We start from the raw sequence: 141970 nt of genomic DNA, 5'->3' as shown, positions 1-141970 counted from the left end.
CTTTAAACAGCTTGGAAAATCCAGAAAATTATGTCATGGCTTTAGAAGCTTCTGATAGGCTAATTGACATCATTTGAGTCAATTGGAGGTGTACCTGTGGATGTATTTCAAGGCCTACCTTCAAACTCAGTGCCTCTTTGCTTGACATCATGGGAAAAATCTAAAGAAATCAGCCAAGACCTCAGAAAAAAATTTGTAGACCACAAGTCTGGTTGATCCTTGAGAGCAATTTCCAAATGCCTGAAGGTACCACGTTCATCTGTACAAACAATTGTACGCAAGTATAAACACCATGGGACCACGCAGCCGTCATACTGCTCAGGAAGGAGATGCGTTCTGTCTCCTAGAGATGAATGCAGTTTGGTGCGAAAAGTGCAAATCAATCCCAGAACAAGGACCTTGTGAAGATGCTGGAGGAAACAGGTACAAAAGTATCTATATCCTCAGTAAAACGAGTCCTATATCAGCGAGGAAGAAGCCAACGCTCCAAAACCGCCATAAAAAAGTCAGACTACGGTTTGCAACTGCACATGGGGACAAAGATCGTACTTTTTGGAGAAATGTCCTCTGGTCTGATGAAACAAAAATAGAAGTGTTTGGCCCTAATGACCATCGTTATGTTTGGAGGAAAGAGGGGGAGGCTTGCAAGCTGAAAAACACCATCCCATCCATGAAGCACGGGGGTGGCAGCATCATGTTGTGGGGGTGCTTTGCTGCAGGAGGGACTGGTGCACTTCACAAAATAGATGGCATCATGTGGAAGGAAAATTATGTGGCTATATTGAAGCAACATCTCAAGACATCAGTCAGGAAGTTAAAGCTTGGTCGAAATGGGTCTTCCAAATGGACAATGACCCCAAGCATACTTCCAAAGTTGTGGCAAAATGGCTTAAGGACAACAAAGTCAAGGTATTGGAGTGGCCATCACAAAGCACGGACCTCAATCCTATAGAAAATTTGTGGGCAGAACTGAAAAAGCGTGTGTGAGCAAGGAGGAATAGAAACGTGACTCAGTTACACCAGCTCTGTCAGGAGGAATGGGCCAAAATTCACCCAACTTATTGTGGGAAGCTTGTGGAAGGCTACCCGAAACGTTTGACCCAAGTTAAACAATTTAAAGGCAATGCTACCAAATACTAATTGAGTGTATGTAAACTTCTGACCCACTGGGAATGTGATGAAGGAAATAAAAGCTGAAATAAATCATTCTCTACTATTATTCTGACATTTCACATTCTTAAAATAAAGTGGTGATCCTAACTGACCTAAGACAGGGAATTTATACTGGGATTACATTTCAGGAATTGAAAAACTGAGTTTAAATATATTTGGCTGAGGTGTACGTAAACTTCCGACTTCAACTGTACTGTATATGACTATGGTCAGTGACCGTGTCTTGTGAAAGACTCACGTATGGCCTTGTGCCAATTTAGAAAGGTTGACTAAATCAGTCAGTGGTTCTCAATTCCCTCCTCAGGGGACCCCCACCTGTTCCAGAGGTTGCACACTTGATTTAACTTGTCAATTAGCACAATAACAACACCTATGGAATTGTAACAATATAATATGGCTGATCAGAATAAAAATAAACATGTATGTTTCTTTAAAAGGATCTACAAAGAACCTTACAGATTGAGAACGTTTCTTTATAGAACCATTCTCCATAAACGTTCTATAAATAACCATAAAAAATGTTCTATACAGCCCCAAAAAGGCTTGTAACCATAGTGGAACCCTGTTTTGGTGCTATATGCGACCTTTTTTATTGGTTCTTTATGGAACCTTAGGAAAGGGTTCTTTATAGCACCATGCAGGTTCCATTTAAAACCTTATGAGCATGGTTCTTTATTGAACTTTCAAAAAATGGTTCTATATAGCACCAAAAAGGGTTCCACTTTGGTTACAAGCCAAATAACCCCTATCTGGTACTATTTTGAAGAAAAACAATGTGGGTACAATCGTCAGGTCCTGTTTTGAAGTAGTATTGTAGTGCCCTCAATCTGAACACTCAACAACAGTTGAGCCCAGTTTGATCTGATCAGATTTTGGCATGTTATCCGATTGCCAAAAAACTTAAAAATGTGATTATGATCCTCAGGATAGGAATTCGGTAATTCAATCTGACTTTTAAATCAGAATGAACATTTTGTTACCTTACAGCCATATTCTGAAATGGATTCAATTGTTTTTTTCCCTCATCAATCTACACACAATACCCCATAATGACAAAGAAAAAACAGGTTTTTAGAAATGTTATACAATTGTATTACAAATAATAAAATACCACATTTACACAAGTATTCAGACCCTTTACTCTGTACTTTCTTCTTGGGTATGACGCTACAAGCTAGGCACACCTGTATTTGGGGAGTTTCTCCCATTCTTCTCTGCAGATCGTCTCAAGCTCTATCAGGGTGGATGGGGAGCGTCGCAGCACAGCTATTTTCAGGTCTTTCCAGAGATGTTCAATCGGGTTCTAGTCCGGGCTCTGGCTGGGCCACTCAAGGACATTCAGAGACTTGTCCTGAAACCACTCCTGCATTGTCTTGGCTGTGTGCTAAGGGTCATTGTCCTGTTGGAAGGTGAACCTTTGCCCCAGTCTGAGGTCCTGAGTGCTCTGGAGCAGGTTTTCATCAAGGATCTCTCTGTATTTTGCTCCCTTTATCTTTCCCATCAAACCTGACTAGTCTCCTGTTCCCTACCACTGGAAAACATCCCCACAGCATGATGCTGCCACCACCATGGTTCACCGTAGGGATGGTGCCAGGTTTCTTCCAGACGTGATGCTTGGCATTCAGGCCAAGGAGTTCAATCTTGGTTTCATCAGCCCAGAGAATATTGTTTCTCATGGTCTGAGAGTCCTTTAGGTGTCTTTTGTCAAATTCCAAGTGGGCTGTCATGTGCCTTTTACTGAGGAGTGGCTTCCGTCTGGCCACTCTACCATAAAGGCCTGATTGGTGGAGTGCTACAGAGATGGTTGTCCTTATGGAAGGTTCTCCCATCTCTACAGAGGAGCTCTGTCAGAGTGACCATTGGGTTTTTGGTTACCTCCCTGTCCAAGGGCCTTCTCCCCGGATTGCTCAGTTTGGCCGGGCGACCAGTTGTAGGAAGATTCTTGGTTGTTCCAAACGTCTTCCATTTAGGACTGATGGAGGCCACTGTGTTCTTGGGGACCTTCAATGCTGCAGAAATCTTTTGGTACCCTTCCCCAGATCTGTGCCTCGACACAATCCTGTCGCAGAGCTCTACGGACAATTCCCTCGACCTCATGGCTTGTTTTTTGCTCTGACATGCACTGTCAACTGTGGGACCTTATATAGACAGGTGTGTGCCTTTCCAAATCATGTCCAATCAATTGAATTTACCACAGGTAGACTCCAATCAAGTTGTAGAAACAGCTCAATGATGATCAATGGAAACAGGATGCACCTGAGCTCAATTTCGAGTCTCATAGCAAAGGGTCTGAATACTTATGTAAATAAGGTATTTCAGTTTTTTATTTTTAATAAATTTGCAAACATTTAAAAATGTTCACTTTGTCATTATGAGGTATTGTGTGTAGAATGATGATTTAATTTTATTCTATCCATTTTATAATAAGGCTTTAACGTAACAAAATGTGGGGGTCTGAAAAGTCAAAGGGGTCTGAATTCTTTCTGAATGCACTGTAGGTAGGTGGTCAGCTGTTATATTGAGAAGTGCCAAATAAATGCATCTTATGATATGTGATATGAAAGATATAATATTTTTTTTTATCTTACTTTAATTCATGTAGTTCACTCATCTTTTTCTCTATGACGGTGTAGAAGTAGTACCACAACCTGTTCAACAGATGGAAAGGTGTAAGCCTTGGGTCTAATCACTACTCCAAACAGTTGCAAAACATTCTGTTTTGCTACGAAAATGAGTTTCTATTGGACAGATTCAGATAAGTCCCTCCCCGTTTGATCCCGTTTAAGAAACGTTTTGCAACAGAATCGGCGTAATGACTGTTCAAATCACTGAAAGTCCGGATTCTCTGATCTTGATCAGAATGATCCTATCTGATTATTTTCTGAAAAAACGGCTCAAAAACAGCCAGATCGATCTGATCCTGGGAAGTAAAAAACAGGGCCCAGATGACACATGGCCTAGTGGAGGGGTGTTTACATGCTTGTCCCACAGACCTGTTTCTCTGTCCTGGTGGTGAGTTAAGGAGACAGTTTACATGAACAGCCTCCACAGAAACCTGACATCTTAGGTGTCAGACATCTAAGATTCCCTGAATGGTGTAAAGTACTCAAGTAAAAATACTTTAAAGGACCACTTAAGTAGTTTTTTGTGGGGTATCTGTACTTTACTATATTTTTGACAACTTTTACATTTACTACATTCCTAAAGAAAACATAAAACGTTTTATTTATTTACTTTGAATGCTTAGCAGGACAGGAAAATGGCCCAATTCACGCACTTATCAAGAGAACATCCCTGGTCATCCCTACCGCCTCTGACCTGGCGGACTCACTAAACACACTCACTAAAAACGTTTTTAAATTATGTTTGAGTATTGGAGTGTGCCCGTGGCTATCCGTCAATTAAAAAAAATTCAAAATTGTTCCATCTGGTGTGCTAAATTTGAATTTGAAATGATTTATACTTTTAATTTTGATACTTCAAGGAAAATTCCACCCAAAACTATCTTTTAGTATTTGTTTCAGTAGTCTATTTGTTGACATAGTCTCAAAGTGTTTTGCTTGTCGGCAATCAAGTTTTCAAGATAAGTAATTTTCTAAATAAAGAAATCATCCACTGACGCATTTTACATGATGCAAAACGCAGCATCATATGATGCTTAATGCATCATACTTTTGAAAGTTACATATCTTAAACTTGATTGCTGACAAGCAAAACATTTTGGGACTATGTCAACTATTTCCTTTAAGTATATTTTAGCAATTACATTTACTTTTGAAACTTGAGTATATTTAAAACCAAATACTTTTACTCAAGTAGTATTTTACTGGGTGACTTTTACTTGAGTAATTTTCTATCAACAATTGAGTACTTTTTCCACCACTGGATTCCCCTATCTGGTCACTGTGTACATGGCAGCTGCTGCTAGTCCAGCTATGACTGATAAACACACATGTAACATGGGTGAACTGGATAGACTCCAGGGGGGTCACCATGCATCTGGACCCCAATCTGGACCCTCTCTTTCTAAAATTATCTGCCGAAATTGTTGCAACCCCTATTACTAGCCTGTTCAACCTCTCTTTCGTATCGTCTGAGATTCCTAAAGATTGCAAAGCTGCCGCGGTCATCCCCCTCTTCAAAGGGGGTGACACTCTAGACCCAAACTGCTACAGACCTATATCTATCTTACCCTGTCTTTCTAAGGTCTTCGAAAGCCAAGTTAACAAACAGATTACCGACCATTTCGAATCCCACCGTACCTTCTCCGCTATGCAATCTGGTTTCAGAGCTGGTCATGGGTGCACGTCAGCCACGCTCAAGGTCCTAAACGACATCATAACCGCCATCGATAAGAGACATTACTGTGCAGCCGTATTCATCGACCTAGCCAAGGCTTTCGACTCTGTCAATCACCACCTTCTTATTGGCAGACTCGACAGCCTTGGTTTCTCAAAAGATTGCCTCGCCTGGTTTACCAACTACTTCTCTGATAGAGTTCAGTGTGTCAAATTGGAGGGCCTGTTGTCCGGACCTCTGGCAGTCTCTATGGGGGTGCCACAGGGGTCAATTATCGGGCCGACTCTCTTCTTTTTATACATCAATGATGTCGCTCTTGCTGCTGGTGATTCTCTGATCCACCTCTATGCAGACGACTCCATTCTGTATACTTCTGGCCCCTTTGGACACTGTGTTAACTAACCTCCAGACGAGCTTCAATGCCATACAACTCTCCTTCTGTGGCCTCCAACTGCTCTTAAATGCAAGTAAAACTAAATGCATGCTATTCAATCGATCACTGCCAGCACCTACCCGCCCGTCCAGCATCACTACTCTGGACGGCTCTGACTTAGAATATGTGGACAACTACAAATACCTAGGTGTCTGGTTAGACTGTAAACTCTCCTTCCAGACTCACATCAAACATCTCCAATCCAAAATGAAATCTAGAATCAGCTTCCTATGTCACAAAAAGCATCCTTCACTCATGCTGCCAAACATACCCTGGTAAAACTGATCATCCTTCCGATCCTCGACTTCGGTGATGTCATCTATTTATTTCTGCCACCCACATACAGGAAAACGTTTCCAAATAAATGACATCATTACGTGTTCCACCACCCATGTTATTTACATTATTAAATGTCCATGTGGGCTCTGCTATGTCGGTAAGACCTCCCGCTCTCTCAAACAGAGAATTAGTGAACATAAAAGTTCAATCAGGTGAAACGACAGGGATTATCCAGTCGCAGTACATTTTAATGACCGAAAACATGACATTTCTACTTTTAGATTTTGTGGCATAGAGAAAGTTAAGATATCAGACAGGGGAGGTGATATTAATAATACTCTGAGCAAAAGAGAATGTTTTGGGATTTTCATCCTCCAGACATTATTTCCTAATGGACTTAATGATGAAATGCCTATGTATGTTATGTTGTGAATTTGAACATGAATTATGTCCCTATTTAAGATTACTCTGATGTTTTTCGTACGATGTACCCAATGATTAATGAGGGCTTGCTATGTCCTCATTGTGGTTTTATGGACGTGTTTAATGCGTCTTATTTATACACTTTTGTAGTGTTTGTGAAATGCATATTATTATGTTTGGTAGCACTTATTTATTTTTCCTTTGCCTCCAACCCCTTTCCATGCGTGGAACGGATGTGGGTGGGGCTTGGTCTACATAGGGGTGCTGATTTTTTCTTTTAAATCACGAAGGCCGTGAGGCCGATACGTAAGTTTATTAAAGATCAGTGATACTATCAAGAGCAGTGTGCGGTTTCCTTTTTCCTTCATCTTGTTCAACTGTTGCCATGCACCTGCAAAAAGATTGCTCAGGTGTGCGAGTGCCTTTTGAATTTTGGCGATGTCATCTATAAAATAGCCTCCAACACTCTACTCAACAAATTGGATGCAGTCTATCACAGTGCCATCCAGTATGTCACCAAAGCACCATACACTACCCACCACTGCGACCTGTACTCTCTCGTTGGTTGGCCCTCGCTTCATACTCGTCGCCAAACCCACTGGCTACAGGTTATCTACAAGTCTCTGCTAGGTAAAGTCCCGCCTTATCTCAGCTCACTGGTCACCATAGCAGCACCCACCCGTAGCACGCGCTCCAGCAGGTATATCTCACTGGTCACCCCCAAAGCCAATTCCTCGTTTGGTCGCCTTTCCTTCCAGCTCTCTGTTGCCAATGACTGGAACGAACTGCAAAAATCACTGAAGCTGGAGACTCATATCTCCCCCACTAGCTTTAAGCACCAGCTGTCAGAGCAGCTCACAGATCACTGCACCTGTACCTAGCCCATCTGTAAACAGCCCATCTATCTACCTCATCGCCATACTGTATTTATTTATTTATTTATCTTGCTCCTTTGCACCCCAGTATTTCTACTTGCACATTCATCTTCTGCACATCTACCATTCCAGTGTTTAATTGCTATATTATAATTACTTTGCCACCATGGCCTATTTATTGCCTTAACGCCCTTATCTTACCTCATTTGCACTCACTGTATATAGACTTTTTATTTTATTTTTTTCTACTGTATTATTGACTGTATGTTTTGTTTATTCCATGTGTAACTCTGTGTTGTTGTATGTGTCAAATTGCTATGCTTTATCTTGGCCAGGTCGCAGTTGCAAATGAGAACTTGTTCTCAACTAGCCTACCTGGTTAAATAAAGGTTAAATAAAAAATTTAAATAAAAAATGCATGCTGCATTATTCCCAGATTGTTAACATCACTTTTCCTCCAGTTTGATTGGACTCCCCTGCCAAATGAGCAAAATATGTGTTACTGAGCTGAATGTGTTTTTAATAACAATATAATAATTAGATATTGTATCTCTGGGTTTTTTTGTCCATAGGAGCAGTAAGACTAGGCCCGTTCGAGGAGTTAAGACAAGATGATGCGTCAAGCTTTAAGACGATGATTCCCTGAGACCACTTACAAGGAAGATCAAACAAAAAACCATGTAGCCTGGCCAATAACCAAACCATGAGAAGTAAGTCTACCATACCCTTACAACACCCATATGTCAATATTGAATAAATAGAAGGTATATTCTCTTTCTACACATGTGCTGTACAGCTATTGGATTAATGCTTTACATTACAATGTAAGCCTATGGAATGTATGAACAGCTAAGATTCTAAATATATTGACAAGAAACACAGTAACACCGCATTTAGGTATACCGTTCCCCTCCCAAGCTAACGAGCTGTTTGTGTGTGCGTGCGTCCTTGGTGAAACCCAGGTGTTCTCCTGATGCTGATGCTGTCAATCACACGCACCCAGAGCCTCTCTTCATGTCCAGCCTCCTGTGTGGTGTGCTCTGACTACGCTGTCATCTGCCACAAGCTCTCCAACGTCATAGGTAAGAACCAGCATTGACTGAGTTGAGATGAACAAATATTGTCGTCTACTGATGGAAAGATGGCATTCATTTGAGAATGATTTGTTGGAATGTCTGGCTCCACGCTAGCCTATGGCTATCGTAAAGATCCTGACTCGTCAAATCAAATTTTATTGGTCACATACACCTGGTTAGCAGATGTTAATGCGAGTGTAGCGAAATTCTTGTGCTTCTAGTTCTGACCATGCAGTAATGTCTAACAAGTAATATAGCCTAACAATTTCACAACAACTACTACACACAAGTGTAAAGGAATGAATAAGAATATGTGCATATAAATATATGGATGAGCGATGGCCGAACGGCATAGGCAAGATGCAGTAGATGGTATAGAGTACAGTGTATACATATGAGATGAGTAATGTAGGGTATGTAAACATTATATAAAGTGGCATTGTTTAATTAAAGTGACTAGTGATACATTAATTACATCCAATTTTTTATTATTAAAGTGGGTAGAGATTTGAGTCAGTATGTTGGCAGCAGCCACTCAATGTTAGTGATGGCTGTTTAACAGTCTGATGGTCTTGAGATAGAAGCTGTTTTTCAGTCTCTCAGTCCCAGCTTTGATGCACCTGTACTGACCTCACATTCTGGATGATAGTGGGGTGAACAGGCAGTGGCTCGGGTGGTTGTTGTCCTTGATGATCTTTTTGGCCTTCCTGTGACATCGGGTGGTGTAGGTGTCCTGGAGGGCAGGTAGTTTGAGTCGGCTGTCTGTGTAGCCAGCCCTATTAAAGCAGTAACGATTGACTGACAGGTGTATGTTTTCTTCCCCATCTAGAGGCACCTGAGACCACCAAGGCCCTGATGCTGACCGATGGCGCCATCGTCTCTGTGGACCGCCACTTCCTTTCTGACATGTCCAACATGACCGTGCTGTCCCTGAGCCACAACGCTATCACCACCCTTACCCACGACGCCTTCCAAAACCTCACTATCCTCCACACCCTCCTCCTGGACCACAACCACCTCTCCAGCCAGACCCTGGACAGGGCCACCTTCTCCTGGCTGCCCAGGTTGGAGATCCTCCAGCTGGGGAATAATGCCCTGAGGGAAGTCAAAGGCTCCTGGTTCCACGCCGCCAGGGCCCTGCGGACATTGCAGTTGGGGGGGAACCGCCTCACCAGGCTGGACGCCACCACCTTTGCCTCGGCCGACCTCCGGGGGCTGGAGACCCTGGATCTGTCCGATAATCTGATAACATATCTGGGGAGGGATAGCTTCCGGGGCCTGCCGGGGCTCCGTAGTCTGGATCTGTCCAGGAATCAGCTCCGGAACGCCCTGCCTGAAGCATTTTCCTACCTGTCTTGGCTAACTAGTCTCAACCTGGAACTGAACAGGTGGAACTGTACGTGTGAGCTGAGGGAGCTGGCGTCTTTCCTCACCAGCTATATGGAGGCTCCGGATAAGGTTGTTTGTTTTAACCTCTTATTGTTGTCTTTTCATATAATGATTTTATTTGGACTGCACATTGTATGAAAAGGTGCTAAACAATGTTTGTTGTTCTTGTTCAGGTGCTGTTCAACGGGCGTAGGATGGTGTGTGTGAGTGCTGACAACCCGGCAGTGAAGATGGTGCTGGAGCTGACGGAGGCCAACTGTGTTCCACCCAATCTGAACATCACAGTGCAGGTGGAGGCCAAGAACTCCGTCACTCCTCAGCGCTACACCAGAGACCTGGCTCTGGCCGCTGCCTTCTGCTTCGCTGGTCAGTACCTCAGGAACTATCTCATCAATGGCCACATGTAACTTTTCTTCTTAAATAGTGGTAAAAACAGTATGTGAAATTGATTGGCTTCTGTATAATTCAACACTGTAAAGTACAGTGTGTTTTCTCTTTTATCCCCTTACATAAATCCTTAGTCGGTCGGCTGTAACTCATAACTATGCTAATAATTTAAAGGTGGTGTTGGACTCACTCTAGCTGTGGTGTACATCATTTACCACAAACTGGAGACGAACAAGAGAGACCGGACTGGAACTAAAGAGGAGGAGAATAGGAGGACACCACCCACCCAAACAGTCCCCCAGTGGGATCTGAGCAGGGAGAACCAAACCCTTCACCTGGCTCAAATGGGACTGGAAACCAAGCTGATGCTCCCCAATTGCAACCAGCAAGGCAGCCACCTTCAGCCCTGGGAAAGGGAGAGCGCCATGTATGATCTGAGGATGGGTAAAGACGGCTGCCATTTTACACGCCCCCACTGTGGCCCTGCAGTCACTGGATCTGCAGTGGAACAGGGGGGAGGAGTCGAACACATAGACACCCTTGACATGCTCAGGCAGGGAGGAGCCCAGCCCAATAAGATGGGGAGTCTGGCCATGACAGATGAGAGGAGGAGACGCGTGCCAACACAAGCACTGATCTCAAAGATGGAAGGTAAGCATGTTTTGGTGAATATTTTCCCTGACTGCATAGCCAGCACATGGGGATGTGTGAAACGTACTCCTCAGCATGAAGTGTCGCCACTTGTGCCACTGAATTGTTAACTTTTTGGTGGCGCCGACTGGTAAAGTGCTTCGGGAGGGCGGTCACGTGTGCTAGCAAAGCAGAGATCCTAGGTTCAAGCGTCGGTGTGAGCCAAATCAGGAGGAAGTGGTACTCTCTAAGTAGGGTTGGGTAGATTACTTTCTAAATGTAATCCGTTAGTTACTAGTTACCTCTCCAAAATTCAAATCAAATTTTATTAGTCACATGCGCCGAATACAACAGGTGTAGACCTTACAGTGAAATGCTTACTTATGATCCCCTAACCAACAATGCAGTTTAAAAAAAATACAGATAAGTATAAGAGATAAAAGTAACAAGTAATTAAAGAGCAGCAGTAAAATAACAATATCGAGACTATATACGGGGGGGTACCGATACAAAGTCAATGTTCGGGGGCACCGGTTAGTTGAGTGGGTACTGTATGTTCATGTAGGTAGAGTTATTAAAGTGACTATGCATAGATGACAACAGAGAGTAGCAGTGATGTAAAGAGGGGGAGGGGGGGGGGCAATCCATTTAGTCTAGGTAGCCATTTGCCTAGATGTTCAGGAGTCTTGTGGCTTGGGGGTAGAAGCTATTTAGAAGCCTCTTGGACCTAGACTTGGCGCTCCGGTACCGCTTGCCGTGCGGTAGCAGAGAGGACAGTCTATGACTAGGGTGGCTGGAGTCTTTGAAAAATTTTAGGGCCTTCCTCTGACACCGCCTGGTATAGAGGTCCTGGATGGCAGGAAGCTTGGCCCCAGTGATGTACTGGGCTGTTCGCACTACCCTCTGTAGTGTCTTGCGGTCAGAGACCGAGCAGTTGCCATACCAGACAGTGATGCAACCCGTCAGGATGCTCTCGATGGTGCATTGTAATCAGTAATGTAACTTTTGGATTACCCAAACTCAGTAACGTAATCTGATTACTTTCAGTTACTTTTGGTTACTTTCCCCTTAAGATGCATTAGAAGAAGACAAAAAGGCATCAAACGCATTTACTGTAGTGTGACATCATAGTGGTCTCTGACTTGTGGTCAGACTCGCTCAGGTGGTAAAATGTAAACTTTTTTCAATGCTGAATTGAATGTCATTGAGAAAACAGAAAGTCAATGTCATAATGTTTTTTTTTTCGCAAACATCCTTTATGAATTTAAAAATAATCCAAGAAGTAATCATCTAGTTTTTCAAAAGTATCTGATTACAATATTTTAGCTGGTAACGTAACTGATTACAGTTGCAGTTTCTTTGTAATCAGATTACAAGTAACTGATTACATGTTATCATTTACTCCCAAATCCTGTCGCTATGCAAGGAGCGTGATATCCATTAAAACGGCATGAACTGTTAGAATGGGAGAATGAAGGGAAAAGTATTAGTATTAAAGAAAACTACACTACAGACAATACAATAAGTAATTGACAGACACACAAACTTCAGATTATCAAAGATTTATCTAACACTGTCTTTCCTGGTGTTCATACTTAGATCTAAGAGGTCAAAGGTCATTCAACAGGCCACCAGAAGGTCAGAGCAACCAAACTCTCAGTCATCAGGAGTTACTCTATCACCAACAGGGTTATAAAAAACATGGTCCTAATGGCAACAACCAGCCATTGGGTGGCAGCAACAGCTACTTTTCACCTGCTCAAAGAAACCTGTCCACACATAATGGTCTAAAAGATGAGATGGCAAGGCCTGGAAATTACATTGACAACAAACAGTCACATTTGAATTTCCAACCAGAGGGTGGCAGACCTGTGACTGACTATCAACCCCAAACTGCCAGCTGTGTGAACTGTCACAGAACCTATGAGTACAGACAGACAGGGGATAAAGCCAGAGATGTTTCATATGGACTCCATGCAATAGAATCTGCTGGATATGAGGGATTCCCCAACCACAACCAAATGACAAGGCAAAATATGGGAAAGAACATGTACTACAACCAGTCTAATGTGGACATCTATGCAAAGCATGCAAGTGAGCAGAGGAGTGTGACTTTTGACTTGGAAAGATCTCGAGTGCATGTCGTTGATGTACAAAAGTTGAACCGTGATAGGGAAGGCAAACATGACAGGATTCAAAGTTCTAGGAAGGCAGAATATGGTGACAAGCAGACACTGCGCTATGAAGGCAGTGGACGATCTGCGAGGAGTAATGCCCTTGAAAGAGAAGACAACTCTAAAAGGCATAAACATAAAGTCCAGTCAAATGGTTTACTAAAAGTAAAGCTCAACCTTAACCCACTTAAGAAAAGCAAGGTCCATCCAAGGAAAAACAGCCACAAGAAACTAGAACAGGGCGACAGAGAACCAACCAACTCCAAGAACCGAAAACAACTGAAAACGAGGGGTAAAGATGTCAAAGGCAAAAGACACCACCAGGAGTCTAAAGGAAAAACAGACAAATCCAGTAAAGGAAACTCGACTGCCAAAAACAAAGCCAATCAGACATCCAAAAAGAAATCTACCATTAGCAAGCCTAAAGAAATTGATGATAATTATGAAGATAATGAGTCCGAAGAGGAGGAAGAGAAAGAATATCCAGTGCCACAGCAAAACAAGGCATCCTCCAAGCAAAAACAGACAACCTCAAAATCAAAACAGGAACACCAGGATGGCTCAAATGACCATCCCAAGAAGAGTAGAGCTGCTCAAGATCAGAAGAAGGCCGACGTCTCACAAAATAGAACTGGAGGAGTAACTGAGGAATCTGGTGAAGCACCTATACCAAGCAATTTGAGTCCTTACCAGTCAGACCCCAACAGAGCTGGTGGTAGTTCAGCCAATGGGCAGCAATACAAAAAAGGACAGGGCCAAGCACTAATCCCTGAGGTACCCCAACACCCCCGTTACCTAGGCGATGGAATGACTCTTCAGAGGGCATTGAGTAACCCACAACTGTCAGCAGCACACCCCCTCACAGGAATGGAAATTACTTCCAGTTACAGTAACCTTCCTGTTCAGGGAGGAAACTCTATACTATTACAAAACACTGTTGCTCCAAACCCTGCTTACGGTAGCAAATTACAGCCTCAAAGCTTGAGCAGACAAAGCAGTTTAGACAATGTACAGGCTCAAAGCCTGAGCAAACAAGGTCGTTTAAGTCCTCCACCTTTACTGACTAACATCCCACACACATCCCCACTATACACAGGCAATGCAGGAAGCTTGCCTGTAAATCCACTTATCCCGCTGTTGTCACAGCCAGTTTCAGGCAACTTTAACCAGGAGGCCATGATCGGCTCTCAGCCAGCCCAGTTTCCAGCACTCCAAAGCGTGGAAGATCTCACTCTGCTTGCCCAGGGTCCTGGATCACTAATTGGGCAGAATATCTCTCCAATTGCCCAGGGTTCTGGTTCAGGTCCAGGCTCACTAAATGGGGAGAATCTCTCCAACAACAACAGTATGAACGCAGCGCCCGCGGCCGCCCATTCCACAGAGGTACCTATCCTCAGCAGAAGGCTCACCCAGAAGGATTAGACTGGTGCTGCCTGAGAAAACCACTAACAGACCGCCAACTGCTCTGGAGAGGAAAATCAGATAAGTGGATTTGAATTGTCCTATTGTGTTTCCTTGTGGGCACAAAAAAAGGAATAGCTCAAAAAAAGGGGTAGCTCAAAATGACCGCTTCATCTTAATGCTCAAGTGAACATAGAATGATGCCCTCTATTACAGTGATAGAACTTCTCAACATACTGTATGTCATGTTATAGTGAATATCATGTGAAAATGTTAATTGTCCAATGCTTATTATTCTGCCTCAAATTTAAATAATTGATTAAAAAAAACATACTGTACATGAAATATTTACCATATTTATTTGTCAGCCACTTACTCAACCCGTCATCCTATTTTTAACACCTGACTCAAGGTGTTATGAATGATTTAATGCAGAATTTTTGTCAAGTGTGTGCATTGGCAGATAAGTTGTATTTTTATAAATTCTATTTTACACAAATAAAAAATTATAATAAACGTGGAAATAAAATGTGCCCTGTCCTCAAGTCTCCTGAATCCTTATTTTAAGTTACACATGTTGGTTTGGGTTACATTTGGCACAGGGTAGACACATGGCAGTGTATACAGTTTAGTTTGACAGCCCTACTGAACTCCAAATCCTCTCCATTGGGTTTAGGCTTACACAAGGTGACTGTTGTGAAGGGTCATGGCACCCCACAGGACTCCATTTGCTTCCAATTACCCTTAATCACCTTTCCTCTACCTTTCACCATATAAGTAGCTTTTCTTCCCTTCCTTTTGTGCGTGATATGAGAAAGTGCCTAGTTATTATGTTGTTGGAGATACCATTACATAAAGCACATCCTTGTTATCCACATCCAAGCCTATCTCCAAGGCCTTACAAGCCCCAACTCCTAACACATCCTTCCTACCTACCTACAGGCCTTACAAGCCCCAACTCCTAACACATCCTTCCTACCTACCTACAGGCCTTACAAGCCCCAACTCCTAACCTCCATCCAAACCATCCCCCATATGCTCTGTTTGTTCCTATGTTCAACTGTAATATATACCCCTAAACCTGGATTCCTGCTCCATCTCATTTGCATTCTGACTGATGCACCATGGTGACAGGAACAGTCCTGAACCTAGTTTCTTGTCCTTTTCTTCAGTGACACTTCATTGTAAGGGTTTGTAACACAGCAAGGGGCTCTATTTCCAGGTAAACTAAGAGGGGTGGTTTCCCAGACAGAGTTTATTTTAAATCGGACTAGGCTAATTCTACTAAAATTAATCCAGATTTTACAAAAGTATTTCTGAGACGTTGCTTAACTTTAGATTAATTAGTTCTAGACTAGGGAGTCCCAGACTAAGGTAAGTAAGGACTAACCAGTTAATCTTTGTGAAGCCTAATTAGATTGACTATGTGCATTTGGTGCTGACCTAAGGATGCTTAAAAAAACTGTGATGGGACACTAATACAGTAAGCATTGTGTGGAATTGGAGCAAGTCACCTAAACCAAACAATGGACGGAGGTGAAAGAAAACATACAAAGAATTTCAGTGACTTTGAAAACAACGTTAAAGGGAATTGTGTCAAACCCCCCAATTATCGAGAACAAACAGCATGATTCATCAACAGAAAACAAGAAAAATGACCTATGGACTACCATTTGTAATGAATTCAACTCAAATGACAAAGTAAACAAAAGGACAGTGTGACAGAAATATAACACACAATATCATACATAATTACTAATATAATTTCTATATTGTCTTAAGTTACTGTGAAAAAACTCAAATCAACTTAAAGAAGATAAATGCTGTTGTTCGTAGGGAGCATTTCAAGACTGATGGCGGACCCCCAGTAAGACCAGAGACAGATGAGCTGGTGGACTTGACCGGGATCATTGATGGCCAGCAACCGTATACTAATGATGACCATATGGACAACTCAGACGAGGAACCATTTCAAACCTCATTTGGTGGGACACATTAATTAAACATGTGCCATCAGGGAATATGTAATGTTGCCAGTCATCTCTTGCACTCCCATAATAAAAATGATGTAATAAGCTCAACTCTTGAAGAAATAATATTGTCGAATGCAGCAATGTCATCATTTTCTAGAGGCAGATGATCACCATAGCTTGGAGAGGATAAGACAGGATGAAGGTCAGCCAGGAGGGAAGATTTTGTCACTAACCCCGGGCCGGAGGACAAAGATAAAGAGGCTGATCACGCATGAGAAACTGTCCGTGGAATTTTATGAGCGTAAGCTAATGTATTTAAAAGAAGTGCATGATATGAAGACACAAATGCTTAATGTTGATTTGGCTATGAAGGAGGAGAAGAGAAACACGAAGCAGCAGTAGCACTGTTCTTCTCAAACCAGCACCAGTTCGGGGTCCCGATATTTCCATTTGTGAATTAAAACCCTTTTTGTTACGAATCCATGGCTATTGTTTGCTTCAACTACTTCAGCCATCTTTGTTGTGAGAAGTACTGCATAGCAAAAGCATCTCTGCAGGCTAGCCCCTTTCTGTCATTGTCTGCCTCAACCATGGTAACATCTGGGTCATCTTCAATGTGAGGATCTGGGCAGCCATGCTGTTTGAGGTAATTGTGAAGCACTGAGGGTAGAGGAAAGACACGACAAAAAAACGAACAAAATAGAACTATTGTAAATGTGGATTGTGTCTGTAAAACGTATATCGTGTGTATAAGCTGGAAGTAGAATCCTAAGCGTTGTTGTTCATTAGTTTACTCCAATTAGGGGAGGGGTGGTAGGGTTAGTGGAAAATAATATAGGAAAATATATTTTTAAGATATCTGTATATATATATACAGTACCATTCAAAAGTTTGGACCCACCTAGTCATTACAGGGTTTTTCTTTGTTTTTATTCTTTTCTACATTGTAGAATAATAGTGAAGACATCTAAACTATGAAATAACCACATATGGAATCATGTAGTAACTTAAAAAATGTTAAACAAATCGAAATATGTTTTAGATTTGAGATTCTTCAAAGCAACTACCCTTGATGACAGCTTTGCACACTCCAGGCATTCTCTCAACCAGCTTCATTGGGTAGTCACCTGGAATACATTTCAATTAGCAGGTTTGCCTTGTTAATTTGTGGAACGTATTTCCTTCTTAATGTGTTTGAGCCAATCAGTTGTGTTGTGACAAGGTAGAGGTGGGATACAGAAGATAGCACTATCAGGTAAAAGACCAAGACGATATTATGGCAAGAACAGCTCAAATAAGCAAAGAGAAACAACAGTCCATTATTCCATTAAGACATGAAGGTCTGTCAATGCGGAAAATGTCAAGAACTTTGAAAGATTCTTCAAGTGCAGTCACAAAAACCATCAAGCACTATGATGAAACTGGCTCTCATGAGGACTGCCACAGGAAAGGAAGACCCAGAGTTACCTCTGCTGCAGAGGATAAGTTCATTGAAGTTACCAGCCTCAGAAATTGTAGCCAAAATAAATGCTTCATAGAGTTCAAGTAACAGACACATCACATCAACTGTTTAGAGGAGACTGCGTGAATCAGGCCTTCATGGTCGAATTGCTGCAAAGAAATCTCTACTAAAGGACACCAATAAGAAGAAGAGATTTGCTTGGGCCAAGAAACATGAGCAATGAACAATAGACCAGTGGAAATCTGTCCTTTGGTCTGATGAGTCCAAATTTGAGATATTTGGTTCCATCCACCGTGTCCTTGTGAGACGCAGAGTAGGTGAACGGATGACCTCCATATGTGTGGTTCCCATCGTGAAGCACGGAGGAGGAGGTGTGATGGTGTGGGGGTCCTTTGCAGGTGACATTGTCTGTGATTTATTTAGAATTCCAGGCACACTTAACCAGCATGGCTACCACAGAATTCTGCAGTGATACGCCATCCCATCTGGTTTGCGCTTAGTGGGACTATCATTTGTTTTTCAACCGGACAATGACCCAACACACCTCCAGGCTGTGTAAGGGCTATTTGACCAAGGATAGTGATGGAGTGCTGCATCAGATGACCTGGCCTCCACAATCACCCGACCTCAACCCAATTGAAATGGTTTGGGATGAGTTGGACCGCAGACTCAAGGAAAAGCAGCCAACAAGTGCTCAGCATATGTGGTAACTCCTTCAAGACTGTTGGGAAGGAATTCCAGGTGAAGCTGGTTGAGAGAATGCCAAGAGTGTGCAAAGCTGTCATCAAGGCAAAGGGTGGCTACTTCAAAGAATCTGAAATATTAAATATATTGGTTACTACATGATTCCATATGTGGTTATTTTATAGTTTATAGATATATATATTTATATGCATGTGTCTATGTATGTATATTTATATGAATGTGTGTGTGTATATGTATATATACTGCTCAAAAAAATAAAGGGAACACTTAAACAACACATCCTAGATCTGAATGAAAGAAATCATCTTATTAAATACTTTTTTCTTTACATAGTTGAATGTGCTGACAACAAAATCACACAAAAATAATCAATGGAAATCCAATTTATCAACCCATGGAGGTCTGGATTTGGAGTCACACTCAAAATTAAAGTGGAAAACCACACTACAGGCTGATCCAACTTTGATGTAATGTCCTTAAAACAAGTCGAAATGAGGCTCAGTAGTGTGTGTGGCCTCCACGTGCCTGTATGACCTCCCTACAACACCTGGGCATGCTCCTGATGAGGTGGCGGATGGTCTCCTGAGGGATCTCCTCACAGACCTGGACTAAAGCATCCGCCAACTCCTGGACAGTATGTGGTGCATCGTGGTGTTGGTGGATGGAGCGAGACACGATGTGCTCAATTGGATTCAGGTCTGGGGAACGGGCGGGCCAGTCCATAGCATCAATGCCTTCCTCTTGCAGGAACTGCTGACACACTCCAGCCACATGAGGTCTAGCATTGTCTTGCATTAGGAGGAACCCAGGGCCAATCGCACCAGCATATGGTCTCACAAGGGGTCTGAGGATCTCATCTCGGTACCTAATGGCAGTCAGGCTACCTCTGGCGAGCACATGGAGGGCTGTGCGGCCCCCCAAAGAAATGCCACCTCACACCATGACTGACCCACCGCCAAACTGGTCATGCTGGAGGATGTTGCAGGCAGCAGAACGTTCTCCACGGCGCCTCCAGACTCTGTCACGTCTGTCACATGTGCTCAGTGTGAACCTGCTTTCATCTGTGAAGAGCACAGGGCGTCAGTGGCGAATTTGCCAATCTTGGTGTTCTCTGGCAAATGCCAAACGTCCTGCATGGTGTTGGGTTGTAAGCACAACCCCCAACTGTGGACGTCGGGCCCTCATACCACCCTCATGGAGTCTGTTTCTGACCGTTTGAGAAGACACATGCACATTTGTGGCCTGCTGGAGGTCATTTTGCAGGGCTCTGGCAGTGCTCCTCCTGCTCCTCCTTGCACAAAGGCGGAGGTAGCGGTCCTGCTGCTGGGTTGTTGCCCTCCTTCGGCCTCCTCCACGTCTCCTGATGTACTGGCCTGTCTCCTGGTAGCGCCTCCATGCTCTGGACACTACGCTGACAGACACAGCAAACCTTCTTGCCACAGCTCGCATTGATGTGTCATCCTGGATGAGCTGCACTACCTGAGCCACTTGTGTGGGTTGTAGACTCCGTCTCATGCTACCACTAGAGTGAAAGCACCGCCAGCATTCAAAAGTGACCAAAATATCAGCCAGGAAGCATAAGAACAGAGAAGTGGTCTGTGGTCACCACCTGCCGAACCACTCCTTTATTGGGGGTGTCTTGCTAATTGCCTATAATTTCCACCTGTTGTCTATTCCATTTGCACAACAGCATGTGAAATTTATTGTTAATCAGTGTTGCTTCCTAAGTGGACAGTTTGATTTCACAGAAGTGTGATTGACTTGGAGTTACATTGTGTTGTTTAAGTGTTCCCTTTATTTTTTTGAGCAGTGTGTATATATATATATATATATATATATATATATATATATATATATATATATATATATATATATATATATATTTATAAAAAAATATATATGGGGGATTGGAAATGATGCAGACAATTACATTGATGGAAGCTACAGTCTGTCTGCTGTATTAAAGCAGATCTACCCCCTAAAAACAAATTTCAAAAAAATTCTGAAGCACTGCTGTTACAATTATGAAAGTGCAGCATCTTTTTGGTTGAATGCACTCTGTGTTTGAGACACTGGAAGCGACGCTTCCATACACCAAACATGCGCTCCACTACACCTCTGCTGCGGATATGAGCTTGGTTGTACCGTTGTTGCTCAGGTCCTATTGCATGAAGATGGGAGTGAACAAGAAGTTGGTCTGTGCATATACCCACTGTCACCAAGTATGATTCCACTATGGTGTCCTCTTTCGAGCTGAGCATACGAAGAGGAGTTTTGAAAAATCCTTGAGTCAGGAGTTGCACCTTTCCAACGTGCAACATTGTCGGAGAACTGCAAATTGGGAGTGCACAATTTGTACATTTATTGAGAACCAAGTTTTACGATTCCAGCACTCGTCAGCATCTGCCTCAGAGGGACACTTGATGGGAATATGACATCCCTCTATACAGCCAATGACTAAAGGGAAGTTCCCATATTCATAAAACTCGACCTTGTAGTTGGCGTGGGCAGCAGCATCAGGGAACTTGATGTAATTGTCTTTTAGTTCACATATAGCATTGCAGACTTTGTGGACTATTCTGCATACAGTCTGTTCACTTACACCACAGAAATCTCCTGTTTCATGATGGAAGGTTCCAGATGCCAAAAACCTCAAGGTGATCAGTACTTGTAGGGCAGGAGGAATGGGCCTTCCCCTAAGAGAGTCAGATGAAAGCCTTGGCTCAAGCAAACAAATGTCAGCTGCATTTCCTTTGTACATACGGAAATGGTCACAGAAATAGATTTCATCAAAATCATTCAGTGGATTGCTGTCTGTCTATAACCACCCTTCTGTCTGGCCTTGGTGGTGCTCTTTGATCATCATTAGGTCAACCTGGGGGCCAACATCCTGGGGGCCAACATCCGTTAATCTGAAGTTAAACCTTCCCTTAGATCTAGATTAACTCTAATCGTCCTTCTGGAAATCAGACTTTTAAAATCTAGAATTAGGGCATGTCTGAGACTATTTTAAACCATGTCTGAGAAATGCCATTTTAGTTAGTCCCCCCCAAAAAAAAGAAACAAGCTTAATCTGTGTCTGCGAAACCACCCCTGCATGAGTGAAACAGTGGGATGAAGTTCATTGAAGACTTTGTCTGAATGGTAACCGTGTAATCTCTTAGCCTTGGTTGTGTGTGAATATATATATATTTTTGTATTTAACTAGGTAAATCAGTTATGAACAAATTCTTATTTTACAATAACGGCCTACCCTGCCCTAACCCGGACCACGCTGGGCCAATTGTGCGCCGCCCTATGGGACTCCCGATCACGGCCGGTTGTGATACAGCACGGGATCGAACCAGGGTCTGTAGTGACGCCTCTAGCACTGAGATGCAGTGGCTTAGACCGCTGCACCACTATATAATCCACTATATAATGAATAAGGCAGTCTGCCATTGTTACCAGCTTGCACCTGAGCCTAAAACTATTGAAAAGAGTCACTTATTCCATTGTTTACTTGGCCCACTAACTTTTTTATTCACATTTACTCATCTCATGTGATCCCCTCATAGGGCTCTGAGGTTTCCAAATATCATGTTAGGCTTTAACAAGGGCCCAAAGTTTGTATGTTTACCATGCTCAATATCCAGTCATGAGAGTAAATTGCAATCATCAAATTATTCTGCGGTATTGGGACTGTCTGTCCTTCACAGGGTTCAGTAGTGAATCACTGGGTCATGTTCATCAGGCACTAAATGGAAGAAAACATACTGAAACAGTCCACTAAGAAACACACATTTTTGTTTTCCGTTGCAAAATATTTTTAACATTTTCTGTTGTCTGGAGAAAAACTGTTCAGATGAGCTGATAATGTGACATTAAAATACAAGGTTCTGGAAAATAAACTCCTCATCACACCTGCAGTTGTTATTGCTATATCTTTAGATAAAAGGGTATAAATAATTAACCCATCGACTATTGGATAAATTAATTTGTTTTAAATCATCACTTTCACCTTCTAAGTTTATCCTTGACCCGTGAAAAAACAATAGTTCTCCCTGAAGGGTCGAGTCATTAGAGTGAGATGAGTGGTGATAGGTAGAATACAAAGCACTATCTGCTCTGTGAAATCAATGTGATCTCTGGTCCACAGATAACACTGTTTGGCCTGCACTTTTACACAGTATAAAACACTAAACTCTCTCTCACTCCACAACAGTCCAACAGTCCTTGTCTGCACCCAATCTTACTGCACTTGCTTTGAGATCTCATAGAACAGAGAAAGAATTTATGGAGTGAACGATGCATGGAGGAAGAAACCATTTGAAGAAGGAAAGAAGATGAAGAGGATGAGAACCAGAGGAGATATATCTGATACTTTACTAAAGAATAGTTGATCATGCTGTGTCAGTGTAGGTCTCCTTGTAGTGCTTCTGACCACCACCTCTGCCGTTGTGACTCAAAATGCAGGTAACTCATTCTTCTTTTGTTTCCCTTTTTCAAGACAGAACAAAAAAGACAAATTCACCAGCATACATTCATCATATATACTTGGAACGTATCATCTACAGTATTGATCTTAATGTCATACAATGTTAAAATGACCTTTGTATTTACTGTAGCCAACTGTATATGACTTCCTTATTTAACTTTATAACTACAGTTTACATGGTAATGATAGATAACCAGCTGTGACTAGAAGATAACTGTGCCAGTGGATACTGCGAGGGACCTCTGAGACGATCCTACCGTTTGCTACTGATGGACACATGCTAGACTTCATGTCCAAACTGGAGACATCAGGGAGAGAGACACACTGCATGCCACCTGGTATCACCGTACCAACAAGTTAGAGATGAACAAAGCACTCCAAAGTAATGTATTTTAATAAAATATGAATTGTTCTCTGAATTGTATGAATTCTATGTAACTTTAGCAGTATAGTACAGAAAGTGACAACATCAAGTATACATTTGACAGTATACCGAGGGGATTTACAGTAGTAAAAGCCTGGGTAGTATTCATTAGGACACACCTTCGCAAAACGTTTACCAAAGGGAGGGACTACCTGAATGTGTTTCTTATTGGACACATTTAGGTAGTCCCTCCATGTTTCAGTCTGTTGTCATCTGTTGGTGCCTAATGAATACAACCCTGTTCTGTCCACCCCTCTAGGTTCTATCATGGTTCTGGAAGCGGTCAACGTGACCACCAGCCCCATCAACACTCTGGGCCAGTGGCTGGATGCAGTGCTCCAGTCAAAGAAAGGTATCAAATCTATCAATACAACTTTAGATATCAATTCAACTTTAAATATCAGTTAGGGCCTTAGCTTCTTCTGGTCCTTTAATACCAATCAATAATGTCGATCAATTACCTAAAAGGATCAGCTGCACAACATAATATAGCACATCTAATCAAATGTTATATGTTACAAAAACCAGCTAGCTAGAATGATGATACACTCGCTAAGGCTAGGGGTTCTAGGCCTAGCTACAATTGGCCCAGCGCCGTCCGGGTTGCCGGCCCGGGATGTCCTTGTCCCATCCCACTCTAGCGTCTCCTTGTGGCTGGCCCGGGCGCATGCATGCTGACTTCGCCTCTCCCGAGTCCGTACGGGAGGTGCAGCAATGGGACAAGACTGTAACTACCAATTGGATGTCACGAAATTGGGGAGAAAAAGGGGTGCAAAAAAAATGATGCACTATGCAGAAATCGCTCTGCCATTTCGTGGCTGCTAAAGTTCTAATAGTTCGACTTATTTCAGTTTGTGACAAAACAAGCAGACATTGGGTAGAGAATCATTGTACCATCTAAACCGCTGTGAAATATATTTTCCGCTTTTTATTGCTGGGGTACAAAACCGAAAGTAAAGGACGCCAAAAATGAAACTTAAGCGCACATAGAATAGATCTACTGCTTCTTAGACTTGCTTTCAATGAGAATGAAAGCTCTATACCCTAAATTTCTCTGTGAATTTGGTCATTACATATTGTAGCTTTAAATTACATGTAGCTTTAACAAGACTCCCTGGCAAAGCACAGCACCTGACAGGGTGATGCTGCCACCTGGGGATGGAGTGTGGAAGTGGTAGTGTAGTGTCTAAATATGCTCCTAAGAACTAGCCTACCTAACGTAACGCATACAACAGGTGTATGATACTATTGTATTCGGACTCCTTCAGGCATAAAGCTGGACTTCAAAAGCATTCAGGCGGTGACTCCCTCCCTGGGCATCCTGAGCATGACAAACCAGACTAAAGGGATGAAGCCCTCTCTCCACTTCCTCAGCTCAGCCTACCACTGGGACCTCCTGTATGACCCCGTCTCGGTCAACATGGCCCTGTCCCATGGTGCCTCCCAGACCCAGGGCTACATCTCCGGGAGGGGAGTTCCTCCACACAGTCAACCAGATCTTCTATATCACTCTGGCCCCTTGAAGCCCTGGGGGAGGGGTATTCCAGGGCCATGGTGGAAGACATGGAGGAGGTACTGAGGGGGCCCTGGCAAGGAGTGTCACTGCAGGTGAGGGCCGAGCCACTAGGTAGGTCTGTGAAGGGGCAGAGGCTTCAGGAGGGGCAGCCACGATACTCACTGACAGTGGAGCACGGCAGGATGGGATCAGTGAGGAGGCTAGACTACAGGCGATCATGGCCAACCTCTGAGAGCAAAGACAGAAGCTTGTTTTGAATATCTGAGAACTACCCCACTGGGTAAAAACTGGTTGAATCAACATTTTTTCCACATGATTTCAACCCCCAAAAAATCTATGTGATGACTGAAAACGGATAGGATTTGCAAAAAGTAATCAACGTTAAGTGCATTCTTTTTTTCACCCAACTTTTTACCAAAATCCAATGACATGGTGACCTTTTTTGTTGATTTCACAGTGAATTCATGTTAGTTGACAACTCAACCAAATGTAAATCAAAACTAGACGTTGAGTTGACTTCTGTGCCCAGTGGGACAGGTCTAAGATGTGAAGACATGATCGCCTTAAAATGGAAGTTTGTTTTGTTGGATTTAAAGTTATAAAAAAGAAAAGCAAATCATGTCTTCAATTTCATCGTAAAATATTGATTGTACAATTATTAGCAATAATTGTCTACTTGTCGTCAGGAAAGGAGGACCAAAACGCAGCAGGAATGTGGATGCTCATCTTGATATTTATTGAAACCAAGAAAACACCAAAATAACAAACTACGACGAACCAAACAGTCTTGTAAGGCTCACACACGCAAAACAAGAGACAATCTCCCACAAACACTAAACCAAACACATACCCATATATAGGACTCTCAATCAGAGGCAACGAGAAAGCACCTGCCTCCAATTGAGAGTCCAACCCCCCATTAACCTAAACATAGAAATACAACCAACTAGACTAAACATAGAAATACATAAACAAGGAACAGTGCCCAAAAACCCCGGAATACATAAATCAAATACCCTTCTACAAAAACACCACCCCGAACCACATAAAACAAATACCCTCTGCCACGTCCTGACCAAACTACAATAACAAATAACCCTTATACTGGTCAGGACGTGACACAACTCTTTTGTATTTTCTATTAACTTTTCAATATATCCCCCCTTTTTTTAAATCGCCTTAGTTTAAGATACAATATTGTATCTTAGATAACAATATCTTGTGTAAAGTGAAACATTTAATAGCCTTGTCATAAAAAACGAATTAATAAAACATATCCGACATATGAAATGCAATTCTGACCCTTTATTGTCAAATAAAAGAGCCCTTCTTGGTATTCTTTCTCTGGAAAAATTGAAATACTTTAATAATGATTTCAAACATTGTCTCATATTTTTCACAAGTTATGATTGGAACATTGTTCAAAAAGAAAAACCTAGTTTTCCACACTAATAATCCTTGTTGTCAACATGGATCAGCTTAGTGTGTGAAGAGGCCAGTGTTCTGGGCAGGGTTGAGCCAGGTCACAGGCGGTTGGGTGTCAATCTAATGAACACAGGTGGGGAGTGGATGGAGACTAAGTGCTTTAAGGGGCAATCATAATTACTCACAGCCACAAAAACTTTCCAGGTGCTGGATTGAGTCCTGTTCAAACCACATTTCACTGTAGGATGCTCCAAAAATCCTCTTTTCATTATAGCCTGGTCCCAGATCTGTTTTGCTAACTCCTACATTCATGATCATTGTCAATGACCATAGGAGTTGGCAAGACTGCACAAACAAATCTGGGAATTAGGCTCCTTACATAAACCATTCTAATAAAATAAACAGTTGAAGATAATCAGATCGTCTAACGACAGTGTGATCAATCGATCAGTACAATAGTCATCAAGGGCGAGGGGGGTCAGGGTGGTGAAGGATAAGGGGTTACAGTTGTGTACTTTTTAGTGTAGAGGAGGGTGGTTGGGACTGGGGGGTGGAGGCATGGTCACCCCTGTTCTCCTGGAGGAAGGTGTTACAGGCGCAGAAGATGCCGTAGAAGCTGGAAGAGAGCCCGGCGATGTCTGTGGAGATGTAGGGCAGGACCTCGGGAGACGCCTGGTTGAAGTAGGAGATCTAGGAGAGCCAGCACAAGGATAAGAGTTGTCATCATCAATAACGGTGCAATCTGTCATGTTCTTTTTCCCAGTGGAAATTCAAGGTACTTCAAAGCAAAAGGCAAACAATTACATTTGGCAAGACCCACCGCTTTGGTTTAAAAGCAAGTGCAGGGGAAGAACTTATGAGCAGACCTACAAAATGACAGTTTCCACACTTTCTTACCTTGGAGATATTTTTGGAGACCTCCAGGATGCTGAAGCCGGCACACAGCACCTCTCCCCTGTTGTAGCCCTCTGTAGGAGGGTGTGTGGGTAGAGTGACTGAACGCAGAGCAATAACATAAGGGTCCCTTGGAAGGCGCAGAAAAAAAACATTGTCACTCAATTGCTTTCACTCGCATGGTCTCCTTTCTTTTTCCTGCCTGCCTGTGTCTGTCAGTCTGCCAGTCAGTCTGCCACTCACCCGCTGTCACACGGTGGTCTCCTGGAGGCCAGGAGGATGAAGTCCTGGACCTTCCCTCCCTGATTGGCTGAAGGGCTGTTACTGGCCCCATCCTGGCCTATGGAGGGAGTCACCACGCGGTACAGAAAGTCATCATCGTCCACCCTAAGAATCAGCTCACACCTCCTACAACAGGGAAAGTCATGAAATCAGGAGAAGCCAGTGTGACACATTGCACTGGAAATGTGGGGGAGGCCGCTGTGTACACTCTTGAGGCCTTATTATACGCCACCCGAGTCCGGAGTGTGCGTGCATACAGATACCCACTCGTAGTTTGGGTCCCACTCCACTCTCTTGCTTAAGTCAGAGAGCAGCATAAAGGCCCTCTCAGCTGGGATGTCTACCTCCGTCTCAACCTTAAAACTCAACACCTGCTTCTCCTCCAGGGTGTACAGGCTCACCTGGTGGCCAGAGGAGGATTACATAAACCAGGATTAGTTTAACATGGGCCCGAGTTTTTCCTAGTTCGGTCATGTGATCAGGAAAAATGCAAGGCCCCCTTGGCCCTAGACATGACCTTTAAATATGTGATCGAGAAAAATTCAGGGCCCCCTTGTGGTTAACCTAAAAGAGAGTCTCAAGAAAGCTCACCTTGTTTTTCTCAGAGTTTAACAACCAGTTGTTTCTAGCGGCCAGCATCTTCAGAGCAGACACGTTGTTGTAGCTGAGGTACACCTGCAGCCGTTCACAATACATTCAAAGTCAGTAGTAACAACTATCACATACTACTATCATAATACTACTGTATGTGAATAGGAATTGTTCCACTATTCATATTTTACACAAATTTAGCTTCAAACACAGTAAGTGCAATGTTTTCATTGGGACAGTTAGACATGACATTGCACTTTTGCAATCACGTTATCACCCCGGCGATATGGTTTATATCTGATTTCACGGCTAACGGGATTGGACAGTCCATAAAACCGGCCCACGTATGAACTTTGGTTTTTACTCGTGACTGAGACATGCTTATCATTCTTCATCCTTCCTGTTTAACTCTCACGTCTATGTTGTATCAACTGTTATGTTAAGAGAGAACCCGAGTGGAACCAAAGCTTGTAGTCAGTGATTACAGTGAGACATTTGGGGCCCCCCTTCTCCTCCTTTACCTGGTTGCTGAGGTCCCACGGGACAGATAAGGGCACCTCTGTCTGCTTGCAGGATATTATGTACTTCCTAAATAAACACAACAAAAATCTATTGGCATCTCCGTTTTGTGCCCTAATTCCAATTATGATCTAGATTTTGCAGTAATGTTAACAAATGGGCTCATCTGTTCACCTGTCGAGTCGGATCTTGTTTCTAGCGATGGCCTCCTGGTAACGTCTCCTTCCCTCCTGTCAGTGAGATTCAGATCAGACAACAGGACAATATTGTGAAAATTGAAGAAAATAGGGCCCTTAGTTACTGTTTCTAAGATTTTTGGTTAAAATGTGAATATTTATCTCATCTTGATCAGTTGTGAATGAGCATCAGGTGACTGACCAGCGGTTCGGGTCGTATCCTTGGCAACATGCACGGCTTGCCTTCCCGGTCGCGGACTTCGAAGGTCATGAAGGCGCTGTTGATGTGTCTCAGAGGCTCCTCCCCCTGATAAGCCTCCGCACACACGCCCACCTCCATGCTGCGACACCACGGGGACACTCACGTTACCATCTCAGATCAGCAGGTCAGAGCCAATGAAAGTTAATGAGTGAAATTTGAACTTATTAGAGATTGATCAATTCATTACCGGTAACACTTTAGACTAAGGTTACATTTGTAAAGGGTTTATAATTACACTTATTTTTTTGTCCAGGATTTAAGGCCTCATCTGAAGATCTCAAGTCATATTATTGGTGTGGTTCGGAGAAATCCCCGACTTTGTGAGATCTGCCCATCTGTGAAACGCGCTTGAAATAAAGGCGACCTGGAACGTGACCAGAATTTTATTGTTGACACTCATCATGTGACAGTGGGTCTATTTCTATTCTGACTTGTAATGTTAAAGGGGATCCCTCGGGAGAATGGCCAGAAGGTTTCCACTTTCTTTTAAGCTATATTTTTACAAGTTAAAAATATTGGTAGGCCTAACTCATTAATGCATGATCAGTAGGTTTTCACTTTCCTTAAAAAGGTATCTTTTCAGCAGTTATAAATGTTGGTAACTCATTTGTTAATGGTCAGTGGATTGTCACTTTAAAATAAGGTATACATTTTGTAGTTCTACATGTGAGTAAATCATTTATAGATGATTTGAGAGTTCACTCAGAGCTTAGACATACACTACATGACCATCTGTTCGCCAAACATCTCATTCCAAAATCATGGGCATTAACATGGAGTTGGAACCCCCTTTACTGCTATAACAGCCTCCACTCTTCTGGGAAGGATTTCCACTAGATGTTGGAACATTGCGGCGGGGACTTGCATTAGTGAGGCGGGCACTGATGTTGAGCAATTAGGCCTGGCTCACAGTTGGCGTTACAATTAATCCCAAAGGTGTTTGATGGGGTTGAGGTCAGGGCTCTGTGCAGGCCAGTCAAGTTCTTCCACACCAATCTCGACAAACCATTTCGGTATGTACCTCGTTCGTGCACGGGGGCATTGTCATATCGAAACAGGAAAGGGCCTTCCCCAAACAGGTTGACACAAAGTTGGAAGCACAGAATCATCTAGAATGTCATTGTATGCTGTAGCATTAAGATTTCCCTTCACTGGAACTAAGGGGCCTAGCCCGAACCATGAAAAATAGCCCCAGACCATTATTTCTCCTCCACCAAACTTTACAGTTGGCACTATGCATTCGGGTAGGTAGCGTTCTCCTGGCATCACCATACCCAGATTCGTCTGTCGGACTGCCAGATGGTGAAGCGTGATTCATCACTCCAGAGAACGCATTTCCACTGCTCCAGAGTCCAATGGCGGCGAACGTGATTCACAACTCCAGCCGACGCTTGGCATTGCGCATGGTGATCTTAGGCTTGTGTGCGGCTGCTCGGCCATGAAGCTCCCGACGAACAGTTCTTGTGCTGACACTGCTTCCAGAGGCAGTTTGGAACTCGGTAGTGAGTTCCAAGGACAGAGGACAGACAATTTTTACACGCTACGCGCTTCAGCACTCGGCAGTCCCGTTCTGTGAGCTTGTGTGGCCTACCACTTCGCGGCTGAGCCGTTGTTTCTCCGAGACGTTTCCACTTTACAATAACAACACTTACAGTTGACCGGGGCAGCTCTAGCAAGGCAGAAATTTGACTAACTGACTTGTTGGAAAGGTGGCATCCTATGACGGTACCACTGAGCTCTTCAGTAAGGCCATTCTCCTGGCAATGTTTGTCTATGGAGATTGCATGGCTGTGTGCTCTATTTTATACACCCGCCAGCAACAAGTGTGGCTGAAATAGCCAAATACACTCATTTGAAGGGGTGTCCACATACTTTTGTATATATTGTGCACTTATAGGCAGTATTGGGTACTCATCACTACATACATGAGAAGACTCAACACTTTGTTAAACATGTTCAGTCAATGAATGGTGGGTATGAAGACCAAAACATTCCACGTTGTGAGAGGATACCTCCACTGTTTCCCCAACCGAAGGTAATAAGGTTACCATTTCACACCAGAGCGTTCACCATACTGTAAACAGAGAAGTGGGAAGTGTGTTGACATCCTCTGGAAAGGGGTAATATGTTAGGAATTATGATTGAATAATGTACTGGAAGTAAATTTGGCCAGGGCATCAAGGTTTCAAAGGTGGGTCCAGACATCATGAAAACCAACCTCTTCTGTTCCCGGGACAAAGCACCAATGCATCAAACCCAAAAGTAAGAAAATAAACTCTTGTTCAACTGTGCAACTATTGAAAATAAGGTTTCATGATGATACATACGGGTTCATCTTATAAGCATTTGTAAGTCTATTTATAAATGGTTAATAGCTGGAGGTAAATATTGGCTCAGTATTTGGAAAACACTGACCTGTTATTGCACTATTTTAACCAATGCAATACAACAGTTTATTAAATGGCTTATAATGCATTTACAAATGATTAAATATATCATTAATAACTTTATTATAACCCCTTTACAAATGGAGCCTTATCGTAAAATGTTACCCAGATTACTCAACCAATAACGTGAGCACAAGTACTCCCCCATTGATTTGAAAGACTCAAATGCAACAACAACAAAAAATCACTGTCAAACCAATTTATCATTTTGCTTTATACAGTATATGATCTAAAGCTCACCTGTTCTTGAATGCATTGTTGACGATGGCTTTGAGGACCAGCCGGTCGCCCACGTGTGAGGGACCCCTGAAATGGAACATGTCTATGCTCTGCAGGGTGGGGTGGGCGTTACACAGACGACTGGAGAGGAGGAGGAGGAGGAGGAGAGGGGGCATGACACAGAGGAGTCCAAAAAGTAATTTAAATGTCATACGTTTTGTTTTATCTGGAAACAACGTGTAATAACATTATTACACTCGGCTAGTGTCAAAATACAACCATCGCACTCTCCCAAAAGTTTGGTTGGAGCGTAAGAAAACAATTAATCTAGCTATGCAAAAATGTGATAGGTGTGCAGTCCAAAAAAAGCTTTATGAGTGCAGTCCTATCACATCTTTGGATATTTAAGAGGATTACAGGTGGTGTGCATCTGGTGTGGGTGTTATACCTTGCAGCGATGGTGGCCACGTTCTCCATCCAGGCCATGATCTGTCCTCCAAACGTGTTGACCTGGTGGTTGGCATGAGTAGGAAGAACCAACTCAACACTCTCCACCCGTGTCCTCTCTGCTGGCACCGCCTTCTCAGCCTCCTGGACCTCCACTAACACACACACACACACACAGGTTATTACAGAACTCAGCATACACAAATTCAATATTACTCAGCATGAAGCGTCATACACCATTACGGTTCCTATAGTTGTGTTAGGTCGATGCCACAGCGACTGACCTTGTTGGAAGGCCTTGTTGGTGAGCAGGTCCTTCATGATATCAGAGTGGACGAGCCTCATCCTCCTCCTCTCGGCTGCTAGACTGTGCTCCACCTGCTCCGCCTGTGTACAGGGGACCAACGGACGCAGCTGCACCTGTAAAGTGGACACCCGCGAAGTCAAGTTAATGCAGATAACAGCAGAGAGCATACACACACTCAACAATACCCAGCATCAACTCTTGAACGTTATCACAGCATCTTTATAAAGGCATTCTCTCATTGAAGGTCGCCCACACACTACGGCCCCCCCAATCCAGTACCACCTTCCCTCCAGTGGTGCGCTGGCTGACAAACGTGGCAACCGCCTGACACACCCTCCAGTGGCTATCGCTGAACAGGTCTTCACAGCTCACCACGATGCCAACCTTTAGACACACACAAAGCATCACAGTAGATAAAAAAAATAAAAAATAAATCACCGGAATTTAACTATTGCGCAGTCGGAAATCAATCCGTTTGGATTTGGACTGGGTACATGTCATAGGGTTTGAATGTGGCCTGACCTCCATGCTGGTGTTGAAAGCTCGATTGACTTTGGCCTTGATGTTGATCACCTGTCCAACCCTGAAAAAACACACACACACTTTATCAGCAGAAGTTGTCATTAAGAGAGAATTAGTGCGCACAACGAAAGAAGGCGACCTAACAACCCAGACACCTACCCAATAGTGTGTTCAAAGTGGATGTCGTCGACCGAGGCAGTGACACAGGGACACCCAGCATGCCTTTCAGCTGTGGTGAGTAAATAAATAATGAGGTTATACTTCCTGTCTAGAGAGTGCTGATTACAGTTAGGAATGGACTACTGTTCAACATACTATACATAGCCATGCGTGCCAAGGTTAGGGCTCTAGTGAGTGCAAGAGTCACTTTCTTTATATGTCACAGCAGCACATCAGTAGGAAAAGTGTGACCTTTCAGTCCCTGGATACTGTCCGTTAGCCTAACCTGACTGTAATATGCCAGAGTCAAATGGTCCGCAAAGTATATTTCATCTGTTGTCTTAAGCATAGCCTATTACTCCAGATGGTCAGTAACAGTGGAGTTTTCAGAGTTCCTAGAAACATCAACGCTGGTCAGTGTCACCAAATATTAGTGTTACAATGTGTTGACATTTCACAGTGAGAAACTATGGCATCATTATAAACGCAAAAGGCCTTACTGAGCATGATGTGGACATGTATGCGATATTATGACTCAATCATGTCTTGGTAAAAGTTTCATCGCTATCCAACCTAATCATGTCTTACTAAGAAACTTCAGTCCCATTGTCCTTTCGTGTTCTTAGTTTAAACTTGCATTGCTGTTCTTGTCCATTAGTGTTCTGTCTTTTGTCAAGTTCTGTGTTTTGTCTGGACGCCAGGAAGAATAGCAGCTGCTTCTTCAACAGCTAATGGGGATCCGAATAAAAATCATGATCATCCCATGTATAATCCAAAACTGGACCAGTAGGCCTATTCCCACAAGCACACTGTGAGCAAGAACACACACACACACACACACCTGACAGACAGGCTGTAGAGTCCATCCATTTGAGCAGCTCTCCCACGCTGAGCTCCTGGCGGTGGTTGGCATGGCAGGGCATCACTATCTGGCTCTTCTTCACCTCTGTTGGGTTCCTGTACTCCTCCCCATTTTGGTGTCTACTCATTTTAGGGGTCCCGGAGATGCTTTCTCGAGGAAAAGTAATATGTTAGTTTAATGCATTTCATTTGGGTGACCTACAATGACCAACATGTTACCAATAAAAATAGGCTATGGCCAGCAAATACAGAAATACCTGTCAATTAAAATGAAATATAGAATACGCTTTATACTTCCTGGGTTTTATCATCCCTGGGTCTTCAAAGGGTTAAATAGAAAGAGCAGTAGCAAAGTTAACTGTGGCAGTAGAGCTCGCCTGCTCCATGACTCACCTAAACTCAAATATACACAGTAGGTGTGACGGATTCTTGCGCAGTGCCAGTGATTGCAAAATCTTGTTCTGCTATAGGCGCTTCCCCTAACCTAGACAGCTAAATGGCAGCAATGCTAGTTCTTTCCATTCGACAGGTGCAAGTACCGTCGTAAAAAACGTAGCAGCAGCATATTAGCAAAATTTAATCTGAGCTACCAGCATGAATGGGCACTGCACTACTGAGCGCAAGGGTAGCTAACTGCAGAGAAAAGTTCACTCCAAAGTACAAACATGAAATCAAAATGCCCACGCAGCAGTGGAATCAGGATACAACGAAGATACTTTTATTTTGTCGATTAATTTACCTCAAAGGTTATAACACGCACGGAATATTTCGAGATTGAGTTTTTCCAGATCGTGTACTCTGCCCATGTAGTGTCGACAACCTCGGCGCGATTCAGGTGGTTTTGACATTGTGGTAGGAGCGTTTTAGTGACTGTGGGTAGGACTTGACGTTAACACCTCCCTCCACATTTTAAGGTGGAATGGATCATTTCACCGCCATATTTCACTGTATCTTGAGTACGACATACAGTCCATTTTAATTGTGTGACATCTGTATCCATTCAATAAGTTATGGAAGCCAAAAAAATCTTTCAAATAATGTGTTTAGCATAATGACATAGATATACTGAACAAACATATAGACGCAACATGTAAAGTGTTGGTCCCATGTTTCATGAGCTGAAATAAAAGATCCAAGAAATGTTCTATATGCACAAAAAGTTTCTCAAATGATGTGCGCAAATTTGTTTACATCCCTGTTAGTGAGCATTTCTCCTTTGACAAGATTATCCATTTAAAATGACAGGTCTTGCATATCAAGAAGTTGATTAAACAGCATGATCATTACACAGGTGCGCCTTGTGCTGGGGGCAATAAAAGGCCACTAAAATGTGCAGTTGTCACACAACACAATTGTCACAGACGTTTCATGTTTTGTGGGAGCATAAAATTGGCATGCTGGTCTGCAGGAATGACCACCAGAGCTGTTACCAGATAATTTTATGTTAATTCCTCTACCATAAGCCACCTCCAACATCCTTTTAGAGAATTTGGCATTACGTCCAACCAGCCTCACAACCGCAGGCCACGTGTAACCACGCCAGCCCAGAACCTCCTCATCCGACTTCTTCGCCTACGGGATAGTCTGAGACCAACCACCCGGACAGCTGATGAAAATGTGGGTTTGCACAACCGAATAATTTCTGCACTAACACTCAGAAACCATCTAATCTGCATGCTCGTTGTCCTCACCAGGGTCTTGACCTGATTGCAGTTCGGCGTCGTAACCGACTTCAGTGGGCAAATGCTCACCTTCGATGGCCACTGGCACGCTGGAGAAGTGTGCTCTTCATGGATGAATTCCGGTTTCAACTGTACGACGTTGTGTGGGCAAGCAGTTTGCTGATTCCAAAGTTGTGAACAGAGTGCCCCATGGTGGCGGTCTGGTTATGGTATGGGCAGGCATAAGCTACAGACAACAAACACAATTGCATTTTATCAATGGCAATTTAAATGCATAGAGATACCGTGACAAGATCACCAGACATATCACCCATTGAGCATATTTGGGATGTTCTGGATCGACAGCGTGTTCCAGTTCCCGCCAATATCCAGAAACTTCCCACTGCCATTTTAGAGGTGTGGGACAACATTCCACAGACCACAATCAACAGCCTGATCAACTCTATGTGAAGGAGACGTGTCGCGCTACACGAGGCAGATGGTGGTCACACCAGATACTGACTGGTTCTCTGATCCACACCCCTACCTTCTTTTTTTTAAGGTACAGTATCTGTGACTAACAGATGTATATCTGTGTTCCCAGTCATGTGAAATCCATAGATAAGGGCATAATTAATGTATTTCAATTGACTGATTTCCTTATATGAACTGTAACTTAAATTATTGGATGTTGCGTTTATTTTTGTTCCGTGTATTTCAAAACCACAACAGTCCCGAGGGTAGAGAAACACAATGAAACGTTTGACTATGATGAGATAGATTATCTAGGGTCTCTTTATTTTCAGATATGACAGTATTGACAGTAGAAATGGGAAGGTTATTGTTGTTGTTTAGGCGCTGATTTTTGCAGCTCACACAGCTCCATTCAGATATAGGGACAGGAACCTCTGGAACGTTTTAGACTTGTACCCCGACAGACCTGGAGGAATCTGAAGAGGCAAAGCAGAGAGGAAAAAAAACCCTGGTCATATGTTTTCAAATACCTTTTGTATAAAATCTAAGTTACTAAGTAAAATGGATTCACTGTTACTATCCATTTCTGTTTATAACAAATGTGTGACAATTGTGGGACCTGTAAAACTACACAGCTGTACAGTGTATTTTGTAACTGTTATATTATGTCCAAAATTAAATCTAGAATCGGCTTCCTATTTCGCAACAAAGCATCCTTCACTCGTGCTGCCAAACATACCGTCGTAAAACTGACCATCCTACCGATCCTTGACTTCGGCGATGTCATTTACAAAATAGCATCCAACACTGTACTCAGCAAATTGGATGCAGTCTATCACAGTTTTGTCACCAAAGCCCCATATACTACCCACCACTGCGACCTGTATGCTCTCGTTGGCTGGCCCTCGCTTCATACTCGTCGCCAAATCCACTGGCTCCATGTCATGTATAAGTCTTTGCTAGGTAAAGCCCTGCCTCAGCTCACTGGTCACCATAGCAGCACCCACCCGTAGCACGCACTCCAGCAGGTATATCTCACTGGTCACCCCCAAAGCCAATTCCTCATTTGGCCGCCTTTCCTTCAAGTTCTCTGGTGCCAATGAGTGTAACGAAACGGAAAACAAACACTGATGCTGGGGACTCATATCTCCCTCACTAACTTTAAGCACCAGCTGTCAGAGCTGCTCACAGATCACTGCACCTGTACATAGCCCATCTGTAAATAGCCCATCCAACTACCTCCTCCCCATACTGTTATTTATTTTGCTCCTTTGCATTGCTTTGCTTTGCTTTATCTTGGCCAGGTCGCAGTTGTAAATGAGAACCTGTTCTCAACTAGCCTACTTGGTTAAATAAAGGTGAAATAAATAAAACATGTCAGTCAAATCCTATGGATCTGTAGGTGTATTGACTGGTTTTGCTGACAGATAAACAGTAGTATTACCTTACGGTTCTGCTCCTGGTAGACCTGGACACACTGCAGTTCGATGGTGGGAGAGATGGGGTAGAACGTCTCAAGGACGTGGTCGGCCGTGCTTTTGACCTCCTTCCCAGCTAGCACTGGGAGAGGGGTCATGCTCTAGAGCAGTAGCCCGTTCTGTTCTCACACATGGAACAAGTCTTCATCTGGGAGGGAACAGGGGATCAATACCAGGTGCAATATAACGGCTAAGCTATTGATCAACGTGTGTAGTAATCTATGGCTGGCAGTTTACAAACCTTTTTATTCATTTTGTGTGAGCATTTACCCACCTTTAGCAGGAAAATGCATTCAAAGTAAAGGGAGTGTTTACTTACCGCAAACGCCAATCAGCGTTTACCCAACTATTTTTTTTACCACTACATCGCTGATGGCTGGGATTCAATGAAAGTTGCGTTATAGTGTAGCGCACTAAACAGCCAACAATGCGCCTTTAAAAAGGCATTTTCCCCTGACGTTCGCAGAGACTGCATTAATTGTTAGCGCTACACATGTCGGCTCAAGCGTAATTTACTATTAGAAGTTTGTTATATTATGCTGCTCTATAACACCTTGTATTGAATCCGGGCCTATACTCCTCTACGTATTTATCTGGACAGTGAAGCTAAACTTTAAATTTGTCTCTATACGAAATTTCGCTCTAACTTTAAATTCCCGGCTCTATACTTATTTACGGGTATTTTCATACTTATCCTTTTCAACGTTTAGAAATTACTTGATGTCAAAGTCAAGTGTTCACATGGGTACACACGGTGGAACTAAGGTAAGCATTCGGAGTCATCAGAAATTCCGGTTACAGCCTATGACGGGGGCGGCAGGTAGCCTCGCGGTTAGAGCGTTGGGCCAGTAACCAAGATGTTGCTTGATCAAATCCCTGAGCTGACAAGGTAAAAATCTGTAATTTTGCCCCTGAACAAGGCAGTTAACCCACTGTTCCTCGGCCGTCATTGTAAATAAGAATTTGTTCTTCACCGACTTGCCTAGTTAAATTTAAAAAAATTAAATGACTAAATGGTTCTACTGAATGGTGTCAATATGTTTGTCTTTGTATTAAGTTATCTATTCATCTACAAGTTTTTGTAGGATAAGGGTGTTTTATGTCAAACATTTTTTTTATAGTATAGCACATCAAGCAGCTAATACTGAAAATAAGTTTATGTAAACAACTACTAACCTATCTATATTAATTGAGGGTCAATTTGCAGATGCCTTTATCGTCAGGATACAGATTACTGCGATCGGAAGGAAGCCAGTCCTACGCCACCATATCTGACTCGCTTAGACATGATGAGAGAGCAGTATGGGCTCACCTGGAGTCTGTCCTAAGAGATGTCATGAACAAAAATCCACAAATCATGACACTCCACATAATGAGCTATGGTCCCGTCACCCAATACAGAAACAAGAAGGACATGTACCTACTTCGCACTCTGCCACATAGTTACGGATTCAAACAAATCACCATGGCGTGTGGTGAACCCCACGGGGCATCAGATGGCGTGGGTTCACCACACCTACCCCCTCTGATACTTCGTTGGATCGAACACAACAGAAATGGAAGTGAATGAGGACGTACAGCTCACTCTGCTTAGACTTTCTACCAATCTTCTTTAACAAACCATCTCCCCTTTTCCCGACATTTTTAAGTCATTCAAAATGAGGGGTCATCCAGTGAAAAAACAAAGATATTTATTATAATGTAACTTAACCTTAAATGTTTAATATTTGAGACCACGCATTTATTCATGTTTTTCACTTGAAATAATGGTCCGAAAACCTTAATGATGTCTATTTCAGCCACACCCGTTGCTGACAGGTGTATAAAATCGAGCACAAAGCCATGCAATCGCCATAGGCTAACATTCACAGTGCCCATGTGGCGCCGTCATAGGATGCCACCTTTCCAAAAAGTCAGTTCGTTAAATTTCTGCCCTGCTAAAGCTGCCCCGGTCAACTGTAAGTGCTGTTATTGTGAAGTGGAAATAACTAAGAGCAACAACAGCGCAGCCGCGAAGTGGTACAAGCTCACAGAATGGGACTGCCGAGTGCTGAAGTGCGTAAAAATTGTCTGTCCTGGGTTGCAACACTCACTACCGAGTTCCAAACTGCCTCTGGGAGCAGGCAGAGAGAAGCAAACTCTGCCTTCTCCGATGGGCCCAGAGAGCAAATCAAATGCACTATAGGCCTACTGCTCAGATGACTGTGTCTGCAGCTCTCTGGGCCCGCCGGGAAGGCAGAGTTTGTACCTTCAGACACATGAAATGGTTCAAAATGGCAAAGAGATGCTGTTTTTATGAGTGAATTCATGTTTAAGTTCTTACTCAGCACTGTCAAGACTTTGTATTCAACACTTTTATAAGCCATAAAATGTGCTTTCTTCCTATTTCCACTCAGCGCTACAACTAGCACAGCAGCAGTAATGAATGAGTAGGAAAGTGTATCGATAGGCTTGAGTTGTTATTATTAGCGGCTTGGGTCTTTAATATCGAGGAATATTTTACTTTCTCTGTTCATAGGAGTAAAATGAATATTTGCATGAGGCAGAAATAATGTGGTGCGACTCGAGTTTTACCATCAGCTGGAAGGCAGTGTCCCTTTTTGGTCAGTGGAGGAAAGGGAGAGTGGCGTGATGTTGAGAGGCGGACCCTCAGTCTACTGAGACTGACCATCAGATGCAGGCACCATGAGCCAAGTAAAATAAAAATGCATCCATTACTGGTGTGACCATGTAGCCTATTTTAAAAAATGCGGCGAACAACAATGCATTCATTGGCAGGGCAATTCAAGCAACACCAATATGCAGTGATAATGTATTGGGCCTATAGCTTACTGCACAAACCTCATTTCTACAGTACTGTTTTTAATTGGTTAATGTTGCATATGTAAGTCATGTTAAAAATGTAATTATTGCATACGTAAGTCATGTTAAAAAAAACTATCTGAGCGGTAGATCTCAGCTTGCATTTTGACTCAAAGTACACTTGAAAGGTTGGTGACCACTGTTCTAGAGTTTTCCTTGTTAACACTATCAACATTTCCCTTTACTGTGGCAATTGGGATCGAATCAAATAGCCACTTTCAATGCAACATTCCGAAACAAAACAAACGACGCAAGAGATTTTGTTGTAGGCAGAACGCTTCTGAGTAGAATTCTATTTCATTGACACACACTACTCAGCAAATACTTTACATAGACCGGTGTGGCATAAACAAATCAGAGCTGCAGTAGGCCTATATGCAAATAGACCATTTCCATATATGGATCTGTGCTATTTACTTTGAACTGGACTGTGTTTACAGCATGAGCGGTGGTGAGTAGATGCCACTTTAACTATACACTCAGGAACATATTACCTCAATTAGCCTCCTGAACATTGGCTACCTCGACTTCCCCCCACACCCTCTTTTACGCTGCTGCTACACTCGGTTTATCAAATCAAAACTTCAAATCAAATGTATTTATATAGCCCTTCTTACATCAGCTGATATCTCAAAGTGCTGTACAGAAACCTAGCCTAAAACCCCAAACAGCAAGTAATGCAGGTGTAGAAGCATGGTGGCTAGGAAAAACTCCCTAGAAAGGCCAAAACCTTGGAAGAAGCCTAGAGAGGAACCAGGATATGAGGGGTGGCCAGTCCTCTTCTGGCTGTGCCGGGTGGAGATTATAACAGAACATGGCCAAGATGTTCAAATGTTCATAAATTACCAGCATGGTCAAATAATAATAATCACAGTAGTTGTCGAGGGTGCAACAAGTCAGCACCTCAAGAGTAAATGTCAGTTGGCTTTTCATAGCCGATCATTGAGAGAATCTCTACCGCTCCTGCTGTCTCAAGAGAGTTGAAAACAGCAGGTCTGGGACAGGTAGCACGTCCGATGAACAGGTCAGGGTTCCATAGCCGCAGGCAGAACAGTTGAAACTGGAGCAGCAGCACGGCCAGGTGGACTGGGGACAGCAAGGAATCATCATGCCAGGTAGACCTGAGGCATGGTCCTAGGGCTCAGGTCCTCCGAGAGAGAGAGAAAGAAAGAGAGAATTAGAGAGAGCATACTTAAATTCACACAGGACACCGGATAAGACAGGAGAAATACTCCAGATATAACAGACTGACCCTAGCCCCCCGACACATAAACTACTGCAGCATAAATACTGGAGGCTGAGACAGGAGGGGTCAGGAGACACTGTGGCCCCTTCCGATGATACCCCCGGACAGGGCCAAGCAGGCAGGATAAAACCCCACCCACTTTGCCAAAGCACAGCCCCCACACCACTAGAGGGATAACTTCAATCACCAACTTACTATCCTGAGACAAGGCCGAGTATAGCCCACAAAGATCTCCGCCACGGCACAACCCAAGGGGGGGCGCCAACCCAGACAGGAAGACCACGTCAGTGACTCAACCCACTCAAGTGACGCACCCCTCCTAGGGACGGCATGGAAGAACACCAGTAAGCCAGTGACTCAGCCCCTGTAATAGGGTTAGAGACAGAGAATCCCAGTGGAGAGAGGGGAACCGGCCAGGCAGAGACAGCAAGGGCGGTTCGTTGCTCCAGAGCCTTTCCGTTCACCTTCACACTCCTGGGCCAGACTACACTCAATCATAGGACCGACTGAAGAGATGAGTCTTCAGTAAAGACTTAAAGGTTGAGACCGAGTCTGCGTCTCTCACATGGGTAGGCAGACCATTCCATAAAAATGGAGCTCTATCGGAGAAAGCCCTGCCTCCAGCTGTTTGCTTAGAAATTCTAGGGACAATTAGGAGGCCTGCGTCTTGTGACCGTAGCGTACGTGTAGGTACGTACGGCAGGACCAAATCGGAAAGATGGGTAGGAGCAAGCCCACGTAATGCTTTGTAGGTTGGCAGTAAAACCTTGAAATCAGCCCTTGCCTTAACAGGAAGCCAGTGTAGGGAGGCTAGCACTGGAGTAATATGATCAAATTTTTGGGTTCTAGTCAGGATTCTAGCAGCCGTATTTAGCACTAACTGAAGTTTATTTAGTGCTTTATCCGGGTAGCCGAAAAGTAGAGCATTGCAGTAGTCCAACCTAGAAGTAGCAAAAGCATGGATTAATTTTCTGCACCATTTTTGGACAGAAAGTTTCTAATTTTTGCAATGTTACGTAGATGGAAAAAAGCTGTCCTTGAAACAGTCATGATATGTTCTTCAAAAGAGAGATCAGGGTCCAGAGTGACGCCGAGGTCCTTCACAGTTTTATTTGAGACGACTGTACAACCATCAAGATTAATTGTCAGATTCAACAGAAGATCTCTTTATTTCTTGGGACCTAGAACAAGCATCTCTGTTTTGTCCGAGTTTAAAAGTAGAAAGTTTGCAGCCATCCACTTCCTTATGTCTGAAACACAGGCTTCTAGCGAGGGCAATTTTGGGGCTTCACCATGTTTCATTGAAATGTACAGCTGTGTGTCATCCGCATAGCAGTGAAATTTAACATTATGTTTTCGAATGACATCCCCAAGAGGTAAAATATATAGTGAAAACAAAAATGGAACCTTGAGGAACATGGAAATTTACAGTTGATTTGTCAGAGGACAAACCTTTCACAGAGACAAACTGATATCTTTCCGACAGATAAGATCTAAACCAGGCCAGAAACTGTCCGTGTAGACCAATTTGGGTTTCCAATCTCTCCAAAAGAATGTGGTGATCGATGGTATCAAAGGCAGCACTAAGATCTAGGAGCACAAGGACAGATGCAGAGCCTCGGTCTGACGTCATTAAAAGGTCATTTACCACCTTCACAAGTGCAGTCTCAGTGCTATGATGGGGTCTAAAACCAGACTGAAGCGTTTCGTATACATTGTTTGTCTTTAGGAAGGCAGTGAGTTGCTGCGCAACAGCTTTTTCTAAATTTTTTGAGAGGAATGAAAGATTCGATATAGGCCAATAGTTTTTTAAATATTTTCTGGGTCAAGATTTGGCTTTTTCAAGAGAGGCTTTATTACCGCCACTTTTAGTGAGTTTGGTACACATCCGGTGGATAGAGAGCCGTTTATTATGTTCAACATAGGAGGGCCATGCACAGGAAGCAGCTCTTTCAGTAGTTTAGTTGGAATAGGGTCCAGTATGCAGCTTGAAGGTTTAGAGGCCCTGATTATTTTCATCATTGTGTAAAGAGATATAGTACTAAAACACTTTAGTGTCTCCCTTGATCCTAGGTCCTGGCAGAGTTGTGCAGACTCAGGGCAACGGAGCTTTGGATGAATACGCAGATTTAAAGAGGAGTCCATAATTTACTTTCTAATGATCTTTTCCTCAAAGAAGTTCATGAATTTATTACTGCTGAAGTGAAAGCCATCCTCTCTTGGGGAATGCTGCTTTTTAGTGAGCTTTGCGACAGTATCAAAAATAAATTTCGGATTGTTCTTATTTTCCTCAATTAAGTTGGAAAAAATAGGATGATCGAGCAGCATTGAGGGCTCTTCGCTACTGCACGGTACTGTCTTTTCAAGCTAGTCATCTTTGCATAGTCACTTTAACTATACCTACATGTACATATTGCCTCAGTTAGCCAAAATAACCAGTGCCAGTATATAGCCTTGCTACTTATTTTCACTGTCTTTTTACTGTTGTTTTTATTTCTTTACTTATCTTATTTGGGGCGGCAGGTAGCCTAGTGGTTAGAGCGTTGGGTCAGTAACCGAAAGGTTGCTAGATTGAATCCCCGAGCTGAAAAGGCAGTTAACCTACTGTTCCTAGGCCGTCATTGAAAATAAGAATTTGTTCTTAACTGACTTGCCTAGTTAAATAAAAATATATTGTTCACTTAATACCCATGTTTTACTTAAATATTGCACTGTTGGTTAGGGCCTGTAAGTAAGCATTTCACTGTAAGGCCCACACCTGTTGTATTCGGCGAACATGACAAACTGATTTGATGCGCTTGTTTTGAGAACAGAGCGAGAGCTGCATGTAGCCACGTGTGCACATTTTGTTCATGGACAAACTTTTACTATTTTATCTGTGGATTAATTGTCGGAGTAGAGGACATTGTACATTTCAGGTAAAATAACCCAATGTTTATATCCCAGAACAAATTAGTTAGCAACAGCAAGCTAGCTAGCTAAATTGCCATAAATGTTTAATGATATTCTACCTGTCCCCAAATTAATATAGTTTGTTTTGATATTTCAACTAGCGTGAACTGATCGCGTCTGGTGTGGATGGACAAAGTCAACATGCGTGCTGTGCGGTCTGGTCAGTGTTCACAATAAACGTGCGCTGGAAGTTGCACATAACGTTAAAGTTTGCTCAGCAAACCTGAGATTTGCACCGAAAGAAATTGGAGGGAACTTTGTGTGAGACACATAGCTATTTTTCGATTGGCTTAAGGCATGAGTATGAGGAATTGATGAATACACAAATACTCAGACAAACAGTGATATAGCTGTATTGTAGTAGCGCCCTCGACGGGGAGATTCTGTAACAACTGTCATTCTTAACATCAATCAGATGGATAGCTACCAAATAGATGTGTTTTCCCTCGCATCTAGCTGCCTGATACAGCTGGCCAGTTGATCGTAATGTAGGATGAATTATACAGCTAGAGGTAGCTGCCCACTCGGATCATAAACACTGTGAAATTAGCGAAGGGAGGGGTTTGGCCGAGAGCGACTTGGCTTCCTTTGCTTCTTCTTCGATGAAGTTTAACGGCGGTTGGCATCCAAACACTTTTGCATTACCGCCACCTACTAGACTGGAGTATAACTCCCTTATACTTTGCTTAAAAATAAATCAACAAAAATACCTTACACTCAAACGCACCACCCTACTCCACTATTTAAATCGATCTAGTCCTACCTCAGGCCAACAGCTTGAAAGGACAGGACACCACCACTCAACACACCCTGTAACTCTTCTGACAAGTCTTGTACACCCAAATACCTCTCTGCAGCTGCCACCACAACCTCATTTTTCAGCGACTTATGTTCCATCCCTCCAGTACAGTTGATAACCATTTCTATAAACACTAAAAATCTAACCTTACTCAAGCATATATCACTTGTTGACCTATCTCTCTGTACTAGTAGACATACTACTCACACCACTCCTTTCAGGATCTCTCCCACCCCAGCCCATCTTCCTCTATTTTCTTCACTGCCTCAGCATATAACATCTTCTGCACTACTCTAACCCTGGAAACCGCAACCTGCCTCTCTCGCAACGGACATTTCTGATCCCCAGCCCCATGGGCACCCTTACAATTAACACATACCACTACTTTCCCCAATGCTACTCATTCCTTTGTCTCATGCCCTTCTGCACACTTCTCACACCTAGGAACCTCCCTCCTACACACTGCTGCCACATGCCCATAAGCTTGACACCTGTAACAACGTAATGTATTAGGATAACTTATATATCCTAACATCACTTTGTCAGGCAGAGATTCAACATCAAAACTCAAAAGAACAGACAACGACTATCCTGTTTCACCACTCACGCCACCCTGTCTGCGTCGCACCAAACGGCGAGCATCACAAACACCAGGAATCTTCCCCTTCAGTTGGTCAACGTTCACATTTACAGCTACCTCAGTAATCACTCCTTTCAATGGTGCCCTTTTCTTGAGAGCAAAACAATTCACATCTCCTGTCCCCATTTGTTTAATGAGGAGCGCCAGCTCCCTCTGACCAGCAGAAACTCCAAAAAGTATCACCAGACCACTTCTGGTTACCTTCACCGATTCCACAGCACCCAACTCTGGAAACCACAAATGGATCATCCAAAACGCAATGGTCCACTTTAAAAAAATAAATAAATGCACTCATTACGTCACAGACTCATCTTTATCCTGACCCTCGGTGCAAGCTTCAGGCTCCGAGAACTTCACCACACCTACCCCCTCCGATACTTCGCCCTCATTCACTTCCATTTCTCTTGTCTTAGATCCGACGTACAGCTCACTCTGCTTACACTTTCTACCCATCTTCTTTAACAAACCATCTCCATTTTTCCTGCCATTTTTAACCGATTCAAGCTCACCCTCTTCCTACCCCTCTCTCTCTTCAACCTCCTCTGCCTTTCTTTTTCCCTCCATTCCTCCTCCGTATTCCAAGTATAAGTCTCCTTATGATGATACTGCACTTCTCCTGACATACATCTTATTCTTGCCCTCTCAAGGGATGCCATTTTCCTTATCTCCAGCGCGTCCAGTCCAGACACAACAACGCGTCCCTCTGCACAATGAATGGACCAAAATTAAATAATTTGTTTCGCACTTCAGCAGCAGCAGGCGTCAGTAAACCACTTATAATAATACTATTTTAAAACCATATCTGCTAGTAATCAAAAGAGGCCAGTTCTGCAAATCAATGGGCTTCACGTGAGGAAATTCTCATTTCCTTAACACAACAGAAATCACAATTTCACAACACATTCCCCCCAGAAGTGAAACAGGAAGTGACAACTTTGAGAATGTTACTGCTGGGTAAACAAGATAAGTAGTACGCTATTTCATATTGATGAGACTAGTTTTATACCCTTACAGAGATACAATATCAGTTAATCAGGGAAAGAATTGCTTCAGAATCATCTTTCAAGACAAATGATTTAACACTGTCATCACAAATGGGGTTTGGATTATGACAATGGTATGAATGATAGAATGGAATGACATCATAAATAAGGAGTACCCAAGAAGAGACATAGCTGTGTTGTCTTCTTCAGATCACCTCCATATATCCCTGTTTTGTGCCAACAAGACATGCAGGAGGCAGAGATGGCAAGGAGGCAACAGGAGAAGGAAACAAAGGAGAGACTGAAAGAGATAGAGAATTTCAGGGTACAAGAGGATAAGACAAAGGCAGAAAAATATGAAAGAAAAACAGGACAGAAGACATGGGGGAACACAGATATGGAGAGTGTGCAACAGGACAAAGAGAGGGTCCAGAGAAAGTTGGAGCCTGCTGTCCCTGTGCTAAAAGTCAGGGTCATTGAGTGCAAGCCCAGGACGAAACCAGACCTGACACCTGAGTATGGACTCGAGCCCAAGGATGTCCCAGCACCCAGGCCCAGGGCTGAGAAGGCAGACATGGAGCTGCAGGACATTGAGGATGAGGAGTGTGAGGATGAAGAGTTGGCTCTCATGGGCAACAATAACATTGTGCGTTCCTCAGATCTGGAAGAAGCCCAGCATGAGCTTCAAAAGGAGGCCAGGCGTAGAGGACAGGCCGAAGCCATCGAGAAATGTTACAGACACAATGATGAGGAAATATTATCAGGCTCAAGTAATATTAGTAAAGAAGACAGTGCACCACCTATGAATGTTGCCAATAGTATGACTAATGGAGATATGGAGGGAGGAACCTGTTCCTCAAACAGTAATGAGGCAGATGAGAGAACTACCAAAGTGGACAGCGTGACTGGGAAAGTGATTGGCTGGGTGAACAAAAAAGTCAAAGAGAGAAACGAGAGAAAGATTGCAAGAACATACTGGAGGGAGGAGACTCAAAGTGATCAGTTGTACATAAACGGTGTAGTGATTTGCAGCCGTGCCCAGCGAGAGAGAGAAAAGAGGGCAAAACTCCTCAAAGGTGAGCAAACGAGACGGAGGCTGGAAAGACGCTGGCAAGAGTGGGAGAAGAGAGACAGAAGAAAGAACACGCTGAAGAGGGTACAGAGAAATGGGCTCTGGTACAGGGAGTTGGAGGACAAGAACAGCAGCCAGGGTAGTCATGAGGACAACTCACTGCCTGATGAAGCAGATGAGGCTGACGGTGATGAAGAGGTGGAATACCTTTTAATGTATGGGCCCTGCGACTGCGAACTCTGCAGGGACGGATACAAATGTCTCTGGTACAGTTATGACAAGGAGGAGACAGACCCCAAGGAGGCTAGGAGCAAGAGGAGGAGGATAATCAATTGGATCAATACAAGAGTCAAAGAAGATTATCGCAAGAGAATCAACACAACCTTTAACATCCAGAGTTTAGTATGCAATGATTATGCCATTTACGGAAACGCCATCCTTCGCCAATGGGACCTACAGAAGATCATAAGGCGGGAACTCATAAAAAAGGAGGAGAGGAGACAAAGGCTGGAGAAGCGCTGGAAGGAGTGGGAGAAAGCGAGGGCTCAGAAGATAAAAACAATTCTTCAGGAGAAGAAGGCAAAGGAACAGGCCAGGCTCAATAGGCTGATAGACCTGAATCTAGAGGCAGACCAGAAGATCAAGGAGTTCATTGCTGCCAATCCAGGAATCCAGTCCCAGTACCCTGGAGGTCATACCAGGCTGGAGATGATGGGACGTTGGGACATGGGCTACCAGAGGGAGGAGACTCAGGGCCAGGGGTGCAGAGTAGGACCTGCTACTATACAGAAGTCCACTGCACCTCTGCGGACCAAGAAAATAACCAAATGGCAGAAGTTGCAAAAATGGTAAAGAATAGAGCTAGAGGGGAGCTGAATATGAGCTGAACTACTGGTGAAAACAGTAATTTATGTGAATTTCCCAATAGCAAAAATGTAATGGTGGAATAATGTTCACATTACCAAGATGCTAATTTATCTCATCATTTTTGCAGGTTTTACATGATCCAACTGTGAAAAGTCCAGCCCCAGAATGATCATATGAAAGTTATTTCCTAATAAATATTTTGGAAGTAAAATGAAAATCCAAACGGAATCAATTATATACTGATCCTATCAGATATGATTCCCTCATAATATGGTACATTGTTATTTCAAAACCAGACACTTAAAAACAAAGACATAGTTCATTTGGTTTCATATATTTCAAAATATATTTTAATGAAACAAAATGAAAATAATGTTATTGATTTTTTGTGAATTAACACTGGTAACCAAAGCAGGCAAGCTGAGATGTCCAAAATGGCCATCCCAAGGCATAGCTGTGAACAATATTTTCAGAATTATGAGGAAAAAGTTCCAAAATGCTAAATACAAAGTTGCTAATTTTAAAAGAATAGCAAAATGATTCAGTCAAGGGCATTAGAGTATTCATCCTAACAAAGATGTCTACATATATTTCAGGATGTTGTGTATCCCTGGAAATGGTCTTCATGTCAACATTAGTTTTGAAAATATAGCTTCCCTGTGGCTCAGTTGGTAGAGCATGGTGTTTTCAACGCCAGCATGGTGTGTGCAATGCCAGGGTTGTGGGTTCGATTCCCACGGGGGGGCCAGTACAAAAATAAAAATAAAAAAATGCACGAAATGAAATATGCATTCACTACTGTAAGTCGCTCTGGATAAGAGCGTCTGCTAACATGACTAAAATAAATTTATAACTGTAATAGCTTCTTTCTCCCAAAAAAGTAGTTTCTTGGCACCACCACTTCAACAATCACGTTGTATTTAATTATTTCAGGCATATTTTAAACACCTAACAAACACTTAGTACTTAAAAAAAAAACACTTAACATAGTGTAACAACCATCGTAGAGAGGGGACCAAGGTGCAGCGTGTTGAGTGTTCATAATGAATATTTATTTTAACTCAGACCACTAAAGCACAAACAAACAAACAAACAAACAAACAAACAAACAAACAAAACAAACAAACAAACAAACAAACAAACAAACAAACAAACAAACAAACAAACAAACAAACAAACAAACAAACAAACAAACAAACAACAGGTCTGTCAGGTAATAGATAACAAAACAGAAAATAACTACCCACAAACACAGGTGGGAAAAGGCTGCCTAAGTATGATTCCTAATCAGAGACAACGATAGACAGCTGCCTCTGATTAGGAACCATACTCGGCCCAAAACAAAGAAATACAAAACATAGAATGCCCACCCCACACCCTGACCTAACAAAATAGAGAAATAAACCGTCTCTCTCAGGTAAGGGCGTGACACATAGGCCAGGTCCTGTTGTTACCTCATATCCCAGCGATAAAGCCTTGCATTACTACGCCTGGGAAGAAAACACTTACGTTTGCTCAACTGGTTATCCCTACTGCCTCTGATCTGGTGGACTCACTAAACACAAATGCTTTGTTTGTAAATTATGTCTGAGTGTTGGACTGTGCCCCTGGCTATCCGTAAATAAAAATAACAAGAAAATTGTGCCGTCTGGTTTGCTGAATATAAGGAAGTTGAAATGATTTATACTTTTACTTTTGATACTTAAATACAATTTAGCAATTCCATTTACTTTTGATACTTAAGTATATTTAAAACCAAATACTTTTAGACTTTTACTCAAGTAGTATTTTACTGGGTGACTTTCACTATTACTTGAGTCATTTTCTAATAAGGTATCTTTACTTTTACTCAAGTATGACAATTTAGTACTTTTTCCACCACTGGTATAATGCAGAGTGCCACCTTGCAGGACTCGCACTGCCAAATCGTATTTTTCATGAACAAAAGACAGACCCTCCTGCCCTCACTAGCTTTATCCCTTGTCTCAACAGTGATGGGATCATTAGTGAGCACAGGACAGCACAATGAACCCTTTTCCGCCTCCTCTTCCCCTTCACCCTGCTTTCCCACTCACTGTTTACTCTGTTGTTCAGCCTGCTCCTCCCCCTCCCCTCCTGAACATCCCCTTTCAGTGCAATGTCAGAACATGGTGACTGGTCATGCGTCCATCCACTTGAAGAACAGCTCCCCGTCACAAAGCCAGCGGATGGTTCCTCTCTTTGCTCTGGGAGGCATGCTGTTCTCTTGGATGCCAGAGAGGCCCACACGGTTTTCACATGCTCCCAGTTTCTTCTTGTACAGGTCACTGAAGAGAGTTGCGCCGGTGAAATAGTTATCAAAGGTAAATGTGGTACCCTGTGCCCAAGTAAGGGACATTCAACAGGATCATGAAAGCGTCATAGCACTCCCTTTTTCCTGAAGCAGATGGGTTCTTGCCCACAAATACATTGAAGTCGCAGGTGTAACCATTTCGTGAATCAGCTAAAACACTAGACCTTGATTCCATGCCTGTAGGGCTTGGATTTCATGCATTGTTTGAGGCATTGGTGGGCCTTGGAGCGCACCATGCGCTCGTCAATGGAAAGGTTCTGGAATGGGAGAAGTCCCTGCGTGCCTCCAATGTCTGGTCTTTGAGAGGTTTGATTCTCATGAGCCGATTGTACCCCGCAGTACCCTTCTTCTTGTCGTTTTCCTCACCCTCTGCTGGGTCACTCAAGTGCAGTGAATAGGTGATTGGCCTGAAATCTTGTCATGGTCATGACTGTACGACAAAAAGGAATACCATACAACCTGTTTGGGACCCAGTAGTCTGATGCACATTCAGCAGACCCATATAGATTACAATGCTGAGGTATTTGTACATTTCCTCCATGGATACAGATCTCCATGGTTCTTTAAATCCCTGTTCTTGTCTTCTCTTGACATTTTTGTTTGTATTTGAGCAGAGAGTATCAACAACGTCATTACTGAAGAACAGCTGAAAGAGCTCAAGTGGGGTGTAGTACTTTGAAATGTTTAGCTGGTGTCCTGGAGTCCTGGCTGGTTTGAAGGGGAACAGTTTAGGCTCTTGGTCTGGTTCATCCTCAGTCCTCCACCTCCTCGCTGACCCACTGTTAAGAGGTGTGGCTGGATTAGCGTTTTTTTTTTTCTGGATTTGGCAGGGCTGGGTGTCCAGGGGGGAGAGGATGGAGAGAGGCATGGCCTTCTTTTGCCCCGTTTCTGTGCTGCTTTAAGGCCGGAGATGTTTCTCTTTTTTGAAGCTCTGGTCTCTATGGCTTTTGTCTCAGAGGAAAGCGCATCTTCATCCTCCTCACTTGACTTTAAAACATCAGTGGAGGGAGGGGAGGCACCCCTTAAGCTGAGCTGTGATGCATCTGTTCCTTTGAACGGGGAGTCATTCCCGTCTTCAGTCTCTGAAGGTTCTGTCTTCATCTTCCTCTCTAAAATGTATCAAAAAACGAAATTGGGTTAAGGTGAGCAATATCAGTTCACTGTGACATCCCTAGTGTATGCAAATACAGTTGAAGTCAGAAGTTTACATACACTTTAGCCAAATACATTTAAACTCAGTTTTTCACAATTCCTGACATTTAATCCTAGTAAAAAGTCCCTGTCTTAGGCCAGTTAGGATCACCACTTTATTTTAAGAATGTGAGATGTCAGAATAATAGTAGAGAATTATTTCTTTCAACTTCAATTTCTATCATCACATTCCCAGTGGGTCAAAAGTTTACATACACTCAATTAGTATTTGGTAGCTTTGCCTTTAAATTGTTTCCAATGAGTGTGTAGTGGCAGCATCATGGTATTGGAGTGGGTCAAACGTTTTGGGTAGCCTTCCACAAGCTTCCCATAATAAGTTGGGTGAATTTTGGCCCATTCCTCCTGACAGAGCTGGTGTAACTGAGTCAGGTTTGTTGGCCTCCTTGCTCGTACACGCTTTTTCATTTCTGCCCACAAATTTTCTATAGGATTGAGGTCAGGGCTTTGTGATGGCCACTCCAATACCTTGACTTTGTTGTCCTTAAGCCATTTTGCCACAACTTTGGAAGTATGCTTGGGGTCATTGTCCATTTGGAAGACCCATTTGCGACCAAGCTTTAACTTCCTGACTGATGTCTTGAGATGTTGCTTCAATATATCCACATAATTGTCCTGCCTCATGATGCCATCTATTTTGTGAAGTGCACCAGTCCCTCCTGCAGCAAAGCACCCCCACAACATGATGCTGCCACCCCCGTGCTTCACGGTTGAGATGGTGTTCTTTAGCTTGCAAGCCTCCCCCTCAGACACACACACACACACACACACACACACACACGATGGACAAAGTAGAATAATTTTATTACAAAGTTAATAGTTTTTCTATTTCCGAGTTCATAAATACAGATAGACTTGAAATGGAAATTAAAATAGACTACACACATTAGATTGGGGTTTAGGAACCAGAAATGCAAGCCCATATTGTTTATCAGAGCTGGCCAGGTATAGTATAGTGTCTACTGTCTTGCTTAGTCAGACTATGGCAATCTTGCTCAATCAGGCTAGCTAATTTACCAGTATGAAAAGAAAAGGCTAAACTATGCCCTCCATGTCTCAGTCAGTGGGAGCCATTCAATAATCCAGTTTTCTAGTTGGTTGGCAACTATAGTTGGATAGCTAGCTAGCTAGCTAGCTAAACACATTCACTGCTTTCCTATCGTACGTGTACAAGGTAGAACTATTAAAAGTAAAACCATAATGTTTTCTTTTAGAACAAAACCAATGTTGAACGAAACCAGCCCACAAGTGAGTGTGCGGCTTCGGTAAAACGTGTTATCACGTACTGTGGTACTGTCTTTGACCGTATGGCTATGTATGACATCATGTAACGTGACACCGATTTTTCCCACAAGGCAGCAGGGTGATCCTATAAATACCAACGTCACCCCTTCATAAAATCCTCTTCCGCGCTAAACTCAACAATGTATGGTGTACAGGTCATATTGTGCGGGCCACAAAAAGGTACCTTTTTTATTTGCTTTGGAAGATAGTGTAACGTTAAAAGAACTGGACTATTATGCGTACTACTCAAAATGTCTATTTTGTGTGGCTATTTGTATTGCATGGTGGTGTATTTTCATGCGTGGCCTTGAACCAGTAACGTTATCAGTGCGTTGCGGATTCAAACTTCCATTCACCAGCTCTGCTAATATTAATGTAAAAATACGTTCGTTGAACGCTGAGTAATTATTTTCATTTACAACCGGTATGTATTACTCGCCGCGAATGTATTGAGCTGTTTGCCGAATAGGTATTTTCGGTCGCTTGTAAATTCATTTTAAGAATATTTTTTTGGGGGGTGAAGTGCATACCGGCCGAAACGGGAGTAAATGAAGATAGTTACTCATAGCAACTGCACATTTGATCTACGAACGTATTTTGACATTACTATTTTATTGCAACAATATAGGGACACATAACGCTTAAAGAGCTGTTTAATCGGACTTTCCTGGGCATTGGAGGTCTAACGCACAGCTACCTACTGGTTGAGTTTGGCCTGACCCGCCACGTGCAAGTTGTTAGCACCAGCTCAAGTATACTACCTAGCGAGGCTAACGTTACATCTTTTTGGATTCACTAGACATTGTTTTATTAGTTTACATAGACAGTGTTAATTCGAATATGTTGCCCCCCCCCTTCTATTTTATGATAAAAGTCATGTTAGGGACTCTTGATAACGCCGACTTCACTGACCAGACATGGATTTGCTCTTTTAACTGTTCATTCCACTTAAATCTTTGCCTGGTATCTTATCATACTCCTAACCTTTCAGATGATGAAGTACAACCTAACGTTACTTGATCCTGATGATGAATGACTCAGCGAAAATGGTTTACGATCAGGTATGGCACCCATTCCCGGGTCGGGTAGAACCGTCGTTTTCTGGGAGAATACAACCATGTCTGTTATGATGAGAAACATGTTGGTAGGGACATCTGAAATAACTGAGGAAACGCCAACTTTACTGACCAGACATGGATTTGAGCTTGAACTGTTCATTCCACTTAAACCTTTGCTTGTTGTTTTATCACTTTCTTCTAACCTTTCAGATTATGAAGATCAATCTGCTCGATCCTGGGTGACAATGGTGTACGATCAGGTATGGCATGGATTCGCATCCAAATCATTGTACTTAATATCAAACCTACGTGATGAATATTTGAATAAGAGTAGTGGACAGAAGTGATTTCTGACACATTTTCAAACTGATGGATATCCATTTGGCAGCGTTATTTAATTGTTTTGACTGGACAAATTGATAAAGCGAATGTTTTCCTTTTAGGGTAAAACCACCTTTAAGCTGACCGTGTTAAGGAAACCAGGACAGCCCATGCTCCTGGTAAGTGCTTTGCATGGAATCCTTAGTTTAGGACAATATGCTTTTACTATGCCGTTGATGATGTTTAAAGTATCATTGGGAATCTCTCTGAGACTATGTGAAAGAATTTAGATCACTGAAACGGTCTGCAGTATAATTTGAAAAGGACCTCTACGTACAGGTAAAATTAACTAGCTTTATTTGTTTTTCAGTTGTGCCTCGAGTTGTTGTCGGATGGCTGGAACCTCTAGTCAGACTCATCACAACAGTTGCCTGTAAGTTTACTGCAGCTGGAACACTTGACCATTGCAGATACAATGATGACAGCATAGTTCAGCAGATTAACCATGAAGAACACTCAGCATTGTCTTTCGCTCCTATCTGATGTATCAGCTATTATACTGAACAAAATATAAGTTCAGCAGTTTACATGTTGCATTTATATTTTTGTTTGGTGTGCAATTTTGAAGATGGCTTCCCTCTGCTCTTCTATGACACCAGTTTTATCTTTCAGGTGTGGCGGAATGGAAAGTTGGCTGATCCTGCAGTTTTTTGGGCTACATCGCAAAATGGACCACAAGTCAAGGTAAGCGCTCAAGCTACACTGACTTTACATTTCAACAGCCGGTGATGAAAAGATTCTGCCATATGAGTACACTGATTATACTCCTACCGTTCCATTTATTTCTGAGGCTTCAATGAGCTCCACTTTAGCATCTGTTCATTCTATGTGCTGCACTAACATTTCTTTTCCACTTTAGGTTCCTAGAGGCTGTCAGACCAGTTGCATTTGCAATAAATGTCCTTGACGCATCAATATAAACTGAGCAGGTATGTTTCATTTGTACAGAGGAAGTGGCTTGTTTAAGTCTCACTGCCATTGTTTCAGTGACTACCAGGTCCATGTTTTGTGTGGTGTTGAGCAAATGATGATTCAATTCTTGAACTCTCTCCCTGAGATTTTGATGACTACAAGAATACTGATCTTGCCCCAGTGACATCCTAATGGTTGAATGCTGTGTAACTTCATTTGGCTAACTTGTCTTCCTCTTCCCACAGGGTTTGGTCATGAAAGTGTGCAAGAGCAATCACCACTGACCTGCAATGTTGTTCACTATTTGTTTGATGGTGCTGTCAAAATATTTTAACTGTACATGTGGTGTAAACTATTGATTAGTCAATAAAAACACTCCATGCATTGGTTTTTCACTTGCCATTGTCCATAACAATAATGGGGTACATTATTAAATTGTGCTGTGTATATACATGTGATGTCTTAGTCCCAGAGAATGTCAATGTTCTCTACCAACAGCCATTAAAGATTTTGAAGTTAAATGTGAGGCCTGTTGTCTTGGCATTCGTCTGCAGCCATAACCTCGTCTCAACATAATATATGGTTGCAAAGATCTGTACGTAATTCCCAAAACTTAAGTTTTATGGCTTGCAAACTCGCTAGACGTCACTCCTTGACTGTTTGGTATGCTCCCTCGGCCTGAGCAACTCTGAAGACATGTCTTGGCAAAGGGTGGTCACACCAGGTACTGATTGGTGATACAGAACCACACGTACTGTGATACTCGACCCCCAAAACCTTTCCCGGGAGTTGTGTCAAAGTCCTGGATTTCGCGGGTAATTGTCCTTGAGCTTTTGACCGGGACTGTACCGTGTTAGGAAAGTTATTCTACAACTTCATTACGGTATTAGCAAGTATAGTACTTATAAAAGCAGGCTTTAACGTAGAGCTGTTAAGATCCTGATTTTAGACCCTGATAGTTTGTCTCCGAGCTAGCCAGTATCACCAAAAGAATGTTAGCTAGCTATCCTCATCACGTAGCAACTTCTTTCTTTGTTCTCACTCAATGATGGCGTCTCCCATCAACCAAGGTTCCATGGCCTGAACAAGGCCGTCAGCCCACTGTTCCTAGGCCGTCAATGTAAATAAGAATTTGTTCTTGACTTGCCTAGTTAAAGGGAAAAAAAATAAAAGGTATGTTAAACAATTCTCTTTAATGTTTGTCTCAAGTAAAACACTTCAACAGGTGAAATAATTAGATTAGCTAGCTACGTGTCATTCGGCTTTTAAAGGGGAAATCAGCCGTTTATACATCTTTGGATTTGAAAATTGGTATGTACCCATTTCACTCTTGAAAATATAACTTAAATAAATGCCTTATGAGCTTACTTTGTCGAACCCAAAATAAAAGCTAGTTTTATTCCAATGTTTTTAACAAAGTAAATGTAACCACTAGGCTCAAGCTATATCAAGGAAGGTCAGTCCTTGCATCTATAGCTCTGGCTATGAATTTGAGTGGTGACATTTCTCCAGCCCAGTCCCATCGTTTTTTAACCAGAACAAGATGGAAGGTGCTTTACTTCAACTGCTGATTGCCTCTTTTCATTTGCTTCATATTGTAACCTGCAGTAGGCTCTATGCGAGTGCGGTATAATGAAAAGACTGGCTCCTACAATGACCAGCGGCTTTTGGTCTTGCTGGCAAGGGCTAATTACCTTTCAGTTTGACCAAAAGGCCTGAAGTCTTGTTCATAGACAAGGAAAAACTTACATACACCCATGTTACAAATTTCATATTGTTTTTGTAGGAGGAAACATAATGGCTCACGGGCATCCTTGTCTTATCATGAAAGGAGGGCCTCCTCCCTGGTGACGGAGGCTGATGCAGTTACAGGACTACCTGTGTCTGTAGTTAAGGTATGAAATTGAGGGAAGGGGTGAGAGGGAGGTGGAGTTAGAGACATGTTACTACAGGGTTGGTGTATTTTGAGGGGTTAGTGGGAAGAGGGATTGGGGGGACAAATTGATTTCAGGGAAAGAAATAGGCAGTGTTCTGATACCCAGTATCCAGAAGTGTTCACACTTTTCTTTCACCTCATGCATTTAAAAGCATTGGATTGGTGCAAGTGTAACCGATGTGAAAGTGCTAGTTAGTTAGCGGTGGTGCGCGCTAATAGCGTTTCAATCAGTGACGTCACTCGCTCTGAGACTTGAAGTAGGGTTTCCCCTTGCGTTGCAAGGGCCGTGGCTTTTGTGGCGCGATGGGTAACAATGCTTCGTGGGGTGTCAGTTGTTGATGTGTGCAAGGGTCCCTGGTTCCAGCCCAGGTTGGGGCGAAGAGAGGGACGGAACCTACACTGTTACACAAGCATAATGGGGAGACATTCCACCACAGCACAAGACCACTGAATGACCCCCGGCCAAGTGTTTTCTTTCCCTAACCCCCTGTATTATTAGAATATTGTGAATTAAAGAATAAACAATCCACCACCTAAAACACTGCAGATTAGGCAGGATCAGGCAACTGTAAAATCATGTTTAATTACAGTACTGTAAACGGCATTTTATCAACACAGAAGTTATACAGTGTTATGCTTGAATGGTTTTACGACAATGCTTTCCTTTCAAATTACAGAACTGGATTGGTAACTATGGGCGTTCACTTAATACCTTCTGCAAGACCCGATGTCACAAAGCTGCTGGTTATAAGCGCAGTGTGTCTGCCTATAATTTATTTTGCGCAGAGGTGCTGAAGGGGAAAGGTATGTAATCTCAGATTAATGTTTATTCCAACATAAAAAATACAGTCCTGCATTCTGATGTCAAATGTTGAGAATCACTTTCACCTCTCCATTCAATAATGCGTCTTTCCACAGGAATCCTTTTTTAGCCCGGAAAATATGATATATTTCTCAATTCAAATGACTGTTTCCTGTTGGATTATTTTTAAAAGGGGGTTTAAAGTAAGATTGTTATTTAAATAATGATATTAACTGGCCAATTACATATTTTTTGGAGGTGTTTTTTCCCCGATTCACTACTACTACTACTACTACTACTAATAATAATAATAATAATAATTCATTTTAATTTGGTGGACGCTTTCAGGACACTCAAGGACATCTTACATTGAATGTAGGCCTACATAAAATTAAGTGCAATACAAAAAGTCACAAAATCAAGTGCATCAATCAACAGCAGTATAAATTCTAAGCAATATAAAATCAAAGGACCAGACAAAATAGGACAGATAAAAATAGGGAGGGGTTGGGAAAAGGATACAAACCCGGTTTAGGGTGTGGGTTTGGTTTAAGGTGGTAGGGTTGGTTTAGGTTAATGGTTTGGTTTAAGGGGTTAGGGTTGGTTTAGGGTAAGGGTTTGGTTTAGGGGGGTAGGGTTGGTTTAGGTTAATGGTTTGGTTTAAGGGGTTAGGGTTGGTTTAGGGTAAGGGTTTGGTTTAGGGGGGTAGGGTTGGTTTAGGTTAATGGTTTGGTTTAAGGGGTTAGGGTTGGTTTAGGGTAAGGGTTTGGTTTAGGGGGGTAGGGTTGGTTTAGGTTAATGGTTTGGTTTAAGGGGTTAGGGTTGGTTTAGGGTAAGGGTTTGGTTTAGGGGGGTAGGGTTGGTTTAGGTTAATGGTTTGGTTTAAGGGGTTAGGGTTGGTTTAGGGTAAGGGTTTGGTTTAAGGGGTTAGGGTTGGTTTAGGGTAAGGGTTTGGTTTAGGGGGGTAGGGTTGGTTTAGGTTAATGGTTTGGTTTAAGGGGTTAGGGTTGGTTTAGGGTAAGGGTTTGGTTTAGGGGGGTAGGGTTGGTTTAGGTTAATGGTTTGGTTTAAGGGGTTAGGGTTGGTTTAGGGTAAGGGTTTGGTTTAGGGGGGTAGGGTTGGTTTAGGTTAATGGTTTGGTTTAAGGGGTTAGGGTTGGTTTAGGGTAAGGGTTTGGTTTAGGGGGGTAGGGTTGGTTTAGGTTAATGGTTTGGTTTAAGGGGTTAGGGTTGGTTTAGCGTAAGGGTTTGGTTTAGGGGGGTAGGGTTGGTTTAGGTTAATGGTTTGGTTTAAGGGGTTAGGGTTGGTTTAGGGTAAGGGTTTGGTTTAGGGGGGTAGGGTTGGTTTAGGTTAATGGTTTGGTTTAAGGTGGTAGGGTTGGTTTAGGGTAATGGTTTGGTTTGGTTTAAGGGGGTAGGGTTGGGAATAGGAGCTAAAGGCCTGGGCACCCATGGTGCAAAGGTGGAATGGGGACGAGACCAGCAGAGGAGGAGCGGGAGAGGGCATACACTGGGAGAAGATCAGAGAGGTAGGTGGGTGCCAGGTTGTAGAGGGCTTTGTATTTTAAAGTTAATACAAGATTGCACAGGGAGCCAGTATTGGTTTGATGTGTTCAGTTGATCTGGTGCTAGTGTGGATTCTGGCAGCAGAGTTCAGAACCAGCTGGAATCTATTGATGAGATTGGTGGGCATCTGGTGATGTAGAGTGTTACAGTAGTCTAGTCAGGAAGTAACCAAGGCATGGATAGGGTTTCGGTGCAGGAGTGTGACAGTGAGGGGTGGAGCCTGGAGATTTTGCGGAGGTGGAAGAATGCTGTCTGGGTGCTGGTTTTTATGTGGGTTCGAAAGAGAGGGAACTATCCAGGGAGACACCAATGCATTTGACTTGTGTTTACAGAGGGACAGGGAAGCCATCACTGGTGATGCTTGTAGAGAGTGGATTTAGAGCTGATGAGCATGACCTCTGTCTTGTTGCTGTTGCGTTTGAGGAGGTTCATGCTCATCCAGCTCTGGATGTCCTGAAGGCAGCTGATGAGGGAGGGGTAGAGCTGGGTGTCATCAGGATAGCAGTGGAAGTGAACTTTATGATGTTGCCTGATCTCGCCCAGGGGTCGGAGGACTATGGATTCTACTGACAATAAGCATTCATGGTTGAGGAAGGATTTTGTACAAAAATGATTGATTTACAGGAATGAGGTCCATGGTTTGAATCATAAGTGAAATGTATTCAGAAATCTATTACTTATAGCTATGAGGTTCACTGAAAATCACTATAATCATTCAGCAGTTGTGAGATGGATGCCTACTTTAAGTAGTAACTGGCTAGTAACACGACATCAAGCTGCCCTCAAACATATATCGCTAGTACACAGCAATAAATGCAGTATCAACATTGTTCTGAAACATGTTGGCTGGAGTTATGCTGTTATCTAATAACCAATACCGCTAGACTGTAATTACATAGTAGTTATTATGGAAGTACAAAGTGATGCCATTTTTCCTAATTTGTTTTGAGTGAACAGTAAGAAAGCATTTTTATCCAGCCTGGCACTATCAAACCTGAATTGACTGGCCAATGAAGCACGAATCCCTTGATGCAGCCTAATGCAATTAGTTGTATCCGCCTGTGATAGATTTAAAATAGACAGCAAATTAAATTTCTGAAGCACCAATATCTTTCAGCACCGATATTAGTCACTATAATCACCATTGGAGCACCCCACAATATCACACAATCTTCAGTGATAACACTCATACAATGATCCTATCACCAATATATAAACTCAGCAAAAAAAGAAATGTCCTCTCACTGTCAACTGCGTTTATTTTCAGCAAACTTAACATGTGTAAATATTTGTATGAACATAACAAGATTCAACAACTTAGACATAAACTGAACAAGTTCCACAGACATGTAACTAACAGAAATGGAATAATGTGTCCCTGAACGAAGGGGGGATCAAAATCAAAAGTAACAGTCAGTATCTGGTGTGGCCACCAGCTGCATTAAGTACGGCAGTGCATCTCCTTCCCATGAACTGCACCAGATTTGTCAGTTCTTGCTGTGAGATGTTACCCCACTCTTCCACCAAGGCACCTGCAAGTTCCTGGACATTTCTGGGGGGGAATGGCCCTAGCCCTCACCCTCCGATCCAACAGGTCCCAGGCGTGCTCAATGGGATTGAGATCCGGGCTCTTCGCTGGCCAGTCGACCTCCAGCCCCCCCAAGAAGTGGCGAGGGTCAGCCGGGAACCAGTGGACCTCCAGTGCCCCTCAGACGTGGTGAGGAACGGTTTGGCCTCAGCGGACCTCTGGGGCCCCACAGACCCCATGTTGCATCCTCAACTGATCAGCCGGTGGGTCTACATTCTCCCCAATCATTTCATGGCCATTTTCAAAAGTCTGCCAAAATATGCTTCTGCAACCACATTGCAACTAGCGAAGACCCTAATGCAACAACAAAAACAGGGTTGTTGAAACCAAAATGTTCAGTTGAGACCAATCATATTTCAGCTACATTGAAGGGGCTGAGCTACAAAGTAGTATCGCCTACCTGTTTGTGAATTCAGGGGAAAGGCTATGGGCCATAAAACTGTGATTAGCAATTTCACTTTATTTGTTTCAGACCTTTGTGGTTTCTTCTGGATATCCTGCCTTGGAGACTTTTCTGGTGGGTCCACTTCTCTTCACTGCAAGGACATATATTTCCTCATCATCCTTGCTGGTTTAGCTATGTTGTCCTTTACGGCATCTTTCAGCAGTTTATATTTATTTTACCAAGCAGGTTGACTGAGAACACAAACTATATTACAACAACAAACTGGGGATCATTTGCACGCATGGGAAGGTGAGGGGTAGAATGGGCCAAAATGAAATGTACAAAAATCAAGATGTCTTCTCTTGTGTTTTTTGTGGGGTAGGGTCTGCCTGTCTTGCCTGGACCCCCCCGGGTCCTCAGGTCCTGCAGTTGCTGGGTCAGTGGGACCCATAACTGACACTCTTTGCCCACGCCATGCTGGTGTCAGATGTAAGTCCTAAAAATGTGGTTGTTTGCTTTGTTTTTAATGGTGGGAATTGAGTCACAAAAATATGTTGAAATTAAGTGTCCAGTATATTGAAATTAAATGCGTCCATCTTATGAGGTTAAAACCTGCTGTTTTTGTGAGACAGAAAGATGAATGAAAGTCAAATGAATCGTTTTGCTTGTGTTATGCGTGTGATAGTATATAACTGCATGGCAGTACATGTTAGTATTTAGTTCATTTCATAACTGGTTATAATGAGTCCTACTACATACATTTGTGTTACAGATAACTCCAGACACCCTGGTGACATTGGACATCTCCCAACTTTATGAACATTTCAAATAGAACAAATCTTCCTATTTGTATTGTGTTATTTTGGTGGTTAATATAGGGCAGACAGACATGTTCTCTACCTTCTCCCCTTATCACTTGCCTCCTTTTTTGCAGTAATGCTGCATTCACTTGGTTGCATGTCGGTATACATCCTATTCAGAATATTGTTAATATTTTTAAACATTGTCATTACTTGAAGGGCTGTGAAAACAATGAAAATGTCACAATATATTTAGGGATGCAAAACCCAGATACGAATCATGTGTTGATCTATTGCCATGGACGTAGCATCTTCCTTTCCCAATCCATTGGCAAATTACTTTAAACTGTTTCTCATTTGATGATTTAGGACAGGGTTCCCCAACTGACTGGTTTTATTTGGCCCCTCAAGTTTTCTGAGCATCAAAATGATATATATGTATAATTATTTAAAAAAAATATGTTGTTAAGCCTCATAGCCTACTTGAGCCAGTTAAGTTATTTTATATAGACATAGGCTCGGGAGAAATAGTCTCCAATTAAGCCGTCATTTTATTTGTAAAGTCACATTAAAATGAAGATTATTGTTGAAATGAATTACTCGACTGGTGTAGGTTTTCTCCATCTGTTTTTGTGCAACACTTGCATAACAAATTAGCTATATCTCAGCACCATGCACTAGTCACATTCTATTGATTGCGCTGCAGTTGCAGCTTTACTTTTCAGCACCAAAAAATGGCCCGCTTCCTGCTTTAATAGTCTCCTGCATTCTCTCTCATGAATGAAGTAAAATGTAACTTTTGCATTATTAAGGTAGGGTAACATTGTAGGTACACTACACCACAATTTCGAATACAGTAGGTATTCTTTCCATTTGTCCTATTGAAACACACAAACTACTGTATTTAGCCTAAAGCAGCATATGATTTTACAGTAGACTATAGATGTAGGCTACTGTATAGTCACATGGCACGGTGTTAAAATGTTAGAGCAGCACATTGGTCTGAACAACTTATAGCCTCTTAGTGAATGTCTCTTATTAATGACAAACAATCATCAAAATGGATGAGGATATTGCATTTTGAAATGCAAATACTATTGAATCTGCAGGCAAATTGAAATAGTGATTCCGACATCAGTGGACCTGCGTGAGGGGTGCGTTAGATGAATTAGGGCGTTTTGGAGGGGCTGAATGTTGCACCACATGTTGCCTAGGCTATAGCCGGGGAGCCTCCCGTGGGCCTACTTTCTCCTGATGAATATGCATGGGTATGACGGACAGACAGGAAGTCTGAGAAATATACAGTAAGTAAGCAACGTCAAAACAGGATGGTAAAGACAAATAATCGGCCTACCATCCAAAACATGCAGCTGCATCACAGTATGAACCACTGGTAGTCCACTCCATTGTATTAGCCTACTGGATAAATTGTAGTCTACTTAAGGCCAATATGTTTAATCAATTCGTAACAGGGAACAACAGTCAATGTTATTATATGGCCAACTTTCCTTCAAATAGCCTACGCAATAGCATATCGGCCTATACGATTATAAGCACATCTTTACAGTGGAGTGCGCAAGGATGCGACAGGTGTATCTATCTGCTTGGGCTTTACATGCTACTACTTGACATTGACCTAACTCTATATGTCAACATAGCCTATATTAAAACCTTGCAAATAAGTGTATGTTCTAACATGTATGGTGGTAGGCTGCTTGCATCATATGGCGCTGCATATAGGCAATATTAGCGGGTGGAGAACATGAGTCCATCTGCTTGAGCCACACTTGTCCTTAGCAAACATCAAGTTAAAACCCAGATCATGGCACTGCCATCTGCATGATAATGAATTCAGTGCATCATTGTCAAGCAATATCCTAAATAGACATAGAGCCTATGATAATGCGCCTGTATAGGGGGTTTAATGGCCACACATATGATATGGCCCAAAAAATATCGATATTTAGGTGTTTGTTCAGGCTCTAATGTTGATATAATTTGGGTTTTATATATATACTTGTTTGACCGATTATTCATCTTTTGACGCCCTAAAACCATATGTGTTTATCAAGCCAGATCTGGTCACTTGTTCAAAAATTTACTTTCTTGTCTTTTGTAGCTCCGACTTGGGGTTTGGACAAATACATCTTTGGGATGATTCAGAGATCATTTCCCAACCCCATAAGCCTGGTGCACATGGGGGGCTCAGTGGCGCCGCCCAAATGTCCATTTTAATCCCACTTTAATGATTTGTAAATCCTGAATAGATTGACATATAACACATGAAGGTTCACTAAGGTACACTTCAATGTCAGCCCCACATTTCAAGCTTGAATTTGAATGACCGAAAAACAACTTTAAAAAAGTGCACCACTTAAAACATTGAAATTGCATGTTCTGATTTAGTACAGCTTTATTTAGGCATTCATGCATTTACATGTCATGATAGACGTCAATTGTAACGATATTGGTGCAGATATAGATAAAGAAGATCATCTGAGCTAGTTTGGCAGAAAACTACAAAATTGCGCCATATTTGTAGTTCACAACTCTTCTGGCTTCTGTAATGTCAGTTGTTAGCCTATTTGTTACCTACATTATTTAAAACAACCCGACGTTATATACGAAAACGTAGCTGTGATTCAAACGAAAGAACGATGGAGCAACAAGAATTGATTAATCAGAAAATTCCGAAAGATTCACAGCTGAGACATTGGCGATAGAAATGTAAAGGTAATTTCAGACTTAAGTCGACATATGCAGCATTTACCGTGAATGCAGTCTCCGGGAAAGCGGGAACAGTTCCTTTCAATTTCAACATGTATGCTGTAAGAATATGTGTAGCCTTGCCTATATGTTGAGTAACGTTATATTCAAACCTAGCACATGTAGTGTTTCAGGCGTTCAGATAGTGAAAACGTTTTAATCTCTCGCCCAAAGCCTTGGCATGTGGACATAAACCATCTGATCATTCTTAAATATGTGCTTATTCTTATTATTCTTATTCTTATTAACATGACACGCTTCTAGTAGTACAATCGAGCTGTTTCCCAAGTTTACTGAGGAGTATATTCAACCCTAGCTAAAAGCCTATACCTATTTATTAAAAATAAAGTTAGCCGCTGTAAGAATCCTGAATTGTAGTGAGAACATTGTGTAATATGTTTAAGGGGTGTTTCATGACTGTGATTCCAAAACAAAAACGGCAAAAATGTTCCAGTGCTTAGGAACTGTAATCGTTCGAAAACGCTCTGCGCTTTCTGTGAAGAACTACAACTCCCTGTTTCACGTTGCATCGCGTCCAGTGGCGATGACAGGAAATGGCGCAGAAATTGTAGTTCTAACCCTTTTGTGGTTTGTTTAGAATAATGATTTATTAAATGTGCCAGTTCGACTACACCATGGCCTCGAGTCTCCCCTCTCCAGCAAAGTCAATTTATCAGAAATTACGAGTCTACAAGGCTTGATCTCTAAATTGGTTTCTCTGTAGGCTACATACTTAACCCTTAAAGCTAGAATCTTTAGTTGCTAAACCCATTTTTGGACCGTTAAAATGTTGCGGGAGCCAGGCAGGATCAGGTGCAGAAGTTATTTTATTTAAAGATGACAATGGTGATCTAGATATTCAAATGACAATATTTACAAAATAATCTAAATTGATATTTACAAACTCCACAGCTAACAGGTCAATAAAAAGACTAATTTGAAGAGGAAGCAAACCTGTCTATTCCATTAGATTCAGGTTGGGGTATACAAGGCTCACATCAGGTTCTTCTCACCATGGGATTACATGCAACAATGGCCTGTATCACGTCTAACAATTAAATAGAAATGTGCTTCTTTTAAGTACAAAATAGCAATAAAACATACAATTGTAAACAAAGGGCAGGAATACAATGACATAAATAAACTATTCCTCCATCAATATCACCACCGCTGTCGTCATCACCATCATAATCGTCATCATCCTCATCCACTTCCTTGATGTCCTCCACTTCAAAGTTTCTGCCATTGCCCTCAATAAAAGCCCCTCTGCAAGATTCACATTGTCCTTCTGCATGCTGGAGCTCATCAAGCTTTCCAGCAAGGACAGCTCTTGCCCCAAGACAAAATCCATCTTGCTCTGTGTAATGTTGTAAGGCCTCCACAATCAGTTCCTGCTCATGTGAGTAGAACGTCTTGGCAGTGAAGACATCATCCTCAATGCACTGCTTCTCTTCACACGCCCGCTCTCTGAGGGAATGGAGCACAAAGAGCCTTTGCTTGTGGTGAAACTCCCCATCATCCTCTGCTCCTCCTGCTCTCCAGGACCAAACAGTGCTGTCCCCCTGCACTGCATCCTCATACACCAGGGCCTGTGGGAGGTGTGAGGTGTGAGGACAAACCTTGTCTCCTCAGGTTGTAGTCCTTCACATGTTATTTAATGCTACTACCGACCGTGGCAAGCCTTTTGGACAGGCAGCTGGCAATACCTTGACCATCTATTGGTCTCATGCTTCAATTCATAAAAGTTTCTCTAAAAAGTTATGGACAAAAAGTACTTTTCACCATGTTTTGGTGGCTCATAACTTGATTCAGAGTACTTTTTTCTAGGCAAACCAAAAAGTGCATCCGCTGCTACCACCACTGTTCCATTGTCCTGAAAAGAGATGTCAAATATAATATAACTTTACCGTTTTTGGACCCCAGGAAGAGTAGCTACTGCTTTGTAACAGATCATGGGGATCCAAATAAACAAATAAAATTAAAGACTAGAAGTCTATTCGTTTTTATTTTACCAGGTACGTTGTCTGAGAACACTGTCATTTACAGCAATGACCTGGGGAATAGTTACAGGGGAGATGAATGAGCCAATTGTAAGCTGGGCCATGATTAGGTGACCGTGACGATATGAGGGCCAGATTGGGAATTTAGCCAGGACACCGGGGTTAACACCCTTATTTCTCTTACGATAAGTGCCATGGGATCTTTAGTGACCACAGAGAGTCAGGACACCCATTTAACATCCCATCCAAAAGACAGCACCCTACACAGGGCAATCACTGCCCTGGGGGATTTGGGATAAAAAAACAGGAAAGAGTGCCTTCTACTGGCCCTCCAACACCACTTCCAGCAGCATCAGGTCTCCCATCCAGGGACCAACCAGAACCAACCCTGCTTAACTTCAGAAGCAAATCAGCAGTGGGACGCAGGGTAATATGCTGCTGTCTGTACGATTGTTTGACAAAAAAATGGAACAGATGTTTCTAATAGATCATTTGTGTTTATAAAAGAGGGGAGACATCACAATTGGTATCTTATGCTTTGATGTGTTTTTTGGGGGTGATAAAACATTGAATAGGCCCCCCAAAAATACAACAAACCTTGGGACAGAGCGGGCACTGGGTTCCATCGTCAGTTTCTGGGGCCAGACGGCGCAACATGTCAAGTTCCGACATAGCAGGTCAGAACTCCTCATAGGCCTCATTTGTCAGGGCAAGATACAAGTCTCTTCCCTGAAATGAATGAACAGAGTCACTTAAAGGCACTCTGATTCATTACTGCATTCCACCAGAGTAGGCCATCAACACAGACAGCAAATGCATCTTCACATACATGGTTTCTGTGACACATCTCTTTATCAAAACAGGAATTTGGTTATGAACTTTTGCAGACAAAGTAGACATGGTAATAGAGTCAGATTATAAAAGGGATTTACTTACTGTCCTATGAGGAAAATGTAATGACAGGCATGTGGCCCTGAAGAGTAGCTGCTGCTTTGTAACAGATCATGGGGATCCCAATAAACAAATACAATTAAAGACTAACGGTTATGTAGAGATGAAGTTGAAAATGTTGTTTACTGTAAGATATTCCTAACAAATGCTTTATTACTTACCAAAGTCATCTCTCCGCCTCCAGTGCCATTCAAAAGCAAATGGTGGGTCCTTTTACTCATCCTTAAGAGGAAGAGTATTGGTTAAGAGTTTGGGCTTGGTTTCAATGATTTGGCCATGGCAGAAAAACATGACCTGGTGAAAATAAGTAAGTTGTGGGTGGAAATATGTATCAGATAGAGACAGAGAGCAAATACATTTAGTTGATCAGTTTAAGTGCAACTGCAAATAGTACAAATGCTTGTTTTTAATGTGATGACTGTGATCCTTCGTGGGATAAACCTCTGCGAAGGCCTCAGACACTGACCATTTCACGTAACTTATATTTGAGAAATGAGTTTCTTTGTCAATTGGGCACATGATGAAACATTGTCGATGAGAATTACCTGCCAGATCTCCAGGTGGTGCACAATGTTTTTGTTTTTATGGGTGGCCACCACACAGTCAGAGCAAAATATTGCCTCAGCCCCACAGTCAGTGCACCACCATATTATGTCTGGCTGGATTCCACACATGGACTGCAGGTAGTCTAGTGGTTAGAGCGTTGGACTAGTAACTGAAAGGTTGCAAGATCGAATCCACGAGCTGACAAGGTAAAAATCTGTCGTTCTGCCCCTGAACAAGGCAGTTAACCCACTGTTCCTAGGCTGTCATTGCAAATAAGACTTTGTTCTTAACTGACCTGCCTAGTTAAGTAAAGGTAAAAAAAATGGAGCAGATGGATTTTACTGCTCTGTCATTTCTCTCCATGCAGCCACTGTTTCCCCTTTTCTCCTCTGAGTACTGGTAGTCTGGGTATTACTTGTAGCTGGACTATGGTCCTCCCACTTCTCCTCTCTTTGGGCCTGAGGAGGTTCCGAGCCGGAGGTGCAGCACTGAGGGACAATGTGCCTCTTTAGTCTCAATGGAATTTCCTTGCCCAGGATAAAGACTTTCGTTTTCCCATATTTGGCCTTTTGTTTTCCCATATTTGGGCATCGTTGCACAATTCTGAAACAAAGACAGTTATGAAGAATCAGATAAAATACATATAATTGATCACAAACTCAAGGAAGGCAAGAAACCAGCAAATTCCTGTCCACTTTCAAAAGGTATTCACCATATCTCTCTGATTTTTCACAAATAATTTGACAAGGATTATGCAACATTTAGGACAAGGATCATCAACTAGATTCAGCCATGGGACAATTTTTTCTTGAGCAGACAGTCTGGGGGCCGGAACATAATATAAATATTTGTAGATTGTAAATTGACTTCAAGAAGCCTCATCATATTATAATATTTGACAAAAAAAATGTATCATTTCAAACCTTGATTACATTTGGGGACATTGCCCTGAATACGATTACGTCTCTCGGATGGACGTTAAAACGGGTGTCCTGACTCTCTGTGGTCATTCAAAATCCCATGGCACTTATTGTATGAGTAGGGGTGTTCACCTGGTGTGATGGATAAATGACCAACCTGGCCACATTCCATCATGGCCACCTAATCATCCCCCTCATTCCTAATTGGTATATATCACTCCTCACCTCTCCACCTAATGTATGGTGAGCATTCTGGCACAAAAATGGTTGGGTACTACACATTGATGGTGGATGAGGTGAGTTTCCCCCTACTATGTAATGCGCTTTGAGTGCCTCAGTTGGTAGAAAAGTGCTATATAAATCCAATCAATTATGATTTATTATTTGTACACGATCACGTCTCTCTATTATGCTTGGGAATATTTTGGAACAGATTTCCAAAATTAAAATCAATTGGGAGCTGATTTCCTGATGTTTTTAGTCTTATGTCCAACAAGAAAAGTATATATATATATATATATATATTTATTTTTTTATTTTTTTTAAAGTAAAAAATAAATAAAAATCTCAGAAAACTTGAGGGGCCAATAAAACCACCCGTGGGCCAAATTGAAGAAGCCTGATTAGGGCAGCAACACCTTTTTGGGTTGGAGTCCGCCATAACACTCCACCGAAGAAGAAAGACCAAGCGAAAACAAACGGGATTTACCAGTACGTCAATCTGTGCAATAGAAAGTCACGTTTTCGTTGCAAAAAATAAACCTATAATAAATACATACCAACCCCTTACCCCATGTCGCCAAGACAGCAAGACAGCCTAGTAATGCCAGTTGCTGGGGCAGCTAACACGCTATGCTGCTACTGGTGAGAAAGGACAATTTACCAAAAAATGAACAGTCTTAGTTGAAAATGTCCAAAATCACCACTGAAAGGGTCGCGTATCACACAGTTCAATGTGTGGTTCTGAATCACTATTCAAAGGTAACGCACCACACATGCGGCGCGTTGGATACCATATGAATGGTGTGATTGGTAAGATTTTTCCACCTTTTAATGGGGTGATTGGTGGCTAATCGGGTGCACCTCCTTAACTGTGACTCAGTCAAATCTTTGAAATTGTTCCGTTTATGTTTTTGTTCAGTGTATATTTTGCTGCTGATCAGGATTTGACTCAGGAGCGGTGGGTTTCAGGATTTTGCTCTAGTTTAGCAGTAACACTTACCCTATGTGCAATATTTGTTCAGCAATTCTTCAATCTTTGGCAATAGTTTTGATGGAATGTAAAATCTCCAATGTGGTTAATCCTTTCTAAAGTTTACGGTAAAGGCGGCCACAGTACCAGATGTACCACAGCATCCAAGGTCGCTTATTTTCCCTGTCAGCCAATGAAACAAGGACATTTGTTCAGAGTAGACGGGGATTGGTCGGACAGACTGGGGGAACCTGGGCATCTTTCTGGTTGCAGGGTGGTCAGATCTTTCATTTGAAATTGTTTTGCTAAATCCAAATAATTAGCTAACTACATTATGCTAGTGTCGGTGCTATTGATGATTGCACTAGCCAGTGCTAAACCATCGGTGTATTTTCGAGAGCAGTTTGAAGATGGCAAGTTTCCATTCATTTCGTGCGGGCTGCAGCTATTGCCAACTAACCTAACAGCTAGCTGACCTAACATTTTACAGCTAGCATCTTAATATCAGTGAACTGTCTAACCACGGAACAATAATAGCCAGCTATACTTTGTGAGACGCGATAATGCACGTATATTTAGCCACACTGACTGCAAAAATGATGGCCGGCTAACTATCACGGTAGCCAGTTATCTAGCGAATCAAATTGATAGCTAACGGATCAAGCTAACCCTAAATCTTGTATGAACCGTTCGCTAAATTCGTTTTATTCAACCATGCCAATATACATGGTTGACTTAGCTGCTAATATTTGCTTCTAACGATGTATTTTTTCTGTCAGATGCTTGGAATACCCGTTGGGTTGAATCCAGCCATAGGTCGGACTATGGCAAATTTGTCCTGACTGCTGGGAAATTCTATGGAGATGCAGAGAAAGACAAAGGTAGATGTCATGTACCTTATACTTCATGCAGTAGAATAAAGAACCTTGAATGTATTTTCTCTCACACGCTAGAAGCTTATTTTATCCCTCTGAGGTTATGACTCCATGTGATGAAATATCTGGTTTTATGACCCCAGCATTGTTTTGAGAATGTCAGATTCTCAGTCTTACACATTTCTGCTCTCTGTGGAGCAGGAGCCAACTCTGAAGTTGAAAAAGTCCAAAACATATCTTATTCCCCCCCCAGGTCTCCAGACCAGCCAGGATGCCCACTTCTACTCTTCTTCTGCTCGCTTTGAGCCCTTCAGCAACCAGGGAAAGACCCTGGTGATCCAGTTCACTGTGAAGCACGAGCAGAACATCGACTGCGGGGGAGGCTACATCAAGCTGTTCCCCGCTGACCTCGACCAGGCAGACATGCATGGAGACTCTAACTACAACATCATGTTCGGTAGCGTTCATCAGGAACAATGAGATTCGATTCCGTTGTTACACATTTGACATTCAGAGAAATTGTTCAGGTTGTATCTTTATTTTGTATTGCTAATCATAGTGTTTTTCTCCAGGTCCAGACATCTGTGGCCCAGCCACCAAGAAAATTCATGTCATTATCAACTACAAGGGCAAGAATCACCTCATCAGAAAGGACATCAGATGCAAGGTACAGTAAGCCTATATCCCAAATCAGACTTTTTCAATATTTTATATCCTCATTGGGAGGAATCAAAATCAATCTTCGTTGTTTTGCAGGATGATGAGTACACCCATCTGTACACTCTGATCTTGAACCCTGACAACACGTATGAGGTGAAGATTGACAACAAGAAGGTGGAGTCTGGAAGTCTGGAGGAGGACTGGGACATTCTGCCCCCTAAAAAGGTCAAGGACCCCGAGGCTGTGAAACCAGATCACTGGGATGAGAGAGAGAGGATGGAGGACCCAGACGATAAGAAACCAGAGGTGGGTAAGATGGACACCTAGCCCGCCTGGACCCATGGCTGTTTCTGCATTCAACAATGCTACGCTAGCTAGCCACATTATTGTGCGGGCAGGACAACGGCAGAAACAGACTGGCAGACCAGCCATCTAGCCAGCTATTCTGATTCAAAAGCAATCCGTCTTGTCAATCTTTTATGAGTAATATGTCTTTCATGAATGTAGTTTTAATAATGATTAGTTCATGATTCTGTTATTTGTCAGGACTGGGATAGGCCCGAGAACATTGCTGACCCTGACGCTAAGCAGCCTGAGGATTGGGATGATGAGATGGACGGTGAATGGGAGCCACCCATGGTCTCCAACCCTGACTATAAGGCAAGCAGTCAAACACTTCATAACTGGGGTGTTTTCCTGGCTCTACACATATGGCAGGATCACATTTTATTTCTCATAATATTAGACAAAGACACAGACAATGTGACAGTAGCTTTCCCTATGCTTTGGATTACTGCTTCAATTATATGAACAGCTGTTTGATTGATTTGTTTGCTTTCTCAGGGTGAATGGAAACCCCGCACGATCGATAACCCTGACTACAAGGGCAAATGGTTGCATCCTGAGATTGACAATCCAGACTACAGTGCAGACTCTGAGATCTACAGATTTGACAGCATAGGAGTCATTGGCCTGGACCTGTGGCAGGTACTGTGGAGGCCCTTATTCAGTCTTTTTAATACCTTATAATGAATAATAAAGAGTGGAACCGAATTGAAAAGGATTCCGTTTCGGATCATTATTTTTAAAAGCCCTCTATATTTTAATTTAATTGAAAAGAGAAAAGGAAACGCATCCCTGAAAGTCTTTTTGCCCTGAAATGTTTGAAGTAATTCAGACTTATTCATTGCCGTCACAGGTGAAATCTGGGACCATCTTCGATAACTTCCTGATCACAGATGATGCTACGCTGGCAGAAGAAGTTGGCAATGAGACCTGGGGTCAGACTAAGGTCAGTGGCACTCACCTCTCAGGTTCACACTTACATATTCACACTGGTGTCTTTCTCGAGTTGCATTCCCCCCCAACCCGTTCCCTTGCAATTTGTTCCAGGATGCTTTGTCTGAATAAATCCACCAGTTTGCTTTCAGATCCAGCACACTACAAACTGTAAAAATGCTAATTCCTGCGGTTTGTTAAAAAGGCTGTCTCTGTTTCATGTTCTGTAGGACCCAGAGAAAAAGATGAAGGAGTCCCAGGAGGAGAAGGAGAGGAAGAAACTAGAGGCAGAAGAGATGGCGAGGAAAGAGGAGACAAAAGATGAGCCTGGAGAAGAGGAGGAGGAGGAAGAAGAGGAAGAGTTGGAGCATGAAGAGGAGGAAGACGAGGAAGAAGGGGAGACTGGAGCACAGGAAGAGGAGGAGGAATCAGATTCTATAAAGGATGAACTTTAGAGGACTTTGACTTTCTCATAGGGGTGACTTCGTTCTTTGAGACTGGGGAGAGATTATTCATCATTTCACTTTACCATCCAGACAGTCAGTCCTCAAAGTAATAATGTTGAGAGAAGGGGAGGTGAAGGAGTCATTTACTGCAAAATCTGTGCCATTTTTTAATTTCATTTTTTAAATTAATTTATTGGATTTTAACTTGCTAGTTTATCCCCTAATTAATAAAAAACGGACACTTTTTGTTATTGTATCAAATAATAATTCACATTTGGTAATATATTGGCAAATGTTTTTACTTTGTTTTTTCTTACATGCTCGACTTAATGCTAACCTATTTCTTGTAAGTATGCTTTTATAGTCTGTTGCTCCACCAAATATTACAGATGAAGTCTAATTCAATGGTGCCTGTTTGTTTTGTATACTTAATTCACATTGGGTGATTGTGTACACAATGTGAATCCTACTTGGTATTGACATGCATAGCGATTAGTTTCCCATTCTTCCCATTACCATTTCCTTACTAAAGTCAGTCACACACTGGAATACATAATATTAGGTAGAATTTAGAAGTAGCATCTGTAACCTCACCTAGACAAATTCAGCCATCAACCTCATATTCCACAGGCTTTCAGCCAAGGACTACTGTAGCCAAATCATCAAACTTTTGTCTCTCAAACACTAACCTCATACTTCCTAATGTAGCATAGTGCATTTGTTCTCCCCTTAATTGTTTTTGTAGATATTTGTTCCCTTATTTGGGAAATTATGATTACAGAGATTGGTGTGCAAAAATACTGTACAGTAATAAAAAAAAGAGCAGTTTGGATTTGACATGTGTATTGTGTGCCTTTGTTAAAAATCACCATCGCGCTATACTATTTATATTTACGGACAATTAGAAGTCAAACAAATTAAATAGCACCATATGGATGCTTCTGGGCATTTTTCTACAGAGCAGAATTAATTAAACACTAACAGCCTTTCATAACATCTCTAGAAAATATTTGTTCTTTGTGTTGAACGTATTGTCTTGCTATTTAGAGTAGAACGTGACAAGTACGCAGCTTAATTTCCTATTGCAGCTACTGTCTCTACAAAGTGAATATTTTTATCACCAGCAGTCAGCATCCTCTGTCTCTAGGTCCAATGTAGCTTTTTGGAGTCTTATCTGCCCCCACCCTGCACATTTGCGTCAGCAGAATAGCATGTTACGAATATATATTTTTGCACCATACAAAAGGCTTTATAACTTATATAACGTAGCACAATGGCAATGTAAACAACGCTAATGATGTTTGGACGCCTCTGAACTCAGCTGGTATTATGGGTCGACCCTCCCACGTGATGAAAGGCTCAAGAATGGAGTCGGAAGAGGCTATGAGAAATTGTAAAACTTACCAGAAGCGTCAGTTGACTCCAAACAGAGTCGACCATGTTTATTTCTAGGTAAATAACCGAACTATCAAAACCTTCTCGGATAATCGCTTTGGGATCCCACGCTGTGCACCGGACCGCAGCCAAGATCTAGTCGGGTACCTGGGGATGCGATGGGAGAGCGAGTACCGCAGAGATGATGCGTTTTGTACTGGATTGCTTGCGGACGCCAAGGCAACGGGCACCGTGCAGTGAGAGGTTGGTACTGAGATAAAGATAATGGATAAGGAAATGCTTAGTTGACGATAATCTCCTTTTCTACATTGACCTATCATCCATAATAGAGCGAGGTCATGTTTAAGGTTAACGGTTTACCCCCCTATGCAATTTCAACAATCCTGTTGTGAAGAGATGCTTTTTTTAATGAATGACCAGTATATCTTCTCATTGATCGTAGTAACAGCTAGTTCATGAATGCAATACATTATATTCATGGTCATGCACCAACAATAAAATATAGCCTATTTTAGACAGACAGACAGACAGACAGACAGACAGCAATTGGTTAATTGGTTCATTTTCAACTGATTGTAATTAATACAATTCTAAAATTGAATTCTTGATCATCTCCTCAAAAATATAAATTTAAGCAAATTATTTCTCAAATGTACACCTATAGGCCTATACAGCAGATTGGGCTATTTCCTATTGAGTATAATAAATAGCCTTTTACATTCACCTGTACACTCATTCATTTTTCATTGCTATTTAAAATGATCATTTGTATACTATGTGGTATTTATTGAAGAAAAAAACGGTGCAGTACAACATTTACTGGTGCAAATGTTTATTAAAGTACTGTATTCTATAAAACTAGGTAGGTAAGAGTCTTCAGGTGAGGCCTCCCTTGACATATAGTGTTGCATTGACACTGCAGTCATATTGATATTACAGTCATTCTCAAACGAGGCTGTTTTAATTTAGAGCCCTCTGAGCCCTGAGATTTTCACTGGGCTTAGCCCCTTCCTCTAGCCCCTTCCTCTGCAGGTTGGAGCAAACAGTAATTTGCATAGAGAGACAACAGGGATAATACAATGTAACACAGTACTGTGATATTAACTTAGCTTTTGTTAGATACATTAGGAATCATGGAAATGGTTCATGAACAAGTAATGCCTCTCATACTGTGGTTTGACAGCATGTTCTTGAGGATTGGCACATTCCCATTATTTCTTCTGATTGTTAACCCTTCACGGTGCTGAATCAGGTATGAGGGGATGATGGATAGTGTTTTGAGAGGGGAGGTGAAGGGAGGAGAATGATAGTATGAGAGGAGGAAGATAGGGAGAGGAGGAGGTAGTTAATTCTCCTGTCATGGACGGACAACCGTTTTATGGGCTACCCTGGAAATATGACTGCCCATCTCCTTTCCTGTCCTCTCCCTCTTCTCTCATCCCTTTCTTCCCCCCCTCCCTCTCTGACTCATTCTCCATCTACATGCAACCCCTCTGCACAAGCTTAGTTGGTACATTCTCACTCTCACTCTCTGTCTCCCCTTCTCCCCTCCCTCTTTTATTGCCTGGTGCCCATACATACACACAACACACACACAGCCTGCCTCAGTTTCCATATGCACCGTCTGTCTGACTGGCAGACTAATGAGAATGGATAGAGTGGGGATGGAGGCTGGGGAAGAGGGGAAGGGAGAAGGGGGAGGAGGAGGTGGAGATGAAGGTAAGGGGGGATGGTTAGGTGCAGCATCCGTTTCATCCCTCCTTAAACATTCCTGTCTTCTCTGCTGGTCCCCCAGGGACAAGGACTTTGTGGAACAGGACGAGTGTGTTGCTCGGAAGACTGGAGAAATCAGAGTAAGGCCACACGTTTCCTATTACATTCCTACAGTGTGTGCGTGTGTGTGCGGGCGTGTGTGTGTGAGCGCGTGTCTGAGTGTGCACGTCTGTGTGCGCGTCTGTGTGCATTCTCATGTTTCACTGCCTACAGTAAGGTGTATGTGTTATGTGCGAGCCTGATCAGCATGTGCAGGGTTTCTAATGGCACCTTACATGAGCATACAGTACTGTACGGGGCAGGTCTCTTAGCTGAGAGGCTTCTGTGTTGTCATGTTGTTCTGTGTGTGAAGATTGAGGAAGGCGTGCACAGATTAAAGTACAGGTATTAGTAATCCTTTAGGGAATCGCTAGGCTTAAATAAGCAGATTCCCTTTGACATATCTCCAAATGCTTTTCTCTATCGCACCTTCCTTTTAGAGGAGGCAAGCTCTGCATTTACAGAGGACCATCTGGCCATGAGAACACAGATCGTGTCGACTGGTGTTCGTCAGCGTCATAGGAATGCCCATCCCAGCATCATAGGAATGACTGTCATTATTTCAACTACAGTACACTGTGAACATTTTCCGTGCACCGCTACCTGTCGAGATGTCACTGTGTGAGATTCTATTTTTGTAACCCGGCAACAACCTGGGATGGAGCTCTGTATCCCCCGGCAACAGCATCTCTTTGACTACCGAGAGGTGGCCTCGACATGATCTCACCCAAAACTGATTTCCTGTCTCTCAGCTAGTGGTATTATTAAAAGATTATTGTTGCAAATGTCTATGCTACTGGGCTTGTATTCTAAAGGGAGTGCTGATCTAGGATCAGGTCTTTGGGAATACAGGTCCTGAGCCGCTGTGTATTTCTGCTGTCAAATAGCTACAATGTCACAGTGCAGAATGAACTACTTTGTGCATAAATGGTAGTAGATGCATGATAGATGCATTGTAGCATTATGAAGATTACTCAAGTGAATTATTAAGTGCCCCTCCATCCAAGGTAGCAACTTGACGTTGGGAAAATGTCCGATTTGTTTAGCAAGATTGCAAGTTGGCCTAAAATTGTCCCTGTGTCAGCTTGCTATCTGGGATGATTCCCCAGAATATCACAACTTGATCCCCTAGTGACATTGAGCAGAAGGGCTGAAATCCTTTCCAGACAATAGCCAACTGTCAGGATGAGCTGTGCATATTGAGCCTGAGTGAAACAGCTCTCTCATGGTTTATGCAGGTCTGAGTCACTACAGCGAGATTTTATTTCTCTCTTTACTTTGCTTTACTTCGCTCACTATAATGCTCTTTAGACTTTCCAGCTAAAAACAGAATCCAGCAGTTGAAGGGTTGAAAGTGCCTGTGAATATAAAGTAATTTATCTGCGTTAGTACAGCACATTGTCTGTCATTCATAACACCTCTCGCACTAGTGTATCGACAAGCTCATTATCAGAATACCATGCGTGTAGAGCCCTGGATACTCGCTAGGAAAGTGCCTCAAGCATTGCTTGAACTTTGGCTCTTACACTACCCCCCCCCCCCTCTCTCTCCCTCTCTCTCTCTCTCTCTCTCTCTCTCTCTCTCTCTCTCTCTCCTCTCTCTCTCTCTCTCTCTCTCTCTCTCTCTCCCTCCCTCTCTCTCTCACTCTCTCTCTCTCTTTCTCCCTCTCTCTCTCTCCCTCTCTATATATCTCTCTTTCTCTCTCTCTGTCCCCCTCTCTCCACTCCTTCCCACTTCCCTTTCTATTTCTGCCCATCCCCCTCTTTCTTGGCAGTTTTCCCTCCAGTCAGTTAGATTTCTAATCATTCCTCTTTTTAGAATGGAGATCAGGTTGGATACTGCTGTGTAAAATTAATGGAAAAGCATCACTCCAAGTAAGCCTTATTTCTGCAGCGAAAGGGACTTTGAGTAGCTGTCTGTCTCTAGCCTCCATCTCCTCAGATTTTCAGTAACCACTGATCTCTCTCTCTCTCTCTCTCTCTCTCTCTCTCTCTCCCTTCCCTCCTCTCTCTGTCACTGCTGCCTCTACTCCATCTGCTCCTACTGTCACTCCATCTTTCCCACCCCTCTCCATCTGCCCCTTGTTTCTTTCTCTCTCTCACATTCTCTCCCCATTCCCTCTCTATCTGGTCCTGCTTTCTTTGAATCTGTCCACGTGTCCTTCCATTCTTTCCACCCCTCCATTCTCGCTCTGCTCCATCTGCCCCTGCTGTCCCTCCATCTCTCCCTCTCTTCATGTCTCCACTCCTCCCTCCACCTGCCTGTGTGTTCCACCCCACCAGGACCTGCAGGATGCCGTGCAGCAGGAGGGCATTGAGCTGGAGGAGCAGCGGGGTGACCGCCGGGAGCTGGCGGAGACCCTGGAGAAGCTGGAGCAGCACAGGATGGAGCTGGAGGACCAGCTCAAACTGACCAGGCTGGAGTGCGTCCAAGAGAGCCAGCAGGTGAGACACACACAGAGATAACAGCTGCTTTGGCTGCTGTTAGGGGGGAATTCAGACTTAAGTTGCACACATGTAAATTGAATTGAATTCCCTTTTCATGCACTTTTCTCTCTACGCGTATTCTGACCTTGAACTTAAACATGCCAGCGAGTTATACGTTTGTGTGGCAGAGGTGTGTCAGTAATACCAACATACATAATAACTGTCACTTTAGTGTTAGTTGCCTTCAATTTGTAGCCTACATTTTACATCATCCCATTACATCATTAGTTTACCTTTCTTTCCTCTGTCACGCCCGTGTGGTTGTTCCTGAGTGTCGCTAGCAATAGTGGATCATATGAAGCTAACGTTCTAACAAGTTGTGCAATAATTTGGGACATGTAGCCTATCTGAATCCTTACGGAACACAGACCACACATAGCAGTTTGCACGGTTCACGACGACTGGACTATTGTCATCACAGTTCCATGATTAGCGAAGGTAGATTTATAGATAGGTATAGAGTTATATATGTTCAACCCATATTGTACCCTTTTCTCACCTTCCAGTTTTTCATGGATTGAAAAACGGAATATGGGAACTTTCAGGATGAATCAAACCACTGTCTTTTTGATTCACCAATATACACTACATATACAAAAGTATGTGGACACCCCTTCAAATTATCGGATTCGACTATTTCAGCTACACCCATTGCCGACAGGTGTATAAAACTGAGCACACAGCCATGCAATCTCAATAGACAAACATTGGCAGCAGAATGGCCTTACTGAAGAGCTCAGTGACTTTCAACATGGCACTGTCATAGAATTCCACCTTTCCAACAAGTCAGTTCGTCAAATTTCTGCCCTGCTAGAGCTGCCCGGGTCAACTGTATGTGCTGTTATTGTGAAGTGGAAACGTCTAGGAGCAAACTCAGAACGGGACTGCCGAGTGCTGAAGCGTGTAGCGTGTAAAAATCACCTGTCCTCGGTTGCAACACTCACTACAGAGTTCAAAACTGCCTCTGGAAGCAATGTCAGCACAAGAACTGTTCGTCAGGAGCTTCATTAAATGGGTTTCCATGGCCGAGCATCTGTACACAAGCCTAAGATCAACATGCGCAATGCCAAGCGTCGGCTGAAATGCGTTCTCTGGAGTGATGAATCATGCTTCACCATCTGGCAGTCTGACGGACGAATCTAGGTTTGACGGATGCCAGGAGAACGCTACCTTCCCAAACTGTAAAGTTTGGTGGAGGAGGAATAATGGTTTGGGCTAAGCCCCTTAGTTGCAGTGCAGGGAAATCTTAACGCTACAGCATACAATGACATTCTAGACAATTCTGTGCTTAAAACTTTGTGGCAACAGTTTGGGGAAGGCCCTTTTCTGTTTCAGCATGACAATGCACCCGTGCACAAAGCGAGGTCCATACAGAAATGGTTTGTTGAGATCGGTGTGGAAGAACTTGACTGGCCTGCACAGAGCCCTGACCTCAACCTCATCGAACACCTTTGAGAAGAATTGGAACGCCGACTGCGAGCCAGGCCTAATCACCCAACATCAGTGCCCGACCTCACTAATGCTCTTGTGGCTGAATGAAAGCAAGTCCCCTCAGCAATGTTCCAACATCTAGTGGAAAGGCTTCCCAGAAGAGTGGAGGTTGTTATAGCAGCAAATTGGGGACCAACTCCATATTAATAACCATGATTTTGGAATAAGATGTTCGACAAGTCATGTAGTGTATTTTTTGTGTAAAGGCTCTCCATCCCGGTTTTTGCATGATTCATAAAGACTTTCCTAACCTGAATAATCTAGAAGATCAGAGTATTTTTCAATCTACCAGTTGGTGCTGAAAAGGAGACGAATATGCATATATTTAGATGGCTTTCTTTCATTGATCCCTAATATTCTGAACTCGTTCACTCGATTCTAGTGAGCCTGTCGAAAATCCCTATTAAAGGAACACAGTATTTAAAGGGATGGTTTAAGATTAACATACTGAAAACCCTATTGAATAAAACTCCACGAGAAAATCCTATGGTCAACAAGTGGGCGGGTTTTCAGCGGTTAAATTTTTAAAAATCAGTGCGCGCAAGGGAGCCACACCTGTCTGAATCAGCCTCTTACTGAATAAAACACAACAAGTACTGTTTTTATGAGTGAATGGTAATTTGTATCAGTGAAAGTTTATTCCGTATTTTTATCTTTGCTCTATTGGCGAGGACACTGAACAACAAAAACCTCTACCAACCATAGACAGATTTGGAGCTGGATTCAACGCATAGTGCCGAAGATTAGCTTTGTAGCGCAGTTGAAATGGAAGCTTTCAATTGTTAGTGAACGCAATCTCGGGAAACGCGTAAACATTGCCTTTAAATTACAATCACATCACAAAGCTTATCTTCAGCACTACAGATTGAATCCAGTTCTTAGTTGGTTTGTGGTCAGTTCAAACCTATTCTCCAATCTTCAAATGAATAAAGATTATATTCATCCATGTTATTATTGCTACCCTTTCACGGCTCCCACGTTATCTCCCTCTGACTCTGCTGTCTCCTTCTCTCCTCCTCTGTCCCACTTCTTCCCTCCTTACAGATTCTTTCCCTGCAGGCGGAGGAGGTGGCCAGGGAGACAAAGGTGGAGGAGTATGAGCGGGAGCTGGCCCGGGCCAGGAGGAAACTCAAACAGCTGAAAATGGAGGTCAGACGGGCCCAGGGGAAGGTGGAGGAGGCGGGCGAACGCACCATCCCTCTGGAGGAGTCCATCAGCCAATCATACGAGGAGATTTTACAGGTTGATGTGTCTTTAGCTGAAGACCCATCCCTTCCAAATATATCCCACTCTGGTTATGAACTCATTGTCCTTCCAAAAAAGACCTGCTTTGGAAGGATTGGATTGATGACAGCATTACAATAGGCTAGTCTTTCATGAGTTCATTGATCCAGTCCTGCAGTCATCAAAAGGGTCAGTGGTCACAAAAGACAGCGAACAAGCCCTGGGCTATGGTCACAAGGGAGAGTATTCGAGCTTGTAAAGCCCATTAAGAGAATTGGACCATGGCCTCTGATATTTCCTGCCACTGTGTCTCCTGCTATTCTCCTCATGTGGCAACTGGAACCCTTGAAGTAAGATAGTCTCTAGGGTTTCCTAGAATGCCAGGATGCAGAGCGAATATAAGAATATGGTATCAGGCTACAGTATATGTGGGTGTGACCGACTGAGGTTGAAACCCAAGTCTCCTCTGTGTTAGCCCGCTGAGCTAAAGCTTCAGGTCTCAGGCGAAGGTACTCCAAACCACCTCTGTTACATGAGAATACTAATATAAAGCGGTTCAGTCAGACCGGCAGGGGGTGGGGATTCATTATTATTTCAGTCTCCTGCTGACAGGTGATCCATGTGTAGCCTTCATCATGCCCCCCAGTGTATTGATCTGTGTTGTCACAGGACTGGAGAGTGAAGAGGCTGGCCGCATCGATCCGTTGTATGTGTTATTGATCCTCCATGTTGATTTTTGTTCCTTTTAATCATTCTGTCTCACGAGAAAAAGCCTTCAAGCTGTAGTAGACCGATATTTAATATCAGCTGGGTTTCTTTTGTTTGCTGATGATGTACCAGACATAATCTTTAAGTAGATAACAGTCATTGATTCAGGGAGAGTTCAAAAGGTCTATTTTATTGGATAAAGACAAGCACAAGGTCTTTGAATAGCCATGTGCCTAGCACTCAAGCCCAACCACTTACTTACTTGGTCTTTACCTTGCCAAGTGGAGCATAAGGCCTGCCCCCATCTCTTACTGTTCTGGGCAAAGCTAACACATGCATAGACTTTTCTAAGATGTATAATACCAGTCAAAGTTTGGACACACCTACTCATTCAAGGGTTTTTCTTTATTTTTACTATTTTCTACATTGTAGAATAATAGTGAAGACATGCAATATGCAATAACACATATGGTTGGTTGGAACCAAAGGACAGATTTCCACCGGTCTAATCCATTGCTCATGTTTCTTGGCCCAAGCAAGTCTTCTTATTGGTGTCCTTTAGTAGTGGTTTCTTTGCATTAATTTGACCATGAAGGCCTGATTCACGCAGTCTCTTCTGAACACTTGATGTTGATGTTACTTGAACTCTGTGAAGCATTTATTTGGGCTCCTCTTCGAGTTAGAGGTAACTCTGGGTCTTCCTTTCCTGTGGCGGTCCTCATGAAAGCCAGTTTCATCATAGCGCTTGACGGTTTTTGCGACTGCACTTGAAGAAATGATTAAAGTTCTTGAAATTTTCCAGATAGACTGACTTTCATGTCTTAAAGTAATGATGGACTGTTGTTTCTCTTTGCTTATTTGAGCTGTTCTTGCCATAATATGGACTTGATCTTTTACCAAATAGGGCTATCTTTTGTAACCCCCCTACCTTGTCACAACACAACTGATTGGCTCAAATGCATTAAGAAGGAAAGAAATTCCACAAATTAACTTTTAACAAGGCATTGAAATGCATTCCAGGTGACTACCTCATGAAACTGGTTGAGAGAATGCCAAGAGTGTGCAAAGCTGTCATCAAGGCAAAGTGCGGCTACTTTGAAGAATCTCTAATATACTTTTTTGGTTACTACATGATTCCATATGTGTTATTTCATAGTTTTGATGTCTTCACTATTATTCTACAATGTAGGAAATAGTAAAAATAAAGAAAAACCCTTGAATGAATAGGTGTGTTCAAACTTTTTACTGGTAATCTATATATATGACAAATAATTGCTTTCGTTGATGACTGCTGTGGACTAGGAGGAGCAGACGCTCAGTATACTGAGTGGGGAGCGGACGGGAGATGCAACACTGCCAGACCACCAGTGGGTGGAGCCAATCGACACATCCCCCAGCAGCCTCAGGACAGAGGACGGCACTCTTGACGTCCCCGCTGTACCAGCCAGGTCATGGGGCAGGAGCCAATCACTGCCTGTCTACGCTGAAATCCTGGTATGTTTCATACAAAAGTGTTTAAATCCCACATGATGTCCATCAAACCCATAAAACTTTGGATAGCTTGAATTACGGGTCCTACGGGCTTTGAAATGAGTTGCCAATTCCCTCTTTTCACAGGCAAACCTAGGATGTGAGGCTCGCGCTAAGAACGGATTGGCTGATACACAAGAAGAGGAGGAGGAGACAACTACACCAAGCACACCAAAGGTATGGCTACCGCATTACCTCAGTGTAATGTACTATAAACCAAAAATAATTTGAAGAGACTGGATGTAGGAGGAAAACTCCCTTAAACTGTGAGAAATGTTTAACCTATACCTCTCTAGCAGAAGGATAAGGGAGAAAAGGAAGAGAAAATGGAGGACGAAGAAAAGATTTCCCAAACACGATCCACCAGTAGCATAGCCGTCGAAGAGCTCGACTTCTACCACCCTGACCCCTTCATTCACTGTGAATCTGAACGTGAGCATCTGTTCCATATGATTTGATGATGATGATTATGATGATAATGGTGGTGACGATGATGGGGATGATGATTCTTTTCTTTTTGCAGATTACCTTTTCAAAGATGATGACCTCTTTGCCAAAACGGATAAATCTGGTGAGTGAAGTTCATATCTAAAACTTTGACAATCTGATTGATTATAATGATACGCTATAGCATTATCCAGGCCTCTAATTCTGTTTGCGACTGATCCTTTATCGTAGATGATGACCCGTTCAAAGGCACGGACCCCTTCGCTGCAGACATCCTCTTTCCAGAGGGGTCAGAGGAGCCCTATCCCTCCACTGATCCGGACACCCGCCTGGAACCTGGATCTAACGACGAGACAGACAACAGCCTCTCCTGCGCTGAGAACAAAGCCTCCACCGGCACCCAGTGCTTCGAGTCCGAGTTCCCCGACGAGGACGAATCCAGTGACATAGAAATCAGTTACAGCAGGGAGGATCTGGACACTGTTCACACGGATGCTATTGAACTCTCCTTCGTTGAGCCCCAAACCTTGATCGTGACCGAACGCTTGGGTTTCAAGCCCATCTACGCAGCTCAAACTTGTTCCTTGGAAACTGAATTAGATGACCCAGATGAACCCGGCGTAGCTTCTGGGCGCGGACCCTTCAGTCAAGCATCCAGGGCCAACACCTGGGCTGCTGGACCCAACTTCTCCACCGAATCCGACCCCAATGGATACGAGTTTGATATCAACGCAGTATCCCCTCCTTCGGACATAGAAGAGATTGACATCACTCTTGGATCTATACCAGTTGACTTTGACCTGATGCCACCTGGGTACGACTCCGTGGAACCCAGCTACCCTGTTGGGATTCAGGCTTGTGACTCAGAACCTGCCGGAACAGGTGGATGCGACTTTCCTGAACCCAGCCCTCCTGTACCAACACGCCCGGTCCGTCCACCTAGACGCCTCAAAGGGGGAGCGTCGGCTGACCTTGTAGAAGAGCCAGACACTCCCAAAGCTGAAGGCTGTGATCCAGGTTCTTCCAACCGCTCTGCTGATTCAGAGCTGGACAGTGCTATCGGGATGGACCCTCTTACCAGCTCAGCTGAACACAACAGTAAATTCAGCTTCGGCAACAACAGTTATGAGCTGAACTACGAGCCCAACTACGAGCCCAGTAGTCAAACTTCGTACAACTATGGATTTAAACTCAGCCCCGAACACCACAGCGAAGAGATCCTAGATCCTTTTGACACTGAACTCAGCGATGAAGAAGCTGACAACCAAGCCTCATTTGATCCTTACGAATTTGAGCCTACTGCTCAATCTGAGAACCAAGATGTGTTCGACCCTTACGAGTTTGGACATACATCTCATGCCACCGACCGAGACACATTTGACCCCTATGGTTTCAAACTCTTAAGTTTTGAGACTGACAACCAAGCTATCGTCGACTTACACAGCGGCGATGATACAAACCTTGAAGACAACAATAACACAAACAAAAGGGACTCCTTTAGCTTTGATTTCAGTAACGCAGTTTCAATGGACCCCTATAGTTCAGAACCCAGTAATACTGCAACAATGGATCTCCTTGGTCTGGAACTCAGCAGAGCCAACAGTGTTGCTGAGTCAGACTGTAACAATCCTACAGCGTCTGACCCATTAGGAACAGTACCAACTATGGCAGCTGGAAGCAACCTACTGGACCTGGACCTTGTGTTTGGAAGCAGTAGTTATAGTGATAACCCTGAAGTCGCCACTGACCTCTACCCCTGTGAGCCTAGACCGGGAAACACCGCTGGTCCAGACAACTTTCAATTCAGAGTGAGAGACACCGCCCACTCAGAGTCTGTAGACACCGTTTCTGACTGGACGACTGTTAAGGTCAGTGGCTCTTCTGTTGTTTGACACTCTGTGGACATGTGTGTTCTGCATGTGTGTGTTTAATGTATAGTTGTGTGTGTGGTGTACTGTAAGAGGGTGTGTGTACCTGTGGGTTTGTGTACAAGCATGGGTATGTGTGTGTGTGTTAGTGTGTGCATCTGTGAATATTTTACTGTTTATGATCCAGTGACAGTAACTTTATCATTTGTATTCTTGCCTCACAGACCAACTCCAGGGAATCCTTGTCCTTTGGCCCAGTCAACCCCCGCACACACAGCCTGGACAAATGAACCATTCCCTAGAAGGAAGTCACCAGCGTGGCCATGACTCTGCAGTACAGTACAACAATGGGGAAATAGATGGAAGGATATGAAGCGAAGGCAGGAATGAGAGTCTCTTTTCTCCAAGCTGGCATGATTCACCTTGACCCCTAGTCAAGGGTTGCAACATTGCATTGATTTTAATGTGATTGATATGTTAATTGAAAATCATAATTTGATGATTCTAATTTGAGTTATTAATTGCTGATGGTTGCTTTGCAGTTACACGGCCTTGGTTTGTTCTACACCCTGCTAAAGTTGCAATACAGTATTGAATCTGGGTCCAGATGCAGTAGGTTCTCGGAGGTGAGAACATACAATTCCACATCCCTAAGACCTCGAGTTTGAATTGCATGAAAACAAAAGGATTTATTATCCTGTTTATCTTGAAACTCTTCAACCATCCATCCTTTATCCGATATACAGTATATGAGGTGCCAAGGGATAGGGAAAAGGATGGAGTGAATAGTTTGGAGTTGAGCTGTCTGCAGATACAACTGATTACTTTTGAGGGAGGTGAGAAAACCAGGTTGGTAGAATGCAGGGTCTGAGCAGTTGTTTGTTCAATTGTATTAGTCAACTGATAATTAATAAGTAAAGCCAACTGTGGCCAATACAAATTGTTACATAGCAGTTTAACACCCCTTGGACCTTCCACGAGCAGATTTGCCCTCTCCTGGTTGACTATATTATATTCTAACTACCAATGTGACATGGCGCGAGCCAAACCTTCAACAACTATACGTATATACATCGGTATGTACTTTCTCAGACCCCCTGGGCCAGTAATACATAGATCAATTTATGGGATTACAACGTGAGGGAGTGGCTAATCTTTCACACATACTACTGTAAATTAACCGTTCATCCAGTGTGCAAATATCCATAGCGTTACAAAATGAAGTCCCATTTTTGCGTACTGGTACTGCCAATATAACACGCCACATGCTTAGTACAAAGTGTCTTTATTGCAGTGATGGGGAATGGCAAAACAAACAAACAGAATGTAATAATCTAGACCCAACTGCATGTAATACACATTCACCACAAACTACAACGCATAGTAAAATAAATGAAAAATACACTAGCAAACCTGCTTGGTCAAAAAAAAAAAAAAAAAGGCCATATAATCAACAAAATCTACTTATTTTTACACATACAACATTAAAGAATGTATAGATACTGTACATTGTGTGCATATGCACAATATAAGCCTATGGACGCACAATTTCACCTTGTTTCATACAGTTCTTAATCCATATCCTATCAAAACATAGTTGATACTATACAGAATCAACAAGATATGGCATACAAAAAGCACAAAAGAACCTTCCTGCCACTGAAGGTTGTTCAGAAGCTACAGATGACCTTGTATTGATGTAATCAACTACCATACACCAAAGGCGTCAAATAATAGCGTCACTTTTGATGAGTGGGTATACTTGTATATTCACAGTTCATATTGGTTTAAAAAAAAAAAAACATGTCCATTTACATTTAAAAGAACTTGTGTTCTTCAGCAAATAACTCTATAACGAGACACTCCTCATTGACTGTCTAGCAATATTTTGCATGCTTACTTAGAATTAGAACATTAATAGACAATAGACATGTAGCGACTGAGGACAACAGATCTATCCTTATTCAACTTTTATCTACTGTAGACTCATGGAGTAACCGCTCTAATGGAAATAAATGTTCTCAAAAGATGGAAGGCAGGCAGAACGAGGCGCAGGTGGGACTATTCTAGCCAATGAGGACAGATGCGTGTTTGAACAACAGGCTATAGAGATGGAGGACTCATCTTTGTATCTGTGCCATTATAGCATCAGGGTTACATCTCCATTTTTAAGGTAGTACATTTTCTTCATTAGTTGATTGCTCCCAACTCAGAAATCCCCACCCAGTTGACTACTTTAAAATGGTGGAAGCCCTCAATTGCAATGTCCATGCTAAAACATGTGATACCCATGATAAGTACTACATCTCTCTCTATAACAGCAGGCACAACTCTGATATAAAAGCTATTTATTAATATTTTCCGAAGTTGCCGTAATGTCACGAGAATCCACTTACGTGAGTGCATTCGTAAGAACCTTATCATCGCAAAACGTATATTCAATCAAATAAGCCTCACGTAGCTAATTAGTTACATTTTTTGTTGACCAAATTCGACACTCATTGACCTCCATACAAAAATTCCTCACTTTGTGGGCTTATTTTCGCGGACAGATATTGGGCGGAGTAAAACCTCTCGCTTCGCCTCTTCCGGTCTGATACTGTATGATTGATTAGGAGATGCATCAAAATGCTAGTCATGTCTTCATTTGAAATGTCAGACTGCCATGAATAACACTGTTGCAGTTTTAGTGTCTTTCCCTTTGCCCACAAACCAAGAACAATACTTGTACAACATTCCAAGCTAAAGCCCCCTAAAGTACATTGTCCCTATAGGTTTACAGACATTGTACACTCAGCTACTGATAGCAGTAGAAGGCATCCCTTAAATATTTTGTCCCAAATAGAGTGAAAGGCATAGAAGAGATGACAGTTGCACTTTCTTTTACAATCTTTACTTAGAGAATACTACGTTGAACCTGGGGTCAAATACGTAAGCTGTACTTGATTCAGTTTGCCAGGCGGCTAACTCAAAGCTAAAACAAGCACATGACAATGTATTTGACATATATATATATATATTTGTCCCAAGAGCTGTGGAATACTGTGATACACAAAACTCTTCATTTGGACCGTAGAGTGACATTTCCAATGACTGCACTTGGTAGCACACTTCTGATTTGATCCCATTACCAGAGTGAAGTAAGGATAAATACATTGTACAGATTTACACATTTATTACGTAATAAGTACTTGATGATAGTTCAACGACCCATATCAATGCTTTACACCACACAATGTTCAAGGGTATTAATTCAACATAGTGCATCCCCTCTAGACCATCATTCAACCAATCAAATCATAATAATTCTACCCGCCATCCAATCAACAACTGAGGACAAACCAACTTCCTGAAGCAGTCTTAATACTTGTACATTCCTGTCCGTTGACAAGCTCCCCACTTGGACATAGTGGAACTGTATCTGTTCCTTCTGCCGACCACTTGGGTCTCAGTTCTAGGTCACAGTTCTAGGTCAAGAGTGGTTGGACGGTCACGCACAGCTAACAAGTAACCCCAGACACCATACTGCCACAATCTGCCAGTTGTCCATGGTCAAATCATGGTCAGATCAGTGAGGGGTGTAGACTAGTGCGGTCCTCAAAAAGAGAAAGGTACAGGGGGTTAGCCTAGGCTTGGTTGTCCCACCTCTGTTCTAGACTTTGTCCTTGCGCTTCAGCTTGTTGACTTTCTTGGCTCCACCGTTCTTGTTGATTAGCTTCATGACTTTCTCCTTGTGGTCCAGCACCTTCATCATGGTGTCTCTAGCCTCAGTGATCTGGTCCATCACCAGCTTACAGCGCTGCATGTTACCCTGGGGAAAGGGGAGGGAGAGACAATTCAAAATGGCTGACTGACATTCATAACAAAGACTAGGCCCAGGTAGAATTTCCCTTGAGTCCTCAGAAATGGTATAAAGCTGCCTGCGGAATTGATCAAAACCAGACCAAATACTGATACATGGCGGCATGCCTGGTTATAATAGTGTGTAGCAGTAGTGTTTATGGGAATAGCGAGTTCTTAGATATTGTAAACTTGTGGTCAGTCAGATAGTGATGAGTGATGAGAAAACATATGGGGTTTGTAGGCAATAACTAGGGCCTAGTCTTTCCTGGTTAGGTCACGTGGTCTGAGAAAACTCTGTTCCTACCCATGAGCAGCAGACGTGCATGGATTTATTTGTAAAAGCTGTGTTGTCGCGTGTTTGACCTCTGACCTGTATGAGCTCATTGATACGGTGCAGGTCATCATCCGACCCGGCCTTCTTCTTTGGGATCAGACCCTCTTGGAGGGTAGTGAGGCGGCTGTACACGTCATGCTCCAGATTAGTCTAGCGATAGAGAGGAGAGACGTATAAAGACCAACACTACAACATCACAACTGACTTATTCAGAAGGACAAGTCTCTTGTTCTATGAAGATCTAGTTTTAGACCCACTTCATTGTCTTCCGACAGCTACGTCATAACGTGATGCATTACCATGAAGCACTTTCAGTGCAGACGGTCGTCGCTCTCTCTGACGCGAGACCAGGAGATCCACACGGGTACAATTTTCAAGTGTCATCCCTTTTCGCTCCACCTCCAACTTCATAACTCTTGAGTTGTCTTTTCATAGTGCTTAAAATGTTGACTGCACTGAGTAACTGTACTCTCTATACAAAGATCATTGTAAAAGGGAAGTAGTGTTTCTCTCACCAGCTGCATGAGCTGTGCAGCACACAGGTGCATCTTCCAGCCCTGCGCTCTGCACACCACCCCTTTCTGATTGGCTACGTCCTGCAGGGTGCCCTTCTTCTCCTCTGAAACCATGACAACGCACCATTAAAGCCATATTATAATACAGTAATACCTTCAACAAACACACATCATTAAGCTATTTAACTATAACTAGGGTCAGGAGTTTTTCCTGGTCAAATTACATGGCAGGGATAAACTCTAGGCCCTAGTCATGTAATATGTGTGCTATGAAAGTGACTGGTCATTTGCTAGCAAGGTAAATAGCATTTCCCTGATTAGCATTTTGTGATGTCTCCAAAAACGTAAAGCCAACAAATGACACTCGCTTTCATAGCATACTACACCTTCCAGTTTGGATTCACAGTGCACATAGCACAAGAAAAAGTTGTCCTCTTGATGTGTGTATGTGTGTGTGTGTGTGATTTCTAAATGTTTTCCTATGTATGCATCTTAACATCTGGTGAGAATAATAACCTTGTGTGATGTTGTAATAATTGTGGTGTAATTTAGTTGTCCAAACAAAACAATGAATAAACAAATCAACATCAAAAAGCCTCCAGAGCATCACTGCCATTTCAGTCCACAATAAGCGCATTTCAGACCCATAATAATACAATTTCAGTCCCACCAAAAAGTGAATTTCAGTCTCTCGAAAATAACATTTTATAATATAAATGTAGTTTTTAGTTAATTTATTTGCAAAATAGAACGACAGTTTAAACACAGTAAAAAAAAAACGATGTGCAGGAGGGGGAAACCCCCCCCCCCAGTGGTCATAAATAAAATAAAATCTAAGCAGAAAGTCCAACTACTAGGGTGTAGAGCTGTGATGGACAGTAGGTGCCTCAAAAAATGTCTTCAGTACAATGACAGGGATTGCTTGGCATATTCAGCCGTGAGCGAGTTCCAGATCATAGGGCCTCTGTAGGTCATTCAGAATTAGTTGTTCTTGAATGTGGGTGACCAGCAGTTGTCTGTTTCTTGTTAGTAGTTATGGAATTCACGTGGCAGTGTAATCGTATTTGAAGAAAGCGGGGAATACGTGACTTAAAAGAGCCGTAAACAAATTGAGCAACTTGAAGAGAATTCCTTCAATAAACATTCTGTCCTAGTAGTTTGAAAAGTGGTGATGAAAGGTCTCGAAAACCAGCAGATATGATTTATAACGAGTGTTTCTGCAGGCGATAGATTGATAGTAGTTTGGTATGGTGTGTGCTGGTCCATGTAATGTTACAGTCACTGCTGAATAGGAAGATCATTGTGTAGACAGAGCAGTGCTCCGGTTTATGACATACCGCATTTTGCCAAGTATCCTCGTATTTTTTCTGATCTTAGAGGTTATAGTCTTTATGTGTGATTTTTATTTAATGTAAATTGATCCTTTATTTAACTAGACAAGTCAGTTAACAACAAATTATTATTTACAATGACGGCCTACTGGCGAACAGTGGGTTAACTGCCTTGTTCAGGGGCAGAACGACAGATTTTTACATTGTCAACTCGGGGATTCGATCCAGCAACCTTTAGGTTACTGGCCCAATGCTCTAACCACAAGGCTACTAGTGTTTTTCCATGACAATTCATCATCAATCAAAACACCAAGAAAGAGGGTTGTACAGGCTTGATCAACAGGTATATTATCAATATGGACCCCTATAGAGCCCCACAGTGGACGTGGGGTAAGCCTACATGAAACACAGCCCTTATTTTAAGTGTTTCTAAAATCCCCTATGGGAAAAATTTATGGTGGAAAACGATTGGAACAATTTCTGTTTTATGGGCATTATGACTCATACTGTGGTCCTCTATATAGTCTGTATTTTCTGTTCTTTGGACTAAATCATATTTGTTTTAGTTTTTTGTTAGAGTCAGTGACAATTTGTTGATTTTAAGCCACTGAGATATTACACAGTTCATCATTAACAACATTAATAAGGTAATTGAGATTTCTGTGAGAGTAAAACACACATATGATAAGCAAACAATATTTGGGAGAGCACTTTGGGTGCTTTGGGCTGATCATTTATATAGATAAAATAATACGGGTCCAAGTGTTGATCTCTGCGGCACACCACAATTAATCTCCATTTCTTTGAAAATCACATATTGCTTGATTGTTCATTCACTCCCTAGTTTTAAGTTTTTGTAATAAAATATTATGATTAGGGATGGGTGCAGTTATTCGAACGGACGTTACTATTCCATTACTTGGGAAAGTATTAATCTTAAACATATATATTTTTTTAAATAGAATGATCTGTGTGCCATTGCTAGACCACTACATTCAAAATATAAATAAAAACAGTGACAGTCATGAGTGTGCCCCATAATAAATAGACACCGGTAGCCTACACACCCGTTTCACATGTGTAGCTTGTTGTTATTGTCGGTCAATCACAGCGGCACTACAGCGTAGCAAGTGAGTGGCCGATTTCTAAATCAATACAAAATGGAATTAAAATTAAAATTACGAGTTGGCTAAATGAGTATGATCAGCCAACAGGTAGGGAGTTGTTTAATATGAATGGAGTTGTTGTTGACAAGTACAGGGAGCGCAGCAAAATAGCCTCAATTAGCCTTGCTACTTTAGTTAGCTAGTTGGCTAATTTAGCTGGCTACTTTAGCTAGCTAGCTTCTTTCTACCAATTTGATTCAGTCAAGTCAGGCACAAACAGATGGTATGATAGATAACCTATGGCAGCAACAAATGTTGTCTAACTAGCGCGAGTTGGTGTAGTCTCTCCCTCCCACATTTTAACATTCTGGAACATTTAATGGAATGGAAACGGTGCTGTACTGAACAACCAGTTGAAAAACGAGGAGGGGTTGGGGAACCCTGTCAACATGGTCACTGCCCTTTAAGTCACTCATTGCTTCAAGACATACCTCGCCACATCCACCAAAAAGGAGAAAACATACCATAAAGTTTATTCAAGAACATACAAGAATGTTTGGGGGAAACTTGCCATTCAACACAAACCTTTCGAGATGTAGCAAACGTTCAAGCGAACTGAACGTGCCTCAGCACTCTCCCGAGTCACGCAAGCAAGTCTCCAAAAATGTTTTTTTTTTTTTTTCTTTAAAGCACATGTATTTTTCGGATATCCGAGAGAAAAAAAAAAATTTGAATAAAGAAATAATTTCAAATGCCCAATCCTAGTTTTCAGCAAGATACCTAATGTATAATCTTTGCGATCATTTGCTTTATGCATTTCGTCAATTAAATAGTGAGATTTTCTGAAGCCGTACTGATGTTTGCATAACAGACTTTTCAATGTTAAGATATTTTATTTATCTGTTATATGAAAGCCTCAACAACAAAAAATTGATAGCTGGCGAAATTCAGATTGTCTGTAATTTCTCAAGTTCGCTGGATCAGCTTTATGAATCGGAAACAATTTTGGCCATTTTCAGTTCATCGGGCACAATGGTCTTTGCAAATTATACATAAAAAATGTGGGCAAGAGGTGTGATAATGAAATCAGCCACTTCTTTAGCCAGTTTAACATATCTGTTGTGGGTAATTTGGTTGGTGCTTATATTTGTCCTATTTCACACATGTACAAGTGTGTATTAATACGCATTTGTGAATTGGAAATGTTCACACACCCTCGGAGTGTGTGTTCACAGCCAGGATCTGCCATTATGAACAGCGACCATGGAGAAATTAGGGTTAAGTGCACAGGAAGTTGGTGGCATCTTAATTGGGGAGAACGGGCTCGTGGAAATTACTGGAGCGGAATGGTATCAAACACATGGTTTCCATTCTGGACATTATTATGAGCCATTCTCCCCTCAGCAGCCTCCTGTGGTTAAGTGCCTTGCTCAAGGGCACATCGACAGATTTCTCACCTCGTTGGCTTGGGGATTTGAACTAGCGACCTTTTGGTTATGGGCCCATTGCTCTAACCGCTAGGCTACCTGTCGCATTTTAGTCCCATTAAGTGCATTTCAGTCCCACAGCAAGCTCTTAGAACCCAGAATGTATGAAAATCCATTATAAATACAGTTATGATTGAATGCTACCAATAATAAAGACATTGGTCTGACCTTTGACCCGGATGTCACTGTATCTCTGGAAGTGGTGATAGGCAGCCTTCCAGGGGTTCCTGTAGTGGCGGAGGAGGGTGACCGGGGGGCGAGCACGGGTGGGGACATAACGCACCCCTTCCTCATCTGCAGGGAAGAGAAACGTACAGTGGTCACTTACACAAGGTCAAATATAGAGAAATTAGCCTAACGTAACTGCAGCAAACCAACCCTTAACCTGGACAAGTGAATCATGAATAAAGAGGTTGAGTATCTACTTTCTCCTACCTATGTACTCCTTGAGGGGCGACTTGCGTTTCTCGGCCCTCATGCTGAGGGGTCTGGCCAGGACCTTCTCCTCGTCCGTGCTGTTGGTCTCCATCATCTCGCTCTCTTCCGTGGAGATGACATGCTGCTGCTTCCGGGGCTTCTTCCTGGGTGAGGCCCCGGGGGTCACATCCCCACTGGGCATCATGGGCAACAATGGGGCACCACCATGGGGCATGGGGGGACCTGGAGGGAGGAGAGAGAGGAAGAACCAGGAGATCAATAGCTCAGGGCCCATATTCACAAAGTGTCTTTAATAAATAAAGATCTTTAGGGTTACGGTATATTTTGGAGTGTTATACATTTTCATAACATGGGATGGCAGTATAAAATCAGCAATAGGACAATACATTTTTCCATTCAAATGTACCTGGTTTGGAGGTATCCATGGCCTCCACCTCCTGCTTTATCTTGATCTCAGGGAGGGTGGAGCTTATTCCACATGCTGCCGTGCTACTTGCCGCTGACTGGGTAGGCGGAACAACCACGTTGGCCATAGACAAGATTGGTGGAGTGATGGCGGACAGGGCGGGGCCAGGCTGTGAGTGTGGGGGTGCTGACACTGAGAGGAGCGTCTGGATTGGCTGAGAGGGTTGCTGGTGGGGCGGGGCTCCGGGATGCTGCGGGTGTTCATTGGTCTGATGGCTGGGCAGAGCCTCCATGGATGATGACATCACTGGGGGAGCCAGGGACACGTGGAGATCAGGCTTGTGTTTCACACTGGGAGGACAGAGAAAAGATCATCAACCACCTAATCATTTTAAGTACATTTTCAACTACAAGATATTATTAATACAGGAGTATGCGGTTGACCAGAGGATTCTAGCGTGTGTACACAGCATAGTCTTTGATCAGGGCCTACTAACAATGTGCAGTGCAACGTCTTACCCTACTGGGCGTGGAAACCCTGATGCATGCCTGATTCCTCCGTCTATCCTGGGGCTGTTGGCCTCTGGGATCAGGTTCTTCCTCACTGCAGACCTTTATAGGGAAAACAGACACATGTTAGTGTTGGGATAGAAGAAAAGCCTACTCAAACTGTAGCTGCTCATGACTAGGGCTGTGGTGGTCACGAAATTGTCAGCCGGTGATTGTCAAGCAAATAACTGTCAATCTCACGGTAATTGACTGGTAATTAACAAACACATTTAGCATCTCGTGGCTTCCACATATAGCCTACAAGCCACTGATGCAGACCTTTGGAACATCTACATTTTAAAAAGTCTAATCCATGTAATATAGCCTACACCTTCACAATAAATCCATTATTCATTTTAAACATGTCTAAAGAAACATGATATGAAGAAAATGTAGCCTATTTCAGAAGAACAGAATCGCATACTCAGATGTCCTTATGTTAGGTCCTGATCTGGCTATGCCATATGGCTGTGGGCTACACCCGTTCACTTAGCAGACAAGATTTGCTTAGAATTCCGTGGCATTATTTTATAGTATGAAGAATATATTGAACAAATCTCCAAACGATTTGAGGGAGTGCGCACATGCGGCTATTCTGTGTTGATTGGTTAACAAAGAAATAGGTATTCCAAATGCTTAATGAGTTATTCATGTAACTTTAGTTGTTCAACAAACGTTGGGCTATATGTTATGATTTTTAATACATTGTAAGGCAGCAAGATGAGACTCTAATGATGATTTGAAAGAAGTTGTATGAAAAGGCATGAGCTCTGCTTTGTTTTTTTGTGTGCAGGATGTACACACTTCATCAGTCTCTCATTCACAATTTGACAAGCCCTTGATAATGCCTTGAATTTCCCGATGGCATCCGCTTTGTGTGGCCATAATGTACTATAAAAAAATCCATGTCCTTTGCAGCCCTTCTCCCTGAGTGCTGTCTGCTCCGAAGCACTACTCACTCACACGACTTGTCATCACCTGATCAGGTCTTTCTCACAGGCTACAAGTGAAGACAGACACATCGGGGACGCAACTGCGCCCGTCCTTATCCACTTCCGAGGTGCATATGGAAGATATTTACTTATGATTAGGCTTAACGAACAGCAAAATCACTAGCCTATGTCAATCTACTATCCCCCATAGCATACAAGTTGACCTATTATATTCTGTGCGAGAAATAAACATTCCAAACAACCTGGGAGAGTTGTGGGATGCGATAGATCCCAAATTAATACAACCACTAGCATCAAAAAAACTTTACGCAATGAGGCAGATCAGAACATTTTTATAAACTATTAGGCTATTTCTTCACATTATAAGCACAACAATGTGCACACTGCAATAGGCTATAAGTGCAAATGTTCCATTAGGGAAAACACCATTATCAAAACTGACCACAAATGCGATTATGCATGTAATGCTTTTATTATAAAAAGGTGCATTTTTATGGTGAAAACTTTCTTCCCCAAACTTGAAACTCACGTGCAGCTTATGTGTATGCCAGTTAAGCGCTACACCCCTTGTAAAACGGATTAATGTGCTTAATTTTAAATGTGCTTAGTTATTTGGCACTTTAGTTGTGATACAAACCTTATTAAAACATATAGGCCTATGGGCTAGGCTACATGAGGTGTGTGACTATGATTCGAACAAGTAAAAACAAAAAACTACTTAAGCTGGGCATCATTTACAATGATAAGCTAATATTGTCACCCATCCGACTATTCTTGATTTAATCTTGTCTTTACATAGAAAATATATGTGTAAAATTTGTTTTGACTTAGAATGGGGCATTATCATGCACCTGTAACGAAACAGGGGCAGCAGGGGAAAAAAATACATGTCATCTATGCACTTAAATAGCGAATTACGCTTTTCCTGTGTTTCTTTTTCATGCCAGCCAGGTAGGCTATACTCCTGTTGTAAAGACAAGCAATGTGCTTAATATTAGGAAAGTTGAGAAATAAATATAGTAGGCCTAGCCTATAGAAAGCTGATGGGATCCTCCTCTTTTTAATAGAGGCCATCACTCGGTTTTCTCACGCAATTGCATAGCCAATAGAAATGTTGTGCAACATGAGCTCATGGGCTCTCATGAAGTGTTTGATTAAATTTTCAAATACATTTGCATTGATGTCAGAGTGATTAGAGGGACAATAGAGTGCTGAGTACCAGGCAGTTAGCAAGTTTGGTAGGCTACTAATGACCATCAGCAGCATCAGTGCTTGGAGAAGCCTAGTTACCGTGACTAAATGGTCACGTGGAATTTGACTGCCTTCATGACTCGTGACCGCCGGTGTGGCGGTAATACTGTCACGGTAACAGCCCTACTCATGACAAGAGTTGGTGACCACGACTGCTCTAGTAAGGAAAGGAAAACCGTGAGGGGTTTTCTAAACTCACCCCTCGTTGGCAGGCTTCTTACGTAGGATGCTAGGTCGGGGAGAGGACACCAGGGTGGGGGCACCAGGCCCAGTGTTTTGGGGGTGTGTCTGACCCACAGAGGTGGGCGGCTGGCTGCTGCCGAACGTCTGGCCAATGGGATTGGTTACCAGAGTGGTGCCGTCTGCTAACACAACTGAGAAGACAGAGCAACGTTGTTAGAAAAGTTGTTTTGAATAGTTGTCTGAAAAGAATAGCTGTCATGAATCACAGTAATACTTTTTTTCCTATCTCCAATAAATAACGTTAAATTAAATGTAACCAAACAGATGAATATAGGGGTGAAAATACTTGACTGGAGAAAATGCGTAGAATGATTCTATTCATAATATATTTCAGACCTGACACAAACTCATTTAAACTTTCAACGACACTAGAACTGCTTCGTTCACCAACTCACTTGAGGTCTTGTTCTCATTGGCTGGCTGTTGTGGGTTGATGGGCGCCGGTTGGATGTTTTGTGCGGTGATCTGACCGGTGGCGGCGTGCAAGCCCTGGGCGCTGATGGTGGTTGGCTGGATGCCCTGCGTGGCCATGCCGGCGGGCTGGATGTTCTGCGTGTTGATCTGAGCGATGCGGTCCACCGTCATCAGCTGCATGGGGTTGAGGTGCACCGCCGACGCCACGCCCACACTCGTCTGGGTCTGCATGGCAGTGCCGCTGGGGGCCTGAGGGGTTACTGTAGGGTCGACGGGTTGGGTTTGGATTTGACACACAGAATGAGCGATATATATCTGGTATTATAGATGTAGATTACACTAGTGTATTATTATGTTGAACATGGTTTAGAAAGTCAGAACTAATTAAAAATGTAATTTATTAACAAAATGATCAATAATCTTTATTAAAGGGAGTGCTCAGAAGTTAACAATCTGGCTCTGTGAAAATGACAAGAGTATTATCTGACTGGTTGAGAGTCACAAAAGAGCCAGATGTAGCATTTTGTTAAGGAGAGGTGAATTGTACCTGGGTACTGTCGGATGGTGGACACAGAGCTGGTGATTGGGGTGTAGGTGTGTGTCAGGGGGAACGGTGAGGAAGGGTAGGTAGGCAGGAAGTACTGGAACTGCACTGGCACCGATTGCCTGTGGGGGAACATGCATATCAAATGAATGAAATAAAACAACCATATCGAAAACGTTCAACTAACAACCAGGAATTTACTCCAAGTACAACAGAAATAAGGAGGTGCTGTCATTTTACACTACTGTAGCCCAGGAACAATGAGGACCACATTGGAAATAAGTGTTTTAATGCCCTATCCTCTGGATCAAATAATCATCTTGTTGATGAATGTATTGTCGTCAACCCAAAATAAAAATGAATCAAATCAGCCCTCGTCTCTAACCTGTTGTCATTGCGGGGCTCCATGGTGATGGGGTTGGGGGAGGAGCGGTGACCAGAGATGGGGATCAGGTTTCCCCTCTCTCCGGGGTACTCCGGCTGGATCCTGGGCGAGGTGTGGGCTATCGGCTGGGGAACCACCTTAGCTGAAGAGGGTGGAGGTGGAATGGTGTACAATCAGCTGGGTGAAATGTTCATTTTACAACATACAATCGCCCTGTAGAGACTTCTTCTATAACTTCAAAGCAAACTAAAACATGACAGAATCTGGCGCAATGCATTCAACCGTTGACAACCGAAAGTGTCACTGTATTTAATAGCCACTCTACTCCCATCAATGACTTCTTAGATAAGTGAACATACCATGAAATGTGGAGTAGGTTACTCCAGAGAGCAGCTTGGTGCCTTTGCACTCCAACATTAATGACCGAGAAACATACCCACGGGGATGTTGGACGTGGTGACTGCTGTGGCGTGGGAGGAATGAGAAGTCATCGTCATGGTGACGATGTTACTGTTGGTCATTTGGGGGTGGGGTCCGGAGCCTGGGTGAGGCACGATAATGTGGTTATTACAACATTAAAGCAGAATAAAGGAAACAGTCAGTCTTGATAGTGTCATTATGATGCAGGAATGAAAAGAGATAAGTTAGACCTACACTACAGGTCAAAAGTTTTAGAACACCTACTCATTCAAGTGTTTCTCTTTATTTTTACTATTTTCTAAATTGTAGAATAATAGTGAAGTCATCAAAACTATGAAATAACATAATATATTTGAGACTCTACAAATAGTCACCATTTGCCTTGATGACAGCTTTGCACACTCCTCTGCAGCAGAGGCAACACTGGGTCTTCCATTCCAGTGGCGGTCCTCATGAGACCCAGTTTCATCATAGCCTGATGGTTTTGTGACTGCACTTGAAGAAACTTTCAAAGTTCTTTAAATTTTCCCTAATGACTGACTTTCATGTTTTAAAGTAATGATGGACTGTCATTTCTCTTTGCTTATTTGAGCTGTTCTTGCCATAATATGGACTTGGTCTTTTACCAGATAGGGCTATATTCTGTATACCCCCCTACCTTGTCACAACACAACTGATTGCCTCAAACACATTAAGGAAAGAAATTCCACAAATTAACTTTTGATAAGGCACACCTGTTAATTGAAATGCATTCCAGGTGACTACCTGATGAAGCTGGTTGAGAGAATGCCAAGAGTGTGCAAAGCTGTCATCAAGGTTATTTGGGTGGCTACTTTGAAGAATGTCAAATATAAAAAATATTTTGATTTGTTTAACACTTTTTTGGTTACTACATGATTCCATATGTGTTATTTCATAGTTTTGATGTCTTCACTATTATTCTACAATGTAGAATAATAGTAAAAATAAAAATAAATAATGAGGAGATGTTCGAAAACTTTGACCGGTAGTGTATCTCTATCACAACAATTGCATCACCTGTAGTGCTAGGCGATGGAGCAGTATTGGTGGCTAATATGGGGGCAACAGTTGCAGCAGCGACAGGAGTCACATTGCTGAATATGGGCTTCTGTGCCATGGTGTGGGGCAGCTGGGGTTTCTGACCCCCAATGGCAGGGTGGGAGGGCAGGGTGATGCGTGTGGGGTTGTCCCGAGATGGGGGTTGACGCTGGATGCTCAGAGTGGCTGAAGGGGGGTGGATATTTAGTCCTGGACGCCTGAGGGAAGAGAGCAAAGCGATAGTTAACATTGGTTTTACGTACACTTGCAATAGCTGGAATAGTAAAATTAACTATCTAGATACATTTACAAAATACGGTAAAGAATGGTTAACGCTTTCAGCATGTCATACTGTGTTTATTTTCCTTACCCATGAACCATCTCTGCGGAGTGCGTGGCTGAGCTAACCACTGGGGACTGAGGCCTGGTGGCCGTTAATGGGGCAACCACCGTGGGCATCACAGCCGTGGACGTTGTGACTACAGGGCGGGACTGGATGGGCTGGTGGATGATGTGCTGGACAGTAGGTGGGCCAGTGCCACCACTGGGGCCTGTAGCAGGTCTCAGTACGGTGGGTCCTTTGGAACTGGACATCACAGCTGCTGCAGCAGCTCCTGGAAACACACATGAACAACAGTTATCCATGTCGGTTCTTAGGATGGTTCTGCTGAGGACCTACAGTGGGTTAAAATAGGAACAAACCACTATGGTGATTTTTTTGGGGATCAAGGTAAGCACCTTGACTATTTTCAGAATGATAAAAGTTAACGTTAGCTATGCTACTATCCTGTCTCGGGGACGGACTGACCTCTGGGTAGATGGGAGGTGAAAGTGTGCTGGGGGGCTCCAGGGGAGCCGAGCTGCAGGGGCGGGGCATGGCTGCGGATGATCTGCACGTTGGTCGTCATCAGGTGATGGTGCAGGTTACTGGGGTTGCCCTGGAAACGCCACGCCCATGGACACAAAGCATTATAGATTTGGAACCACATTTTTCATCATGTCATCACATTGGGTAGACCTCAATAGGTTATATTATTGCTGGGGTATATTACAGCTACAAACACCAGTCCTTACCTGTTGGCCACTGATAGTTGCTACAGGGATGCCGGCGGTCTGAGGCACGGTGCTCTCCATGGTTGCAGTAACGTGGCTTGGCACCTTAGGTGGCAGGGTGATGTGGCCCTGGGTGTTGGCTGGTGCTGGGGCGATCACTCGACCGGCCATGGGCGACTTCAGAGCTGGCTGGAGAGATGAGAGAGGACGAGATAAAGTAGATGAGTCAGCTCAAGACACAGGGAGATATGGCTAATGCAGCAGACAGAGCTCCCACATCCATACCTTCATGGGTCCTTCAGTGAAGGCCAGAGGCAGGCCCTGGGGGATGTGTGGCGGAGGGGCTGACACTGTGACAGGCATGCCCTGCTGGAGGGACAGGTGACCTGCTGGAGTGGGGTGACCCTGGGGGGGTCCGTGGACCTGAGCTTGGGGGTAAGGCCGGACCACCACTGTCTCCTGCTTGTCGTCCCTGAAGGTCGATGCTCCACCACCACTGTTGGGGTGGTCACGAGGACCGTGGTCCGGGTGAGGGTCACGGTTGCTATCGTCTGCCCCTCCTGTGGCACAAAGAGTTGGAGTACTTATTTTTATGAAGAAGACTTGCAGTGGTGGGAAAAGTACCCAGTTGTCATACTTGAGTAAAGAGTAAAAAGTAAAGATAACTTAATAGAAAATGACTCAAGTAAAAGACACCTTGTAAAATACTATTTGAGTAAAAGTCTAAAAGTATTTGGTTTTGAATATACTTAAGTATCAAAAGTAAAAAATAATTTCAAATTCCTTACATTAAGCAAACTAGAAGGCACCATTTTCTTGTTTTTGTTTATTTACGGATAGCCAGGGCTGGTGATGGTTGCTGATAATGGGCCTATGTAGATATTCCATGAAAAATCTGCCGTTTCCAGCTACAATAGTCATTTACAACATTAACAATGTCTACACTGTATTTCTGTTCAATTTTCTGTTATTTTAATGGACAAAATATGTGCTTTTCTTTCAAGAACAAGGACATTTTGAAAACTTTTGAACGGTAGTGTGTGTATATATTTTTTATTTATTTTTACCTGCATTTAATTAGGCAAGTCAGTTAAGAACAAATTCTTATTTACAATGACTGCCTACCCCAGCCAAACCCGGACAGCACTGGACCAATTGTGCGCTGCCCAATGGGACTCCCAATCACGCCCGGATGAGATAAAGCCTGGATAAAATACTTTGAAGTATTTTTTACTTCAGTAGTTAACACCACTGACCAATGATTTCATACACTGACTGACCACTGCAAATAGTTGTGAAAGCTGTGATGCAAAGGGAGTTCTGCTGTGGGTTAGCAGGATCCATAATGTTACCTGCCGTGTTTGGTTGACCACCAGACAGCAATGCAGTGTTTCCTCCAGGAGTCTGGTTTTGTCCCATACCAGGAGGTATTCCCGGTCGTGGATATTGTTGAGAACTCATCTTCTGACACACTTGATAGCTATTCAAGGAAGAGAACAATATTAAACCTGACAGGTATGTAGATACAAGTTTGCACAGATGAATGTTGCCAACATCTAAGCAGGTATTTTCTGCAAACCGTATAAATCGGGGATCATCAACTTGATTCAGACGCGTGATGATTTTTTTCTTGAGTGGATGGTCATGGAGCCGGAACAAAATTACAAATAATTTGTTAACTGTAAATTGGCTGCAAGACGCCCAAACAAATATTTGAATTTATGTGAAACATCATAGCACATTTGAAAGAAATATGGCACATTGAAATCATAAGAGGGCGGTTTACAGAGAAGGGTGGGATGAACTAAGAGCAGCTGAGGAGTGGATTTAAAAGCTCATGTTCTATAATAGTTATCACCAATGTTCCCTCATTTTTTGGGGGGCACCGCTGAGCAAACTTGGACATCGCTAAAATTTGGTAAAACTTCCGGCGCATGTTTACTGTGAACACAGAGGCTGTACCCGCTTTAAGTTACAGTTTTAACAGTGGTCAAGTAGGCTATGGCGGCTATTTGATCATAACTTAGGCCTACCAGAGGCCTATCATCAAAAACAATGGAGAAGATGCATTGCTGACGACAACGGTGGTAGGCCTGATCACCGACAACGATGAGACAGCCTATAGGGAGGTGGTCAGAGACCTGGCAGTGTGTGCCAGGACAACAACGTGAGCAAGACAAAAGGAGATGATCGTGGACTACAGGAAAAGGAGGACCGAACACTCCCCCATTCACATCGATAGGGCTGTAGTGGAGCAGGTTGAGAGTTTCAAGTTCCTTGATGTCCATATCACCAACAAACTATCATGGTCCAAACACACCAAGAAAGTTGTGCAGAGGGCACGACAACACCTATTCCCCCTCAAGAGACTGAAAAGATTTGGCATGGGTCCCCATATCCTCAAAAAGTTCTACAGCTGCACCATCGAGAGCATCCTGACCAGTTGCACTACAGAGGGTAATGCGTACGGCCAAGTACATCACCGGGGCCAAGCTTCCTGCCATCCAGGACCTATGTACTAGGCGGTGTCAGAGGAAGGCCCAAATAATTGTCAAAGACTCCAGTCACCCAAGTCATAGACTGTTCTCTCTGCTACCGCACGGCAAGCGGCACCAGAGCTCCTTAACAAATTTTACCCACAAGCCACAAGACTGCTGAACCATTAATCAAATGGCCACCCGGACTATTTGCATTGACACCCCCCCTTTGTTTTTACACTGCTGCTATTTGCTGTTTATTATCTTTACCCCTACCTACATGTAGAAATTACCTAGACTAACCGTTTTCTTATTTATTTAACCTTTATTTAACCAGGTAGGCTAGTTGAGAACAAGTTCTCATTTACAACTGCGACCTGGCCAAGATAAAGCAAAGCAGTGCGACACAAACAACAACACAGAGTTACACATGGAATAAACAAGCGTACAGTCACGCAAATGGCGTGAGGTGGTAAGGCAATAAATAGGCCACAGTGGCAAAGTAATTACAATTTAGCAAATTAACACTGGAGTGATAGATGAGCAGTTGATGATGTGCAAGTAGAAATACCGGTGTGCAAAAGAGCAAAAAAGTAAATAAAAACAATATGGGGATGAGGTAGGTAGATTGGGATGGGCTATTTACAGATGGGCTATGTACAGCTGCAGCGATCGGTTAGCTGCTCTCATAGCTGATGTTTAAAGTTAGTGAGGGAAATATAAGTCTCCAATGTAGTCCCACTGTACCCCCGCACATAGCCTAAGTTATTTTATTGTGGTCCTTTTTACCCCCCCACAAAAAAATATATACATGTTATTTCATAGTTTTGATGTAGATACGTTTTTTTTTTTAAAGAATGAAACCTTGAATAAGTAGGCGTGTCCAAACTTTTGACTGGTTACTATTTTCTACATCAGAACTAGGAAATAACACATATGGAATCATGTAGTAACCAAAAAAAAGTGTTAAACAAATCCAAATCTATTTTATATTCTTCAAAGTAGCCACCCTTTGCCTTGACAGCTTTGTACACTCTTGGCATTCTCTCAACCAGCTTCACCTGGAATGCTTTTCCAACAGTCTTGAAGGAGTTCCCACATATGCTGAGCACTTGTTGGCTGCTTTTCCTTCACTCTGCGGTCCAACTCATCCCAAACCATCTCAATTGGGTTGAGGTCGGGTGATTGTGGAGGCCAAGTCATCTGATGCACCACTTCATCACTTTCCTTGGTCAAATAGCCCTTACACAGCCTGGAGGTGTGTTTTGGGTCATTGTCCTGTTGAAAAACAGGACAATGTAGTCCCACTAAGCGCAAACCAGTAGTGGTTTCTTTGTAGCAATTCTCCTCTGAACAGTTGATGTTGAGATGTGTCTGTTACTTGAATTCTGTGAAGCATTTTTTGGGCTGCAATCTGAGGTGCAGTTAACTCTAATGAACTTATCCTCTGCAGCAAAGGTAACTCTGGGTCTTCCCTTCCTGTGGTGGTCCTCATGAGAGCCAGTTTCATCATAGCGCTTGATGGTTTTTGTGACTGCACTTGAAGAATCTTTCAAAGTTCTTAAAATTTTCCGGATTTACTGACCTTCATGTCTTAATGTAACGATGGACTGTCGTTTCTCTTTGCTTATTTGAGCTGTTCTTGCAATTATATGGACTTTGGTCTTTTACCAAATAGGACTATCTTCTGTATACCACCTCTACCTTGTCACAACACAACTGATTGCTTCAAACGCATTAAGGAAAGAAATTCAACAAATTAACTTCTAACAAAGCACCCCTGTTAATTGAAATGCATTCCAGGTGACTACCTGATGAAGTTGGTTGAGAGAATGCCAAGAGTGTGCTAAGCGGTCATCTAGGCAACGGGTGGCTACTTTGAAGAATGTAAAATATATTTTCATTTGTTTAACACTTTGTTTACTACATGACTCCATATGTGTTATTTCATAGTTTCAATGTCTTCACTATTACTCTACACTGTAGAAAATAGTACAAATAAAGAAAAACCCCTGAATGAATAGGTGTGTCCAAACTTTTGACTGGTACTGTACATATAACCTCAACAAACCTGTGCCCCCGCAGATTGACTCTGTACATAGCCTCTTTACTCTTATTTTATTGTTGCTCTTTCATTATTTTATTTTTTATTTTTTTAACTTCTGTTTATTTTTGTGAATACTTTCTTAACACTTATTTTTCTCAAACCAGAATTGTTGGTTATGGGCTTGTAAGTAAGCATTTCACTGTAAGGTCTACATCTGTTGTATTCAGCGCATTTGACAAATAACACTTGATTTGACTTTTGATAAGTACTATCCAGATGTAATGTATATCAAATTACTTTATTCTTGCTATGTAACTACTAGAGTAGAAAAAAAAGCCATGTATGTAAAACTTGTGTAAACATACACATAACAACAAAAGAAAAAGCGGTAAAAATAAAGTAGATTTTTGCCCCTCGAAAAGGGGAGGGGCACAAACATGACTTTTAAACAAAATAAAATATATATAAAACATGACTAAAACATAATATCAGAAGTTATTTTTGTATACTCTCACGTATCTCTCTCCATTATGCGTGGGAATACTTTGGAACAGATTTCCAAAATGTTAATCACTTGGAGCCGATTTGCTGGTGTGTATACAGTCTTATGTCCAACAATAAACAAATAACAACGACATTTGTTTTACTCAGAAAACTTGATGGGGTCAAATAAAATTATTCGCTGGCCAAATTTAGAACCCTGTCGTACATGACACTGTCAATGATTATTCTGCAAGTTGTAAACATTGCTAGCCACAAACAGCTGCTAACTTGAGTCGGGCCAAGGCTTGGCCATGAACACTCTGCAGTGGACTGGATCCGAGCCAAGGATAACATTGTCTACTCCCGAGTCCTTGACATTAGCTTGCTACAACTTCAATGCAGTACCAATAGCTAGCAAGCGACTGTAGGTGACATTACATCTAACTATCTAACTAAGTTAGTCGGCTGGTCTGAGACTTGCTTGTTACTAGTTAACTGGTTGGTTAACGTTACTTCGATGAAACCTGTTTCTACCTAACCAAGTTGAAGACAGATGAACTAACATCTCCGGTTTAGCTGCTTTAAAACAAGGAAACAACACAGGTGTGCGGGTGTTTGACCGAAGTCGTAGTTAGCTATAGTTACCCTGCCAGTTTCTTTTTCGCCTACTACGTTAGGTTAGTACACAGCTGCTAGTTACTAATATAGCTAGCTAGCTATTAATTGAAATCGCGCCCCCACTAACTAAGGTTACTTAGCTAACTGCTGCATTATTTATGTCAATGAACCGACGAAAATCACATTTTTTTATTAGTTAGATTCATCTGGAATGATGATCGGTAGTTACTAACAAACAGTACGATTATATTGAAATTGCAACAAGAACATACCTTGCTTGTGTGATCAGGAATCTCCATCCGTCTTTCTACTACGCGCGTGTTACACAAGCAGCACTATTTGAAAACTTCCGGTTTTCAGAGTTTGTTTAGCCACATTGCAAAAATAAAAGCCATATGAAAAAAAATAACGAGGTTGCTGTAGCATTTTTGTTGTTGTTAATGTTCACAATTAATAATACTTTACGATATCTTCTTCATTAGTATGTAGTATTTTCGCCAGAGTGCTTACTAAATTAAAAACAAATAAATCAGGGGCTTTTAATTTGAAGGGTTGCCTTGGCTTCCGATTTTCTCCTGCTGTTAAATGTCGCTAACGTACTGAGTTAGAAATGAAAACAAGTGAAAAATGCAATCTTGACACACATAGCATGATTTAGTGCAGATAAAGGACATGTTTTTTGTTTACTGTTTAGTCCTTAAACAGTTTCTGCATAGAATACGTGCAATGCATATGTCTGATGAAATGAAATTGTGCACCATAGATCATGTTGCTAGCCAGCTACCTACCCTACCCCAGCATGCATCTCGTTACTCCCTTGGTCGGCAGATGGAAACATGGCGTCGATAAGTAAATACTTGACAGCCAAGAACTCCTCTATAGCAGGTGCCACAATCGTTGCCTTGTATCTTCTCAAGAGAAGACATGCAGCCCAATTAAATTGGTAAGTTAAGCCTTGACAACTATTTTGTAGGTAAAGTGGCGACCATCATAATGCTTAACTGATGTAGCCAACATTGACTAGCTACTAGCAAGTCAGACAAGAATAAGATTTGCCACCGAGACAAGTTGCAGTTTGACGATGACATTGAATCTGAGTTTTCTGTTATTTTAACGTACTGTTTTAGATATGTAGTAGTTTATGGAGTTGATGTTCTCTACTGACACCCGGTGGTGGGTGCTGTCATTGAATTGAATTGAATTGAATTGCCTGCCTGCTCGCTGGTTGGTCAGATTTCCAAGGACTAACCATAGTCAGAGTTTCCTTCCATGGCTTCATCCATAGACCCGTACTGTTATGACAGGCTTCATCACTGTTTTCTGTTTAGGGGGAAAAGATCATCAGAGCTACAGTTGAACAAAGATGTAAGTGCATGTAGACAATAAATGTAACCAATACTCATACCGCACTCAATGTTTAAATTGCTCTTACATAGGGGGGGCAAAGGGTTGGACATTTTCCAGGAATTTTCAGGAAATTTTCAATGGGAAGTTAAGCTCGGGAATTTTGGGAATTTTGCTTACATTCATCAAAAAAGTTAGCATATAACAGTGAACCTTTTTTTGTGGGATACATATAAGGCAATTATAGGTCTTGTGGCATATTTTGGTTAAACTATCCCCAATTCAATGGAATTGCAACCCTCTGCATGCACAGTGCATTTCCATCACATGTACAGCTGATTCTCAAGATCTTGCACACTAATGAGATGCTATTGAGCCCACACTACTACACTGTCTGAGTCAAGGACTACATGCTTTCTGGTAAGTTTTGATTACAATACTGGTTGGGGTGAATATATTTTATGACATACATGAGTTTTTGTTAACTAGTAAATAGTAGTCTACAGCAAAGTGTGTTTAAATCATTTCTAACTTTCAATTTCTGCTAGTTAGTTTTTGCTACCATGTGGGTTTTAGCTTTCTTGAGTCTGCTAACTGAGGAGTGTTAATTCACCTGTTTCCATACACGTTTCATTTAAAACATTTATCTTACAAAGAAGTTGTTTCGCTGTAACTGCTTAACTATTTATATGTACATGGAATTGTATTTGTTTTATTTTGATTTTATTTTTTTATTAATCTTTACAGGAAAATGCCACGGGCACTATCTGATGTGTGGAGACATTTCACTGCAGCTAATGTAGAAGGAAAAGCTGTGTACTTTTGCAAATACTGTGCCAAATCAAATGTGAAGAATGCAACAAAGATGCAGAATCATCTAGCCAAGTTCCTAAATGTTCCTCTGTGCTCACAACAAACAATCTCTGACAAAAGTCCCTCTAGTTCTATTCGAGGTGAAAAGGATGAATCAGACACCTTATCCATAGCAACAGTTCATGGTCCTCCTGGAAGTAGGAGTTTTTTTTTTTACTCATTGGAGGAACGTAGTCAGAGATGCTGATGAATGTCTTGCTCAAGCTGTGTATGCAACTGGTTCACCTCTGATGCTTACAGGCAATGTGTATTGGAAGAGATTTCTGAATGTTATTCGCCCAGCATACACCCCTCCAACCAGACATGCTTTATCTACTCATTTGCTGGATGCAGAGGTCAACAGAGTTCAAGTAAAGGTCAAGCAAATCATAGAGAAAGCAGAATGTATTGCAATCATCTCTGATGGGTGGTCGAATGTTTGTGGGCAAGGCATAATTAACTACATCATCTCCACCCCTCAACCAGTATTCTACAAGAGCGCAGACACAAGGGACAACAGACACACTGGTCTCTACATTGCAGATGAGCTGAAGGCAGTCATCAATGACCTTGGACCACAGAAGGTATTTGCACTGGTGACAGACAATGCTGCGAACATGAAGGCTGCTTGGTCTAAAGTGGCGGAGGCCTACCCTCACATCACACCCATTGGCTGTGCTGCTCATGCATTGAATCTGCTCCTCAAGGACATCATGGCACTGAAAACAATGGATACACTCTACAAGAGAGCCAAGGAAATGGTTAGGTATGTGAAGGGTCATCAAGTTATAGCAGCAATCTACCTCACCAAGCAAAGTGAGAAGAATAAGAGCACCACATTGAAGCTGCCCAGTAACACCCGTTGGGGTGGTGTCATCATGTTTGACAGTCTCCTGGAGGCCAGTACAATTATTATTATTTTTTTTAAATGCATGAATTGTATGAAATGTATGTATTCACTACTGTAAGTCGCTCTGGATAAGATCGTCTGCTAAATGACTAAAATGTAAATGTAAATGGAGGGGAAGGAGTCTCTCCAAGAAATGGCCATATCACAGTCTGCTGATATGGACAGCCCCATCAAGAGGATCCTCCTGGATGATGTATTTTGGGAGAGAGTGGTAAGCAGCCTGAACTCCTGAAACCTATAGCAGTAGCCATTGCACGGATTGAGGGAGACAATGCCATCCTGTCTGATGTTCAGACTCTGCTTTCAGATGTAAGAGAAGAAATCCGTACTGCCCTGCCCACTTCACTGTTGCTCCAAGCAGAGGAAACTGAAGTTCTGAAATGCATAAAAAAGCGTGAAGACTTCTGCCTGAAGTCCATACATGCCGCAGCGTACATTTTGGACCCCAAGTATGCTGGCAAGAGCATCCTGTCTGGTGCAGAGATCAACAAGGCCTATGGTGTCATCACTACTGTGTCTCGCCACCTTGGTCTGGATGAGGGCAAGGATCTTGGCAGTCTGGCGAAGTACACTTCCAAGCAAGGGCTTTGGGATGGAGATGCAATATGGCAGTTGTGCCAACATATCTCATCAGCCACCTGGTGGAAGGGACTTTGTGGATCTGAGGCTCTTTCCCCTGTTGCCTCCATCATCCTCCAAATCCCACCAACATCAGCCGCCTCAGAGCTCAACTGGTCCTTGTTTGGGAACACACACACCAAAGCACGCAACAGGCTGACCAGTACAAGGATTGAAAAATTGGTGGCCATCCGGGCAAATTTGAGGCTTTTTGAGCCTGACAACGAGCCATCCTCAACAAGGTTGGAAAGTGACAGTGAAGATGAGGCGTCAGAGTCTGATGTTCAAGAGTTGGACATTGATGAGGTCCAGGGAGAAGACATGGAAGCCTGAGAAGAAGACAACCAAAGCTTTAGTTTCTATACTATCATTTTACAGATGTATGTTGAAAACGTTTTTGGGAGATGCGATGGATCATTGGGATCATTCAATATTCCCTTTCTTTTGTTGTTCAGTGAAATCATCCCATCTGAATTGTCAACTCATTTAATTAAAGTTCAATTTGTAACTAAATCGTATTTTTTTTTTTTTTTCTATTGGAAGGATTTAATCATTTGGAATTATGTTTACTTATGATAAGGTAAACGGTTTATGTTTCTGTCTCCATATGATATGTTAAATATATCCAATGCAAAGAAAGCATCTACATTTTAAATGATAGTAATTTGCATATATTCCCGTTAATTCCCATATATTCCCGTTAATTCCCACGGAAAGTTTCCACCTCTGAATATTCCCCAAAATGTGCAACCCTACTCTCACCACACCAATGGCCAAAATCTTAGCAATAATGTCAATATCCACAAACTTTAGCCCCTGATTTAAGAAGCAGCACTGAGTCGGTGAGATTTAAATTAGAGTTTATTTATCTGATTCATCGGTAAATGTTTGGTGTGATGTGTGGCAGGAGGCCAAGCAGGAAAAGACGGTGGTGGACAAGGTGTTCTTTGCACGTGTCCTGAAGATAGTGAAAATCATGGTTCCTGGAGTGTTCTGCAAAGAGGTATGAGCTTTTTGACGAACTTGTTACTTTGAATGCGCTTTAACATTTTCATCTTGATTCAAATCATTTCTCAATTGCTGTACGGACATGTGTTGAGATGTTACACAATACATCTCCCATTCCCTTGTGTTTGCCTATTTCTGGTCATCTATCTGCCTATAGTCAGGATACTGTCTCCTCATCGCTGCTATGCTGGTGGCCAGAACCTACTGTGATGTGTGGATGATCCAGAATGGAACCATGATCGAGAGGTAGGACTGCATAGAAAACCCTATTGCACACCAACACTTAAGTTCACACCAGCGACACTTTCTGAAGCAACTTCAACGTGAAGTACTTGTTTTAGCACTATTTGTCTTATTCGACAGCTCGTAATCATCCTCTCTATTCCTCCACAGTGGAATCATTAGCAGAGATGTCAATCTCTTTAAGAAGCACTTTTATTACTATATTGCTGCCATACCAGGGGTAAACTAGTGTCCATGCTACATTTGCATGAAAACTTTGGCCAAGCACTAAACCCCTATATAACACTGTGCTGCTTGTGGTGCCCGGTAGAAGAATATGATTAAGTGCTTATGAATTTACTTGTGTATTGTTGTTGCGCTTTAATTGCATTTGTGGACATCACTGGTCTTGAAGGGTTGCGGGCCTGCACATATTAGAAATATATTTTTTAACCTTCTAGTCATTTCACGTAATCCTGTTACAGTAGGTTATTTTCTAGAGCGGGTTTCATTTTGTGGTTGGGGTGGTAAAAGATGAATAAAGAAATTGTATCCCCGCAGCCCTACAGGACCAAACTGGGCCAAGTTATGAATTAGATTATTCTTAGTTTGTTTTGTGTCCATTCCATTTTGCAAACCCCATCCTGCTTTTTTGACCTCTCACCAGTGGCTTTTTCCACTGTTCAGTAATTTATCAGCATACTGGTGGTAGCCTTTCACAAGATTCAGTATCTCGCTCTCGCCCCAACTATTTGGGTCAGTTTCAGGGGCTGACAATCCACAGAATGAACACCTCTGGTTTTAAATGTAGAAAGTATGACCCCACTTTTGCCCTGTGTGTGACATTGTGTGTGTGTGTGTGTGTGTGTGTGTGTGTGTGTGTGTGTGTTCACTTTGCATGTTGGTTTGCAGTGCAATCATTGGTCGTTCAACAAAAGATTTCAAGAGGTTCTTGTTCAACTTTATAAAAGTCATGCCATTTGTAAGTGCAACTTTCATACAATTTTTCTAGCTTATTTGTTTTCTTAATTGTCTTTTACCACCCGTGGATATTTAAATGTATATATATTTATAAATATATCGAAGTCGGAAGTTTACATACACTTAGATTGGAGTCATTAAAACTCATTTTTCAACCAATCCACAAATTTCTTGTTAACAAACTATAGTTTTGGCAAGTCGGTTAGGACTTCTACTTTGTGCATGACACAAGTAATTTTTACAATTGTTTACAGATTATTTCACTTAGAATTCACTGTATCACAATTCCAGTGGGTCAGAAGTTTACATACAACAAGTTGACTGTGCCTTTAAACAACATGGAAAATTACAGAAAATGATGGTATGGTATTAGAAGCTTCTGCCAGGCTAATTGACATAATTTGAGTCAATTGGAGGTGTACCTGTGGATGTATTTCAAGGCCTACCTTCAAATTCAGTGCCTCTTTGCTTGACATCATGGGAAAATCAAAAGAAATCAGCCAAAACCTCAGAACAAAAATTGTAGACCTCCACAAATCTGGTTCATCCTTGGGAGCAATTTCCAAACGCCTGAAGGTACCACATTCATCTCTACAAACAATAGTACGCAAGTATAAACACCATGGGACCACGCAGCCGTCATACCGCTCAGGAAGGAGACACGTTCTGTCTCCTAGAGATGAACGTACTTTGGTGTGAAAAGTGCAAATCAATCCCAGAACAACAGCAATGAACCTTGTGAAGATGCTGGAGGAAACGGGTACAGAAATATCTATATCCACAGTAAAACGAGTCCTATATCGACATAACCTGAAAGGCCGCTCAGCAAGGAAGAAGTCATTGCTCCAAAACGGCCATAAAAAAGCCAGACTACAGTTTGCAACTGCACATGGGGTCAAAGATTGTACTTTTATAGAACTGTTTGGCCATAATGACCATTGTTATGTTTGGAGGAAAAATGGGGAGGCTTGCAAGCCAAAGAACACCATCCAAACCGTGAAGCACGGGGGTGGCAGCATGATGTTGTGGGGGTGCTTTGCTGCAGGAGGGACTGGTGCACTTCACAAAATAGATGGTATCACGAGGAAGGAAAATTATGTGGATATATTGAAGCAACATCTCAAGACATCAGTCAGGAAGTTAAAGCTTGGTCGCAAATGTGTCTTCCAAATGGACAATGACCCCAAGCATACTTCCAAAGCTGTGGCAAAATGGCTTAAGGACAACAAAGTCAAGGTATTGGCCATCAGTGGCCATCACAAGGCCCTGACCTCAAACCTATAGAAAATTTGTGGGCAGAACTGAAAAAGTGTGTGTGAGCAAGGAGGCCTACAAACCTGACTCAGTTACACCAGCTCTGTCAGGAGGAATGGGACAAAATCCGCCCAACTTATTGTGGGAAGCTTGTGGAAGGCTACCCGACACGTTTGACCCAAGTTAAACAATTTAAAGGCAATGCTACCAAATACTAATTGAGTGTATGTAAACTTCTGACCCACTGGGAATGTGATGAAAGAAATAAAAGCTGAAATAAATCACTCTCTCTACTATTATTCTGACATTTCACATTCTTAAAATAAAGTGGTGATCCTAACTGACCTAAAACAGGACATTTTTAAATGTCAGGATTTGTGAAAAACTGAGTTTAAATGTATTTGGCTAAGGTGTACGTAAACTTCCGACTTCAACTGTACTTATGATCCTACTGTAACACAGGTAACCTCATGATTTGTGAATTGTGGTTTAGGATGGGGTTAATATTGTGCCTATTAGGGAGAGAGTTTGTGTGTAATTTTGGGGGAGTCTGTACTAAAACAAAGATCCTGCCTGATTACTAACAGACTGGTGATCCCTGGCCTATAAGCCTTTGAGTTTTTATGAGGTTATTATGATTCTTCGGATTTATTTACTCAGTGCATAAATGCCATTGGTTTGGTATACTCACACTATAAAATGTCATGCACTTCTTTTTAAATGAGACCACTATCATGGCCCGTTTCCCTGTTTTCAGATCTCGCTAGTCAACAACTTCCTGAAGCTGGGCCTGAATGAACTGAAGCTCTGCTGCCGGGTTCGACTCACCAAGCACCTCTATGACGAGTACCTGCAGTAAGTCCTTCTTATACCTGCTTCTTGGAGAGAAAATTTGTGTATTTAAACTGACAGAACATATGTCTGTCTGCCATTAGCTGGTGTCTTGTGACAGACGCTAAGATTTTAAACGTAACCCAAATCGAGTAGCGGGAGATTTGGTTCTGGGTGATGATTAGCCTTTAGTAAGAGAGTTATATTGGAAGGATTTAGCCTTGATTCTCTGTACGTTTCCTAGCCCCAAATCCAATAGTTACTTACTGATGTGAGGAACAATGACTTCAGAAGCTCAAAGTAATAGAAAATACATAATACACCTGCCAAACTCAGGTTTCATGTTTTCACCACACCATCCTCCCATCCCCTCTCCAGAGGTTACACATACTATAAGATTGGTAACCTGGACAACCGCATCGGTAACCCTGACCAGCTGCTGACCCAGGACGTGGAGAGGTTCTGTAACAGTGTGGTGGACCTCTACTCCAACGTTAGCAAGGTAACCTGCACTTTAATAGCCTGGTTATACCAGACTGAATGCTTCAGACTTATGAAACTATGGTGTGTGCACCATTTGTCGCGCTCAACCAGGCTACTAAAAAAAATCCTCTGTTGTAGAGACAACAAATGCTGCTCAAAGCCTGATACAATCTACTGCTATTGACCATACACTGCGCCTGTGATAAGTAGACTTGTTTTTTTTCCCCTCCTTCAGCCTTTATTGGACATCGGTCTGTACATCTTCAAGTTGACCTCAGCCATTGGTGCACAGGTGAGTCTTGATCTCTCTAATGTAGTGTTAGGTTCTAAATAAAGAGTAAAAACTCACAGATGATTATTAAAGCCGAAACCAAGTTTATTCACCCAAAGAGTCAGACAGCTGAACAGACAGACATCTTCACAGAAGCACTAGTACAGTATTTAAACCGTTCTCCTATGCTGAGTCTCCTCCTTACACCTCTGAACAGCCAATACACCTCTGTTGCTAAACAGAACTTTAGTGATATCTGTTCTTCCTCTCTTCATCTGACCTGACCTCGGCCCCAAATTCCTCACTCCTCCCCATAGGATCCCTGATGTCTAACAATAACATATTCTGACAGAATGTAAACGTTCTACATTCCCCTCACTCCCACAGTGACATTAGGATTTTTCATATATTCAAGTTTAGAAGTCAGAACCCATCAGTAGCCTTCTATGCCTATATCTAGTTTCAATTGAAACCATGAAAATGGTCATCCCCCCCAATGCATCCGCACAGTAGAATAGAGTTTCTAACGCTTCTACTCTACATACATCTATCCCCCACAGGGTCCTGCCTGTATGATAGGATACCTGATGTTCTCTGGGCTCATCCTGACACGTCTGCGGAGGCCCATCGGGAAGATGACGGTCATGGAGCAGAGGTACGAGGGAGAGTACCGATTCGTCAACTCTCGCCTCATCACCAACAGGTCAGTCAGACGCGCACCTCTCCTTTCCACTGTTCCTCCTCTCTTCTGCTTTTTTGGACAAATCGTCGTTCATGTTCTTTTTCCACTGTGAAAACAAAAGGTTGAATGTTTTGTTTCCAACAGTGAAGAGATTGCCTTCTACAATGGAAACCTGAGGGAGAAGCAGACCATTCACTCTACCTTCCAGAAGCTGGTGAGAGGGTTTAGGACTTTCAATGTATCAGTGGCGGTAGTTGATTTACTATGGTGTCAGACAAGACCTATACTGCGGTGGATATACAATGTCTTACGTTACATTCTGCCCCTTTTACCCCTAGGTGGATCATTTACACAATTTCATTGTCTTCCGCTTTTCAACGGGTTTCGTGGACAGCATCATTGCTAAGTGTGAGAATGCTTGTCTTGTCATTGATTGGAAGTTTGTAGTATTATCATTTGCGGTATTTCTATAATCTCCACTGATGTGGTTTAGTAGTTGCAGAGATAAATACTTGTTTTTCCCACCTCTGTAGATATTGCCACTGTTGTCGGGTACCTGGTGGTGAGCAGGCCGTTCCTGAACCACACACACCCACGCCACCTACACAGCACCCACGCTGAGCTGCTAGAGGTGAGGAGAGACAAGGGGAGTGTGTGTGTGTGTTCTGTATGGTTCAGAGCCTAACTTCCCCCCTCTGTTTCTCATTCAGGACTATTACCAGAGTGGGCGTATGTTGCTGAGCATGTCTCAGGCCCTGGGCAGGATCGTCCTGGCTGGCAGGGAGATGAGCAGGCTCTCAGGGTCAGTCATACACCATGCTCTTATCACTCAACTGGTTTGGTGCTTCACTGGTAGCCTGAATGCCCATCTGTTTGCACTACCATGCTGACTCCCTGTCAGTTATTGCGATAGAGTTCCAATATTTACATAACCCTTGAGATTGGAGGGTAGTTGTGGGGGTTATCGAATCAGGATCCTATCCTCTGTTCTCCTCGACCTCATTTAATGATAGAATGCTCATTCATAGTTGAAGATTGGTGTGAGGCCAGACTGTTTGGCTTGACAATGACAGAAATGGAGTATGCAAGAGCACAAACGGATCTGGAAACTATTGAGACGTTGACCCAGTAAACCATTGAACCAATTGGTGTGTATTCAATGGTTAATTGATTCGTTGGATCAATAGTTAGCTGGTTCAATTGTTTGTTTGTTCAAGGGTTCAGTAAGTCAATGGTTTACTTGTTCAGAGTTTATGGTTCACCAGTCTCGGGTCTCTCGACTTGTTCTTCTCTCCCTCCGTCTGCTGTGGCCTCCTCAATGACTCCTACTGTCCCCTCCTCACTGAGTCCTGCTGTCCCCCTACAGGTTCACCGCTCGCATCACCGAGATCATGAAGGTCCTGAAGGAGCTGAACTCTGGGAAATACGAGAGGACCATGGTCTCTCAGCAGGGAGGCAGAGGTGACCGCTGCATGTTCCCTGATAATGTATTGAGGACGATGCTGTTGTTGGATAGTAGTCTCATGTGGAAGTAGTGTCATGCAGGAAAATTAAAACATATTACTAGTTCAAGTGCAAGATGGTTGCTTTTGGGATTTTCTTTTGTCATACATTTTCAGATAGTGAATCGCTAGATAGAATCACCCTGGTCCCAGGAAGTGGTGAAATCATCAACAAAGACAAGATCATCAAGTAGGTGTCTAACAGATACATGTATTATAGCAGTAGAATAAACAAGATGAAATGGTTCATAAAGTAGGCATCACCTGGTTTGACATTTATTTTCCTTGTGTCTCAGGTTTGAGCATACACCTCTTGCAACGCCTAATGGGGACATTCTTATCAAAGACCTCAGCTTTGAGGTGAGTATCTCAAAGGATCAACTCCGTACTGAACCATTTGATACAATTCATGAAATCTAAAGACCCATGATGATGGTTGTGGGACTGTTTCATCTGTAAGTGCAGACAGCTGAACTGTGCCTTCCCTTCATCTGCTAACTTAAGGTGACATCAGGGACAAACGTCTTGGTGTGTGGCCCCAACGGCTGTGGGAAGAGCTCTCTCTTCAGAGTCCTGGGAGAGGTATGAGAGATCAACAATTTGACGAAAAGGCCTGTTATGCTGCTAAAGTGTTAAAGTTTTCCACTCATGGGTATTAATGGATGTCTGTCTCTTAGCTCTGGCCTCTGTTTGGTGGCCGTCTCACCAAACCTGAGAGAGGGAAGCTCTTCTACGTTCCCCAGAGGCCATACATGACCCTAGGCTCTCTGAGAGATCAGGTGATCTACCCAGATACAGTGGAGGACCAGAGGAGGAAGGGGACCTCTGATAAGGTAGTCGACCTAGCCAATCACATCTCTTTACTAGACCATATCCAAACACAGCAGCCCTTTACTGGACCATATATCCCATCACATCTGCTCTTCATTGTACCAAGATATTGTAAGTAGAGGTCGACCGATTATGATTTTTCACCGCCGATACCGATTATTGGAGGATCCAAAAAAAAAGCAGATGCCAATTAATCGAGCGAATTAAAAATATATATAAATAAATAAATACAAATATAAAAATACATTTAAAAAAGTAAACATTTTATTATTATTTTTTGTATTATTATTATTATTTTTTTTTACATTTGTAATAATGACAATTACAACAATACTGAATGAACACTTAATATAATACATCAATAAAATCAATTTAGCCTCAAATAAATAATGAAACATGTTCACTTTGGTTTTAATAATGCAAAAACAAAGTGTTGGAGAAGAAAGTAAAAGTGCAATATGTGCCATGTAAAAAAGCTAACGTTTAAGTGCCTTGCTCAGAACATGAGAACATATGAAAGCTGGTGGTTCCTTTTAACATGAGTCTTCAATATTCCCAGGTAAGAAGTTTTAGGTTGTAGTTATTATAGGAATTATAGGACTATTTCTCTCTCTACGATTTGTATTTCATATACCTTTGACTATTGGATGTTCTTATAGGCACTTTAGTATTGCCAGTGTAACAGTATAGCTTCCGTCCCTCTCCTCGCTCCTACCTGGGCTCGAACCAGGATCACATCGACAACAGCCACCCTCGAAGCAGCGTTACCCATGTAGAGCAAGGGGAACAACCACTCCCAAGTCTCAGAGCGAGTGACGTTTGAAACGCTATTAGCGCGCACCCCGCTAACTAGCTAGCCAATTCACATCGGTTACACCAGCCTAATCTTGGGAGTTGATAGTCTTGAAGTCATAAACAGCGCAATGCTTGAAGCACAGCGAAGAGCTGCTGGCAAAACACACAAAAGTGCTGTGTGAATGAATGCTTACGAGCCTGCTGCTGCCTACCACCGCTCGGTCAGACTGCTCTATCAAATCATAGACTTAATTATAATATAATACACACACAGAAATACGAGCCTTAGGTCATTAATATGGTCGAATCCGGAAACTATCATCTCGAAAACAAAACGATTTTCCTTTCAGTGAAATACGGAACCGTCCCGTATTTTATCTAACAGGTGGCATCCCTAAGTCTAAATATTCCTGTTACATTGCACAACCTTCAATGTTATGTCATAATTACGTCAGATTCTGGCAAATTAATTTGCAATGAGCCAGGCGGCCCAAACTGTTACATATACCCTGACTCTGCGTGCAATGAACGCAAGAGAAGTGACAAAATTTCACCTGGTTAATATTGCCTGCTAACCTGGATTTGTTTTAGCTAATTATGCAGGTTTAAAAATATATACTTCTGTCTATTGATTTTAAGAAAGGCATTGATGTTTATGGTTAGGTACAGTCGTGCAACGATTGTGCTATTTTCGCAAATGCGCTTTTGTTAAATCATCCCCCGTTTGGCGAAGTCGGCTGTCTTTGTTAGGAAGAAATAGTCTTCAGAGTTCGCAACGAGCCAGGCGGCCCAAACTGCTGCATATACCCTGACTCTGTTGCAAGAGAAGTGACACATTTTCCCTAGTTAAAATAAATTGATGTTAGCAGGCAATATTAACTAAATATGCAGGTTTAAAAATATATACTTGTGTATTGATTTTAAGAAAGGCATTGATGTTTATGGTTAGGTACACGTTGGAGCAACGTGTACCTAAGCGATTATATGCAACGCAGGACAGGCTAGATAAACTAGTAATATCATCAACCATGTGTAGTTAACTAGTGATTATGATTGATTGTTTTTTTATAAGATAAGTTTAATGCTAGCTAGCAACTTACCTTGGCTTCTTACTGCATTCGCGTAACAGGTGGGCTCCTCGTGGAGTGCAATGTAAAGCAGGTGGTTAGAGCATTGGACTAGTTAACTGTAAGGTTGCAAGATTGAATCCCCGAGCTGACAAGGTAAAAATCTGTCGTTCTGCCCCTGAACAAGGCAGTTAACCCACCGTTCCTAGGCCGTCATTGAAAATAAGAATGTGTTCTTAACTGACTTGCCTAGTTAAATAAAGGTGTAAAAAAAACAAAAGAATCGGCCAAATCGGCGCCCAAAAATACCGATTTCCGATTATGAAAACTTGAAATAATTAAATCGGTCATTCCGATTAATCGGTCGACCTCTAATTGTAAGGCCCCTCAAATAGAACGGTCATACGTGGCCTCTGTCAGTAGGGTATGTCAGAGCACACACACATGCACAGAGACACTCCTTGAGCCAACAGCGCACACAGCTTTGTGTGTGAGTGTGTATGTGTGTGCACGTCTCTGTGACATGGTGTGTTTGTGTTGTGCTGGGGAACAGGTGCTGAAGGAGTACCTGGACAACGTCCAGCTAGGTCACATTCTGGAGCGGGAGGGCGGCTGGAACACGGTCCAGGACTGGATGGACGTCCTCAGTGGAGGAGAGAAACAGAGGATGGCTGTAAGTCCAAAGAAAATAATAGTGAAAATGTCGGTCATTATTTTTTGTCTCTTCACAGCGTTTGTCTTGTGATGACTTGAGTCCATTTTACAAGCACATTGGGTTATAGAATGTGTGAAGGGAGCTTTTCATTGATCGATCTCTCTCTGTGTGGTATCTAGATGGCCCGTCTGTTCTACCATAAGCCCCAGTTTGCCATCCTGGATGAGTGCACCAGTGCTGTGAGTGTAGATGTGGAGGACTTCATCTACAGCCACTGTAGGACGGTAAGATGCAACACAGTAGACTATTCGTCAAATGATAAATGATCAGGTAATTTGTCAATATATTGATGATTATTAAAAAATATATTGAGCGGACCAAGTACTTTGAGGTTGCTCTAAAGCGGAAAGGTGGAATAAACGAGTCGGGAGCAGGTTTTCTTACATTGAACAAAGTTCTCTTTTGAGGCATTTCTTTCTTCTCAAACAATCAAGGATGATCTCACAGGAAAACACAAATCTTCTTCTTTACAGGAACAAGGAACACAAGGTGAGTAACTTTTAACTGGAACATAAATTACGGGTGTGTCACCGCCTTAACTATCCGTTCGTGGATAGCTCCCTTCGGGTGGTGGTGCGGATCCGTGGTTGCCATTCCCCTCTTCTTCTCCCTTCCGTCCAGTAAGTCCTCTCCTTTGGAGAAGCAATCACTCTTTTTTTCCCTCCACTCTCCCCCACTGCTGGTTCCCTCCTCTGTCTTGTAGGGGGAAGAGAATAGTCATTAGTACCGTCAGCTGTGCTTAATTGCCTTTGATCACCTTGACTCACATGCCGGGATGGGCTACTGTCCGTGGGACCAGCCTGCCCCCTGGTGGTCCTTCCGCATACCTCCCCCCTCAGGAACGGACCGGAGGGTCGGGTGCCAGACGCACCGTCTTGGTTGCTTCGGGACAGTGCGTCCGCATTCACGTTCCTCGATCCGGCCCTGTGGATGACATGGAAAGAGAATGGTTGTACTGCAAGAAACCATCTGGCTTTTCTGTTATTGTTTCTCTTACCGGCCATCCACATGAGGGGAACATGGTCAGTAACGAGGGCGAACCTACGCCCGAGTAGGTAGTACCGGGGATACTCGAGGGCCCACTTAATGCTAGGGCCTCTTTCTCTACGGTAGCATATCTCCGTTCCTGATCACTGAGCTTTCTACTTATGAAGAGAATAGGCCTCCCTGCTTCGCCTTTACCCTGAGCTAGGACGGCCCTGAGCCCCGTATTTGAGGTGTCTACCTGCACAGTGAACTCTTGGGAGAAGTCAGGAGCCTGCAGGACAGGATCAGAGCGCAAGATATCTTTTAGCAACTGAAAGGCGTCTTCCGTCTCTTCCTTCCATGCTACACAGTTTGGCAGGTTTTTCTTGGTTTGTCAGGGGGGTGGCAATGGTTGCATATCTAGGGATGAAACGGCGATAATATCCCGTTATCCCCAAGAAGGCTCAGACGTCCCGCTTCGTCTGGGGCTGAAGCCAGTCCCGAATTGCCCTCGTCTTTTCTATTCCCCATGGTGCATCCCAGGTATTCCGCTTCGGACAGACCCAGGCAGCATTTTTTGGGATTGGCTGTCAGCCCTGTAGCCTAAAGGCTCACGAGCACCGCCCCCAAATCGCAGGAGCTGGCTATCCCAGTCCTCGCTGTGTACGACCACATCGTCTGTGTACTCTTGATGGGGCCGTAGAATGGCATCCATGAGGTGTTGGAAAGTTGCCGCAGTCCGAAGGGCATCCTCACATATTGAAAAAGCCCCTCCGGTGTGGCGAAGGCAGTCTTTGGGCGGTCCTCAGGAGCCGCGGAGCATGGGATACGCGTCAAACATAGAGATGACATTTACACCCCTAAAGTCGTTGCAGAGCCTCATACTACCGTCAGGTTTGGGGACCGGGACTGGACCACTCGCTCGTAGATGGCTTGGTCACCCTCATCCTCAGCATCACCCTTACCTCGTTCTTAGTGATTACTCTGCGTGCCTCAGGAATCCTGTAAGGCCGGATATACACCTTCTTGCCGGGTTCAGTTCAGAACATTTGCTTGTCCTGGGAAGGGAGAGAATACCCTGCCGAATTGCATAATCAGCTTGTCTAGCTGTCTCGACTGCTCCGGCAGGAGAGTTCGGCCACGGCACACCTGTATCGGGGCATCCTCTTTTTCCTTGTCCTCCACTGCCATCAAAGCCACACCCTCTCTTCCATGGTACTTCTTCAGCAGGTTGATATGATAGTTGGACCTTCTTCCTCCTGTCAGGTTGCTTGATGCGATAATTGACCGGTGAGACCCTTTCCGTTACCTCATAGGGCTCCCTCCACTGTGCCAGCAAGCAGTGTTCGGCAGTGGGCACGAGTACCATCACTTTCTCTCCCACGGTGAACTCCCTGGGTGTCGCTGACTTATCTTAGGCCCGGCCTTGAGTCTGTTGCGCCTTCTCCATATGCTCCTTTACTATGGGCCAGACTGCCGACAGGCCATTCCGCATCAGGATAACATGTTCTATCGTCGACCGGAATGGGCAGGGTTGGGCTTACCAGATCTCCTTGGCTAAATCGAGGATCCCTCGACATGGTCTGCCGTACAGCAATTCGAACAGGGAAAACCCTGTGGACGCCTGGGGTACTTCATGCAGGGCAAACATTAAGTGGGGCAGAAGCATGTCCCAGTTTTTCCTGTCTCTGGACACCACTCTTCTCAACATGCTTTTAATCGTTTTGTTCAGGCGTTCGCACAAACTGTCTGTGGGTGGAAAATGCTTGTGCGTATCTGTTGAACCTGGTATAACCGACACAGGTCCTTCATCAACTGGGACATGAACGGGGTTCCCTGGTCGGTTAGGATCATCTTGGGAAGGCCCACCCGGGAGAACAGCATGAACAATTTCTTGGTGATTCCCTTTGATGACATGTTGTGAAGTGGTATGGCCTCAGGGGAACTTAGTAGCATAATCTACGACAAACAGGATGTACTCGTGTCCTCTGTTGGATTTCGGGAGGGGTCCCACGAGGTCCATAACGATGTGTTCGAAGGGGTTTCTATAATGGGAAGAGCAATCAAAAGATTACGCAGGTGGGGCCGTATGCTGACATTGATCACACGTCCTACAATACCTGGCCACATCCCGGGTGACACAGGGCCAAAAGAACCTCTGCATGATTCTGTTGATCGTTTTGTCTCGTGCAAGGTGTCCTCCTAGGAAGTGGGAATGGGCTAGCTGTAGGACAGTATCCCTGTATGGTCTAGGCATCATTAGTAATTCCTGTTTTTCCCCCCTTCGTTGCACGACCCAATACAAGAGGCCCCACCTGATTTGCATAGTAGGGAAGAGAGGGCTCACCTGATCCATCAACATTTCTCCTATCCTTCACCTTCCTCATGGCATCCCGTAGGTCTGGGTCTCTATGCTGAGCGGTGTCCCGAACTGTCCCTTTCATTCTTGGGGCAGGTCGACCTCGGTAGAGGGGTGTGGAGGTTGTTCCCCATCCCCGTCGGGGGTGACCGAGGAGAATCCCTTCCAGGTTCCCTCCTCTGACGGGGCTTCAAATATATCCAGTAGCCTCTGGTCGCTCCTTTCTTCCTCTGTTGTGTATAACCCTTCGCAGGTGTCTTCATCGGACGTTTCCTGGAATAGCTGCTGGAGGCGTTGGATCTGTATTTCTTCCTCTGCTCCAGAGGATGATGCCGAGGCTATATTTCCTTGTAGGGCTACTACCTTGGACTTGGTTTTTATCTTTCTCTGCTTTCCTGCGGTGGCCCGGACATTGGTGTGTGATAGAGAGACTTGATCCCCTTTGTACGGTGCTTAAAGTAATCTGCCGAAACTCCTTTTATATAGGGGACAGTCTCTCCCGATCAATAATGGCACCTTCAGTTGGGGTACTTTCCCCGCCCTGACTGTACACCTTCCTTTCAGGGTGAGAATAGACAGATTCACGGTGGGGCAATAGTGGGTGTCTCCATGGATACAGGACACGGCTACTTTGTCTGGTAGCAGTGTTGCTGTGGTCACCATCTGCTCCTCCACTAACACAACCATACTTCCAGAGTCGAGAATGGCTACCACGTCTCTGGAGAAGCAATCACTTTTTTTTCCTCCAGTCTCCCCCACTGCTGGTTCCCTCCTCTCTCTTGTAGGGAAAAGAGAATAGATCATTAGCACCGTCAGCTGTGCTTAATTGTCTCTGATCACCTTGACTCACATGCCGGGCTGAGCTACTATCCATGGGACCCTTCCACATATTGTGAAAGAGGAATGAAAAAGAACCAGGAAACTGATGCATGTTTACAGGATGCTGAGAAAGTGGTTTCTGAGCTTATGGGATGTCATATTTACCTTTCCTCAGGTGGGCATCACGCTGTTCACGGTTTCTCACAGGAAGTCTTTGTGGAAGCACCATGAGGTAAGTCCTTTCACACTGAATGAAGAAACATGAAATTACTGCATATAATACCAATAAAATGGAGGTGAGTACCAGCACCCTGTTATTTTTCCTTTTTTTAAATGCAAAGAGCATTTTCTTGCATCACCTATTTGCTTAGAGCATACTGTTCAAATTCTAACCAGTGATTTCTGTCTCTTCTCCAGTACTACCTGCACATGGACGGAAGGGGGAGCTATGAGTTCAAACCCATCACCCAGGAAACGGTGGAGTTTGGGTCATAATGATCTTACCATAGCCAAATATTGCGCACAGAGATGGTCCTAAGTAATTCTGCACTTCATGAAGCATAGAGCACAGAGGTCAAGTCCTAACATCTTAAAATGTTACGCTAGAGTATGAAGACTGAGCTCTCTTAATGTCAAGAGAGAAATACCTAAACCTGTACATTAAAGGAAGGGTCCACAATATGACATCATCATACATCTCTGTACACTTCCTGTTTTACAGAAACAATAAACAACAAAATGTACGTCTGCTGAGACCGACAGTATTGGTTCTTCCTTAGGGCAGATTTTGAATTCTGTTGTTTATGCCTGGAAACAGGAAGTCGCCCCGCTGTGTATGATGATGTCATATTGCAGCCTACCATTTAAGGACGTGTGTGTCTGTACGGGTGAGTTTTAATTGTATATGAAGCAAATAATGTACTAAAAAGCTAGCCTTACCGATTTTGTTTTTCCCCGTTTTATTTCCGTTAATGTTGCATTGTTTTTAATTATTTAAAATGTTCAGTTTTGATGTTAATGAATTGAGATGTAAGAGTTCCATGAAGTGATGTTTTTTTTAAATGTTTGTCTAGTGCAGTTAAACACTGAAGTGCATTCTTCTTTCATGAAGCCAGTTACTGTATCTTAAGCATAGCTAGTCTGACGCAGTCAACTACAGTACATGTACCTGAAAATGTCTTGTCTCCTATAGTAAAATCCCTCAGTGGCTGCTTCCGTTTAAGGTACAGTAACTAAGTTGAGCTTTGATTATTTTGTTAAAAGGGGATTGAGGATGTGGGAATTTTTGTTTTCATAGGATAGTTCAAATGCAATTGCTATGAGCTGAACTACACATTAATATATATTTCTCAAAACAATTAAGGCCCTCTTTCTTCTGTTCTACAGACTGTACATTGTCACGTTCTCTGTTATATCAGAGCATAGTTTGTGCATCCCAATAGTCTAAAATGGCTTCCTCTTCTTATATCCTTTCATTTATCCACGGTTGGGCAATTGAAAGCAAATCCCCCTGAAGGCTTCTGGCAAGGACTAAGTTAGAGGGGCATTTAAGTCCATTTGGATGAAGTAGAGGAGGTCACTTTTTAGATTGAGCTACACCCATAGCTTGGGCATGTCTCGGAGGTCTCTGGCACTGTGATGTTACCCCTCTGCCTGGGTATTCCACATGGCTTACTAGGTCATAAGCTGATAAGCAGACATTGAGCTACAATCAATCACTCTATGAAAATGCTTTCCTCTTGTCTCAAATCATGTTTGAAACTGATATAAGTATGATAGATCATTTTAAGGCAAACCAGATGGCACTGTTATGGCAAAGTTCCCTCACATGGATATTGTTACATGAAAGACAAATGAGAATTGAATACATCTGAATTTAATTGTAAAAAGTACTAGAATGCACAAGTGATCACAAGTAATAATTTTCCTACTATCCTTCCTCTCATCCAAAAGTACCAAATCCATGTTTCAACAGCACAGTACATGGATGAATCCTATTCAACATGAACTACACATCATCAACATATAAGAAAATACATCTTAGAGACATACACATTTAACATATAAAACATTGAAATAAATTATTAAATTTCTTATATACATAGTGGCAAAAATAACATGTATTAATCAAATGTACTTGTTCAACATTGGTATAAAACATAAATAAGTAATGTAAAAAAATTATCTTGCCATTTAAAAGAACCAGCTCATAATGACATTTAAAAAAGACAATGCTAACATTTCACATTTTCCAGTGTTTTGACATTTGTGCTAGATTATTGGGAGCATAGCTTCCTCCCTCTGAAAGGGTTGGTCAGGTAGCACCATCACACACACCTTTACACTGGACTCATCTGCAGGTTATCCTTGTCCACCGTTTTGGTCTTTTTGCAGCAGCAGCGTTTGCAACACACCACGGTGAGAGTGATGAGGATGATGAATATAGCCAGCATGATGCCAATGGCACCCGAGATCACACCAAAGCTGAATTCTGAGGAAAGAAAACATTTTCTATTTAACACGATCATTTAATTGAAGTTGCTAAGCATTGTAGCCTACAGTAAAAATTACTATTCTAACTTGCCCACATTGCAATTTCTTTATCAACAATATTTTTTTGTAGTTACTCAATCCCCTACACATTTAATTGAATCCACTGAATTTCACCCTTCTTCAATTCTCTCCACCTCACCCCTAACACATGTGTTTTGCATTGTGGGGTCACTTACCCTCAAAGATGGTCTTGCCCTCTCTGGGTGAGCACTGTGCCTTGCTCCAATCTCCCAGTCTCTTCTGTGCAGAACGAGAGGGGATATATGCTGCCACCATGAAGCAGTAGCTCTGTCCTTTATCCAGATTGGTCAGCTCTACATTTCTCAGGTCTGACATCTTCTCTTTCTGTAGACAGGAGTTTACAGTTTAGTATTATTTCAAGTTACACACTGTTTGTGTTGTCATTGGAGGGAATCGACAGGTATCCGGGATGGACTGGGACCAAAAATCGGCTTGGGCATTTAACATACTGGCCAATTCCTTCCGTCCAGGTCCCCACAATGGCAATTATTTTGCCTACAGGCCCCCATTATTAGCCATATAATTGTAATTTTGGGCAAACCCCTCAATTTAAACCTGCCCACTGAGGTAGAAATGGACCAGCCCATCTGGTATTTGCCAGAACTGCCCTATGGCCAGTCCTCCCTTGACCGGTATAGTCTCAAAAGCATTTACAATGACTGTATGTCTGACTGTTCAACTCACCTTTCCTGTGCTCCCAGCTTTGTTGTATACGACTCTGTATTTCAGGTCGTTCTTGAAGATGTCTCTGATCGTTAACAGCTGGTCATCTTTGTAGAGGGGAGTGAGAGGGTCCTGGATGTGGAGCGTCATCTTGGTCTTGTCTTCGCTCTGCACAATCTTGAAAGCGGGTCCTCCTATTTTAGCTGAGAAGAGGATGCAAGTTAGGCACCGTAGCCTTAATTTGAATACCGTTACTAACACAGCAATGAAGTATTTGATTAAAAAAAATACCCAGCGAAATGAACCTTTCTAATATAATAATTCTATAATGTAATTATTGTACAACACAATAACAATGTAAATAATGAATGACCTAGAAAAATTGTACTATAAGACAATGCAATTTAGGGCAGATGAATAATGTGATAACACTCACTGTGTTTGTAAGGGCTGAACCTCTCGGCTCGGGTGTAGGGGAACTCCACAAGGTCAGAGGTAACGCCGGGTAGGGGTTCTGATAGGATGTCGGCAGAGTAAGTCTCCTGCAGGTTCCGCAGCTCGTTGGTGAGGTCACACTCTGTCCTCGAGCTCCGGATGCAGTGAGGGTTCCTTTGTCTGTCCTTACCAACCCTGAACAAAACACAGTCCATCAGTCAGAGTCCTTGAACTGTACTTTTCTGTCATTCACTTCAAATGAATGAAGTGGTAGTGTGTAGTTGGGTGTTAGGTATACAGTGCCCTCTGTAATTATTGGGACATTGAAGCATTTTTCCCCCCTTCTTTTGGCTCTATACTCCAAAGGTTTAGATTTTAAATCAAACAATTACTATGAGGTTAAACTATAGATTATCAGCTTTTATTTTAGGGTATTTTTGTACATATTGGTTTCACCATTTTAGAAATAACAACACTTTTATACATAGACCCCCCCCCCCCCATTTTAGGGGACCAAAGTATTGGGACAAATTCACTCAGTGGTAAAAAGTTAAGGATTTGGTCCCATATTCATAGCATGCAATAACTACATCAAGCTTGTGACTCTACACATTTGTTGGCTGCATTTGCTGTTTGTTTTGGTTGTGTTTCAGATTATTTTGTGCCCAATAGAAATGAATGTATTGTGTCATTTTGGAGTCACTCTTATTGTAAATAAGAATAGAATACGTTTCTAAACACTTCTACATTATGTGGATGCTACCAGGATTACGGATAATCCTGAATGAATCGTGAATAATGATGAGTGAGAATGCTAACCTCCCCTGTTATTGTAATGAGAGGTTTGCATGTCTTGGGGATATGATATTTGTGTGTCTAACTTTCTCACTCATCATTATTCACGATTCATTCAGGATTACCCGTAATCATGGTAGCATCCACATTAATGCAGAACTGTTTAGAAACATTCTATTCTTATTTACCAATAAGTGTGACTCCAAAATGACACAATACATTATTTACCATTCATTTCTACAAACAGCAAATGCATCCAACAAATGTGTAGTCCCAAGCTTGATGTAGTCATTACGTGCTATGAATATGGGACCAAATACTAAACGTTTTACTACACATAAGTGAATTTGTCTCAATACTTTTGGTCCCCTAAAATGGTGGTGACTATGAATAAAGAGTGTTGTCGTTTCTAATTGGTGGAACCAATATGTACACAAACAAAAGCTGAGAATCTATACTTTAACGACATAGTAATTGTTTGATTTCAAATCCAAACTTGGAGTATAGAGCCAAAAGAAGAAAAAAAATGCTTCATGCCCCAATAACTACGGAGGGCACTGTAGGTCGTACACTCAGTTTTAAGTTGGCATTCTGTTGACATATAGTAAAATATTCACCCAGAAAGTGGTCCATTTGTTTGTGCTGACGGGATGTTTTTGTTGTTGTTGTGTAGCAATAGTGATGTGATGAACAGTGCAGAGTGAGAATGCTGCGATATGATGCAGGCTACTTACCTAGAAAATTCAACAGTGTATGTGTAGTTGGTAGGCTCAGGGCCCCATGTTAGAATAGTCTTGAAGTTATTGGACACCCACTGAACATCCATTGCCTCAGGGAAATAATCTTCACCTGCAACCCAGGAGAATAAAAGCCATGATTATCTAGTTATCTGTTCTCCACAACGTAGATGTGCTACATTATATTGATAAAGCAGAAGAAAAAAAAAAGATATCATCCACGAAGTAGGACTTTAGCCTAAAGATGAATTAAGATCTATAGCTTACATATATGGATTTAAATACACATATTTTACATTTTTTCCTCTGAGCCGCAGGGCTGAGTAATTTTGCAACTGATTATCAAACGGTCAAACTTACCAGCTGCTCCAGTTGTGAATAGTACCGATGAGAGTAAAACTCCAAAGTGAAGGAAAGTCCTAACATCCTCCATTATGATAATCCAAATTGTCCCAGTAGCCTCTTTACTATCGAATGCGAATTGCGAACATCGATTTTTTTTTCTCCCCCAGGTGAACCGCGTGTAGCTGCTGTTCGTCTAATAAGTCATCAAAGGTTGTCAGATAACTGCACAGTGTTGCTGGTGCCCCTCTTTTATATAATTTCTGAATTCGCGAGTGGACGGGGTTTAGAGTGACTTATTCAACAATAGCTCCACCTCCCTTAAAATTTCTGGAAGAGCATTGCGATTTGTCACTGGCTGAGCATGCTGCCCGTGAAATCTGTCGAAGTCCATATATGGTAAACCGGATGATGGACAAGCAACTATACCTGTGGCTTGCCATGGCAACGTTGTAGCGGCGGCCTGAAATGGAGACAATCAGAGCTCATGGAAATTTGAGTCAACGTCTGGATTTGTTGGAGTCGTCTTTGAAGCTGTATTTTGTGTTCTTTAAATAACTAGAATGATTACTTTCAGTGTTATATAAAATGTTAACTATAAATGACTATTATGCATTATATATATATATATATATATATATATATATATATATATTCTAAATGATTATATAAAGAAATATTTGTTTTTATTTTACATTTTAATCATTTAGCAGACCCAAGCACTTGCAAAATGGGTTGTGAAAAATTGTATTATTTCTGAGCGTACACTCAATCCGAAGCAATTTGGCAGCATAAAAAAAGTCCTGTTCACACTAAATGAATTCATTATTTCTAAATGTTTAACATAAATGAAGGCTACAAGCTTCAGTTAAGTGTACAAGTACCCAACCTGTGACATATTTCTTTGTATGTTGCCATAAGGGGGTGATTTAGTGCCTGAGAGAGTGAGTGGATAAGCTCGAAATTCAGCATGGTGAATTAGCATTAAGTGAAAAGATGGACTGAGAGACTGGTGTACCTGCATTGACACAACCTACAGACTATGCATATCTTCTACCATTGGTTTGATTGATAGGGTATTGTTTACAAATCTACGACAACCACAGCAATTATAGATTTAGATATCTTTTTGAAGTATGTTTGATTTTTGGACGTGGAGAATATCCAATCGGATCAATCTATCAGATCATATTGAGAGAATGAATGGTGGGTATATTTACACATACCATAACATTTAGAATGGATCATTTATTGTTGATTACTCCCAATTCTGCTATGCCATCACTGTTATTTCACAATATGCTGAATACGACATTACATCATATATTATCATTTGTGGTATATTTGAAAATACAGTATCGTTCTCAAACTTTCCCTGGATGGGTTTACGTGACCCTTTAAGGGTGAAAAGTAGCTCCTCAGAGTTTCCATGTCTTTTTTCCATCCATAATTACTTTCCCAGGCAGCCCCTCTCCCCCGACTGAAATATGACATCATAATCTCTTGTGTAAAAACAGTAGGAGTTGAAAAATGATTTTCTGGAAGACTGAGGAAGACATTTCGCTTTACTCCAATTAGACCAGTCTTGATGAGGACCCGTTTCGAACAATTCTATTTGGAAAAGTCTAAATGGGATCATTGGGACGTCCCAACTCTGACGACACCCCCATTGAAGTTGACATTTTAAATGGTTAAGGTTAGGTAAGGTTTATGATTAGGGTAAATGCAGGGGTTAAAGTTAGGGTTTAGGTTAGGGACATCCCAAGCATACCAGATAGCGCTAACCAATTATACTTACTCCACTTCAATCAGCCATTTCATTGAATGGTTCATATGATCTGAGCTACTATTGACCTTCAACCTTTGACTAATGACCTTTGAAATAAGTATTGTAATGGTTACATTCAGTGCTTGACTTCCATCAGCATTACTGATCTAACTGTGTAATGTGTCAAATAAATAATTATTTTGTAGCTTTGCAACCCCGCCTTACTTTCTGCGCAGAGGTAATCCAAAATGAATCTCAACAAAACACTGACAGACAGTTTATTTACAATCCTTTTCAATGAAAACACATTGTGTTAGTCAAGGTGTTATAATGCATTAATAACACTAACAATGACAATTAGCTACACATCACTAGACTGACTTCAACTCATATCTAAAACTGGGGTTTCCCATTCTCATCTCCAAGAACATGCAACTCATGGAGGATAGTCTGACCGGTAGTGTGGTGGGCAGGGAACGAACATGTGTCTCCAGCTGGAGACCTTTGGCATTAGCTGTCCTCGGTACAACTTTTCCGCAACCCTCCGCTGTTCGTTGAACGAGGTTTCCTGTCAAATATGAATATGGACACAAAAGAGCACTGTTTCATTTTACTGGATGTCTCCAGTGTGGGTCCATTTCATATTTCCCTCAGGGATTCCTGCATTTGGTTCAATAAAGGATTTGATTTAGGCTTAGCAGTTTTAAGATAGTTGACAAGTATGGGACCCAGTATCACCCTTGTTTGAGAGAACAGTATGATCACTAAGCAATGGACTTTATGCCAAATGATTAGTACTCCACCACACCCTCCTCTCCTTCTGGCTGACCTGGACTGCTGAGTAATACATCTTATTGTGGGAATTAATTAGTGGTCATGGTGAGCTAAAACATGGATCACTTCCAAATGGTGAAGATTCAGAGTATGGAGTATGTGAAAATAATCAAATATTTGCATTGACCATAAGCGAAGACAGTTAATGGTCATGATCAGAATCTGTAGAACAGTCGTCACTGAATGAACCCTCATAACAAATAACTGCAATGAAATGCAATGCAATCAGAGGTGTAGTCTCAGTGGTTCCCAAACCTTTTCATTGGGGATGGAAGGGGTGCCCGAGTGCCACGTCTATTTCTATGGTTGATGACAAAAACTGTTCACATCCCTCTTGTTGGCGGAGAGAACATTTTGCAGGTTTAAAGCTGATTTCCTGCAATTCTACACATTTTGCCATGGAGTGGAGAGAAGATGTTGCAGTTAATAAAGCTAATTTCCTGCAATTCTACATTGTGCTATGTCTTCTGTGTGTTCGTGTGATATCTGAATGACTCAAACATTACAACAAAATCAATGGGCTAAAAGACCTAGCTAAAAAAAACGTTAGCTGACATGGACTAGTTGATCTGGATATTTCTGACAAGTTATAAATAGCTCACCGAGGTCTGCAGTGACAAGATGAACTGATGATGCACTACCCAATTACAAAATTGCATTCTTCCATTACAACATTTAAGAGTAGGTTGAAGCCCGACTTAGTTCCTAAAAAAATATATGCATACAGTTTGGGAAGTTTGCAATTGTGGTCAAGCAGACAATGATTAAATAAACAGTTTCTATTTTGGATCTATGTGTGGCTCTGCCAATCGATCCCAGCTTGAAAAGGCTTGGGTCTGGTGGCCTACGACGTCTTAAATGGCAAAGTGTGTGGATTAAACATCTTAACTCCTGGGGTGTAGGCAGTGTGAGTAGTTCGACAGTGCAGTAATATGTCATGTAAGCAGTACCTCATCTATTAATCCGTCGAACAAACCATTCAGTGATGACTTCCATAAGCAGAGGAAGAGATGACATCTGTATAGATGTGTTATAGTAAAGAGAGGACTTGGGGGACGTGGCGGCTAACGTTTTGTCAATGTTGTTCATTGGTCCAGCTAAGACTTTTGGGTAATGTAATCGTTTGTGTATCTAGGACTAAGATGTTGTCATTAAATGAAACTTTAATTTCCCCAATATCCGTTGTGCTGACTAGAATCCACCCAGGAAGTCATTTACCCTAGATTTGTCACTGGCACAAAACTCATGGCATGACTGAGTCCTTTCGTAAAGTAATCAGGTAGATTTCCATTGCACTATTACATGAAAAGTAATATACCCGCCACCCGATGTGAGCAACTGAGCTTTATGCTTAAAAAAAATTCCCAACAACCCAAATAGACTGTGATGCAATCATGCCATATGCCAGCCATAGAATGGGCATCCCCTCATGAGTCTGGTTCTTTTCACGGTTGTTCAATCTCTCTAGTCCCTTCAACAAGTCTTGCACACATTGCCCAAGGTTCCTGTCTGTCTTTATTTGAAATGTCTATCTCTACAGACCGACAGGACGGTTGGTTCAGTTGGTAGAGCATGGCACTTGCAACACCAGGGTTATGGGTTTGATTTGCAGTAAGAAAATGCATGTAAGTTGTTCTGGATAAGAGCTTCTGCAAAATGACCAAACATTTAAAATTTAAAATAAAGGAAGTGCTCAGAGAAGGAGGGAAAGCCTGCCAAAACCACAACAATCTCCATACTTGTCACAACGGCGCAGGAGACAGAATGATTCCGTGAATGAATTTAATAAAATATCCACACGGAAAATATGCAAAAAGGTATGGAGTGCAAGGTGTGCAGAAAGAAACGCACCACCCTAAAAGAACGTAACCAGGGACGCAGCCTAAAACGAATAACGTAACTCCAAAAGGCAAACCACAGAACATCGTAACAAAACACACCCTGAACAAACGAACAATCCCGCACAAACAACAAACCTAACTAGCTAGCCTAAATATCCTTCCCCACTAACCACTAACACAAAACAGGTGCGCAACTAACCTAGGCCTAACTAACAGAACGTGAAACATAAATCGATGGCAGCTAGTAGACCGGCGACAACGACCGCCGAGCACCGCCCGGGCGAGGAGGGGCGCCACCTTCCGTAGGTGTCGTGACAATACTTGCCATACAGAAACTATGCTAATACCACATGAAATATAAACACTGCACAGTACATACATTACACTCATGTTTATTCAATGGGATTAATGTTTCTTTAATAATAAATGTGTACGTTTATTCTAATGTAACAGATGATCATTTTATATGGACCGGTGGTAATTCGATTACAGCATATTGTGAATGTCACAGACTTTGTTAAATCCTTCCACAAGCCACAATCTTCCCTAATTTCCACCCCAGTTACCTAACTTGTCTCTGTGGTCGAATAGAAAAATATCTGATATATTTTCTCCCTCAAACTCCACTTCATGTGAAGATTTATTTTCACAGCTGTCCCATGAGCCTTTGGGGTTTCAAATTCCACGGGTGGCATGAGTCCAATCGCCTGTCGCTTGCTTTGTTAATATCTCTGTTTCTCCATCATTTCGAAAAATCCTTTTATAAATTCAGTCTCTGTTTCGATATGCCTAATCATACTCACTCCGTCCCACTCCTTCTCATCACTGTATTTTCAATGTACTTAAGTTGTCACGGACTGTTGAGTCTACAGACTAACCACACGGGGCTGACCTCTTGAACATTAACTGACTCATTCTCTTCAGAGCATAAATGGTTATTAATAGACTGCCTGTGAAACTATTCCAGAGGGCTGAGTAACATGTCTAACTCTTCAGGTCGTCTGTCTCCTACTACCATGACAAACCTAACCTTAATCTGCTCTGTACGGTACAGTAGTTTAATGGCTCCTAGCCTTGGCACACAGCCATTCCTCAGACTCACAGACAGATGTGAAGGGCCATGGCACCTCCACCCATGGGCTCAGTGCCCAGATGCTGTTAAAGAGTCAAGCTGGATGACATGTGTGAATATATGAATATAAAAGTGAGATGACAGATGAACAATGGAGCTGTCCTTGTTCGCTGTGATCACTGAGTCGGAGCTGGGTGAGTTTGGTGGCTGGTGGGGCTACATCTTTTGTTCTACATCAGTTTTTACATTCTTATTTATACGGCATACACCTATAGGAACAAGCATAAAGAAACATATGGTGTCCTTTCGCAATAGCCCCATTATCATATAGGAAGCACGCTAACAGTCCTCAAAGCAACTTGAATGTAAAAAATCATGATGACATTAGCACAAAAAGAGGAAGCGAGTGCTTAGAAAAAGAAAGAGACTGGTAACGGAGACCCCCTTTCTCCCTCTGACGTATATGGTACATTTTGTGGAAGAAATGTGATAAAAACTGTAAACTAGTAAAAGATACTGTATGTGAAGTAAACAACTCCTGAGTTTACAGGTTTTAGGGGTGATTATTATATTATATGTATTGATATGTTGGATTAACGTCTCAATCTCAACAAAAAATCTAAGTTAAAGAATAGGACTAAATCAAATCCAATTAAATTTTAAAAGCACTTTTAATAAAGTTTGATTTGATTTAGTCCTATTCTTTAACTTAGATTTTTAGTTGAGATGGCGACATGAATCCAACATATCAATTATTAATTTGTAGACAATTCTGGAATTAAAGCCAGACTAAGTCAGTGGAATAGATGGAACGATCCAACATAAAGTAAATCTACTTCAAATGTTGATATTTTGTTGATTTGACAACCAAACACAATTCAATGTCACTTTTGAAATGCAATTAAAAAATAAAGAGTCGACAAGTTAATAAAAATGATATGTTGGATTCATGTCTCCAACTCAACCAAAAATGTAAATTAAAGAATGAGATTAAACCAATTGCTCACATGGAATTATCCAAGCAGTAGATACAGTTGAAGTCAGAAGTTTACATACACCTTAGCCAAATACATTTAAACTCAGTTTTTCACAATTCCTGACTGTAATGGGGTGGGTGTTTGCTGACGAGGAATCAAGTGCAGGAAAACAGCGATTCAGGGTAATGGCTTTAATAGGCACACTGACCAAACAACAAGCCAACCCAAACAGCGCACAGAGCGCACTACAAACAAAAGTGCCCCAAACACAAGGGACAAAACACAGCTTGCGCAAACATACGCACCACTGAAAAATGTGCAACAAACAGCGTGTAACCACGCACAGCATACAATGATAATAATCCCGCACAAAGAGCAGGCGGACCCAGAAGGCGAGGCGCAGGGCGCTCCGGGTGGAGGCGATGGAAATCCCTCAACAGGGACGGGTCCAAGACGTCCTCCACCGGTACCCAGCACCTCTCCTCCGGGCCGTACCCCTCCCAGTCCACGAGGTACTGCAGGCCCCTCACCCGCCGTCTCGAGTCCAGAATGGCCCTTATGCTGTACGCCGGGGAGCCCCCGATGTCCAGAGGGGGCGGCGGGACCTCCGGCACCTCACCTTCCTGCAGGGGACCAGCTACCACCGGCCTGAGGAGAGACACATGAAACGAGAGGTTAATACGGTAATAAGAAGGGAGTTGTAACCTATAACACACCTCGTTTATCCTCCTCAGGACTTTGAAGGGCCCCACACACTGCGGCCCCAGCTTCCGGCAGGGCAAGCGGAGGGGCAGGTTCCGGGTCGAGAGCCAGACCAATTACACACGGCCTTAACGCGGTCACACTCCATCCACACCCCCGTGGTGGAAATGCGATAACCCAGGAAGGAGACGGCTCGTTTGGAGAACACACACTTCTCAGCATTGATGTATAGGTCATGCTCCAGCAATCTCCCAAGCACCTTGCGCACCAGGGACACATGCGTGGCGCGGGTAGCGGAATATATCAGAATATCATCGATATAGACAACCATGCCCTGCCCGTGCAGGTCCCTGAGAATCTCGTCTACAAAGGATTGAAAGACGGCTGGAGCATTCTTTAACCCATACGGCATGACGAGGTACTCATAATGGCCCAATGTGGTACTAAATGCTGTCTTCCACTCGTCTCCATCCTTAATACACACCAGGTTAAACGTGCTCCTGAGATCCAGTTTCGTGATGAATTTTGCTCCGTGAAATGATTCCACCGCCGTAGCGATGAGAGGTAGCGGGTAACTAAACCCCAAGCGGCGGGTGAACTCCGGATAGTGGTCCCTCGCCGAGTCCGGACCATTCCAGACTGCGTTGGCCCATTCCTGAGCTCGGCCCTTCAGGCAG

At 42.6% G+C, this 141970-nt stretch overlaps 7 protein-coding genes, 3 long non-coding RNA genes and 5 other non-coding genes across 25 annotated transcripts; 11 read left to right on the top strand and 4 right to left on the bottom strand.

Annotated features, from left to right (window-relative positions):
- The first annotated feature begins 22875 nt into the window (after positions 1–22875).
- On the top strand, positions 22876–29620 carry LOC106569013 (uncharacterized). Of its 3 annotated transcripts, XR_014380316.1 has the most exons (5): positions 22876–23134; positions 23346–23538; positions 23840–23932; positions 29160–29369; positions 29499–29620. XR_014380316.1 is itself a non-coding variant. In XM_014139944.3 (4 exons), exons 2-4 carry the CDS (start codon positions 23520–23522, stop codon positions 25157–25159), a joined length of 423 nt encoding a protein of 140 aa, XP_013995419.3. In that variant the 5' UTR covers positions 22876–23134; positions 23346–23519; the 3' UTR covers positions 25160–26386. The 3 variants fall into 3 exon arrangements, 2 of the variants coding, with proteins under 2 accessions (XP_013995419.3, XP_013995418.3); XM_014139944.3 differs by lacking the exons at positions 29160–29369; positions 29499–29620 and adding an exon at positions 24849–26386; XM_014139943.3 differs by lacking the exons at positions 29160–29369; positions 29499–29620 and adding an exon at positions 24849–26386 and having other exon boundaries at positions 23328–23538.
- Positions 25810–35063, bottom strand: LOC106568885 (acyl-coenzyme A thioesterase 11). Of its 5 annotated transcripts, none has more exons than XM_014139667.3 (16): positions 34947–35063; positions 34188–34354; positions 33347–33416; positions 33188–33248; positions 32948–33049; positions 32643–32778; positions 32360–32513; positions 31933–32052; positions 29186–29324; positions 28982–29037; positions 28810–28876; positions 28289–28372; positions 27965–28098; positions 27659–27823; positions 27419–27545; positions 25810–27211 (listed from the first exon to the last, which is right to left on the bottom strand). In XM_014139667.3, the coding sequence occupies exons 2-16, from the start codon at positions 34333–34335 to the stop codon at positions 27023–27025; spliced, it is 1752 nt and encodes a 583-aa protein (XP_013995142.1). In that variant the 5' UTR covers positions 34336–34354; positions 34947–35063; the 3' UTR covers positions 25810–27022. The 5 variants fall into 5 exon arrangements, with proteins under 5 accessions (XP_013995142.1, XP_082816925.1, XP_013995145.1 ...); XM_082960799.1 differs by having other exon boundaries at positions 28982–29034; XM_014139670.3 differs by having other exon boundaries at positions 34188–34358; positions 34601–35053.
- Positions 35064–36645: 1582 nt separating this feature from the next.
- LOC106568886 (uncharacterized) lies at positions 36646–47083 on the bottom strand. Its single transcript, XR_006758750.2, has 3 exons — positions 45308–47083; positions 37787–41830; positions 36646–36818 (listed from the first exon to the last, which is right to left on the bottom strand). It is a non-coding gene; the product is annotated as an uncharacterized LOC106568886 (long non-coding RNA).
- Positions 47084–54175: 7092 nt separating this feature from the next.
- On the top strand, positions 54176–56943 carry LOC106568887 (uncharacterized). The gene is made up of 8 exons (XR_006758749.2): positions 54176–54246; positions 55058–55127; positions 55335–55384; positions 55568–55624; positions 55816–55878; positions 56118–56189; positions 56365–56434; positions 56663–56943. It is a non-coding gene; the product is annotated as an uncharacterized LOC106568887 (long non-coding RNA).
- Positions 55183–55262, top strand: LOC123726941 (small nucleolar RNA SNORD74). The gene has a single exon (XR_006759049.1). It is a non-coding gene; the product is annotated as a small nucleolar RNA SNORD74 (small nucleolar RNA).
- LOC123726956 (small nucleolar RNA SNORD75) lies at positions 55429–55498 on the top strand. The gene has a single exon (XR_006759062.1). It is a non-coding gene; the product is annotated as a small nucleolar RNA SNORD75 (small nucleolar RNA).
- Positions 55674–55750, top strand: LOC123726930 (small nucleolar RNA SNORD79). Its single transcript, XR_006759040.1, has one exon. It is a non-coding gene; the product is annotated as a small nucleolar RNA SNORD79 (small nucleolar RNA).
- LOC123726943 (small nucleolar RNA snR60/Z15/Z230/Z193/J17) lies at positions 55913–55996 on the top strand. Its single transcript, XR_006759051.1, has one exon. It is a non-coding gene; the product is annotated as a small nucleolar RNA snR60/Z15/Z230/Z193/J17 (small nucleolar RNA).
- Positions 56226–56298, top strand: LOC123726940 (small nucleolar RNA SNORD47). The gene has a single exon (XR_006759048.1). It is a non-coding gene; the product is annotated as a small nucleolar RNA SNORD47 (small nucleolar RNA).
- Positions 56944–59037: 2094 nt separating the features above from the next.
- LOC145860332 (uncharacterized) lies at positions 59038–64033 on the top strand. Its single transcript, XR_014380315.1, has 5 exons — positions 59038–59157; positions 62249–62511; positions 62781–62825; positions 63076–63182; positions 63466–64033. It is a non-coding gene; the product is annotated as an uncharacterized LOC145860332 (long non-coding RNA).
- An 8049-nt stretch (positions 64034–72082) lies between these two features.
- On the top strand, positions 72083–75964 carry LOC106568888 (calreticulin). The gene is made up of 9 exons (XM_014139671.3): positions 72083–72281; positions 72648–72749; positions 72997–73200; positions 73316–73410; positions 73500–73709; positions 73950–74063; positions 74247–74390; positions 74602–74694; positions 74912–75964. The coding sequence occupies exons 1-9, from the start codon at positions 72203–72205 to the stop codon at positions 75134–75136; spliced, it is 1266 nt and encodes a 421-aa protein (XP_013995146.1). The 5' UTR covers positions 72083–72202; the 3' UTR covers positions 75137–75964.
- Positions 75965–76263: 299 nt separating this feature from the next.
- LOC106568891 (uncharacterized) lies at positions 76264–93374 on the top strand. 3 transcript variants are annotated; one of them, XM_014139677.3, is made up of 10 exons: positions 76264–76765; positions 78318–78375; positions 80617–80778; positions 83356–83553; positions 85546–85737; positions 85861–85950; positions 86070–86205; positions 86297–86344; positions 86452–88088; positions 88313–93374. In XM_014139677.3, the coding sequence occupies exons 1-10, from the start codon at positions 76704–76706 to the stop codon at positions 88376–88378; spliced, it is 2649 nt and encodes an 882-aa protein (XP_013995152.2). In that variant the 5' UTR covers positions 76264–76703; the 3' UTR covers positions 88379–93374. The 3 variants fall into 3 exon arrangements, with proteins under 3 accessions (XP_013995152.2, XP_045549926.1, XP_013995151.2); XM_045693970.2 differs by lacking the exon at positions 76264–76765 and having other exon boundaries at positions 78102–78375; positions 86073–86205; XM_014139676.3 differs by lacking the exon at positions 76264–76765 and having other exon boundaries at positions 78102–78375.
- On the bottom strand, positions 89357–110395 carry LOC106568889 (histone deacetylase complex subunit SAP130). 2 transcript variants are annotated; one of them, XM_045693969.2, is made up of 19 exons: positions 110316–110395; positions 105771–105898; positions 104704–104978; positions 104440–104607; positions 104174–104303; positions 103736–103979; positions 103345–103583; positions 102323–102427; positions 101887–102028; positions 101505–101623; positions 100939–101217; positions 100500–100674; positions 98067–98159; positions 97549–97898; positions 97140–97364; positions 96873–96998; positions 92781–92884; positions 92302–92415; positions 89357–91899 (listed from the first exon to the last, which is right to left on the bottom strand). In XM_045693969.2, exons 2-19 carry the CDS (start codon positions 105877–105879, stop codon positions 91741–91743), a joined length of 3156 nt encoding a protein of 1051 aa, XP_045549925.1. In that variant the 5' UTR covers positions 105880–105898; positions 110316–110395; the 3' UTR covers positions 89357–91740. The 2 variants fall into 2 exon arrangements, with proteins under 2 accessions (XP_045549925.1, XP_082816924.1); XM_082960798.1 differs by lacking the exon at positions 110316–110395 and adding an exon at positions 105998–106983.
- A 247-nt stretch (positions 110396–110642) lies between these two features.
- On the top strand, positions 110643–129911 carry LOC106568892 (ATP-binding cassette sub-family D member 3). Of its 2 annotated transcripts, none has more exons than XM_014139679.3 (22): positions 110643–110986; positions 111372–111408; positions 114675–114770; positions 114933–115021; positions 115169–115238; positions 117990–118087; positions 118442–118565; positions 118782–118838; positions 119378–119520; positions 119644–119713; positions 119838–119907; positions 120033–120130; positions 120210–120301; positions 120866–120960; positions 121119–121191; positions 121298–121361; positions 121506–121583; positions 121679–121834; positions 124248–124367; positions 124529–124633; positions 128729–128785; positions 128971–129911. In XM_014139679.3, exons 1-22 carry the CDS (start codon positions 110880–110882, stop codon positions 129046–129048), a joined length of 1977 nt encoding a protein of 658 aa, XP_013995154.1. In that variant the 5' UTR covers positions 110643–110879; the 3' UTR covers positions 129049–129911. The 2 variants fall into 2 exon arrangements, with proteins under 2 accessions (XP_013995154.1, XP_013995153.1); XM_014139678.3 differs by lacking the exon at positions 115169–115238 and adding an exon at positions 115910–115979 and having other exon boundaries at positions 110645–110986.
- A 502-nt stretch (positions 129912–130413) lies between these two features.
- Positions 130414–134367, bottom strand: LOC106568893 (tissue factor). Its single transcript, XM_014139680.3, has 6 exons — positions 134118–134367; positions 133755–133869; positions 132227–132420; positions 131812–131993; positions 131283–131451; positions 130414–131044 (listed from the first exon to the last, which is right to left on the bottom strand). Exons 1-6 carry the CDS (start codon positions 134188–134190, stop codon positions 130893–130895), a joined length of 885 nt encoding a protein of 294 aa, XP_013995155.1. The 5' UTR covers positions 134191–134367; the 3' UTR covers positions 130414–130892.
- Positions 134368–141970: the final 7603 nt, after the last annotated feature.

Source organism: Salmo salar, chromosome 14, assembly GCF_965601325.2.
Source record: "Salmo salar chromosome 14, fSalSal1, whole genome shotgun sequence".
Taxonomy (NCBI): domain Eukaryota; kingdom Metazoa; phylum Chordata; class Actinopteri; order Salmoniformes; family Salmonidae; genus Salmo; species Salmo salar.
Note: the sequence above shows the minus strand (reverse complement) of the source record. Positions and strands in the feature narration are given on the sequence as shown.

Coding starts and splice junctions, on each gene's coding strand:
- LOC106568888 (XM_014139671.3), top strand. CDS start 72,203: ATGCTAGTGTCGGTGCTATTGATGATTGCACTAGCCAGTGCTAAACCA. Junction 72,750..72,996: donor AGATGCAGAGAAAGACAAAG/GTAGATGTCATG, acceptor TTCCCCCCCCAG/GTCTCCAGACCAGCCAGGAT. Junction 73,201..73,315: donor TAACTACAACATCATGTTCG/GTAGCGTTCATC, acceptor GTTTTTCTCCAG/GTCCAGACATCTGTGGCCCA.
- LOC106568885 (XM_014139667.3), bottom strand. CDS start 34,335: ATGAGTAGACACCAAAATGGGGAGGAGTACAGGAACCCAACAGAGGTG. Junction 29,325..31,932: donor AACAATGCATTCAAGAACAG/GTGAGCTTTAGA, acceptor GTGGTGTCGCAG/CATGGAGGTGGGCGTGTGTG. Junction 29,038..29,185: donor GGATACGACCCGAACCGCTG/GTCAGTCACCTG, acceptor TCTCACTGACAG/GAGGGAAGGAGACGTTACCA.
- LOC106568892 (XM_014139679.3), top strand. CDS start 110,880: ATGGCGTCGATAAGTAAATACTTGACAGCCAAGAACTCCTCTATAGCA. Junction 118,566..118,781: donor TCTACTCCAACGTTAGCAAG/GTAACCTGCACT, acceptor CCCCTCCTTCAG/CCTTTATTGGACATCGGTCT. Junction 120,302..120,865: donor GAGATGAGCAGGCTCTCAGG/GTCAGTCATACA, acceptor GTCCCCCTACAG/GTTCACCGCTCGCATCACCG.
- LOC106569013 (XM_014139944.3), top strand. Junction 23,933..24,848: donor AGTGCTCCAGTCAAAGAAAG/GTATCAAATCTA, acceptor GGACTCCTTCAG/GCATAAAGCTGGACTTCAAA.
- LOC106568891 (XM_014139676.3), top strand. CDS start 78,166: ATGAGAATGGATAGAGTGGGGATGGAGGCTGGGGAAGAGGGGAAGGGA. Junction 80,779..83,355: donor GCGTCCAAGAGAGCCAGCAG/GTGAGACACACA, acceptor CCCTCCTTACAG/ATTCTTTCCCTGCAGGCGGA. Junction 85,951..86,069: donor CTACACCAAGCACACCAAAG/GTATGGCTACCG, acceptor ATACCTCTCTAG/CAGAAGGATAAGGGAGAAAA.
- LOC106568893 (XM_014139680.3), bottom strand. CDS start 134,190: ATGGAGGATGTTAGGACTTTCCTTCACTTTGGAGTTTTACTCTCATCG. Junction 132,421..133,754: donor TACACTGTTGAATTTTCTAG/GTAAGTAGCCTG, acceptor TGTTTTGTTCAG/GGTTGGTAAGGACAGACAAA. Junction 131,994..132,226: donor GTTCAGCCCTTACAAACACA/GTGAGTGTTATC, acceptor TCCTCTTCTCAG/CTAAAATAGGAGGACCCGCT.
- LOC106568889 (XM_045693969.2), bottom strand. CDS start 105,879: ATGAGTTCTCAACAATATCCACGACCGGGAATACCTCCTGGTATGGGA. Junction 102,428..103,344: donor TCCATCGCCTAGCACTACAG/GTGATGCAATTG, acceptor TGCCTCACCCAG/GCTCCGGACCCCACCCCCAA. Junction 92,416..92,780: donor CTGCACAGCTCATGCAGCTG/GTGAGAGAAACA, acceptor CTCTATCGCTAG/ACTAATCTGGAGCATGACGT.